Below are 144,179 nucleotides of genomic sequence, written 5' to 3'. Positions count from 1 at the left end.
ATTATTATGAACCCTTGAAAACTATATAAAAAACATATTTCTTCCGCTGCTATTTGATGGATGAAGACGGAATTTTTAGTTTAGTTGAACATAAAATAGACCGCATAAATATATTTTATTATTCACCTGGTTTGCAGTGTTGCCACGTAATAACTAAATGAATCGCGAGAAGGAACTTTTATCAGGGAAATTTTCTTAAATATCACTCAATTATTTTTGCTTTGTATGCAGAAATGTCTCGTTCATTACGTAAACTGAAAGCCTACACTCTTACAATTCGATCGCGATATAACTTGTTCTAGTGTTACATTAACGGTTTCATCTATGCCTTTTAAAGAGATCTCATCGATGCCTGTAAATATACACGGGGCTAAAGGGTCAAGGGACCCAGGACCCAGGTGTTGCATTTATATGTTGGCCAGCGACTATTTTTTGTTTCTCAGACCCTAGGGGACACATAGCCACGCTGCTAACGTCCCCATTAATCCCCAATCAATCAATCAATCTACTCTAATTAACATTACTAATATAGTGGCGAAAATTCCCCAAGGGGAGTATCACCCCCTTGGCCCTTACCCTATGTGTCTATGAAGTCCCCGTTCATTTGCCACTTCTAATTTTACTTTGTTTATGCGAAGTTTCAGCTAGAGACAATATTCTTTAAAATTTTCTTTCTACACTTCAAAATTAGTGTTTTTCATGGATGGGGGTAAATTGCTTTTCAAAATGGCTCTAACGATTTTGTTTGTATTTCATTAATATACATCAATATTTCATTATTAAGCTTATAATATCGTATAAGTCACAAAAAAAATGAAATTGAAGCAATACAAAAGAAATTTTTAAGATACTTATATTTCAAAAAATATTCTGTTTCATCATATCAGAGAAAAATTTCGTATATGTGGTTATTAAAGGAATTTCACTATGTCAAATTAACAAACAGAAGGATTGTAGCTCAGCAAATGTTCCTATATAAAATTATCAATGGATTAATTGATGATAGTACGTTTTTGGAAAGAATATGCTTTAACGCTACCCCAGTAAATTAAGAAATAGGAATCTTTTGATAAATAAAATACCCAAAACAGTGGGATATAAAAATTCACCATTATTTGCAATGTGTGAAGCATACAACAAATTAGTAAAAATATGTGATTTGGATTTTAGTTGTAAAGTGAAAAATTATTGTACTTTGGTGGAAACTTATGTAAATTTGGAGTATATGTAAACCCCTGTCTGTAAATTGCAGAACATAATAGTAGGTAGTAATGGTAATAGGTCTCGAAACATGAATACTTATGTATGTTGGCATTCTTGTGCGTGTTTGTATTTATATTTTTGTGTTTCTTTCTATTTTTTTTTTATTCTAGTGTTTGTTTTAAATTGATAACATAGATGTAATAGTTTATGTAAGACTCCTGTAATTGGGATTCTCCTGTTGGAGTCAGCGGATTTAAATAAATAAATAAATAAAAATAAGTAAATAAATGATACACACTCGAAAAAAAAAAGTCATTTTTCTAGGAAACGTCTGGGCTTTAAGAATTTGTGAACGCCTCTACTAAAGGGACATCAAAATAATATGTAAAAGGTTAGAGATGATGCCTTAAAGAGGGAATTAATTATGTTAATTGCAAGAAAGCTTACTGGCCATAGAGTTAACAAGGTTCTCTCATTGATTTGTGATGGGCCTCGCAGAAGTTATCTATCCGACTGCTATACCGTATGCTACTACCTCCGGAAATAGAAAGGAAACATTGCATGTCTTGTAACAAAGGTTGAATGAAACATTATTTTTCTTTCCTGTTTGTTCGTATTCAATACGCAAGTAGATTTTTTTTTCTTCTCTTTGCACTTGTAACCTTGAATAGGCTACATTTTATCCTTATTTTATTCTTATTTATAGTTCTCAACACGAATCTTTCGTCTAACATTGCTTCATAATAATTGTAGTTTAAAAACTGTGAACCATTTATAGTGGCCTTCTGGATTTAGTGATCTCTATGTAACATTTCCAGTATTTAAATTGAAATGCTGCTAACTTGTAGTTCTAAACTGAATGTTACATTTTCTTAATTATTATTAGAGAAATATATATTGATTAATATCAAGGTTTAAGTTGAGTTAACGTTACTAAAAATTTCATTTCCATTCTTGTAAATAAATAAATATAAAAAATCTTCACGCATGTTTCCAAAGACAGAAATAATAATACACTTTTATATAGCAGGAAATAGCGCCCAGCCAGATACGTAGAGATGCGCACGAGACGAGTCGAGACAGGATTTTCGTGACTAAATTCGAGTCGAGACACGGCTCTTTCAATAGTAAAATATACATTTTTCGAGTCGAGACATCGCTTTTACAGTACATTTTCGAGACGAGACAGCTACAAATCTTGTCTCGTGTGCATCCTTACAGATACGGCGAAATTCGGAAATTAATAGATTCACAGATATAAATGTTTAAAAATAACTGAATAAATACAGTGTTTGGTTACTTATTACTGGTTTGAATCAATCTTAAATTTACAGCTTTACGTATTAAATAATATACACAGTGGCCCAAAAGTAGGTATACACCCCTGCATTGATCAACTATAACATTCTAGCTTATAGGTTGATTTGCTTCGGCTGTTCCGAGCTTAAGATATAAGTAAAAAGACATTAAAAAGAAATAATAAAGAAACTAAATTTACCTGATAGATAACAATAAGAAATGATATAAAAAGCAATGACGGGACTGTATTCCTACTTTTGGGCCACCCTCTACATTGTTGCTTTTAAATATCTGGGAAAACAATTGTCATACTTTTTTTTTTTTTTACTAATTTTATATGATAAGACACTAGTACAGAATTTTAAATATTTAAAGTCCAATACTTACTTAGTTGAAAAAATTTAATTGAATGTTTCCAATATATGCTTAAGACAAGTTATTAGCAAATATATGCCCCTTTTTAGGTAGGGTACCAAAAATCATAATGACAAAATCTTAGCTACAGCTATGATTCCTAAAAGCACTGTAACACAATTGGAACAGATAAACGCAAAATATTACTTATCAAAACTACAAAAATCACTAATTCTAGGCACTTAGCAAATGATCAGGAAGTTCTTCACAAAATAACTCTTCCAATACTAATTTGCATTTGCTAGACACGGTTAGGGATGCGCACGAAACGAGTCGAGACAGGATTTTCCTGACAAAATTCGAGTCGAGACACGGCTCTTCCAATAGAGAAATGTGTATGTTTCGAGTCGAGACTTTACTTTTACAGCACACTTTCGAGACGAGACAGCCACAAATCTTGTCTCGTGCGCATCCCTAGACACGGTGGTCAGATTTTTAAGTTAAAACCGATTTAAACCGAGATAGCAAAAAATATTAAACTGACTACTAAAAAATATTAAACGGACTGATCATTCTTTCCGATGGTCTGTCCTACTGGCTGTACTCATTTGCGTATCTAGCCTGAGGTCGAGGGGACCTAGGCCCCAGTTTTTTGAGTGAAAAAAGTATTATTTATATATTTTTAAAGTTTATAATAAAGTCACGATATACCTGTCAAAGTCTGGGTTCTGGCTTCCCCCAGTTTTTACATGATTCAGTTAAGGATCTTGGTGTTACGTTTGATGCTAAGTTAAGGTTTGGTAGTCACATTTTAAACTTAACAAGTGAAGGATTCAAGGATTCGTAATCAGAACAGGAAAAGAATTTAAGAACTCTTCAACATTACAGAAGTTGTACAATGCATATGTTTGTTCAAAGTTAGAGTATGCTTTTACTATTAAGAATCCTTCTTAATTAAAAAAGAAAATAGAAAGAATATAGGGAAAATTCTTGAAATTTCAAACCTAGATATAAAATCACCTTTTTTGAGAACTTTATCTTCCAACACTAGAACCAAGACGCCATATGATTGATTTAATATTCATTCAGAAAGTAACTTTGTGAAATATTTCGGACTGTACTGACTTAGTTTCTTCATTGAATTTTCATTGAACAGTGTCCTCTATAAGTGTAAAAATTCAAAAACTAATGTATTGATGAAATCACCAATCTGGAGAACAATAGCCTTGTATGTTAAGTTCTGTCGCTTTTTGTGGAAGTCTGTGTTCAATTGGCCCTCACGCCGTGAGTTGAATGCGAATGGAGAACAGGCGAAGGTCAGTTGTTGGTGTGGGTATATCCAACATACTACGTGGTTGTGGCAGTTCAGTTAGACCGTGAACTTGCGAAAGGACAGAGTGAACATGGGACCTCCACAGAGCGTCATAAGGGCGTGTATGCTGTACGATTTCAAACTGGAGTCAAACACCGCTGTAGTGGGGCGGAAGGTACGCCAGCCTTTGGTGAGGGTGTCTTTACTACGCGGACAGTGCAGCGGTGATTTAACAAGTTTAAGAAGGTGACGAAACACTCGAAGACGCACCACATGCCGGAAGACCAACACATGTACAAAATGAAGATCTTCAGGCAGCAATTGAGGCGAACAGTGGCCAGTAATGAACTGGGACTACAATTCAGTGTGAGTGGAGGAATCATTCGGCAGCATCTCCATCAATTTGAGAAGCACTAGAAGTTGGGTCCATGGATCCCACATGATTATACTCTGGGCCAGAAGGCAACACGATCAAACACCAGTGTTTCTTTGCTGTCTGGTCTGGGGAAGGAGCCATTTCTGGACAGGGTATTGACATGTGATGAGAAGTGAATCCTGTACGAAGCTCCACGGCGCCGTCATCATTGGTTGCCATCCCATGAACCGGTTCCAAAATAGTCGAAACCAGTATTGCACCAGAAGAAGGTCCTCCTGTGTGTTTGGTGGACTGCTCGTGGTACCGTGCATCGGGAACTGGTACCAGCTGGTCAGAGCATAAATGCAACTATATACTGGCAGCAGTTGAGCCGTGTTCAAGAAAAACTCAAAACTCTGGAGTATCACTTGTGAATCGCAAAGGGGTCCTGCTGCTACAGGACAACGCTAAGTCCCACGTGGCTAGGATGACCCAGGACATCACTCTACTCTTTGGGTGGGAAACACTATTGCATCCGCCATGCTCCCCGGATATTGCACCGTCCGATTATCACCTGTTCCGTTCCTTGGACAATCACGTTAGAGGACGCCAGTTCAAATCTCTAGTAGAGGTGCAAAATGCACTTGATACTTTCTTCGCTTCACGGTCTACCAAGTTCTACCGCGATGGAATCCATGGCCTTCCAGAACGTTGGCAGAAGGTCGTCGATGCTGATGGGAACTATTTTTGATCTTCGAGGTACGTCTTAGGTGACATATCGATGTTCGAAGGTGGTGGGTGAAAAAGCGACAGAACCTTTTTGGTTACCTTTATAGAATGTGTAAATAACAATGGATTGGATATAGTCGTTATCAAGAGTTACGAATATGTAATTATGTAATTTGAACACTTACTGTTGTGCTGACAATAAATAAATAACCTATTCAAACGTTCTCAACCACTTTCGGTTAAAGAGATACGCAAAATAACATATTTAAGTAACACTTCTCTCTAGAACTCTCCAGTTCTTATAAGTGAAGAGTTCTAGAGAAAAAAGTATTAATCATTTTCAATGCATTATGTTGCGGTATTTTATGGTTTCATAGTCCAAAGATAATAATCATATCCTGATGAAATTTATAAGGGATATATATACAGGGGTAAAAGCGGATCTGCAAAGGTAGGGGGATGCATGACGTCACTCTGTCCACCGTGCCTATCTTTGCCCATTGTAATTTTTTAAAAAAGAGGGAACGCCGCAGATATTTCCTGGAAGTGTGGGGACGGCGCCCCCGCTCGTTTCCCCTCACTTTACCCCTGGATTATAAACGAGTTGAATTTATAATATCTTCCTTCCTATGTCAGTTAATAAAACAAAATGGAGGTTAGAATTAAGCGAAAAAGAAGTAGCTAAAATCCTCAGCACATTATATTAAAATTGAAATCATATAAAAAATTAATTAATTAAAAAATAGATGTGATAATGTAATAGCCTATTACGAAAACATTATGATCCAATCTGCTTCTACAGAGATTTATTCAGTTATGAAATATTTCGGATACTGAGGCAATGTAGCGCAAAACACAGGCCAAAGAAGTTGACCTTGGTCAGACAGCTTTGTTGTAGAAATTTGGCATTGACTCAGTTCATGGTCAGTAGCAGAATTTTGCTTAAGTCAAGAACCACGTGGTTAATACTTTATTCTTGTATTTTCCACCGTTCCATTCGATTGCATTAAATTTGTGCTGCACAAACTTGTTCCAGCAAGTAGTCGTCCTTAAGACGAACCCAGGAAATTGAGCAAAACTCGTGAATCAATTTAGTTCCCAATATTGTACTGCACTAAGAAAGACTTACACATCACAAGTAAACAGGAGTTCGTATCAGTCACTTGTGGTGATCATGGGAGGGCACAAAAAAACTCTAACACTTGTGGTTTTATTTTTCTGTGCGTGTTGTGTGTTTGGTGAAGATGTCATACATAGACTTAACATTTCACAAAGCAAAGATGTGTCTGTAAATGATGCTATTGATTATGACAATGATGAAGGTTGGCACCCTCTTGACAGATACGTGGAGAAGAAAGTGACCATCTTGCACAGTGTTTTTGAACCTTCTTTGCTGTCAGCGTATATTCCAGCCCTTGATAGTGTAAACAATGAATTATGTAGAAACCACAGCAAAATATTTCTGAAAGAACTGAATGAATTTAAGTTATGGGCTGTCAAAAGTAAGTGAAGCGTCTTTCTTTCTTATACTAACTCATTACCTTTGAAATACTGTTGTTAAAATTATCCGAATTTTCGTGTTCAATATTCGAACACTTATTCAAGAACTGTTCAAATAATTATACGTTATCTAAATTATTATTATTCGTTATTCAAATAATTATTGGTTCTCCCCGCTGGTCTAATGGCTAGCGCGTTTGCTTTTGTTGCATGTGGTCCCGAGTTCGACTCCCAGTGGAAGAGCACAAAACATTTAATTTCAGAGTCATTCACTTTCATTAATCATCCATCTCCCTTTAGCCTTAAGGGCGTAACCGTGAGATGCCAAGCTAAAATTTAATTTCGAATAACCTATTTGTTACCCCATTAATTGTTTGAGTAACGATTCGTTATCTCAACAATTATTCGAATAATTATTCGTTTTCTGAATAATTGTTCAAATAATTATCCGTTATCTGAATAATTGTTCGAATAATTTTCGTTATCTTACACTGAGAAAAAAATGTAGGTGGCATACTTAAAAAGGAGGTTATATGCATAATTTCTGTAGTTTCTGGAAAAATGAAATGAAACTGACCCACGTTTATGCCGGTTAGGCTAAAGGAGACGGTGAAAATGAGAAATTAATGAAATGGTGGAATGAAGAAAATGGGAGGAAACGGGAGAACCCCGAGAAAACCCACGCATACGGTGTTTGTCCACCACAAAGTTCACTTGGTGGGGGCTGGGATCGAACCCAGAACCCCAAGCACCAGTGGTGAATGCTCTACCACTGAGCCACGCACTACCAAAACTTGGGTCCCAGAGGTGGTTTTTGAGGCGGGCGATCCGGGTCTTGCCCAGGCTCCACGCATTAAATGAATTATTTGTGACACACATGTATGTAAATATGTATGTGTGTGTGTATATATATAAAATGTAAAATATGTTAGAGTCAGTGTATCCAATCCAAATAATAGGATTCTAAGGCGCCAACTCACCAAGGGCCCTCGAGAACAAAGGCCTCCTTTGTCACCTTCTACAGATCGTTGGCCATGCCCATGGTATATCTTATAACAATCAACTGAATATGCTTTTCAAGTTTCTACCTCAGTTTCTTGGAAAGAGAATGCGAAAGACTCTCTAGATATACCACTGAAAGGAATAACAACGTCTCTCATGGAGTACATATTAGCTCTCAGCCTCTTTCTTTCACTGAATCTTGTTTACATAGTAGATGGATATATAGAGAGTAACAAAGGGGTGAGGTATGCAGATTCCCCTAAAGCCACATTAAAATTGTAGAAATGTTTGGACGTTGTTACAAAAGAATTTACTGGGGAGCTAAAATAATTCTTTGAATTGGTCATATTGATATTGAAAAATACCGAAACAAGTAAAGACAAAGAACTGAAATCGTTAATTTATTTTCAAAGTACAGAAATCCAGAAGAAATGTCAGTTTAGGCGACTTTAGTTGTGAACGAATTTTGAATAAAGTAGTGTTTCATGAAACTCATATATATTTATATGAGTTTAGGAAATTAGGCTTTAGGAAATTAGGTCAAAATAAATAAAATGTTGGTGTCCTTCACAAAATTTAAGAGGAAAACCATGATCGAAAAAGCATCAAAGTATAAAGGTCAATAATAGCTTTTGTTATTTTTACGATTACTGTATACCAATTGTCGTGAAAAATTTATTCGTATTGTAAAACCGATATTATCCAATAAATATCATAAATTCAACGGATCATGAGAGATGAAATGATAAAAATTGTCATTGCCTCTGTCGGATAATATATTCTAGCTATGGACCCATGTCATAGGACTTTTCCGGTAAGTGACAAGTAGAATATGAATCCCAAGTTCAAAACGCAAGGGGAAAAAACGGCTGTTTGCGCTTGACGTGATCAAAATTGTTGATACGAGAAAGAAAAATAAAAATAAAAATTCGAGCAATTTTAAGCATGTATGCGTAAGTCCAGTATCTTTTTCAAGTAGCTAAGTTAACTTCTTCAAGTGTTTCAGCATTTTGACACATGATATCTCGAAAACATTTACAGATGGAATAAGAATACGCGGCTGATGTTGAGCTTTATAATTAGGTCATAGTACTTTTGAACTTCACCTTCTGAGAAATGGCATATTCCAAAGGTAATTCAGTAACACCCTAGCTTCAGTTTTGCCAAGTGATAGCGACAAGGATACGGTGCGACTCTCGGTGTGACATTCAAACATTGCGATATTGACCAAACATTGAGCGAAAAATTGAACACCTCGGTGCTCTACATTTTTTCGATTTTGTGTTTTACACTGAAATATATGAAGAAAAAATATTCTCTTTCATTCTGTACAAGAACGGTATAGCTCCAACCAATATTCCATAAGATATTAAAGGAAAGGTGTTGTAACAGGCTACGTATTTTCTTATTAGTACCAAGTATTATTTGGATTATTATATGTATTTGGAACAAGAACGGGACACCTCCAATACATAACAATTAACTACACATAGATAACACAATATTTTATTAAAATATCGTTGAAATTGGTCTCATAGAGGCGAATTCTACCGATATTAAATATAAAGACAAAATCTTTAAAAATGAATTTTTAAAAATTTTTTATGATTCCTGAAAATCTTTACGAAATGAAGCTGTCCCCTTCTACACCGAGGTCTTCAATTGGGGACCTAAGAGATAGCGGACTTCGATCTAGACAGCTGGTGACGTTGGGTGTATAGGTGTAGTTGTGCTGACCACTCACATAAGCCCCTCTGGCAGATCCAGATCTCAAGGGACTGTTGTGCCAGGAGTTTATATATATCCGCGGATCCAGGATATGATCAAGGGAGGGGCTAAACCATAGTTTGCCGCTTTATCCAGTGTAAAGAAAGTAGGATTGAAACTCATTTTATCCTGTGTATACCTGAGCGTCAAGGAAGGTTGTAGCCCCTATAGCCCTCCCCTTGGATTCTCGCCTATATATCTATATCTATATATATCTATATATCTATATATCTATCTATCTATCTATCTATCTATATATATATATATATATATATATATATATATATATATATATATATATATATATATATATATATATATATATATATATTGGTGTTAATATTTTACCTTACATTCTCTCTACTCAGAAGGGTAGCGGCAAACAGAAAAGTCAAAAATTCATTCTGTCCATTGTTCATGCATCACACATTTCAGAAAAAATAATCGTATAATACTAATAATTTAAGAAAGTATTAGTATTGTTTGTTAGCTTTCTGTATAAAAGAACTATTTACAGGTATGTTATTTGTCTTACATTCTGGTAATAATAGAAAAGGGAAAAAAGAGCTTTACGTGATAAACGGACGAAATTTGTCAACGTGAGTTATGAAGAATCCCACAAACGGAATTCGATGCGAATGACCTTCTTCTGTTACATGATTCTCGCTTTTCTTTCAAAAATTCTATTCCTGCCTGTAGAAAGAAAAGATATGTTACCCATCAATGGTTGAGGTTTTGCCTGCAACTGAACACGGCTTGTAAACATAGACTGATCTGACAGACTGCAGGTGCACGAAAAAAAGCTGTTGGATTCTTATCCTCCTCTCACTTCAAGTATGGATATTTCAGTCATAGGGGATTTCCTGGACACATTCAAACTGTCCGCTATGACCTTTCAGTTCTTCCCAGAGGGGCGCTAGTAGTGATAACTAAGAGAAAAACTGAGCATCTGGTGATTAAAAAGCGAAGTACTTGGAGAAGGAAAGGGGGAGGGGAGGGAAAAGTTACCTTAAATAAATATAATTCGTCATTTGCACTGTACGAAGCAGAAACATAAATATTGCGAATGATGATGAAAAAACGGTTGGAAGCATGACAAATGTGAGTATGAGAAAGAAAAGATAACATTAGCGAAAGAGTAGTTATAAAATAGAGAGTGCTTCAACGGAATACACAGCGTAATATGTCTTTCTCTAAATATCAATTCCTTTCTCATTTTGCTCCGACTCGACACGAAAAAACACGGTGTTTCGGGTAAATTCATTAAGCTCCGATGAGATTTGCCAACGGACGATGCTGTTTTGGCGATATCCAATAAGAGGATCGAGCTCTTACAAAAAGCTGATTTAAAACAAAATGTTAATTAATTCATTCATTTTATACGTTCCTCTATTCAATGCCACCTCCAATCTATTTCTGGCTATGCCAATGAGAAAGAGGTCAAGGCATTGAGTTTGTTGTTTCTTTCATTAAAGTTTAGCGTCCCTTTCCAACTGCGAGGCTTCTTACAGTTTAAGGTTCAATCCTAAACACTGTAATGCGTTCAATGCTCATCCATTTTGTGTCTAACCCAGGACCCGGTGCATCATGAGGACATCGAGTACAAATGTATAAATCGGAGATAGTATTTCTAAATTTAAAAGCCGCTTTACGATAGTATATATTTTTTTTTATTCTCGTGATACCATCATCTCCTCAAAATATATCCTTGCCAATACTACTTACAGAGAGAGAGAGGGAACATGTTATGGGATTGAATACCATATACTAAATCAAGGAAGGTATTTATTCACTCTTTTAGTTCTCCAGATAAAGCGTTACAAACACCATTATGTGTGGACAAAATGACCTTTTCCTCTCAAGGCCGCTAAAAGTTACAATACTTCATATATAACGCATAATAGAAAAAATGAAATGTTATACGTCCCACGTTTACGCAGGCTAGGCTAAAGAGATGGTGATGATGAGAAATGAATTGAATGAAGAAAGTGGGAGGAAAGGGGAGAACATCGAGAAAACCCAAGCACACGGTGTTTATCCACAACAAAGCTCACTTGGCGCGAGCTGGAATCGAACCAAGGACCCCATGCACCAGAGGTGAACGCTCTACCACTGAGCCACCGCGGCCTCTATGAAGCGTTAAAGAAATCCACGCATGAAATATAGATAATTTATTTTTTCAACAACGTTTCAGTTTGTGTAAAATTAATATTGTATTCTGTATAAGCAGGAATGTTCACAAAAAAGAAATCGTGATGCATATTGCATCATTGAATTTTACGAGTCGACAGAAAATTAGTTAGAGCCCACGATAAACTTTTTTTAGTGTATAAAAAGGTACAATTGGGGCATTCAGAGTACAAGGAGCGCAGTTATCTCTATTACCACAGTACAATCCTACAATCCTACCAGAGTATAATTCTATTACCACAGTTTTGAGAAGAAGAGACATAAATTTGTAGGTCCCGTTTAAATATATGGAAAAGTAAACACTGTGTTTCAGTAGATTACAAGAGTTATTTTCAATATTAGGACATGAACATTTTAAGCACTGAAAGGAGCATCAGGAAAAGATCCTAAGTACGGAATATGCCCAAAACAATCAAAATTGGACTTAAATCCTTTGTATACTGATTTTGTACAAGAACAACACGCTTCAATCAAGGCCACACTCAAGGTTTGAGGGATTTTCGAAGTAAGAACCACTGAAGAAGTTTTCAAAGTAGGTAATGTTTCTTAGGGAAGTGAAACGTATCAGGTAAACTTAGGATGGTGAAACACTCCATAAAATTAAATTAATTGACATATAACAATTTTGAAATGTGCCAAACAAAAAAATATTTTTACTATGTTTTGCAAAATGCGTACTGCTTTATGAAATAGAAATGCTCTGTTTATTGGCTAATTCATTTAAATATTTTTCTGAATTATAGTGCAGAATTTTTCATTCTTTGGTAAACCCGACGATCCCGGGTTCGATTCCCGATGTGGACACTCGATAGAAAAAGTATAAAAGTTTTTTCAGGTCAACCATTCTGAGTGAGGTTTTCCGGGGCTTTCCTCAAAATTCACATCAGGTATTCAGACCTCTTTCATTGTCTGAACTTCTCTCATGATTTTGACCTTTTCAGAATTTCAACGTTTTCTTTTCCCGATTATGGCATTTATTTTTCACATTCTTTTACCTTACCAAAATTATTACTTTGTAGATTTACTATTAACTTTTCCTATACTTGTTACTTTTTACCTTTTTTCTACTAATGAAATCTTTACATTATACACATTTAATTGCATTTGTAATTCTCAGTACTAACCTTGTTCAAAGGCTTTTGCATCCAAGAACATTAGTAAGGGTGAGTTCTTTACTCTCCCAGCAGTGAAGTGAAGTGAAAGTGAAACGTGCCTTCTATTATTACACAAATTTACGAACTGGGGATAGCTTTACCAATTCGTTTTTTTTTTTTTTAATAACCAAATAAAAACAATAAGTAGGACATATGCATGTATAGATTTAAATATTGTATAATTCGAGTCGAATATAGGTTTGTGCTATGACTATATTAACTACAATTGAAGAATGAGAACACAGTGGCTCACCTCTAGTATAAGGAGTCCCTGTTTCGACTCCAGGCCATCCAAGTTCATGGTAGGCAACTTTGTCTCAATGGATTTTATCAAGGTACTTCAGTTTCCTCCCTAGCCTTATTTTATTAGTTTATTTCATAATTATTCACGTTCATTAAACATCCATCTCATTTAGAGTATAAGGCATAAGTGTTCAACGTTAAACTAAAACATTTCATTTTTCATTTACAATACAACAAAGAGTACCGTCTTTTTACAACTTACACACTAACCATCCAAAATATTATGACCACGTATCTAATATCTGGTATGTCCACCTTTGATTCGCAGAACAGTAGCAAGGTGATTTGATATGAAAATAATGAGGCCTTGGTAAGGAGCTAGAGGCATGACGTACCTCATCTGCACACACAAGTCACTTAATTCCTGTAAATTCCGCGTAACAGATCGATGAATTCGGATCTAACTTTCAATGACACTCTAAAGGTGTTCAGTTGGGTTAAGATCGGATGAGTTACGTGGCCAATGCAAAAATCTAAATTCATCATTGTGCTCCCCGAACCACTGCAGCACAACGTTGACCTTGTGATACTTAGAGTTGATCTGCTGGACGATACCGTCACCAATTGGAAATTTGACCGACATAAATGGGTGTACATGATAACAAACGACCTTTCGATAGCAAAAAGTCGTTATGGTCCCCTCTAAACGCACTACTTGGCCAAAGGATGACTAAGAAAGATTCTCCAAATGATAATGGAGCCACCACCGCCTTCTTGCCGTCCTATTATGTACATATTGAGCAGCTATTCCCTTGAAAAACGATGAATTCTGACCCAACCATTGATGTGATGAAGGCAGTATTGTGATTCATAGGATCATGCAACGTTGTTCCATTGATCGACGGTCCAATAAGGACATTCCAGTCGTAATCGACGATGCAGTACGGCTAACTGGTACACGTCTGCTGCGGAGGCGAATATGTAATAGCGTACAATGAGCTGTGTGCTCAGACACACTCGTGCTTTGTCTGCTGTTAATTGTGCCACAGTTTGCACTCTATCCTGTTGTACCAACTTCGACAGTCTTCGACGTCTGATAACTCGTGACCGTTCCACGCCTTGTCGTTTGGTACAAGTTTCACCGTCCTTTTCCCACCTTAAAAAGACACTAACCAGAGCAGCTCGCGAACACCTGACAAGTCGCGTGGTTTTCCTGATGCTCGTTTCCAATCGTCTGGCCCTTATCAAATTCTGATAGATTGCCAGTCTTCTCCATTTTACACACAAACACCTAACCGACTGATTGAGTGAAATCTCTCTCAACATCTGGTGAGCGTTTCTGCTATGCCCCGTGCCTCTTACGTCAGCTCAAGATTGGTTCAAAAAGTAGCAGGTGGACATAATGTTTTAGTTGGTTAGTGTACATTTAAACGGACTTTCTGTACTGTTTAGTTTTTTTATTTTATTTTAATGCTTGTTTATTATTCCAAATTTTTGCGATGAACAAATTCAATTTAAATCCATTTGTATTTAGACTCGAACAACGCGGTTTGGCACAGCGCGGAAATTTCTTGGAACCAATGAACTGCACTATACATCATATTCCTGTAGTTAGGTCACTCACTTATTGGGAAATTACTTCATGATCTACAGAAATGTCAAAAGGAACATTCAGAAGAGCGAGTCTATCATGACTTATTAAATTTCTTACATAACAGTTGCCCTACTTCTATGAGAAATCCTTTCAGTAGCAGCAGCTGACACAGGTTTCAGAAACTACCGTGTGTTTATTATCGTCACACAGCTTTGATTAAACTATGATAAATTATACAGAATACTCATGGCAGGGTCTTGAGTTGGACTAAGAATAGTTAAATATCTAGAAATGTATGATACGTACTTGTTTCCCAACTCCTTCCTCAATTCCTTGACATTGTCATGTCAACAAATACGCTTAGTCTACCAGGACAAGGAAAACAAAACAAATACATTGACTTGCCGTGCATGATTTCAGGAACTAAATAATTATTAAGTAGCAACGATCTTTGTTGACCTTTCAAGGTCTCTCAGAACATGAATAAAAAAATTTAAAAAAAGGTTTGATTTATAATTACATTTCCTGGTCTTGCTTTAACTATCATATCAATGAACTTCCTCCAATAATCCCTTCCGTTCTTCTTATGACTGCATAGGAAAACAACATTGTATGATACAAATCTTTCCGGAACTTTAAGTCGCAGTTTGAAATGTGTCGCCTGTTTGTTTGTAATGATTGATATTCCTTAACTGCTTGTAAATACAGTTCATGAAGGACGACCAGATGGTGCATGCTTAAGTGGAGGCTATATTTATGTGTCCAGCTGACCTACTTTCAGAAAAATCTTTCTGGGTAAGTAGTCTTCAGTGGCGGATTTAGCCCGGAGGGTGTCAAAGAGCCTCCCCAGTTTTTGAGTATCAAAATTAATTTAAGATATTATTTATATGTTTTTGAAGGCCTATAGTAAACTCAAGACATACCTATCATAATCTGGCTGTCTCCCAGTTGTTACTTTCTAGATCCGCCATTGGTAGTCTTTTCTGTTGTGTGAGGGGAAATTAACGGAATTACTCAGAGGTGCATTTACAAAAGACCTATAGAGTTTAGGATCTTACCTCCCCCCTCAAATAAAACTTAAGATACACCTTTTCCATTCAATATGTAATACATAATGTTATAATAAAGGTTTATTGCTATTTTGAATTTAGCCAATGTGTCCGGAACAAAATACAAAATACGACACTGGTATTACTGATTTTAAAGAATGAAGTTGACAAGAGAGTTTCATTCTATGGATACTCCACAGAATATAATACAAGATTTAAAAAATATTTTTTTACTGTTTTGTTTCTCCTTGTTTAGAAGAAAAATAAAACAAAACGAAGATCATGTGCATGTGTTCAAGTGATTACTAAATAAATCTGCAAGTAGCAAATAATAAATATTATGATGCTAAACACCTAATTTACCATTATTTTAAAACTGTACTCCTCTCTCTCTCTCTCTCTAAAAAAAAAAAAATCACTCCGGATTTCTCTAAATGAATAGCAGTCAAAGAAATGTTGGTTTAGACTAGACTTAATATATAAACCTTCTCAAAGTAGCGCTTTCTTACAGTAATTCAAACTAGAGTAATCAGTCACAAAACTATTTACAAATTACATATAGAACTTACGTAGTTATACATTTTAATGCAAATGTCGAATCGGGGGACGCTGTGGCTCAGTGGTAGAGCGTTCACCTTCGGTGCTTGGGTTCACCTGGTTCGATCCCAGCTCGCGCCGTGTGGACTTTGTGGTGGACAAACACCGTGCTCGTGGGTTTTCTCGGAGCTCTCCTCTCACTTTCTTCATTCCACCATTTCACTCATCTCTCATCATCACCGTCTCCTTTAGCGTAACCGGCATAACCGTGGGACGTAAAACTTAAAAAAATGTCTAATCTATTAAATTTAATACCAGACTATTTACATGCCAGAGAATTAAAGGTAGCAAAAAAAAAAAAAACATTACTTATAATACATCATTAAATCATATTTTAATAATTCTTGCAAAGACATTCCTTATGTAAACTAAATGGGTATTTCTTTGTCTTCAGGAAGCATACCGCTCAGGAGCCTAAATTAAAAATTCTTCAGTTGGAATATCTCCTTCTTTAACAGAAATCCTCATGCAGTGGTCCAATGATGAGTCTTCAAATATATTTGTGAGGGGTGTAATTATTAAATTAGGTGTGTTGACACAGACACAGTTAATATACATCCAAATGTTCTTTTTACTCCATCATAACCTAGAGTTGAACTCAAACTTTATGACACACTGTAATTCACACTTTTTGCCTAGAATTTAAAGGATTTTACGTCTGTTTGTAAATTATCTTCAACTATGTAATAAAAACTGACAAAGTTTTTTTTTTATATGTAAAAACTAAAAATCGACTTCAAAGAAAGAAAGAGGCCTTTTAGTTTGACCTGTATGTATGTTCGTGATTATTTCGAGAACCGTTAATCATATTTTGAAGTGGTTTCCGCTACTTCAATAAACTTTCCAAGGGAAGTTCTTACGCATGAAATATTTGAAAAGTTTTAGCAATTACTTAGTCATTTTTATACAAAAATAACAAAATAATTCCTAAAACACCTGATGAAAAATATTATCCTAAATTTGCGGCAACCAGATAATCAACAAAGTAAAGTGGGTTGCATATAACCAAGGGAGTTTTTTTTTGTAGACAGCTTTTTCTAAATGGTGTAACACTGGCAATGGATATGTATTTAGATCATTGGTGATCATGACTGCTTACATGCTGGCCTTACTCGATTTTTGCCGGAATATAATCCACTTTTTCTCTGATTGGTCTCCAATCTTCTACATCGAAAGTGAAACATCTTAGCAGTGAGACCAAGGATTAAAAGTGGAACTGAAAAGGTAGAGGGACGCATGACGTCACGCCGTTCCCATACCTATCTTTGCTCATTGATTTTTTTAGAAAGTGGGGGACGACACATAAATTTTCTGGAAGTGAGAGGATGGCGTTCCCCGCGTTCCCCCTTACTTTTACTCCTGAGTGAGACAACTCAGTTAAACAAAATTAGCAGAAAAATAGCTGACTGACTTAAAAAAAAACACTAAAAAGCAGATAATAATAATAATAGAACATAAAAGCAGAGAAAAATATTAAAATTATCTATTTTTGAAGGTGCATTAGGCATTAATTTGTTCTCCTTTCAAGTACTTTATTATTATTATTATTATTATTATTATTATTATTATTATTATTATTATTATTATTATTATTATTATTATTATTATTATTATTATTATTATTATTATTATTATTATTATATTATTAGCTGAATATGATCAAAAGTTTCAAACAAGGAACACAAGGAGATAAAACGTACTGTGTGTTTGTCAGCTATTACTCCAAGCATTTTAGATCTTTTACCACACCAATCATAGATTTAATAATTTTCTGGGGAAGTGAATCCAGAAGTCTAAGGGATAATACCCCTCAGTCACCCCCTAAAAGAAACACTGTAGATCAGTGTATCGCGGATCCCGCTTTGTAAGAAAGCTTTGTAAGAAAACGTAAGATCCTGTTGAAAACCATAAACTTCCCAATGGCCAGTGTCCCACTTTCCACTAAACATTTGTATGATAACTTAAAATTATGAATTATGAAATAAAGATTATTTTTACAAATTAAAAAATGATTTTTAGAATAATAATATATTTGTGAAATCATTGTCTAACTACACTTTGGAATCTTTGCACACGTAATCATTACTTGAAAGACTAAATTTATCCAATTTTATTCTTTCTCTATCTCTCTAAAACAAAAAAAAAAAAGAAAGAAAAGAAAGGAAATAAAAGGAAAAGGAAAAAAGAACAAACGAATAATAACTGAACAAGTTCCACTCGTACACCACATTACAACTTGTTTGTAAATGTAAAAGTAAAAAGCTGTTACGAAACATTCTAGTGAAAACTAACAACACTTCGTACGATTACATTTCTTTCTTTACGGAGAATTGTTGTTGTGAAGTTGTTTCTTCAAAGTTTGCTGAATTGAATTAACCTTTATACTGCCTATGTTAAATATTGTTGTAAATGCTTTGTAATGTCATTAATGCAACCATTTTTTTTTTCATGTTATGTAATAACAAAGATATAAGATTTCGAACGCGTACATCTAGTGTTAGATTGTTGACATTATAAATTTTCAAAAACTACCAAAATGAGATTATCGGAAACACACATATCATGATGATTTGGGGGAAAATGTAGCTGGAATAATCTATTATTGTTATTTGTTGAAGTGTATCGTCCCTTTTCAGTACCAAGACCATGTGTGACATGGATCTACAGTTTAAGGTGGAATCCGAACCACTGGTTTCCCACCGGGAATCAGACCAAGGATTACGAGTACCAAAGATGTGCGCACTAGCCACTCGATCAATAAGAAATGATAGGATGATTTCTAATTATACGAGGGTTGTTCAATATGTCCTTAGAAAAGATTTAAAAAAAACATTTTGGGTAGATTTTCTTTTATTTTTCAGCACAATTATCTTTTAGCTCGACACACTTTCCTGGCGTTTCTCCAACTTTATAAAGCCGTTCAAAAAGTAGAATTTCGGGAGGTCCCCAAAATAAGCATCTGTTTGGGCTATGACCTCCTCGTTCAACGTGAATCGTTTTCCGCTGAGCATTTTTTTCAAGTTTGGAAGTATAAAAAAAATAGTGGGAGCCAAATTTGGTAAGTACGGTGGATGTTGTAAGAATTCGAATTTTAATACCATAATTTTCGACGTCGAAACTTGTCTTAGAAGAACATTTTTTCTTTGCCAAATGAGGACTTTTTTCTTGATTTCTGCTCTCAACGGATACAATAACGACGCATAATGCTCATTAAATTTTATCGTTTGTCCTTTTTCAAAGTAGTTGATGTAGATGATTCCGCATGCATCCCAAACAACTTTGGCCTTAAACTTGTCGGCCGATTTAATCGTCTTCGCTTTCTTCGGAGCTGGGTCGCCTTTAAAAACCCACTATTTCGATTGTTCCTTTGTTTCTGGAATGTAGTAGTTATCCATGTTTCATCCACTGTTATGTATCGGCGCAGAAACTTGCCGGATTGCAAAGAAAAAGCACCAAACCAGCCTTCGAATCGATCATACGATTGCGTTTATTCTCCACTGAGAGCAAACGCGAACATCTTGCCGATATATTTTTTTTCAAACCCGATTTTTCGTGCAAAATTGAAAACATTGTACCTTGTGATATGTCTGTGGCCTCAACTATTTCGTACACTTTGATTCGTCGATCACTCAAAACCATATGGTGGATATTAGTAATCATTTCAGAGGAAGTCACTTCCACTGCACGTCCCAAACGATATTCATCATTTGTGGATGTATGGCCACGTTTAAACTCATTTACCCAATTGTAAACTAGCAAACACAGGAGCAGGTGTGCCATGAACTTCATCCAACTCGGCTTTGATCTCTTTCGGGTCTTCATTACAGCGAAATTAAACTACCGCTAATTTTTAGAGTTTTTTGTAATATCTTCAAAACAAATAAAAATATTCGGAAAGCAGAAACGTAGTGAACTAGACAACACGATTTCGCATGTGATACCATTATCACAACTCATCTATCGCTGTAGTGAAGACCCTTAAACCTTTTAAACTCATCTATCTGCTTTCGATTTGTAACTCTAGATAGATTTAGCATTTTTTGCGGGTTCTGTAAATAGTGGCATACTAAAAGCAGATAGGTGAATTCTGGTAAAGGTATCACATGCAAAATCTTATTGTCTAGTTCACTACGTTTCTGCTTTCCGAATATTTTTATTTGTTTCCAATATATTACAGAAAAACTCTAAAATTAGCGGTAGTTTAATTTCGCTGTAGTGAAGACCCTTAACTCTTTTAAATAGAAGTGTATCGTCCATTTCTTTCGATTTTTCTAAATATGCACAAGTTTGTTTCTTCAATCGACTATGCAATGAAACCACGTAATGGATATACCTGCAACTTTAACAACAGTCTACTGAAGAATGATACTAAAAGCAAGCCTTTTTTCGATACTACGAGCATCATTTTTCAAATTTCATAAGAACTTATTGAACGGCTTTCGTGTTATTTTAAACAATTAGTCCCAATTTCGATTTAAAGTTTCGCATTGAACACTCTTTTCTACGTTCTGGGGGAAGCAAATTCAGGTTTTACTTAATGTATCTAGACGAAGCCACTAAATTACTAGAGGAGGGGTAGGCTGGACAGTTTTTCCGCCCTAGTTTGGGTATTGGAAGATTAATGTTTTGTCTTATTTATTACGAATAAAATCACTTATAAACTGCTACTCTGCGTTAATTATTGTGGCAGTTCGAGATACTTAAACAAAAGTAAGCAAAACCATTTAAAACAATCAAGGATATGAAAGATTTAAAGCAATATACGTATAAAGCAAATAAGGAAAGAATCTTAATTTGAATGTTTTGTTTCTTTATTTCAGTGTTCGATTCTTCGTCAAAACTTCCAGATGGAGTGATTTCTGGTAGATCTTACCAAATGGGAGATTTTGATGGCTGCATGGAGGTCGATATTCATCTAGACAACTCCCGATATCCTGAACTACAAGAGAATCACTTACAGGGCCAATATTGCTTAGCTGATATTAAGTTTGCTCCAAAGGAAAAACTTCATCCCAAATATTACTTGCCAGGGTATTTAACGAAATACAATTTTGATTTCAAACTTAATGAGTCTGCTTGGGATAAACTAATGGTAAGTTATAAGTCTTAGTAACTTGAAGAAACTACTAACCTAGCCGTAATAATTAGCCCTTCAATAATAATAAGTCTACAAGTTAGCCACTAAATCTGTGAATATGTTACTTTTAGAACCCATAGGCATTCAACGAATGTCAATATTTAATATTATGTCTACTACTAGATCTCAAACATTTCGTAGTAAATACAAACTAAAATATTTGTAGCCGTTATACAGATTTATTAGTATTATTATTATGAAGTATTCTGCCAGCTTCCTCTTTTAACTCCCAATATTTTCCTCTATTCCTCGCTTTCTTTCTATCTTTCCTATTATGGCGATATGAAGAATACAATTGCTTCGTAAGATGTGTCCAATCCAATTAGCCTTCCTATGAAGGATGCTGGCTAAAAGTATCCTCTTCTCTCCTATACGTTTTAAAATACAGATTTACCTATAAAATACGATGTCATCGATGTTTAGAATTAGTTTTATTTATAACCAGCAGAACCAGACTGTTCTTCACACGAGTTGAACGGTATTCAACTTGGAATACAGTAGAATCCTTTGGGCTGTCCAACTTGAGAAGATATTGAGGTTCTCTATAAATTTTGAATCCCCTCCTCATCCCCTTAAGATTCGAATTTTAAAGATCCTAAATATTCTACAGTTTCTTCCCTACATTTACGTAGAAGTATGGTTAACTTGAAGTATGTCAAGTTAATAGTGTGAGTACTGTGAAAAATACGTAAATGCTATAAAATGTGGAAGAAAAAGTGTTAACTTAAAGTTCAAGCACGTTTTCAAGTGGTTATTTTGAGAGAAGAGTGTCATTTTCTGCACAAAAAAAAAAATCGCTCAGTGATTAATCAAGGCAGTGCGTCTGACTATTGAAAGATAGTCACAAAGTTGTGTAAATATTACACAGAAACGCACTGATCGTCCGAAAATAACAACTTCTCTTAAAGATAAGTTCACTGGAAAAACAAGCAAACACAATAACCGTTAACCGCTCCAGAAGAAACGATAGAACTATGGAAGAGCAATATTTCCATTCAGTATCAAATACTGTAGAACGGTGGCCCAGTACCTTCAGATCTACGGTCTTAGGGACAGGATTGCGGTAAAGAAACCATTCCTTCAAGCAGGAAACATTACAAAAAGATACTCCTTGTCCAAAAAGTTAAAAAAAAAATTAAAAACTACTGGAACGGTGAACAATGGAAGAGGACAATCTGGACCGACAAGTATAAATTCCAGTTTTTCGAATTCCAATGTTAGAAGTTTGTGCATCGCCGTCACGAAGAGCGGTTTTATCCCGACCGTGTAATACCTACAGCAAGGCATGAAACAGATAGCATCACTGTTTGAGGGTGCTGCACAGACTACAAAATTGATAATGTAGTTCGAATTAATGGAATAATGGACAAAAATGTGTTTCATAACGTTTATGTGAGGCATAGGATTCCATCAGGAACGCGTATTTGGAGCGATAACTACAACAGGATTACCAACCCAAACATTCTTCCAAACTATTCAGTAATTATCTGCAATGCAATGCAAGACATCACCAACAAATGGAATAGTCGCCACAGTTATCGAATTTGTTACCCAACGAACTCTTGTAAGATGAACTTGACAGGATAGTCCGTAAATAGATACCAACGAATAATGAAGGTCTTTGGAAAATCCTTCAGAACTACTGGAGTCGCATAGTTTTGCAAGAATGGGATAAATTAATTGAACAAATGCAAGGAATTTGTAAAGCTCATATCAAGTCTAAGGTCAACATTTTATTGAACACAAACCTAATCAGTAAATTTGTCTTAGGAAACAGGACCAAGTTTTAAATTCCTTATATGGGCTATGATGTTTATTTTACAGAACAAGTCCAATAAACTTGGTTTATATGGATACATATCTTTAAAAAAATCTGAAAAAAATCAGTGGTGTGCTCAGACTTTTGATAATGACTATATATATATAGAACCACTCTGAAAATAACCTTGAATGTTGGACAATGTGTGGTAGACCTCCTTCAGATGCGACTCTATATTTTACAGATGTGAAATGGACGTTCAGAAGTGTTAGGGAGAAAATAAGCATAAATTTAAGATTGGATTGGATTTTAGCGTCCCTTTTCAGCAGCATGGCTATATGAGACGTGGACCTATAACTTAACGTGGGATACAAACCACATAATCTCTCGTCGGAGTAATATTTATCTCGAAGCAAAACAATTAAAAGTTGAAGTTTCGTTCTTGTTTGCAGTTATATCCCCTTCTATTCTGACATGTTTGCATCTAAGAGAAGATTTGTACCCTATGTGAATTAAGAATTGCAATCGTTTTAATGATAGGCATAACAAAAAACAGAATAATGTATAAATGTAGTTAACAATAACACATTTTTGAGAGATACGAGTATTATGAAGAACAAAAGGAATATTGGCTTTTCCCAGGGCAAAACCAAAAGATTTTGATGTCCATCCTTGAACCAAGTGGTCATTTCGTTCTCGTATGCATATGAGTTCATGTATACAACTGCGCCGAGATCTAAAGTGATTTAACTACTTGTTGACCTTCGACAATAACCAGTCTGCTCATCTGAAGATAGAAACTATTTAGTATATAGCCAAACACCCATCGGAAGAACCTTTCCCCTCCCCTCAATTCATATATTCTACTCCGTAAAATATTCTGGCGGATTTTTCCATCGTCTTTCCAAACAAAGAACTTCAAAACTTTAAAATATGTGTGGAAGAAAGAAAAAATGCTATTAACGTAATGGGTGCTGATTAAGGAATGCAAAGTAATGGTACCTTGCCCTAATCCAAGGCAGGCTTGCTAACTATGCGATAATTTATAACGATATACCAGGCCCGTGCTAGGATACTAATGAGAGCGGTGGACAAGTCTACTGAAAGGGCGCCCATACAAACTGGAATATATATATATATATATATATATATATATATATATATATATATATATATATATATATATATATATATATATATATAGAGAGAGAGAGAGAGAGAGAGAGAGAGAGAGAGACTAAAAGAAAGTATGGGTGCTATTTTACTGTATATCAAAATCATCACCAAATCTGTTTTAGTATTAACGTGAATAGCTAATTTCTGGAAACCTCTAATCGAAATCTTTTTTAGAGAAAAACTTTTTAGTTCCTGTAATAACATTCCTGTCAAATGAAAAGAAGCTAAATAACCAACAACTTAATGTAACTCTATTGCCTATAGATACAGGAAGTTCAATGCCGTGTTTACAAAACCTCTCCATTAATTTCTGTTCTTAGCCAATTGTACCCAGTTTCTACTTTATATTCCTATCTCTGCGAGAACCATTTTAATATTGTCATCCCATCTGTGCCTCGATCTTGCTAATTGTCGTTTTCCTATTTAGATTTTCAGTTAGAACTTCGAAAGTGTTTCTAATTTCTTCCATTCTGGCTACATGACCTGCCTATTTGAGCCTCCTAGACTTGATGACCCTAACAATGTTTGGTAAACGTATAAATTATGCACTTCCTCGTTATGAAGTTTCCGCCATTCCCCATTCCCGTTCCTCTTGGAGTCCGAATATTGATCTAAGAATTTTGTTTTCAAATACTTTCAGACTGCGATTTTCCCACAGAGTCAGTGATCATTTTTCGCAACCATACAGCACAATAGGCATGATTATCGTTTTATATTCTAAGCTACAAATTCCTCAACAGAATTCGCGACAAGAAAAGATTTTTAACTGAATAATAGAGGTAGCACGAAATCCTTGCTTTCAGTTGACATCGAATTTCTTAGGGAATATAGTTTTGGACTGTTAATAATGATCCTAGATATGTAAAGGTATGCACTTTGTTGAAAGTAAATATTATTTGATACTTTAACGCATACATAAAATACAGTATTACGATTCCGACAAGTTTCCATGCACTTAGTTTTCTCTGCATTTACTTCTAACCCCATATCCCTGCAAGCGTTAATTAAGATTTCTACATTTCTTTCTATTGTTCTATCATCCCCTATTAAATTTACATCATCAGCGTACGCCATAACCTGGTAAATACAATTCAGCTCTAAGACCTGATTCCTGTCTTTGATTTTCCTTATTGTGTTCTCCAAAACAAAATTAAATAATAATGGCGACAACGCATATCCTTGTTTTAGGCCATTCTCAACGTGAAAGCTCGTGAACGAGAATTTCTCTATTCGAACCTTACTTTGGGATTCATTTAAACATATCGTAATTAATATAACTTTTTCGGCATTCCAAATTCTGTAAGCATGTTGTACAATGTTTTCCTCCTACTCGAGTCTAAATTCAATAATTGATGTGCCAGGATATTGTATTCCCATTTCTTTTCAAATATTAGTGGAACGGTAAATATCTAGTCGATAGTTGATCGATTTTACCTACATCCGCTCTGATAATCTCCAATAATTTTATCTGCATATGGAGTTAATCTTTCTAATAGAATGTTTAAGAGGATTTATTGGATGTTGACAGAAGAGAAATGTCTCAATAATTATTATAATCAGTTTTGTTGTTTTTCTTCTGTACTGGGACATGATTGATTTTTTCACTTTTGTGGTAATTCCTCCTTGTTCCAGATAAGGAGAATGAATTTGTGTATTTTGCTCTATAATTTTTCCCCTCCAGCTAAAATTAACTCAGCCAGAATTATGTGTACACCCGGAAATGTGTGTTTCTTTAATTTTTAAATAGCGATTTCTATTTCTGTCTGGTTAGGTTCTGGAATATACATTTATGCAGTATGCATTTCACTTTCTCTACGAACATTAGTTTTTGGCTATGTGTTAAGTAAATCGTCAAAGAAATCTTTCCATCTATTTAAGATGCTATCCTGATCAGTGAGAACTGTTCCGTTGGCTTTCTTTAATGTATAAGCACGATGCTGATAGCCTTTCTTAAGTTCGTTGATGCATTTATACATGTCCTGAATGTTTTGTTTTTTACTATATCTTCAAGTTAATTAATTTTAGCTTTCAAAAATCGCGTTTCTTTGTTCTAAAAGCTTTGGAAGTTTTCCGCCAGATGACAGTGAAATTTTATGTAGTTATTTCGTTCGGATTTTGTAGCCAACGCTGTTTCTTCTGTTTTCTCTTCTCTGCTACTTTAGTGCATTCCCGGTTGAACCATGCTTTGTTCCTACGTATTTCTGCCTTTCCCAATATTTCTTTTGCTGAAATCTTAATGTTTTCTCTAATTTCAACCAAGTATCCTGAACACTAGTGCACTTCGAACCTTCTAAAACCGAGTATCTATTCGACACTTCAATCTGGCTCCCCTCTCACCTGACTCTCCTCTAATTTCTTTAAATTAAACCGCTCCGTTTTCAGATATTGAATATTTCCTTTATTCAACGATAGTCTCTCTATTACCATAATCAACTCCTCTGAACGACCGAACATCAATTGTGCTTGACTGTTTTCTTCTGTCTACTAAAACGTGATCGATTTAATTATGTGTTTTTCCGTCTGGTGAGGTCCAAGTATATTTATGAACGTCGCGATGTGGGAATTTTGTAATCATCACGATAAGGTTTCTGAATGTTGCAAAGTTCACGAGTCTAACGCCGTTGTCACAATCTTCCTTATCCAGACATTTATTCCCTATAATCGATTTGAAAATAACCTCTCGTCCTACCTTCGCGGATATCATCATCCTTATTTTGTGTTGTGGCATGTCCATTTAAAACAATAATATTACACCACCGACCCTTAAGAGAAGTAAAAGAAAATCTATCATTAACAAATTCAACCCATGTAATTGCTGATATTATTCGTTTGTGAACGAAAAGCCCTGTTCCTAGTTGGTAATTTTTAATTCGTTCCCCGTAAAAGAACGTAAAATTTCCCGACTTGATTTCTCCATTTCCTTCTCATAACTTCCTGATATCTCACTAGGTCAATCCTCTATTTCTAAATTCATTCATTACAATTTTAACGCGCCTTTCCTATAGAGACTTCTAATATTCCATGTTCCAAATCTCATATCGATTTTACGTTGCTGAGTTCGTGCCAAGTTATCAGTTCTGATCCGAGGATTCTGTGAATATATCTGAACAAGCCTCTTTTTTACAGGATGAAGTTGTTCGCCCCACACCAAATTCCCAAGCTGGAGGATCACCCCTTGTCATCTGTCCGCGACTGCTTATTCAAGTATGTTCGCAGCTAACCTCTATATCTAGGCCTTCTCCTCGATCCACATCCTGAGAGCGCGCCATGCTGTGGTGACAGGAAGACCACATTTCACGGAAATTAAAATAGCTATATTTTAGAAATACAATAGGTACTGATTACCCGAACACTGCTTTAAAACACATAGGAACAATCAATATGCTGGATATATGGATGCATATTAAGACTATGAAAGCTTCGATGCCGTGAAAATCTTAAATTAGAGACTAATGTCAATGTAGTATTTCATTAATGCATCGTACGTTTGACTATCCGAACTATCTTGATGTATCATATTGTTTCGTTTTATAGCTACGTGACTTTATTATATTAGTATTAGACCCCCCCACAACAAATTTTTTTGATCCCTCCCACCAATAAATTCTGGGTGCGCGCCAGGTGTAGCATGTTGATGATGAACATGATCTCCCCTCTAGAGTTAAAGATTCCCTCCCACCCGAAACTGAGAAGACCGGGCTGAACAGAAGTTATGAACCAATGCAACGGTACAAACAAAGAATAACATCATTAGCGGTAACTTCAATGGTGCTAACACGAACAATTTTAGCAATACAACTACATATATCAATATCTCGATAGTCATAGGACATTGTGGGTCAAATTTTACAAATGTCACCAAGAATTTCCGTTGTATACTTCATAAATGTTTTTAGATAATTTGGCATCCTGCCGTATAATGCGTCCCTCTTAGGTAGTAATTTAGAATAGGTGCCAACCCTATTCTCAAGCTGTACACCGTGGCTGAAAACTGACTACCAGTCACAGGTGAAATATTTTGAAAATTTTGCTGAATTGATACTTAGCCAAGGGCACTAATTTCTCTGTAAATTGCGGGGGGCATATAGGGTCATTGCCCCTATGATGGCCATTGTTCACATGATGGCCACAATCACGTAATTTCAGCAGTATTCACAGAACATCGCTAATTGTGAGTTTTGTAAATGAGGAGAGCCATGCTGATTTCGAGGTGAAATTGTCATCGTTGAAATGTAAGTATTAACTCTCGTACATACAACGTTTTGAGAAATATGCATGTTTTAATACTTTCTTATAACATTTGAGTAGGTTCAACAGGGATGCATGTCTAGCTAAGTGTGTTTTTTGTAAACAATATTGTTGGTGTCGCTTTAACCTTTCTTCTAGTTGGTAAAACACGAAAGCTTAGCTGTCGTGTTAGAGTTATCTGCCCTCTCGTCGGTAGTGAATTAAACAAGTGTGTTTGCCAATGACGGCCACAAAGTTCTGTTCCTATGATGGTCAGAGAAGTTAAGCGTGGCCATCATTGGCACAGAGCCATCGCTCCATCTACTGACACTGGAAAGTATAACATCATTCATTTAATGGCTTACCTGGAGATTCACCAGCGCAGAAGCAAACGCTGGCGTCAGACTTTGTAGAAGTGAAAAGTATAGTGAGCATTTTTTTTTTCTGTTACTAAATTATTGGAATACTCAGATAATAGGGTAAACAGTTATATATGAAGGCCATTCTATGCTGATCCACGGCAAATCTCTTGACGATTGCCAATAGAATTCACTTGCGACGTTGTCAGATTTTTTGTGACTGAAACATCTTTTTTGAAGTGCCGTTTTAAGTTTATGCGTGAAGTGAGTCAATGCTACTATCTCTGTAATTGACTAGCCTGATGAAAGAGACCACGCCCTAAAAGTCAAGAGATTTGGCGTTTCCTTTAAGTAGAGATGCATATAGAATAAGAATTTGAATGTAAATTAGCAAAATCAGATTTAAAACAAAATTCCACTTGGAACGTCAGCATTTAGAGAAATAGTTTTAATCTACATCGTTATTAACCAGACAAGTAAGACACGTTATGACTGGGTTGTGAAATCAGACCCGCTTGTGTTATCGATAGCATTAATCTCTAAGCGAGAGCGGATCCAGGGAAAGGATGCAGAGATCCCTCCACAAAACAGAATGGAAAAAAATTAAATGAAATCTTTAAGTTTTACGTCCCACGATTATGCCGGTCAGGCTAAATGAGACGGTGATGATGAGAAATGAATGAAACTTTTAAAACACTATTATAACCAGGCAACTAACGTTTGGAAAAGACGCCATACTTCAGAGGCTTTCACTAACAGAGCTTTCCCAGTGTGTTCTTCGAAGCCTGGTCGCAAGCAGCGAATGTATCTAACGGTCTCAGAGACTTCGAAGCATGTGGGATTTTTCCAATCAATCCTGAAAAGATTCCTCCAGAAGGATATGCTTTCAGTGAAGATTCTGGTTCTGTGGACACAGAGACTCACATGGAAACATTCGAAAACCAACAACAAGAGGAATGCAGTGAAGACAGTCAACGATGCAATAAAACCAGCTCTTCTCAACCCACCATATCCACTGCATCTGACACCACCGGCACCCAGATCTGTGAATTTGCCTAATGATATTGATTTATTACGTACTATTCATACACAACCTGATGAACAACAAGTGACATTTGAAGATATTTTGCCAATCTCTCAAGCGCAGCCTACCAACCGAAAGAGGCCACATCGTAATGCTATTTACAATCCATTGTCTCCGTCCAAATCCAATACATAAAAGAAAGAAAATCACGTGCCGTGGCTACAAAACCTAAGTTTTCTAGATCTCTTCATCGTCGGGAATATAGACCCACCAATACTAAGACTTCCAACGATACATCGGACATGTTAAAGGCTGGGCCTTCTACTCGCGTAATGACTAGGGAATCATCTAAGGCATGGAAAGAAGATTTTTGTGGACAGTGTAATGGTTATTATTATGATGACTCTGGAGATGCTAAAAATCTAGATTCAATGTATTTTTTGTAGTGTTTGAATGCTTCAATGTGCTTTTGTAGTGCGGGTACATGAAACCTGTGCTCAATCATAAGGTCGAATGACAAAAACTAAATATTTTTGTGATGACTGCTTTGATGAGTAGGTAACCTATATAAATGATGTAATTATAAATGGTGAGTAGGTAACCTATATAAGTGATGAATTACTTCTGTAGTTAGCCCATGTCCAATATCTTAGTTAAGTAGTAGCTTGTGTTAGACCCTATTTAGTGGTTAACCTTTACATATAATACTTGTAGCCTAGCTTGTATATCATTTATCCAACCATGTACGCCAGGATGTCCAATTGTTGTGTATGTCCATGTGTAAGTTGTGAATAATATAACGTCATAATACTAATATACAATGGAAATAACATTCTTCTTATTTGTTCACACAATTTATTCGTTCTTTCGATCTCAGTAGAAGGGAAAATAGGCAGATCTTAATGTGACCATATTAGGAGCATACCTGTGGCCATCAATGGAGCGTGTGTTTCAATGATGGACACTTTGCATCCTTTCAGTTTTTTTTTTTTTTTTTTTTTTGTAATAATTTAGGATATACTAAGTGTCTTTTTTTGTTTCTTGTGACTGTATAGTTGAAGTGTGTCACTTCGCGTACACAACTTTTTGTGAGTATCGTTGCAATATCCTGCATGTTATCGAGCAAACGACGTTACAGTGGCCATCATAGGGGCAATGACCCTACTGCAGATGCAGAAGGCATATACTGCATGAGGATTTTAAGACAAATTGCATCCAAATCATACCAAATATTGTATATTCATAAATACAATTAGGGGGCCCACATGAGCTTTGGGGGGGGGGGCAAGCCCCGACCCCTCCAGGATCGGCACCCTTGTACTTAGCCTACACTATTTTGAAGCTCCACCATATTTTTACTGATAAAAAGTAACTAATTGTCAAAATTGGCGTGAAACAAAATAAAAGTGGCTATATCCAATTTGATTTCTCAATTTCAGAAAGATCTTTTAGTAAACAGGATCATGATTCGCGCTAATTATGACAGTAAGCAGAAATCTCATGTTTATCTTCTCAAAACGAACGTACTTCACAATTCTTTTTATAAATTAATGTAAATTTAAACTATATGTTTAATTTCTCGTTCATATACACAACATATACAGGGTGACCCAAGAGACAGTTTTTCCTGGGAGTGAACAGAATCATCGGGCTTCTAATCAGTCGTTCTTTCAGAAAAAATATTCCGGGGGGCACACTTAGTATTCCGGGAGGCTCTGTTGGTTCTATTCTATTTATTATTGTATTATAGACGTATTATTATCGGTCTCTTCCGGGAGGGCATCCCAGAACTCCAAAGGGGGGGGGAGTGCCCCTCAAAAATATGTCTGGAAGAAACACTGCTTCTAATAGGGAAACCAGTATTACCAGTTTCTCTCAATTCAGCAGTCTCTCCACAGATGGCTTAACAAAATTTGTTCGAAAGAGCTAATAACATTTTAATTTTACAGTTATACATGCAGCTTCTTTTAAGGCAATGAAAGGCAATCTTTTTAGAAGGAGCCCAGTGAAGGAAGAAAAGAATTAGGCAGGCGAATGTAATTTATTAAAAAAAATAACGGTACGTTTTACGAAATTATTATAATACTGGGCTCTATTAATGATTGAAAGATTATGAACGAGAATGTGGAGAATGAAACAGTGGTTGCATTTCTAAAAGTTTCTCATAACCTGGCAAGGACGGATCTAGTGGAGGGCATCGGGATAATCCCCCCCCCCCCAGAAGAAGGAACTTTCTTATTTTATATATAGATAAAACCCATCCCAGAATTTGGAGCTCTTAAAAGTAGCTTAGCAGTATTACAATCCACAGCTTCCCCAGAAGTTCGTCCTGGATCCGCCCCTGTAACCTGGTTCGAATTAGGATGCACTAATTTTCAGAAGTGAGGTGTAAATGGCCATCCGTCAGTCTGTTTCTAATACAACTCTTTCGAAATTTCACTGTAGGAAAGATTTGTTCACATATAGTAAAAGGTTTCTGGACATGAGAGATGGATTTGGGAAACTAAATTTTCGCAAGAACTTGTAGAGCTCTAATTTTGGGGCGTTCAAAAACAATCCAATACGAAAACTTTGTAATACGTAAATAGGCCAGCAGCCAGTGTGAACATAATATTCCTAAAATGATAATATAACATTTCAATATCGAGCGTAAATAAAGTAAATAAATCAATCTGTAGTCACTAAGCTAATTATAAAGAGGGAGGAAAGAAGAAGAAAATAACAGAATGATTAATTGTTCTTTTCCGGATTGAACCTCTCAGGAGGCCGCATCTGACCCGAAGGCCATAGTTTACCCATCACTATTCTAGAGGAAGCTAACCTTTGGGCCACATCAGCCGATAATGATATAAAAGTTGTTTTACGTCGCTTATGAGTATGACTTCGAGAATATTATTTATTGGTTTGATTGATTAAATCGAATTTAACATCTGTTTTGAGTACCGAGCTTATTTGAGACGAGGCCTAATGATAGATTCGAACTATTACGTACTCGGGTTTTTGCCAAGGATTTCTATCCCCGCCAGGGATCAAATTCAGGCCCACACTCAATTGATTAGCCACATGGCCACAAAGAGAGAATGTAATTTAATGGAAGTCAATGCTAGAATATAAGTTGTTTACATAGAAATTAGATCAATTACGGATACAATGACGCAAAGTTTATTTATTTATTTATTTATTTATTTTACAAGATTGGAATGGAAAATTCTTGGGTCGATATCCTTTGATCTGAACTTATTATTATTATTGTTATTATTTTCGAAAATAAGTACTGCAAGTATAAGAGGGAGATTTTTGTTGATGTGAGAGAAGTCTTTTTGTAAAAGATGGCTGCTAATCCTTTTTAGCCGAATTTATTCCTAAAAGATATATTTACACTGAAAGGGGAACAACTACAGAACACGAAGTTCCTTAAGCTAGAAACTTTAAAATTTGATAGTGCATAGTTTTTGTTACGTAAGGCGTCACTAAGGAAGGATTTTTTTGTGGAAATTCGATGGGGAAGGGAGGAATGGGGGTAACAATTATTGTAGTGAAATACCCATATTTCCAAATTTCTGAAGGGTAGGGACATGAAATTCAGTGTATGGACTTCCATCAAAAATAATTAAATACATGTTTCAGCGTTCTTTGATATTTCCCGTACAAGGGGAAAAGGGCAGGAAGAAAAAGAGGATGAGGTTACAATTGTTAGAATTAGGTTGCCCTGTTCCGAATTCCCTTAAGGTTTGGGATTTGAAGTTTGGTATTTGGACTTTTCATTTAAAATAATTAAAGATATGTTTCAGGTTTTTTTATGCGTTCTTTGGAAGGGAGGAAAAAGCGGGAAAATGGGTAGGATTTGCAATTGTTATAAGATAGCCACATCTCGAAATTCCTTTGACTGTAATGTTGTACATATCTAACATGTGTTAGTGTTGGTATATACCAAGGGCGCCGATCCTGGGGGGGCAAGGGGGCCAAGGCCCTCCAAAAGCTCATGTCGGTCCCCTATTGTATTTATGAATATACAATATTTGTCCTAATTTGAATGCAATTTGTCTTAAAATCCTCATATATATACCTTCTGAACCTGAATGCCCCCCCCCAAATTTACAGAGAAATCGGCGCCCTTGGTATATACTATTTATTGGTTTTTAAAACTCATAAAGATAAGAGCAAGTTAGAAAGAAGTTCAAGGCAGATCCTCAAAGTGTTAAACTTTTACCGGCACTGGGAAAACCCGTTTCGGTTTTAAATTAGAGACATGAAATTTAGTATTTATTCTTTTAAAATACGTAATTAAAGACATGTTTGAACGTTTTTTGATCTTTCTCTTAGAATGGAAGAATAAAGGTGAAAGGAAAAAGGGATCGGGTTAGAATTGTTATAATAAGATTACCCTATCTCGAAACACCTGAAGATTAGAGACATGTTAGGGATGTGAAAATTGGTGTAAAACAAACTTCTATTTCAAAACACGTGTGCATATGCCACAGCGTTTTCGGAAATTCAGCCACGGCTTTTCTCGAAATTCCACTTATAATGAGAAAAGAGGGGCATTTTTTTAGTCCTAAAAATGACTTCGAAGTTCTCAGTCTCATCAGGGAAAAAAGAGGGAACTATTTGAAATGCATTTTTGGACACAGCACTTGGGTCAACATGGGTTTTTATCTTTTCGCTTTGATTGAAATGCGTATTCTAAGAAGTATTTTTTTTTTATTTTGTAATATTAAAAATTAAAGTATTTTTTTTAATTTCTCGGAAAAACCAAACAATAAACAAGTAAAAGTAAAATATTTTAAATAAAGTATTGAAAAGCATCCTGGTAAAAATAGTGAAAGTTAAAAACAAATATTCTAAACAGAAAGACTTTCACAACGAAAAATAAACAATCCTATTTTCTCAAATCCAAAATAAAAAAATAAAAATATAAAAAATAAATATATAGTCTCTAAAAATCTTACAAAAATCTTCACATTACAATCACAACTCAACCTCAACGCATTCGCACATCGTTCACAGTGGCGTTCTACAATCTTAGCATTAGTGGTGTGCAAACTCAGCTGTCAATTGACTAAGTACGCAACCATGAACTCTGTCCGTTATTATAATAAAATATGCATATAACAGTCTTAACATAAAAATATGTAACTCCGTGTAAATCAAAATATTATTTATTATCTTCTCCATACTCTCATTTACTTTAAATGTTATTCATTTCTCTCTTAACATTTTGGTGACGGTCATACATTATGTACGCATATACAATAAAATCACGTTTTATGTTTCTTCTAAAAATCTATTTGTCTCCTTTCAAACACTATACTACCTACCCCATAACAATCAATCAATCATGTTTTTTTTATTATTATTATTATTACGTCTTAGAAGGAAAGAGGTTTAAATTTTTGTTATTCAACAATGCAGTAAACGTTTTCTTGCTGTGCGAAGAACAGAAGAAAAAAGGTTTAAATTTTTCGTTATTGAACAATGCAATAAACATGTTTTTGAAGTGCGAGGCCATAGGCTGAGCAAATTCGGGGGTCTGGGGGACGAAGTCTCCAGCTAGCCGAAGGCTAGTTGCAAATAAAGCTCACTCGTTCAAGTAACAAATTAAACTGGCTGCATTGAAAGAAATGTATTGGTTAAAAAAGTGGTATGCAGTGTTTTATGGTGAAATTTTTTGTTCATACACTCTCACAAAACGAAAATAATGTGGAAATAAGGTAGGTCAGTTTGTAACTGGGATCGTCATGAACTTGCTAGTTGCCTCAAGCAACGCTATATTTGCCTTCACTGCATGTCAATGACTTAAAACCGGAACCAAACTTCCGCTGCCTTGCCTTTACAAGAATTCAAGGTTAAAAACAGTGTAGGCAGTTACTAGTTTACAGTCCTGTATGTGTATATTTACTAAACACACCAAGATTAGGTGACTTTCCTTATATAGAATTTCTGTTTTTGCGTTTTACTCTACATTGAAGTGAGTTTCCTCGAACTTAACGTGCTAACATATGAAATTTCAAGCGAGCAATCATATGCCAGAAGAACGGTGCAAACACAGTAATAAATAAAGACTTTTCTTTCAAACAGAGGTGGTATCTTTTGTGTAGATGTGTACTTGTACAGTGTTGAATCCGGGAAATGTTTCAAAGAAACTGACTCCAAAATGCTTCAAGCTATACAATGAGAGAGCATTTAATAAAAAATATGTGCAAATTACCCTCAGAGTTGGAAATTTTCCTCTTCCTCAGAGAAGTGTCTAGGTCAATACTTTCCTTATCTCTTTCCTTATCTCTTTCCTGTAACTTGCTTCACATCTTTCAAAATGTTTAATAAGTATGCACTGAACAAATAGCGCGCCATTCCAAAATAAACACGGATGGGATCCCAACAGTCTTATTTATTGAATTACAAACACCTCCTTGAGAAGTATGTGGAAAATATAAAGTAATCTTAAAATAAATAAATAAATAAATAAATAGAAATATGTAACTTATCGGGACTAAAAGTGGAGATAAATATTGGAAAAAGATAGAGAAAGGATCAGTAGGGTCATTTCAGGTTTTTGGCAGGGAGGGTGGGATGTTCACTGACAAGACTTTCCAGTTTTTCATTAATATATTAGTGTACAATTAACAAAAAAAAAAGGCTTATATTTCTCAAACTAAGTGGGGGAGGGGGTCAAGTGATGAGTCTTGGGTATGTCGACGGTGTGGTCCCGAAATTAAAGTGCAGTCTTCGCAATGAAAGAACCCAAGTTCACTTCAATCGGAAAAAAAGAAGAAAAAAGACATAGGTCATTCCAATTTGAAGACGATGTTGCGCTCTTTTTTTTTTTTTTTTTTAATTCGGTATTTTGCACCACGAATACACTCCAAGAAGGCAGACAATTAGCCAGTCATATTGTAAATGAATTCTCGAATGATTGCTTTAAAAGTTTTGGCGTAAGAGCCTGACCTTCTGGCGTTAAACCCTACGTCACGATAACGCTCCTGATCGCAGTACATTTTCTACCACCGAACATTTGGCTAAATTCGAAGTTTTTGTACCATCTCAACCCTATGTCTCCAGATATGGACCTTACCGACTTCTAACTGTTTCTAAAGAGGCACGATGGCTCAGTGGTAGAGCCTTTCCCTCTGGTCGTGGAGTTCCTTGGGGTACTCTTGTTTCCTTCCACGTCTTCATTCTACCAATTATTCTATCATCATTCACTTGCTTTAATTATCCGCCACCTCTATCCTAAAGGGTATAATCGTGGGACGTTAAACTTGAAGATTTCGTTTCATATCTGTTTCCAAAATTAGAAGTGCTATTTATAGGGAAGAGGTTCGGAATGATAGAAGTGACTCAAGTAAATGAGGACAATATTCTTAAGGTTCTCAAGAAGGAGGATTTCCTATAGCTCATCCACAAGTGAAAACATCGATGAGTCGCTCTATTCAGTCAGTAGGGAATTACTTCCAAGGAGATACATCCCACATAGCAGAACATGCCGCGATCTGCGATGTGATCGCAGAAAATTTCCCGTGCCTGTGCAGAAAAATTGCCAGAGGAAAAAAAAAAATAGCCAACAGAAAAGTATAAAAACATGCTTTCTATGTATAGATGTCTTAAATGCATGGACGACCCGCATAAATATAATTTGAACTGTTATTTATTTATTTATTTATTTATTTTTTTACGTCGCGTATTTTTAACAAGTGTTTCTTCTGCTGGAACTGATACCGGAGATTTCCGAGGCAAACACTCTGGTGCAGTAATGGTAATGATGTTTTATTTGAATATTCCATTCTCTGAGGCCATATGTGAAATCTGGGGTTCAGTGGTTACTAATGTGGTGGGTGATGGAGAAAAGGCCAGCATTAAAGGATGGACTTACGTGTTAGTGATGATATGTAAACAACAGACAAGCTTACATACCATATCCTAAATGGACCCCCATCAGGAAAAAAAAAAAAAAAAAGAAAAGAAAATGTTATCTTCCTGTTACTGAGACCCCGCCACAAGTGTTTATGGCGGCCGTGGCAATGTAGCTTTTGTAATTACTGGCAATATATTAAAAGAATAATTATATGGTATATGGTATAATTAGGATGAATAAAACTTCCCTTTGTAGAACATAGAACCACACAGTAAATACACGAGTATTAAGCTTTACAACAAACTTCCCCAAAATATAAAGACTCAAGACTGTTGCTAAATTCAAAAGGAACTCCAGGAATACTTATTACAACACTGCTTTCACTCGGCAGAGAAATACATGAATTGCTAACTACATTAGAACTTACATGATCTACTACAGTAACTTGCAACCTAATCAGTGTCATCATTTTGTTTTTAGCATTAGTGAAATATGTAATGGCTTCTATATACACTGCAAGTATTAAATACTTACTCTAACTTTATTTCTAATAATGATATCACGAAAAACTGTAGGGTATAATTATTAGCCTAATCTCTGCAATTTACATTATTTTTGTTCTTTTTTACTTTTGCATTTGTCTATAAATGACACGTCCACTTCAGATTCATTGTAATACAATGCAAAATGGATTAGAAAAGGACGAAAATAAACAATACAACACAATGGTGACGGTAGGGATATGCCGAAAAGAAAGAAAAAAGATCATAAGATCGTTAAAAGAAGGAATATATTGATATTTTAGTAAATACTAATAATGAGAGAAGATGTCTCTTGTTCCTTAACACGAGTTTGTTCTTTCTTGGCTGACATTTTATCTTATTTTTACGGTATATTCCTAGTGTAAGCTTGAAACCTTGTAGTGACAACTTTGAAATGAATTTACTTTGATATTAGAGTTCTGTATCTAATTTCAGACGAAATGAATGTTAATAATAAAAGCCTAACATTTTCCTGAAGCATCCGAGTAAGAACCAATCGTAAACAGTTTCAACAATAAATCCTCGTCACTGTTAGTCACTATTTTAGAAACGAACGTTTCGAAGATCTAAAAAAATATTCCTAGTAAAAATAATGATTGATTTGACAAATAATTTTTTTTTAGGTGTCCTTGATTTCTAACTAAAGTTGCCCTTCTATTGTCAGTACCTACACTTCAACATCGACAGATTATTCGTCTGTAGTCTAAAACACTAACTTATTCCACACTATTTTAGATCTGAGTGCCGTAACGACTCTATATAACTGTTACAACCGCTTGTAAAACAATTACAACTGAAACCTTATGGTTGATAGTTATTTAGAAAAAAAAATAAATAAAAAAAAATAACATGTCGAAGGATGCCAGCTGTGAAGCAATTCCTAATTTTCCCATGTTGAAAAATATTAAAATTCTGATTTTAATCTTATTCCAAGCCAATCAATTATGCTTCTATGCACGAACACACTAAATCATTCCATACCATATTTTCGGAAAACGTATTTGTAATGTTGTGTTGTACGTCTTGTGAAATATTTAAAACTGTTCCTTTATAGCTGATGACTATTTTGACAGATTTTTGATTTGATGTTTCAGGCAAGTATTTATTACTATTAATAGTATTCATCACATTGTTTCATTAAGTAAAATGAATATTCCTAATAAATGAAAGAAATCATTTTCCTTTTTAGTCGAGGCAAATTTATTCCAAGGAACGGAGAAATAAACTGCATTCGGCGTTCTGCATTCCTTCTTCGTGTACTCCAGACGACCTAGAGATTGCTCTCAGACATGGGATGAAGGAAATTGGTGAAAAATTAGGACTGGACTTTGATGTTGGTGTAAATAGTAAATTGTGCCAAGTGCAGAAACAACATGTTTACTCAAAACAAGATATTATAATATGGTAGGTATTTCAAAAGAGCTTTACAATTACTATTAGTGAATATATTTAGAGACTAACAGTCATTGAAGTAGAAATTTTCATAAGATCTTAGCAATTATTATTAAGTATAATATTCAGTAGTATTATTTAAGTGTATCTTAGGGAAAGCAAGTATCGTAGATAAGCTAAGAGTCGTCGACAAAACAAACAGCTCAAATTAGCAGAACAAAGTTGGTGTTTCCAAAATTCACACACGCAAATAATGTGAACGTTTGTATTCTAATAGCAATAATAATAATTTGTTTATTAGGGAGCAAACAGCATTTACAATCACATGTGCAGCTGGGTAAGTATATGATACATGCAATACATATTCAGTACATGCAATAGAATGTATCCAGTAATAGGTAAATTATAATTGCAACATATAAGCTGTATATGCAGTCGATATCATAAAATTTAACATACAACAAACTTATAAATGATTTTATACTTGGATAAAATATAACATATCGTAACTAAAAAAAGGGGTGATGACGAGAAAAGTAATTCATATAATTAAACAAAACTCATATTAATTAAGATAAAAGATGAGTATGTAGAATCTGATCATGCAACTAAAATAAAAATCTTAAATCTACAAGAAAAAGAAAACACGAAAGGAAAAAAGATGAAAGAGATGGTTAAAATCCAGAACTAACAACCCTTACAAAAAAAAAGAAAAAGAAAAAAAGAAAAGAAAACTCATATGACACCACTCTAAATTAAATAGATAACGCTAAAGGTTCTTTAATAACGGAATAAGTTCTATTCGAACTTTTAACAAATTTAGTATGGAAAATATCTAGAATAGAATAAAATTTATTTTTAGTATCAATGGTTTTATAAATAGATAATTTTGCAGTAGAACCTTTAAAGGCAAAAGGAACAAAATTTCTAGTTTTTTGGGGGAACAAAAGCATCAATAAAAAACCTTCACGAAGAATATTATGAAAAAAATTAAGATAAAAAATATATCACCTATCGCATAAAAGATAATAGATGTAGTTCTTAGACAAATTCACATCTTTGAAATCTCGGAACTTCATCGTAATCGAACTAGGATGTTATTCTGAATACACTCAATAGTATTTACAAAATATTTGGCTTTATTGTTTCAAATCACCATACTACATTCCAAATGAGAACGCACATTGTACATGTAGGGAATTTTGCAAATATCAATATTGAAAAATTACGGTAAAGCTATTTTAACATTGCTAATTTTTTCCTAGCATTAGATGTGATTACCTATAAATGTTTTTGAAATAATAATTTGTTATCTAATATTATTCCGAGATCTTTAACATAATTTCCAATTCAATTTCCTGGTTACTTATTATATATGAGAAAAAAGATAAGTTTTTCTGGAAAAAGTTATACCTTGAGCTTTGACAATTCTCAACGGTAGAAAATTATTCTCTGACCATTTGGCTAATATATCAGTTTTCTTGCAATATAACTTGATCTTGAACAATATTAATTTCATTAAAGATTTTAATGTCATCAGCATACATAAAATATTTTCAGGTTCACTTATCAGGTAAATCATTTATATAAAGTAGAAACACCAAGAGTCCCAGGTTAAAACCTTGAGGTACTCCAGATGTTATGTTATAAGTAGACGAACTATAGCCATTATATCTAACTCTAGAGTATCTATTTCTTAAATATGAATCTAGCCATTTTGACAATTTGTACTTGTGCAGCTTACTTATTACTAAATGATGAAGCAGTTTATCCAATGCTTTTGCAAGATCACAGTAAATAACATCAGTTTGACCACCAGATCGAATAACAAAATAAATTTTGCATAGAACTTGCCAAGTTTGTAATAACTTAGTTATCATTTATAAACCTATTATGTTGATTAATATGCAACTGATCACAAATAGTTGTAGATTTTTTTAAAAAAATTTTAAGAATAACATTTATTATAGAAATAGGCCTATGATCATTGATACTAACACCATTTAGTCTTGGGTGTGGGTGTTATGACTACTACCTTCGAAGCCTCAGGATAAATGTTTACATTTAAGCTTCAATTAAACAAAGATGTTAACACCAGTAAAATTACTTCGGTCACTCCTTTTATTATGAAAACAGGTATTATTCCATCTATATCAGATGCTGATTTGATCTTTAAGGATTTAATGGCATATCTTACATCTTTAGTTGTGATCAAATGAGGTTTCCTCCCACAGAAGGTTTCCGGTAATGTCAAATAATTATTTGCATTAACAGTAAATGGAAATGTCTGATAAACTAATGTAAAGTAATCAGCTAATAAGTTTGCCAACAACCCACAATAGGAATCAGGGAATAATTTTTAACAATTCCACGTGAAACTTCGCTATTACTCTTAGGTTTCCAAATTTTCTCGGGATTACTATTTAGTTGATTTTCTATTTTGCTCTGGTAAAGACGTTTATCATCTTTTAGTTGAATGTTAAAGGCTTTACGGTAACTGACAAATAATAAATACTTTGTATCTTGTATGAGCTAAATTCGTAGCTCTTAATAAAGAAACAGATTTTTTGAATATCAATAAGAATATCTTGATGTTCTAGGACTCCCATTTTGGAACATTATTTACCATAGCTGGTACAATTACTTTATCAAGATCCAAAACCGCTTCATTTATATCTATTTTTAGCAGAATATTCTGCCAATCAGTATTAGCTAGTTGTTGATATATAATTAATATTTTTTTCTGACCAGAGTATGTACTTATTTATCAAAATTAAAACAAGTCGTAACAGTTTCAATAACATAATGTTATCTTCTTCAGACGTTACTTGACGTATATATGTTCACAATGTTAAATCATTATTGATATGTAATTTTAATTCTATTTTAATTTTAATAAATAAGTACATACTATGGTCAGAAAAATATTAATTATTTAAACAACAATTCCAGAGTCAAGATGGAAGACGTTGTTGATATAATGTATAATAAACACCTTTAGCAAATTGAAAACGTTCAGGGAATTTATTCGCTTTACAACCCTTAGGTAAAAATGCAATAGTTTTAATCGGATGATGAAAAGAATCAGAGTGCATTATATACTGATTAGTCTTTCTTGACACTGAGATAGCGTTGATGATAAAATCATCAAGAGGGGACACAGAAAGTTCAACACACAGGTTAGAATTATCCATAGAAAGAAGATAATAACTGAAACTTTATTTTTGAGTAATAATGTATTCTTGGAAGCCTATCATTATTTAACCAATCAATTTGGGATATATTAAAGTCTCCGAACATCAATATATCATTCTCAAGATTCAACCTGCTGGAAATGTGGTTCAGGTAATCCAAAAATCTAAAGAAAAAAGTTGGGTGAAAATAAACACATGATATCAAAAGATTCTTCACAGAATTGGATTTTAGTTCAATCTACAGACGACTTATAAGTTCGAGATAAAGATTCACCAGAATGTTTCTTCTTATTGCTATCAGAGATCCACCATCTCTTTGACATGACTCTTCATTATATAATCTGTCGGCTCTGAAACAGATATATGTATCTAGGAAATAATCATAGTCTTTAAGAATGTTGTACAATCAGGCTTCTGCTACCGCAATTGTGTCATATTCACAGTCAGAAACAGAAGATTCACTACTTTTAGTTCTTAGTCCACGAATATCAAATTTTAAGGTTGATATTCATCATGCCTAATAGGAGAATAATGATTATTAATAACTTCACCATGATTCCGCAATTTACCATAGAAAGATCCAATGAGAATACCTGCAGACTACATTTTAGGATCCTTAATTCGTGAGAAATCTGATTCGTTCACCTCTACATGAAATTAATAAGAATTATGTTTAGTAATTTTAATAATTATTTTTTTATTGTTTAATTGTTTATTAAAAGAAAAATGAAACAATACAATAAAGTATACCAAAAATAAAATATATATATATATATGTATAATAATTTAAGAATTGTGTATTTAATAATAATAATAATAATAATATTTAAAGGAGAAACTTGAAAATTTCTTTAAGTTGTAGAAGTAAAATTCAGGTAGATTTCTTAAATGGATTAAATGGGATTAAACTAGATTAAACTATAGAAACATTTTAAATATTTCTTGCTGGTTACGTTCGTTCTAATGAATATTATGTGTCAGAAGAGAAACCAATTTATTCAGATAGGCAACTAAAAAATTGATTTGGGGATTTTTTAAGTTTCACTTCAAAAGTCGTATCTATTTAAATATAAGTAAGTAACATTTTAGTTTATTGTTATCATGTTAATAATATTTTAATGGTTTTATTTTAGTTTGATCGTTGGAGTTGTCATCATTCTATTGATAGCCAGTACTGGCTATGATATTTTGTACTTCAGGCTACAAGATACAAGCGAGAATAATAGACCTCAAAGTAAGTAATTCGATGTTTTTCTTATCAATTCAGTTATTATAGTCATATTCACAGAAACATATTCGATAATTATGACTATGAAACAACAGTCAATGATTTATCATTTGCAATAGTAAGTTTCAATGATAAAATAGAAACTTATGCACTAGTAAAACCCGAAACTTAGTACATAGAACTCTCTTCGTACAGGTCTAATTTTACTGGCATACATTTTATTCCCGCAAGACCAATATATTAGAACCATTCTTCTTTCTCGAAAAATATTATTTATCCTTGCAATGTGATATAAGAATTGTATTTAAAATGAATATTTCTTTACTTCCCTCTTTGAAATAATACAATTTGCTAATCGTAACTTTAATATTGCGTATGGAAAACTCAGTTGGATGTTGGACTTGAATAGTAATGTACGTACATCTGTGCCGGTTCCCAGAAACCAAATATTAACCCTTCTATCAACAGAATGAACTAATCTTAACTTAGATATCAATTCAATATCATGAAAAATTAGGATCTTCTTTCTTTACAGTGAACATAGCTCCCTTTACTATTTCTTAATCAATATTCTTTAGTGTATATCTACTAAGATCACACAGCCTTCTTTTTCTTGTTATTCAATACCCACAATGGGTAGTACTAACTACGATAGATGCTTTAGAGCTTATTTCGAGCATGTCACTGAAATTGTCTTTCACAGAAATTGTTTTTATATAGTTAATTAAGTTCACTACTTCAGTATATACTGTAACCAAAATGGCAAGGACGAACCAAATTTTCTGATTCGATACAAAAATTGCCAACACTACATAGTGTTAAAATACATATTTGTTGTTTATAAACAACACATAAAATAAATTCACATCAAAATAAAATTTGTCAAAACCTAAAATGTTCCTGGATACAAAGTTGATTTTAACATTGATAAAGAATTCAGCTGGTCATTCAGGCGCCATCTTTTGGAATAATTTCATTCCCTTTTCACTCTTTCTATGAGTTGCAGCTGACTGCCGATAATTCAAAGAATTGACTCCCACTCAGCCTTCATATATTTAAACACAAAAACATTTGACAGTTCATTTTATTTGAACACCTATATGGGGTTGTTTTAAAGTCGCTGATACATGATACACACACACACACACACACACACATATATATATATATATATATATATATATATATATATATATATATATATATATTCGACTACATAAGTGTTTTAATTTTATAAAATTATGTTGTCTTATTTTCTTATGGCAGTAGATGTGTTCTCATACACTGTTCACCTATTACCTGATTGTATCATAAATAAATTATTCAGTTATTGTTTGATCAATGTTTTAAATAACATAAGGTTATAGTATAATACCTAAGGTCACCATTTATAAACAAGATTTCCCCCCACATTTTTCAGTGTTAATTAGAATGAAATTCTTCATATTATTAATAATTGTTTATCTATTATTTTAGTTATAATATAAGTAACTAAGTAGTATTATTATCAGAGTAAGGTCTTCATCACCATTAGTTTCGTTTAGAAACATGTTTCCTTAGTCTTTTAGAAGATTTTTCTTTCTTGCTTTATAAAGGTAGGTTTATCTTGTTTTTAAGTAAATCTTGATTATGTATGACAATAGTTTTCATTATTGTGTTAAAAGTAATCTATGATACGATGAATTATGGTAGAATTAAATGAATAAATAATAAATTTTAAAAGATTGTGTAAAATTGCTAAAAATCACACAATACTAAATCCACACAATTCTTTATGCCATCTTGAACCTCCACTCAGTCTTCATACGCATTTAAGTACAGAAATATCTCACAGTCTTCTCAAGTAGATCTATTCATATAACATATCTGGCCTAAACCATAATTACTGTTTTCATAATCATCCAACATGTGATAATGACTTTACTGTTAAATTACAAGTTTCTTTCATTAGTGGTGAATAAAATAATAGTGATATAACGACGATAATACAAGCATGGTAATAATCTGCCCTAGCGGAATATACGATTACAAACTCTCTTTTTGGAAATGCCAAAAAAAATTTTTCCTGCCCATTGATGTTGCGGAAAAAGAATGCATTATGGGGTCTCCGCAGCACATTGAAATGAAAATACGCAAGGATGACAACTGCACTTCATTATAGCGATAAATTCTTTTCCGTAATATAAAGTGCTTCTGCAAAAAGGCATCAAACAAGTACATTTAAATGTAGAGGACACGTTTATTAGGACTTCATTTTCACCAAAGTGAAAACAGAATACAGCTGGACAACAACGAACTGATTGATTACCGGTTTTACATACATTCGTGTTGGCAGAAACTATGTATTTTTATATGTACCAATATGATGAGCAGCAAAAGTTTTTTGCATTGATTTTCCTACTTGATTTAATAGGATTTATATTCAATCTATATATATAAAATAACTTTCCTAAAAAAAATCACCCACAGTTACTAATTGTCAACGTTTCTGAAAGGATATGCGAAGAGAAAGACAATAATGTTATGCTGAAACGTTCATAATTAGGTAATTTTGGCTGCTTTTGGGATGTCTTCTTAATGAATATTGCATTGATATTTGAATGGTTGGATTACAAGTTAGCTCCCCTTTCAGCTATGTGAAACGTGGATCTACAGCTTAACGTGGGATCCGAACAGTGGCGGATCTACCCCGGGGCCGGGGATGCTTTGGCCTTTAAGTTTTTTGGGTGGCAAAAATAGTTTAACCTATTACTGATATAGTTTTCAAAGTGTAACTAAACTCACGATACATCTATTATAGTCTGGATTCTGGCTGCCCCCCCCCCCCAGTTTTTACCTTCTAGATCCGCCACTGGACCCGAACCACATGAGTTCCCACCGGGAATCGAATCCAGGTTTCACATCCTTAACACGTGTATGAAATATGCATTGGTGTTCTTGTCTCGTACATAGCTTATGGTCAAATGTATGTTTAAAAGAAGGAAAATATTGCGTTTTATATTTAGTTTCAGTTTTACCTGAGGCAAGAAATAGCTAGTAGTTGTGACCGGTCGATCCCAAATTTAGCTGAATACTAGTAGACGTATCTTTTATATTCCACAGTTAATGGCATGTTCTACATAGTTTGGTAACACAGTCTATCCTAAGAGCAGAACAAACTAAGAAAGGATCTTTTTCTGACTAGATTTTTTGTACCTTTTCTTATTCGTTCATTCATTTATTTATTTCGTTTTTTAATCATACATATTGCGCGATTACATGCGTATGAATAAGACTCGCCAAAGGTACAAAGATATAAAACATACATGACAAATACATAACGATTGAATTAAACTATACATCTACAATATAAAAGCAACACAAAAAATATGTTTTCAATATTATCAATAGACAAATTCATTCACACATCTAAAAATTCATTTACGGAATAAAAGCAATGCTTCAACAGATTTGATTTCATTAACCTCTTGAATTCTCCTTTTTGTTCTGTCCTTCGAATATATTGAGAAAGTTTAGTATATAATATGGTAACCATAAAAATCGGATTCCTTTCATATAACTTTGTGCAGTGTTGTTTGCTATGGATTTTATCCTTACGCCTGGTTGGTGTGTTAAATAAGTCAATGTTGTTTTTAACAAAGAGCAACATTCGAAATATGTAAAATGAGGGTAAGGCACTGTTTTAAGTTTCTTAAATATTGGCCTACATGTGTCGTTTATTTTGGCCCCTGCTATAGTTCTTAAACCCCTTTTTTGAATCACGAACAACATATTACTTTTTCGGGAATTTCCCCAAAAGAGTATGCCATATGTAAATAACAACTAAAAGAGCCCGAAATATATATTACGAATCGTGTCTAGCTGTAAAGATGTTTGATTGATTTAAATGCATAGAGCGTTTTATTGAGCTTTTGGACCAGTGAAAAATATGTGAGTTTTCCAGGAGAGATTGTGATTTAGCCAGAGTCCCAAAAATTTTATAATAATTCAACATTATATCAATTTCTACCAACTGCCTATTTTGAATGTGATGGAAATTTAGAGCTCTAGATTTGTTTGTGTTTTAGTTTGTTTTGGGAAAACCAATTTTCTAAACTTCGAGTTCTCTCGTCAATTTGTTCTACATATGTATTGCCACAGTTATGAGCTTAGTAAAATCAGTTACACTTTACCTCTGATTCTGAAAATTTAGGTAAACCACTTCTGTAGTCAACATATTTTAATTGCAATTTTGAGTGGTGGAAAGATTCTACAGAATCGTTACATCAAAATCCTTGAGAACATGCTTTACTATCGCTACATTGATTATATAAATAGTACATATGTTAAAGAAAACAAAGTTTTAATGATTGTATTTGTTATTTAGATTGTTTCATTAAAAGCTACTTACAGTGTTGTAAAATTTAAAGAAATTATTATCACTCATTTAATATTAGTTTGTCTTTCTTCTCAACACTTTTTTTTTTTTTTTTTTTTTTATCACGATAATGAAATAACAAAGAAAAATAAATTTAAAGAAAACTTAATAGGAAACTCAACGATTTTATTCAGGTTTTTATTAAACAGAACATTTCGGTTACAATGAAAGCTATAACTTGCCAAAAGAAGTCAAGACAGTGCCCGAAGGCTTTCGGTAACAGGATACCAAGCTGTCACTTTCTGAGAATTTAAACATTTTCTGAGAATTAAATAATATTTCTAAGAATATTAATAGTTTAATGTTGAAATCACTCGTGTATACTCCAAAATTTTACACTGCACGAAGCATTATTCAGACACGTTAGTAAGTATGTTGCTTAAAGTCGGTCTTTCTCGGTGTGTTTTACACAAGCATCCCACTCTGCGCGTGTCACTTTATGTAGTTAGTCATGAATTAATTTTTCGACGTCCGAAATCTTAGAAGTACTGTTTTGTTCTCAACTTCTTGTTTAATTTGAGCCGACATCAGCTCAGTACCATTATATTGACAATGATATGGAGCAAGCCTAATGATGTCATACTCTCTTTCGTTGTTAAGTTGCTCAAGTTTGTATATTTACGGTCAGCTCAGTATTCGTTTCAGATGAGGAATAGTAATTGCCGTTCTGGTCTAACCATATCTTGCTTTTTAGTCGGATCATTTGGAATTTTATTTACATGAATAGAACGATATGGGGCATTATATAAAGTATTTATACTTCCCTCTTCCAAATTATTTTTTCAAATGTTGATAAACCAATTGCGAACGAAGCTGAGTTCATTTTTTTTAAATACTCACCAATTGTCTTTGATCTAAATACTCACTGTTTTAGCAAACTTGACGTGACAAATAATGAGTCTACCTCCTTTTCCTATAGTTCTGTATTTTGATTCGTCCATTTCTAGATGAATCCTGTCAAATGTACTGTAACTACTGTATGATTTTGATTAACCCTCGTCTCGTTGAAGTAAAAGATAGGCCCAGTATCCTCTGATACTCTAATGTGGATTTTACACAGAAAGTGCAACTTAGCCTCCACGATGTCTTTCACGTTCCATGCAAAATTTTCTTTCATCGTGAGTTTTTCTATAACAGAATTCTAATTGTTTTAACAATCTTTTCGTAGAGGAAATGAAACCATTGTATAATATCTTATTTCTAAGTTCATGCAGTATTTTTTTCCACTGTGTAAAATTCGCCTTTATAACAGAAATAGAAAACTGTACGACAGAAAACGCTATTTTCAAAGTCGTCTAGGTTTGTGACTCTTTTAGGTGTATTTATTATTTATTTGCTTTCTAAGCGAGAATAATAATTTTAGGACACCCTGTTCACTTGCTTTTTCACTTTCCTACATATGCGTTGAACAGTCGATACACTTACAGAACATGCCTTGGCCGTCACTTCTTGTCATTTAGAAAAGTCTACATTTTTTCTACCTTCATACTTTTTTTTATTATTATTATTAGAAAGAATATACACTGAACACCCATATCACTTTTCTACAATATCCACTCGAATGACCATTATCACTTGCGCTGGGCTTACTAAGTGGCATTTTATTTTCTAAATACAGCAATAATACGCATACACACACCCTGAATTCAAATGTTAAACTAAACAAAGTTCCTTGTTCTTTCTATGCCATTGAAAGGCAGAATGTTCGTTATAAACATGGTTTGTAAAAATTAAAACACTGCTGAACAAGACTGCACTTATTTAATAAAAATACATTTACAAGTAAAGTTTCGATCTTTTAGCCAAGATCCTCATCAGACGTTGACTAGAAGATCGAAACGTCACGTGTAAATATGTTTTTATTAAATAAGTGCAGTCTTCTTCAGCAGTGCTTTTGTTTTTCTGATTTTATTTGCAAGACGTATGACTATGATTGTGTGTCAGTTTAAACATGGTTTGTTCACTCGAGTTTGGTTTATACGTAAAACACAGATGAGAGAACGAAACAAGCGCTTCGTACGAAGAAGATGGAAGAATAAACACTGTAGATTAATTGTTATATGAAGAAATAAACTTATAATGAAATATAAACCATTGGAAGTAGATTTTTTTTGGTCCTCTGTGTTGAGAACAGATTTTCTTTTCTCCTAAAGATACAAACGTTCTATGGCAAAAAACTTTACCGACAGCAAATAACATTTCTCCCAAGCATCGAGTGAAGCAGACAGTTTTAGACAACGTCAACCAACTTGCATTGGATATTATGAAGAAAACACGCTTAAACGTCAGGAGATTTGAAGCGAACTGTTATAAAGTTTTGACACGACTTAAATGATTGGTCAACTAGACTTCATACACCTATATAACTTCTTATAGCAGAGATAAGCGAGTAATAAACTAAATCCTACATAATATGTAACTGCCTACAACAAGTTGTCCTGCAAATTCTAATGAACTTTCGAGGAATGAAGATGGCAGCAAAGAGCACCGAAAATTCGTTTTTTTTTCCTCCAGACAAAATAGAATTTCTCATAAAATTATTTGCGTCCACTGTAATATCACAAAATAAATTTTATCTACTTCAATTTATGAAATAGGAAGACTTTATTTTTTTAAACATTTGCAGATGTAAATTTACTACTTTCTTTTTTACTTTATAAGAAATAAAATCATTTTGTTTATCTTTTTTTGTTTTCAAATTACTAATATTACGACATTTTTGAAAATATTACAGGTAAAAAGGAGAAATTATTAGTTTCATTCTCAATGATTGCAAACGCTGAAAAATTATTTAATGTCAACGTTACGCAAAGAGATTTAGCAGGCATTCATGGAATACGTTTATGGACTATGCTGCTTATTATTTTGGGCCACAGATTCATGTTTTCCCTAGGATCTCCTGCTTTAAATCCAGAATTAATAGAAAGGGTAAGTTTCAATAAACAATCTCAATAGTCGAAGTGAGATAGTATTCATAGACTTACTATACTGGTTCTGCTTAGTTAAAATTACATAACAGTTCACACAGTCATTGAAGAAAGAACATCACAACGATACGTATACATACACAACATGTTTGGTTGATGGGATTAGGGTTGAGCGAACCCTATCAGCATTGAGGCTATGTACTTAGACCTGCAGCTTAATGAGGAATCAAAATCACATGGGAATCGAACCCAAATCTCTCCAGTCGAAGACAACTGCGTAACTATATAGCCACGAGGGAGCTCACATAGTATATTTATGTAAGCTGAAGTTAAAGGAAACATTAATTCTGTTTTTGTAATACCTTCTTTTCTCGTATATGAATGGTGCCTAAACAATAATAAGAAGGCTAGAGAGAGAATCTTATAGTTTTTTAAAGACTATAAAATAATAGCATCCCTCCTTATACATATCCAATGGTCTTATGTATGTTAATAACAAATAAATAAATAAAAATATGTATATTTTGTAATCTGTTCAATCACACGAGACGAAGCAAAAAGGAAATAAGTATTCCTTACGTTAAATTTAGTAAATTGAAAAAGACTAGTATGAAATTATCTAAAATATTTGTATAAAATTATCTAACTTGCGGGTATTTAGAATACAGGAATGAAAATTGCAACTTCTGGAAGTTACTGCAAGAATTGACTAATTGATAATTATGTTTAGAGTATTATGAAATTTTAAGAATACATTTTCTTTTATTTTTTAAATTAGAGTAGGAAGTACTAAGAAAGTATATCTGATTACATTTGTCATTTTATATTATGTAACACTGATCACGTATTAAGTATGTATTAACTACATACATTGTACCAGGTAGTTACGATCAGCATTAATACATACGCCAATTTAAAACTTGTCATTGCTTAACGATAATAAATAATTCTTACTGATATCTTGACACTGGCACGCCTAAGTAAAATCTTAAGAAAACATACCACCACTGTTTATTTTTCTTCACTTCAAACAGTAAGGTAATACACATTCATGTAGTAGACACAAAATAGCAAATTACTGGCGTTTATTCTCAAGTGTTCTTTTTAATGTTGATTTAAAATTCACTTCTTTTATATATATAAATAATACAACTTCACAAATAGAAGTTCACAAAGTTTCTTATGTGCAGATTGGGCAAAATTTTTTAAATCATTTAAAATAGTGAAAGGAAATACCGTTTATTTCATTGCAAATTAAATTTGGTACAGATGTTTGAGTATATAAACGCAAAACTAAAACCAACTGTCTAAATTAAGTAGAGTAAATCGGATGGCAATAAAGCGATATATTTTTTAGCTTGGTAGGCGTGAAACTTCAAGAAGTTTGACTAATGTTCTTTAAATGAAACTTAAATTATGTTGTGTTGAAAATGTTATTATAGAAAATTGACTATTTTCATTTAAATCTTGATTTTAAGACCATTTTGAATTTAACAAATTTGTATATTTTAACATTCTGACAAGGGTCTTAACCTGCTCAGTTGACAATTATATTATATTCATCATTATAAATTAATTTAAATCTACTGTACCGGAAATCTACTAAATAATCTTTATTGATATTTTGACACTGGCACACCTGAGTAAAATCTTTAAAGTACATACCACTAGTTTTTTCTTTTTTCTTTCTTTCTTCACTTCAAACAGTAAAGTAATACATATTCATGTAGTAGACACAAAAAGATACCGGATTATATATATTGATATTTTATAAATCTACGTACTATACAGGGTTATATATCGATATTCTGCCCAAGAATTATTCGGAGCACTCAAAATATAGCTATATTATTATTATGTAAATATCAAATATTTATCTTAGATTTATTACATAATTCAACGATAAACGACTGAACTTTATTATATAACTAAATAAGTTTTGTCCCTTTTTCCTTTTTCTGTTTAGGAAACAGTGAAGCTTCAAAATATGGTCTTCCTGAATGGTCCTTTGATAGTGGATACATTTTTTATATTGAGTGGATTTTTAGTTTGTTATCTCATGCTGCAAGAATTAGACAAAAAGCAGAAAGTGAATGTTCCATTGATGTATTTGTATCGCTTTATAAGGTAAGTTCATTTCAGCCCGTGGATCGGGATAGAATACGACATGAGATAACCACATGCTTGAAAATTAATTAAAGCAAACTAATACTGCATTACAAAAAGTAAATAAATCTCAGATTCCATTGCGTAGAAGAATTACTATGTAGACCATCATATCTCTTTAGGCAAGTATTTATGTACTGGTCAATGTAAACAACTTTTATCGGAATATGACAAAAAAGTAATGTATTTACAAGGATTAAAGAACATCTGAGGGACTCTAAAGACTAAGAGCTTGAGATATCAGGATTATCTAAACATTTGTCTACCTTCAAGCACATAATTCATAGTATAGTTGCTCCATAAGATTTCCTCACAAATTGAGAACTCCACTTATGAATTTTACTTTATTAGAATTAGGGAGTCAGTACTTAATCTTAGTCAACACTTATTGAATAAAAGTTGAAATCATATTATTAAGCTATGTAATGCAACAAAAAAGTCACTAACTCTAGTTGGTTCGTGAATACTCTTTAATATTTCATATTGAACTAGAAGACTATTTCAGCAATTTTCATAATTGCAAGAGATGTAGTAATTGGCTAGTCTGAATTAGAATGACGAGTTGATTTGTATTTACGTTTAAAGAAAAAATATCTTTCCTGAATAGTTTACCAGTATAATTTTCAAGAAATGTTTGGGTTTTTGGAAATTTTTGCAGTGACTTTAAAAAGTTCTTAAGTCAAAGATATTAGAGACGTAATATATCAATATCCATCCGATTTATTACTCAAAAGGCGATGCCCACTTTGATTAAGATACCAGCATTTCATGAGGTACTGAAATCATAAGGATTCTAAGAATCAAAATACGCAAAGGTACATGGGATTTATTTATTTTTCACTCTAATAATTCGTATTACGCAAAATATAAAACTATATCCATTGCGACTCTGGAACTTATTACATAAATAAATAACACTTTCTGACCAGAGCTTAATACATTTATTTAAGAAAACTAAAATAAAATATTCAAGTTTCAATAACTTAACATTGTCTTCATTGAAACTGTAACATTTTGTTTTAATTTTGATAAATAAATATATTAAGCTCGCTGGTCGGAAAATGTTTATTTATTAAAAAAAAAAAAAAAAAAAAATGAAAACTTCAACTTATAATACTGCATTAGGTTTTATGTACGATCTTAAGATACTTTAGTATACTGTAAAGTTATAGAAACCAATCGTAATGTTAGGTAGATCTGAGCCCGTATTTGACATCAACAGCGCCCTGAACACACTATGAGCAACCGTTCTCTCCCATCGTGACCATTCACCTCAACAACATCGGCTCAGAAGGCATTTCTTCCATAACCCCTTGTAAGAGATTTTTCATTAGCCATCACAACCTATGGATCCGCCGTGTCTCGGACTGGCAGATTGCAACCGTAAATAACAATAGTAATTGTTAATATCATGAAATAAACTTGTATTATTCACGTAGTGATCGCATGAATATAGATTTCATTTTTTTTTTCACGGTATCACGGACCTCCTTCTCACGAAAGCAGTAAGTGATAGTGGAAAGGTTGGTGAAAGTGATAGGAGGGGCGAACTGATCAGTATCCTACTATGATTAATCATACACTTGTCACTCGTGTATACCCTGGCCGGCAAACGATGATTTCTGACAGCTCAGCTCCCGAGGACGACTGAGGAGTGCGGTATTGCCATGTGCTTCTCGCGCAAGGGGAGAATTGTCTGCTTCCTCGTTGAGGGTGAGTGAAAGTTTGGCAATGTGCGGTGGTTACCATGGAGACGCGACAGGTTCTGAGCCTAAGGTTGGTTGACCTGCTGTCTTCTGCTCGCTCGCCGTGACCTTGTGCAAAGCTGTCAGAAATCATCGTTCACCGGCCAGGGTATAGCTGCCCTCACTGTAGCTACGCACAGAACTAAGATTCACCATTCCTCGCTCTCGCTGCTGGTAAGAGTACATTGTTGTGAATCATATAGAAACAATTACAATTTATAAGGGGCACATTTTTCGTATTTATCATTTTAATTCCAATTTAGTTATGCTTTTGTCCTGTCGTGCCTCCGCAACAATTTTTATAGAGGTAGTTGGTACGTACTTCAAACGTGCCCATAGTCAAACTGCATCTATAAAAATTGTTTCGGAAGTACCCTAGGATTGTGAAACTTGGATATTCAGATAGGGCACATACTAGTTCCTAAGTGAATTCTTGACCCGACTACGGTAGGTCCCATAGTTTTGGAACTATGGACCTCTAAAGTTGATTTTTTCATGTTTTCGGCAGCCTATAACTCCGAAAGGAAGCATTTGTGCACCCAGATTGGTCTATACTTTTTGTCTTATCTTGGTGTCAGGAATCACCTCCCAAACGTTGTCGGTGTTGTTTTGAAACACGCTGTATATGTTCCTCCTTCGTTGTATACATTACTACACAGAAAATATTTGATGAGTACTTTCCTTAGTTCGTGTGTACTAAATAAATTGCTGAAACCATATTTACAGTAGTATTCTTCAGATGCACCATTACAGTTGTCTAATATTTTCGATTCGATTCTGGACGACAATTCGATTTTAGGTAACGGTTATGTAGACTATTTCATGTTATAACAAGCCAATACTAGGTAATTCTTTCGGTCAAGACAAAGACGGATTTTAGTAATACACCGTGTACAAGTAGAACAACTGTACTGTTACTCTTTTAATATAGCATATATATACGTACTTAAAATGTAATAATAATAATAATAATAATAATAATAATAATAATAATAATAATAATAATAATCGTTGAAATAACAAACTCAATTTGCACGCAGATTGATATTGATATTGTTTTTTTTCTTTTTTCCTTTCTTTCTCTTTAATTGAATGTTCAAAGCAAATTATAAATGTTTTCGCCTGTTATTGAAAGGAAAGAAAACTACAAAACATTTCTTCACATGTAATTCACATTCATCTCAAGGTCAACTAGTAAGTTCGGCCAGTTTTACTTTCATTAATACACTTACTGTGATGTAACTGGCATACGACGCGGATAACACCCTTTGGTCACTTGTTCACTTCCTTAAAACTGGTTTCATTTTCTCACACGTGTTTAAGTTCCCATACAGGATTTTAGCAAACGAAATTGCATATATATGAATCCTTGACCTTCGAGAATTACAAATATATCTAGAAGAACTTCTATGTACCAACCAGTGATGGTCTTACCTTGACACGATTGATTCGGCGAGTCATTACAATCTTTGAAAAAATGAAATAGTGTTCTATTTAGCTATTCTTTTCTCATCAAATACTCATTGCATAAAATCGACCATTCTCATGTTAAAATTTTAGCCACTGACACAACCGATTGCCCTACATTGTGATTTCCAATAGTGACTCAAACGTCTTACTCCCCAGCACAACACTTCCCTTCAGACGTTGCGTGGAGTTCGGGAGTGGAAAGTACTAACGTCATTATCATCGTAATAATGCCATGCTGAAGTGCAGCTCTTGCAATTCTGCAATTCGGATAATGTCACAAAATCTTCTACACAGTGTTGCCAGTGATTCTAGTCCTTACCAGAAGACAATTACTGGTGAGATTATCATTAAGTCACTAACCATAAATGTAGCCATTCTAGTTTATTTGATGTTTTGTAAATAAATACAAGTACCATCGGATTCCCTTAAATATAGATCGCGTTGAATTTAATATTCTTCGCATATATATATATATATATATATATATATATATATATATATATATATATATATATATATCTGTCAACACTCCTGAAAGAATTGTTCAAAAAACTGGTTGAATTAGGTAGTACGTATTATCAGTGAAATTATATTAGGAGTGGAAGGTAAGTGTGTGTGTCCTAAGGGAATTTTTGCTGGGCAACGAAATATTTGTATCAGACTACACTGTTAAATTAAGGTTAACAATTTCTGCCGTGTAACGAATAATTTTCGGAAATTTCGGATGAAGCTTTGAATAACTCATGACTTTCTTCACTATACGACTGGATGAAACAACTAATTCTTCAGAGTCAACTGAAAGTGAAATTTGACTCACGTTTAGCATTAAAACTATGTATATATCAAACTCCCTCTATAAAAAATGTTGCGTGAGTACCGCAGGATTCTGAAACATGTATTTTTGGATAGTGCACATATTAGTTCCTAAGTGAAGTCTTGACCCGACTACGGTAGGTCCCATAGTTTTGGAGCTATGGACTTTTAAAGTTCATTTTTCCGTGTTTTCGACAGCCTATAACTCCGAAAGGGAGCATTTGTGCACCCAGGTTGGTCTATACTTTTTGTCTTATCTTGGTGTCAGGAATCACCTCCCAAACGTTGTCGGTGTTGTTTTGAAACCCCCTGTATATATTCGGGGTGAGCAGACTGTAAAAGGTTAAGAAATCGTGTTTGATATTGGGTTGTGAAATTAATGCAGGTTTTTAATTCAATCACAAGCTCAAACTACCACAGTGCTGAACGGAATTAATAGAAATAAAAGCATCCATTATCAAACCATTTCAGTCTACGAGAATTTCAACCATATAAAAATTTGAGATTCTGGAGTAGATATATTCTTCGAAGGCATCCTGGGTACTCTCTTGTTTGTTGAAGTTGTTGAAGACATGTCAGTTTAAGAAATGTCCAGATGCTAGAAAAGGTGGGAGTCCGTGGGTGAGCATCGTGGAAAGAGAGCGTTTCATATCACAATGTATGTAACCTTTGTATCATCATTTATTCACATTGTTATTGTGAAACATGATCAGACTATTCCTGTTGACAAATGGCCGAAATAGACGTTTCAGTTTTTGATGTATTTTGTCAATATTCTGGATTTTCGAAAGTCATGAATTTTCCACGACTGAGTAAGATATTGTGGAACAACACACCTACGAATATTGTCACGATCACCATAAATGTCTCTGATTGCAACATCAGCTCTGGAAAAGTTTGAGGAGTGGAAGCGCGATTTAATCATTGGTAGTACGTATTGATTGCCGCTCGTATAAGACTCATTTTTCCTCGCATGTAGGAGTGTGTTCGAGAATTGGATCGTTTTCATGGCGCAAGAGCAGCAGCAGCGTAGAGTAGAATTTAAAACACGGACATTTGTAATCGTGATCAATTTGTGTAATATCCATTTTTCCATCTTTTTTCAACTATCCATAGTTTCTCAAAATGCATTGCTACGGTAATAAACAACGCCGAATTTCTGTGCAACCTTTCGTATCGTTTCCACGGATTTGCTTCACTTATGACCTACCTTCGATTCGCAGTCGCCAACATTAAAATGACGTTCGTCACCTTCTTTCTTCCAAACATATGCCATCACAATAGAATTTTCGGAGCTAATTTTGTATTGTATATCTGCTCATACTATTCACAGTTCATTAACATTTTGAGCTGTTTACAGGTTTCTTTTGAGAAAATCGTGTTTTTGGATCCTATTCATATAGCTTGAAAATAGAAGAAAGTACAGAGATATTGTAATGGCCCATATATCCAGAAAGGGCAGAACATAAGCTTTCAGATGATATGTAACACAGTAGTGTACAGACAGTATGGTTTGTGTCCACAAGGATGTATCTAAGTGAAAGTACCCGAAATCTTACGTCAATTTTTCAACAACCCAATACATGGCAATATCCTATTAGTTATGCAAACCATCAGAAAATCATATTGTTGGAAACCTCCAAAAAAAATTGTCACTTTATTTTGAGCAACGCGAATCATGCTGAATTCAGTCACGTACCGCCACGCCGCCACTGATATCTTAAAGTTTTCAGAGGGTATACGCTGTTTTCTGATCATCTATGATTGTCATAAAAGATATAGAAGCCTTTTTCTAATGAACACTGTAAAACGCATGTATTGGTTCAATTAAAATATAAAGGATACATTACTGTTCCTTAGTCTAAAAGCATTTCATAACATCTTCTTGATGCACTTCTTAACTCTTTGAAGCACTAATATTATACCACCTTTTAGATACCACCGTGCTTCAAAGAGTTCATCATCACTTCCAAAGACTCCCACAATCATTCACGGCACCATTCAATCCATTCCATGTGCTTCACTAATCCGTCCCATGGCTCCGGGTCCATGCGTCTTAAACCACAAATCCATTTATCATAAACAGACCACAACAAGGTTGGCATCCAGAAAAAGTAGTCCACATCCGAGGCTTATCTTTCTACTGTTCTCAAATAAATACATAAATAAATATAAATGAAACAAAAGTAGAAAGTACTATACGCTTTGAGGCAGAGGGTATACTCTAATAGCTAAGATTAAGCAGAGGGTATACGGCGTGTACCACCGTGTACCCTCGACTACAGCCCTGTATATATATATATATATATATGTGTGTGTGTGTGTGTGTGTGTGTGTGTAAGGGATTGTATTATTGTCTAATTTATCACTGATAGAACTTTACAGACATATGACTATATTATGGTGCAACGTAACTAGTGACAACTGTCCGTCCGTCATCAATATAGGAAAATTTAATAAATATTCATGTTAAGTTATCAAGGAGGAAAATGTGGGATATTGATTTTTTTTTTTTTTTTTACTTCAAATCATTCATATGCTGACGTCTCGAAAGGCCATGACTGTTTTCATTGTTTGAATTGTTAGATATAACGCAACCTCCCAACTTAGTCAATTCACAATTACGTAATCAATCTCAAAAATTACTTGTAAAATTACTAACACGTATAAACATGTTTCTACTTTTGCATTGTTAATATTCATTGTAGTGTCCAACAACATATGTAATATACAATATATTTTTCTGTATAAAGAAATATATAAAGGAAATAATATATAAAACTTGTAATCGTATTTAACATTTTGCCGCTCACTCCATCAGTATCAACAAATACCGCTGTAGAAAATTTAAGGCAATGAAGCGAATGATCATTATATAATTAAAACATTATTCACATTAAGAAATTTCTGTTCTTTTAATTATTTATTCATTTATTTAAGTTTATACTGATTTCTATACTCACATCTATCTGATCTCTTCTCGCATCTTAGACTTTACTTGTACAATAGAGAAATATCAATCACATCTAGAAGGCTGCTTGTAGGCAAACAACTAATGACATATTCGAATTATTACGCTCAAGAATAATGACACAAATTTGTTACAACAATGAAATGAAACACCCATAAATTAATTGAGCTGGTGGTTGGGTTAATAAACGTTAAAAACATAAGTAATTCTCGAAGTTAATCAACAATGGAAAGAGTTTGAGACTACAATAAAATAATACAGTACAATGTCAACAATGGGAGAAGAAACTAAAATGTTAGTTACTTCTTTCTAGTTAAATTCTTACTTTGATATGTGCTAAGGTTACAAAAAAATCATGTCATATCCATGCATGTGCATAATAAATTTTTGAAATTTGCCGCCTCAGATCATGACCCATGTTATATAAATACGGACCTGATATATATATATTTCACACTTTTATAGTTTATATTCGAGTAAACACTGCTGATGTTTCGTTTATCAAGTATTACTAAGTAAATAATACTGTAAATTACACATGTATATAACACAATTAATAGTAATAAATATTGCAGTTTCTTATGAAATTGCATTTAAGGAATTTATAAATTATACTTGAATAAATTTCAAGTTATGTAAAAAGTTTATGGAACGCATTACAATCTAAGTCAAGGATTACTGTGCTATAATAGTTCAGACGAAGAAAATTTTTCGAAAAGTCAAAATTTAAAGTCAAATAAAACACGAATTATATTTATATTTAATAATTATAATTTTTCTTCTCAACAATAACTTATTGTGGTAACTCAATGATGCAATGCCAAGGTTATCAAGAAAGTGACCTAGAGTTAAAATGATATTCAGATATTATTTGCTTGGTTAGTTGGTGACTGAAGTTCAATTATTTTTTTCTGCTTAAGACTCCATGAGACGTAGGCCTACAGCTTAACGTGAGATCCGAACTGCTTCCATCATAAGTCAAGCTTGGGTCTCTCTACCCTCAATACATAAAGAAATTATTTACTTAAAATATTACACTCTTCAGTCATTATATGTTCTGCCATTTTGTTTGAGTTCTTCATAATTTAACGCTATAATATGTTTCACTACTCTTCTTTCTATAATGTAGTAATAATATACTTTGTTAAATGCTGAAGTTTTTTATATTAATTTATCTTTAGCAAACTCGATTTTTTTAAACTTATCATTAGGAATAATTATCATTCATAATTTTAATGTTTTCAATAATTTGTTTAATGTTACACTTTATATAGAACATAGAACTAATACTATCTGAAACTCAGCTTTTATTGGATAATAGTTTAGACAATTACATAACTTAATAAAGTAAGTAGTATACACACTTTTTTTCTTTTTATTCTTTCAGACTGACTCCTATGTATATGGCTATTGTTGGCTTTTATGCAACTTTATTTTATAAGACTGGATCAGGACCCTTTTGGGAATCTCGAATTGGCGTTGAAAGAGATCGCTGTGCAGAAAATTGGTGGACCAATCTTTTGTATATTAATAATTATGTAAACGCCGAGAGTATGGTATGTTCCATTAAGTGCATTACTAAATGCATATAATATGTTATTTACTATATTTCTATTATATATAGTCATTATTTCAATAATGTGGTCTAATATTAATTTGCCGTTCACCGGTAAGAATCTGATTAAATCATCTTAATCCAATATCCATTATCAATAAGTAAATATTGATGACCACTAGGAGATGGCTTTGCTTAATTTTTGTACTATCCCACTTTCACCACGGTGTTGAAGGGTTATTACAATTTATAGTTTGTCATATTTTAGGTTCTGGTGTTGATTGAGACTCCCACAGTAAAGAATACTATATCAGAAAGTCAACTAGCAGCCAATAATTCCTTTTAATATTTATTGGATGATGTATTATTTAACAAAGCAACGTGTTCAATATATATATAGTTTAGTTAAGGATCAACTCAATTCTTATAACAGCCACTTTCTAACTTTACACAATATAAATAACATCCATTCATCACATATCATTATATTTATTTTCAATATTCATTTTCATATTATTATCATATTTATCACATTATTTTCTTTTTAGGGCTGATTTAGTAAAAAGACACTAAGCTAATCTCATCAATATATACATATATGTATCATCATCCAGTTAATGATCCCTTTATTCTGCATTATGACAACTAATCATTTTACTATTTGGTAGATTTTAATTTGTACTTACAACATTATATATGAATTGCAGTTGGTATAGCTTTGATGTTTGATCCGAGGCACATATATTTTAACGACACATTTTACAATAATCCATATTAACTCACTCACAAAATGTCTTCTTTACTATATCATTTATATTAGTTTGTTTATCCAATAACGATTCGAAAAAAAATATTTTCTTTAGATTTTGGTAAATTTTAAATCATCTGGTACAGACCAGTATCCCTTAAAACATTCTCAAGAACATTTTGTAATGCGTCGCTCAGCTATACAATAGCGGCGCATTACAGACTCCCCCTTGTCTGATAAAAAATATATATAAATATATATATATTTTTTTCATACTGAGCAATTTCATTAAACTTGTAACACTAGAAACTTGTAATCAAGTTTCTTGAAATATTTAGATAAATACAATTAACATAACATAATTAACTTGAAAAGAAACATTAACAACATTTAAACTTTGCCAATTGGGCTCAGTATTAAACAACAAACACGTACTATCCATCCTAACACCAATATATTTTTTTTCTTTTTCTTACGATGGCAGTTTCCTCGGTTGTCCTTACACCGACATCGTCCTCTCATATTAAATTTCTTCTTTTGCCTCTTCCTTGGAATCACGCATCTTTTTCTTATTTTTCTTAGTTTGTGCGGTTTCCACTGCTCCAATTGTCTTTTCATATTTCTTTTGTTCCTCCTTCGTCTGTAGCTTATCTTTTCCTTGCACTTCCGTTTCTTCCTTTCTTTCTTTCTATTGTTGTCCTTCTGTTTCCTCCTTTCTTTCTTTCTATTTCTACTTCTTATACTTCTTATCCTTTTTCTTTTCCACTTTGGTCTATCGATTACCTTTTCTTGGCACTTCCGTTTCTTCCTTTCTTTCTTTCTATGTAGGTTTCTCCCATCTCTTTCTTTTCCCAGTTTCTTGTTCCATCTATCATCCGATTTAGCTTTCCTTCTTCTCTTCTTCTTTTCCGTAAGGTTCCAAACATAATTTCGAGCTTTCTTTTTCTTCTTCTTCCAGTACTTCCAATTTCTGGTTTTCTTCCTATCTGTATATTTTGTCATAGTTGAAAATCCTTGAGATAATCCTTGTTCCAATTTTATACAATTGTTGTTTTCTTCCTCAGCAATAAGTTCCTCTTCATCATCTTCTTCTTCTACTTTAGTTGTATTACTTTCAACACTTGGTTCTTCAGCGTCTATCTTATCCATTATATGTTCTTCCTTGGCACTGTCTTCTTCGTCCTTTCCGACTTCTTTCACACTGTCTTCTTTATCCTTTCCGAGTTCCTTCGCACTGTCTTCTTCGTCCTTTCCAACTTCTTTTTCTCTGTCAATGATCTTGTTTTGTTCTTTTCTATCTCCAATTATCTCATGCCGAATTTCCAAGAACTTATTGTCGAGCTGCAGAGTTAACAATGAGAACTTTTGGTCAATTTTATTTCTTAAGTATTGTTCAAAATCAACGATGGTTCGATTAAATTCACTTCTCCTACCTTCCAAGAATTCTGAAAAGGTTTTATAGCTCTTAACGTTAGTTTCTGTCTTCATTATTTTCATGACGATACCTCGGATCACATCTACCGCTTCCAACTGCATTACTTTTCATCACTAGATGTTTTCTTTACTGCCGTCGTACTCTTCATCTACACCCAAAAGTCCTACGTCAACGGTCGCCATTTTGTACTAATCTCACTTTCACCACAGTGCAGAAGGGTTATTACATTTCGTAGTTTTTTACATTTTAGGTTCTGCGTGTTGATGGAGACTTCCACAGTAAAGGATATTATGTTTTCTACTATCCATATCAAACGTACATGCAGAATATGATTCCTTGTACTATTTACTGGATGATATTCAATAAACAACGTGCTAGATATACTTAATTAAAGATTAATTCGGTTACTCTTTTATCAGCCTCTTCATCAATTTACATATTGTTATTATTATTAACATACACTTATCACATATAATCACACTTATTTTCAATATTTATTCCATTATTATTATTATATTTATCACTTTATATTGTCAAGGGTTGAATTTAGTAATAAGGCACTAGGATCACATATCAACATATACATGTAGGCATCATCATCCAGCTAATTATCCATTACTCTGCGTTAAAAAAAATTATTCATTGTACTATCTGATGGTTTTAATTTTAATTACAATATTATATACGAACTACAGTTCGGATAGCATCGATGTTCGATCCGAGGCTCACAAATTTTAAAGACACATATTTTTAATAATCCATATTAACTCACTCACAAAATGTCTTCTTTACTATATCATTTATATTAGTTTGTTTATCCAATAACGATTCGAAAAAAATATTTTTTTTAGATTTTGGTAAATTTTAAATCATCTGGTACAGACCAGTATCCCTTAAAACATTCTCAAGAACATTTTGTAATGCGTCGCTCAGCTATACAATAGCGGCGCATTACATTTTAAAGTATGATATATATATATTTACATAATTTCTGTTAGCACTGAGGGATTAAATTTATGGGCTTTCGGCATCTATGGCCATGTTAGCTCATCATACATATGAGGGATGACGTCCGTCAGCGATTACACTACCCCGGGAATTAGAGAGGAAGAAAGGAGTGGGGAAGGAAAGAAGTGGCCTGGGACCATTATGTTAAGTACCATCCCGGCATTTGTTTAGTGTGAATGAGGAAATCCTAGAAAAAAATCACTCAGGACGGCTGGCCCGAAAAAACTGTTACACCTTTTCGATCGAGTATCCCCGCCGGGAATCGAACCCGGGACCACTCGTACCAAAAGCGACTGCGTTTGCGACTACGCTGCACTCTCTCACGTTTTGACTTGTTCTGAATTACTATAGTTGTATTTCAAATACAAACATATTTTCTTCAAATGAGCATTATTGGTGTTATGTGTTCGTTGGTCTTCTAATTTAAATTCAGAAATAACTTAAGGTCGGATATTTTCTGAGAGGGACAATTAAGGTGTCAATCGATTCAGTAGGGCCTGAGGAGTGTTTTAAAGTTGGTCTCATCGTTTGCTGACGAGTAGTTGCTGAGATATTCAAGATCAAAGAATAAGAGGAGGAAGCCATAGACGAATTGTGAAAATCGGTTCTAAAGCGTAGCGCATGCAGCAGAAGCCAGCACAACGTTGTGGAACAGAGAGAAACGGTCAGTCAGTTTTTTAAATGAAAAGTTGAAATACAAATCTTCCTGTTTTTTCAACTGTAAGGGACTCCATGATATGAACATCTTGTTATAATAATTGCCATCCTCAGTCTTTCCCTTCTAAGTAAAATTATCATCAAATCCTTCCTAGGCGGTATCTTATATCACAAATTCTATGTACTGTCTAACTTCAAGTTTCTACTTTATGCAGTTAGTAGTGTGCAAAACTCACTCCATATATTTTCTATCTGAACGTATTTTACTGTAATTCTTTCTAGTATTTAAAAAAATGCTTGTAAGAGCTTTTCTTTTATTCACAAAGGCTAAATTCTTCTTTATTGATACTAATTTTTCGACCTTATTCAGGTGTCAGGACTCACCTCCCAAACGTTATCGGTGTTGTTTTGAAAAAACCTTTATATATACGGTATATATTCGAAAAACGCACTTGTAACTAAGACTGATGTACGTTGGAAGCTCTATAACCTTTGTTTATAAAATGCTGATTGTGATGACGAAATGAGATTTTTACATAGAATAGGAAAATATGGATATCATCCAATGCATTTTACTGAAATACTAAAAACAAATAAATAGGAACGAATATGGATCAGTATTTCGGTAACTAGAAGACTTAAGGAAGATTTAACTTTAACTTCCCTTCTTTGAGTTGTAATTCTTTCAAGTAATAGTGTGATTAAAATGAAATAATAATAATAATAATAATAATAATAATAATAATAATAATAATAATAATAATAATAATAATAATAATAATAATATACTTCTAGCAAAAAAAGTTTGGAATATCTTGAGGAAAGCAACAAGATAATGTTGTGCAAATTTTCTTATACCATACAAAAATACAATCTAGAATTCGTTTGTTGGGTTGTCGATTGCTTACTCCAGCACTAGATATTGTGGTAATGTTTACTATATACGGTACATTGCTTAACATCATAAGATTCTAAACATTTTGCGAGATACGTTAAGAGAATTATGAATTATAATAGTATATTAATACATTTTCTCATGTAAAAGATAATAAGACTAAAGAAGTTGATCACAAATTTCAGTAATTCTAGTTTAGGGGCAGATACAGCGAACCAACAGTACAATCACTCATTGAAACACGGTATTATCCATATACTGTACTATATGCAGTATTTCTATTGTTTATAATATGGATATATGTTTTTTTTTTATATATATTTCAGTGCATGTTTCAGTCATGGTTTTTGACGTGTGATATGCATTATTTCCTGATTGCTCCTCTACTTGTGTATTTAGTGTGGAAAAAGCCATTCCCTGGGAGAATTCTCTTAGTTCTATTTTCCATAGCTGGAGTTATCACACCTATGGTTGTCACATATTACAACAGATTGGATCCTCTATTATTTTTGGGCACCAGGTATGTATAAACAAAAATCCAAGTCATATGAAGTAACAGAATCATGGTTGAATCCAGGTGAATTCTTGAAATTTCACTGATCTTTTTATTAAAAAGTAATTAATTATTTTTTTTAACTGTAAGTCTTTATATTATACATCGCAATAGTGTTATAAAAGAATATAAGAAAGTTAAACCAGTTTGCCTATTATTTTTTTTTATGACAATAAGATATTGTTATAATTGGACAAATAAAAAGTTTAATCAAATTTGTGTGTTTGAAAAAAAAAAACTTCTTAACGCAAAGTTCACAAAAGTAAGTATACAGTCTTGTCTTGCATTTTATGTGGTGTAATCAATTGAATTCCGTTTGCAGACAATATCTGCAGAAGTACTAATGATATTAACTAACATTTATGGATGCTCAATGTAAAGACATTCATTATGAGTGTGTCGTAGCTTTTGCGCTTCAGAAGTAGTCAATATAAGCGTTCAAAGATTGTCTTATTGTGCCACCAATTTAAGAATGCCATCCACATATAAGGTGTGGAAGGTTAGCGTTCAAACCATTGACGTACGGCAGTCTTCATTTCACAGCACTATAACTCATATTGAATTGCTCCACTATGGATCGAATGCTGAGGTGTCTGTTTGCACCAATAGCTTTAGATTGCATAATCGCTCTCAGTGGCAATAACATGGGCTTGACCAGAGTAGTAATTCTTCTCGTTCTTGTTCCTGCACGTCATTTCCGAAATATTCTTGACCAATTGAGAACTGTTGTTTTCAATACGCGTACCCTTCTACCATACACTTCTAAATCGACTAAACATATACACTGATTGACATCCTTCAGCAATGAGGAACTATATAATAGCGTGTTGTTCTTGTTTGGACAAGTTATGGATGCGGAGTGCCATATGAGCTGTTATTCCCGTAACGACAAAAAAATTTGGAATCATTACTTCTACTGTACACGAACAATGACATAATATACCATTAAAACTATAGATTCCTGTCCTCAACGAACGAGTTTCAGTTGATGAACTCTCATATTTTCTTTTCTTATGGCATTTTGTTTTCTGCACAAGTATTGATTTTGTTGCACAAATGTTGCATAGCGAAATTGCAACATTCCTGAAGTCTTTCACTACCGATCAAAACGGTGGGAGAGCATTGAACTCATTACAGTGCTTCGAATTCCACTTTGAATTGAAGGTCCATGTTTCATATAGCCTCGTTACTGAAACGGGAAACTAAACTTCAACAAATTTCGATAAAAGTCCGGAAATGTTTGCAAGGTGAATTCTTTTCATGCGTAAATTGTCTGGGATATAAAAATTTTCTCACAAAAAAAAATAAATAAATAAAATAAAATAAAATAAAATAAAATAAAAAATAAAAGAAATAAAAAATAAAATAAAATAAAAAATAAAAATAAAAAGGTAAAAGCCATACGTGTCAGGTGAACAAGACGCCCAGTTATGGTTGCCACATCATTCGATACAACACTGTTAGGGAGATTGTAGCGAACATTCCTTACAGAAATAGCAAAATGAGACTGTACCCCATCTTGTTGAGTTTTGAGTTGTAGTGTCAACATATTGCGCAACATGTCTAGATAATAATTATTACATTATGTCCACAGATCTATAAAACAAAACCAACCAAACGATACTTTCACTAGATAGTAAATCCAACGCAATATCGCCACGATCTGATCGGCATGAAATTGTATATCTACCTTTGGGACACTTTATATACTCGTTACCGTTTAAATTCAGACGGTCTAAGAGGTTTCCTAGAATAAGAAATACGTGTAGAATGATAGAATATTAATTGGTAAGCCTTTGGATAAAAAGGTTTTAGGGATGAATAATATCAAACTATATCTTGGGGAAGTAAGTAATAATCCCAATTCGATTGGTGCGACATAAGACAGGATCTATTGGTCAATTGCCGCGTGTGCGCGACGGTAAATTTTCGATTTCCTAATACTTATAGCGTGAGTGAGTTAGTTTTGCAATATCCTAGAATTCTTGATATAGCCCTATTATTTGTTATATAACATTCGCTAAATATATCAAGGTGAGTGTAAAGGCTCAACTATCGCCGATAGATGGCAGCACGATTCTCCTATCCATCCAACATATTTTGTAAGATGCGACAATATTCACAAGGATTCAATCAAATTCAAGATATGGATTTCGAAAACAAACTGTCAATAATCAGAGAATAATCCGTGCAGTTTTTATTTATTTATTTATTTATTTTTTCATTGTTGACAGCTCTTAATTTTACTCTTCGGAAATATGTTTCCAATAATGAAACTCTTTTAACAGCGAAACGAACAAAATACTAAAAAAACTTCATGCATTATTTTCTCATTATTGATTTCATTTATTTTTGGGCAAAATTTCAAAATCCATCCTTGAATTTGATTAAATTATTGTGAATGTTGTCACTCTCTACAAATACATTGGCAAGATGGAGGAAAACGTGCTGCCTCTATTGGTTAATACCACTTGTCACTCTCTACAAATACATTGGCAAGATGGAGGAAAACGTGCTGCCATCTATTGGTTAACACCACTTCGTTAAATTCACCTTAATGATTATATTAACTCATTGAAGCTATAGGGTACATACTACATAAATATAAAAGATTTAGGTAGGTCTTCTATACTTGTACGAGAGCTGCTGGAAACGTTTCTGCAAACTACTACTAACAGTGGCGCTAGCGTTCGGCTATTATAAAATTCAGAAAAATAGTCGTTTTTATGTTAAAATTATGTTTGATTGTTTGTTTACTTTGTTCATTTATTTTTCACAGTAGTTTCAAGTAGTTGTTTTCTGTTGTAATCGGAAATTTCTCGTGAACACTTTCGAGTAAAGATTTTTTATGATTTCAAATGTAAGTTAGCACTGAAATAATGTATCGAGTAACTTTATTTGGATTTTTAGGATGAGACACAATGCAATAGGATTGCGTACAGTTGGTTTTACGAATTCCAGCGTGGTCAAACATTTCTCAGTGATGAATTTCGTGAAGATCGTCCATTCATTGAAGTATTCCATACACTGACGCACAACGTTGCAGTAACAATATAAAAACAATCTAATATGTTACTATTTATACACGTTTCATACAATATAAAATCTTTCATTTCACTTAAGTTGCTTTTTTCTCTCTGTTCCTCTCTTTTTTCTCCTTTAACCAATAGAGAAACTGCATCAACATATACAAATCTGCTTTTGTAGAAGCACATAATTGGTGAGTGTTAAGTCTATCAAAACTGAGTTCATACATATCTCATTCAAAAAGAAAGTGTTTTTGGTGTGTGGGGGGAGGGAGAGGACGGGAGGGGAGACGTTGATTAACCTGTACAGTCTAATATTTACTGAAAAGTCACTCTGAACAATTTGGGAAAATTAAATAGAAATGGAAATAGTAAGTTCACTGCAGAAAAAAAAGGAGATTTGAACAATTTGTTAACAGGCAAATCGAAAACATCACATTAATATTTAATAATATTCATGATCCCTGATATCAGTTCCTAGGTAATAAATAAATAAATAAAATAAAATATAAAAATAAATAAAAGTTCAAGTTTGGATTAAAATCGAGAAAAGGCTCTCTGTATACAGTTAGACTTCGATAACTCGAATTCCTTGATGACTCGATGTTTTTCACTTTTCCTTGAACTCTTCATAACATTCAATGTTAAAATAACCTCTGTAAGTCGAAATATTTAAAAGTTACAACCTCGATAAGTCGAATTTTAAGAGTTCCATAATTATATTCGGTAACTCGAATTTTCATCCTCTACAAGTCGAAATTACTTCTTTAAGTTAAATTTCTCTTGATGTGATCTCGGTAACTCGAAGCTATAACTTCATACTTTTACATAATTGCCATTGTTGCTAATGTGTACTGTGACTGTGTTTTACTCATGTCTAGACATGAAAGTTCCCATCCTCCGCCTATTTCTAGGTCAATAACTCTTCTTCTTCCTTGGAACTTTTACAACTTCGAATTATAGAGCTTGAACGAGCCAGTGGCAGGGAAATAGTACTTCGAAAAACGTTGAGCCAATGATAAAATGCAAAATACCTTATGTAGGGCTAAAATATAATTACCAAACATTTATCAACTTCGATTTTTGTTATTAAAGTTTAGTAAAGTTTCTCAACTGATAATGTTGAAGGGAAAAGCAAGAAGGCAAATACTTGGCTTTCCGATTCAACGATTTGTTAAATTTCCGATTATTATTATTTTTATTGCGCTTCTGGGCCTATTGCCCATAACAGGAAATGTAATATTAATTAACATTACCTTAAATAGTTTACATGTGAAGAAAAACAACAGAGGTAAATATTCATGGTCAAATATTTGTAAGAAACAACATATAATATTAATATTCTTTGTTATTCAACAGGACTTTGGAAGATCCAACCCTAGATAAGACGTTTCAGTTAATGTATATAAAGACACACACACGATTCGGTGCTTACATAGCAGGTATAACTGCTGCTTATGTTGCTTTTATGGTAAATATAGGTGAAATGAAACTTCCAAAGGTAAGATATGTTTATTTGTTTATCATTAAAAATTGAGTTTCTGTGTATGGCATGATTTCAAAACTATACTCATCTTATCCTTTCTTTATTTGTAACTGGTAAGTTATTAACTGATGTCCATAATTAACTTTTTGGGCAAAGATTGTAAGGTGTACGTACAAAAGAAAATAGGTGAAACAACAGCTATTTGCAAACGATAATTTCTGGCATTAAAGATTGCAAACACAGTTGTTCGATTTGGGCACAGTTCACATGAACTGTGACTTTAAGAAAACCCATTCTATTCAAGTTTCAAAAATATACACTCAATCGTCTCCCTTTTGAAGTGACTGAGAATTCCATTCTATTCGTGTTTCAGAAAATATACATTCAGTCATCTTCCTTTCGAAGTGACTACGAAAACCCATTCTATACAAGTTTTAGAAATATACTATCACTTATTTCCCTTTAGAAGTGACTGAGAAATATGTTCTGTTCAGGTTTTAGAAATATACACTTAATCAATTACCTCTCTTTCGAAGTGATTGAGATACCCGTTGTAATCATGTTTCAGAAATATACACTCAAACAATTATCTCAAATAATTATTATATATATATATATATATATATATATATGTATAATATGAATTTTGTTAAAGTAACTTTGCAAACAAAATTTTAAGGTATTCACAATTATTAAATTATTTAACTACTTACCAACACATTTGAAACTAATAGAGAAAAAAATGTCAATTTTTAACCCTTGCACTACCTAGGTATTTCTTTGTAACGCGGACTATCAAGAGGGGAGGTCATTTTGTATCCATCTGTTAAGATTAAATATACCTTGCAAAAGAAACAAATTCGAAACTCTCACAAAAATATACATTTACTGAAGTGCACAGTACACGGAATAAGACTAATAGCTATTTTTTATACTAAGTAGTAACACTTCTAAATGTCAGTCACATCTACCAACGATGGGGGGGGGGGGGTCTTTGGTTTAGCTAAACATTAAGCATTTTTTTTTTAACAATTTTAAAGAAACTATTAGAAGAGTAATGACAAAAATATATTGTGATGGACATCAAGTACCGCCCGTTGGTAGTGAAAGGTTAAATGAGTTTAAAATGATATTTTATTCACAATATTCTATGGTATTCAAAACTCTTAAATAACTAAATTTTGGATTTAATTTTCGACAAAACATTCCTTAATACATAAATAAATTTTATTACATTGTGTTAGATCAAAGTTATCATATGTAAGGTAATGGAAGAATTGTGAATAGATTCTGTAGGCGATGATTCTGATGTACTTTGACAACTGTCATTTATGTACATGAAGGATGATAAATAAATAAACAAATAAATAAATAAAAATGAAGTTCCAAAATAAACGGATGTCCTGGGACTTTTGACTCAACCTATAATATAACTTTTAACTTTCATAATAACAATAGGTGCAGAGCCGGCTCAAGGGTGCCTTTAGGCCAATTCTTCAGCTTGTGCCCTAAAAACTTAGGAGAAAAGATTGATCTTTTTTATTGATTCATATAATAATTACATCATAATTATAGTTACTATACTGTAACACAGGCCTGCAACTAGAAGGGGGTTAGGAGGGCCTGCCCGCCCTAAACTTTTCGTGGCCTCTCCAGACCTAATACAAAATGCACAAATTTAGATATTTGTAAAAGAATTTTTAATTGCTTGGCCCCCCTAACATATTCATGGACCCCCCAAACTTCTGTGGCTGGTTTTGGGCCTGCTGTAACATAAACTACAGAAATGTAACTTTTCGACCTTTTACCTTAGCGAATGTATCAATCAAATGTGTTGTATCAATTTCATTTAGTAAATTTCACTCGATGCAAATTGTTGATAAACCATCTAAACTGTCCTAACTCATTGTAAGTAGCCAGTAATTTTTCGCTGGAATAACTATTTCTAAAATACTGAAGATAATGGAATAAATCAAGACTTGAAATATCTTTTTCCGTTTTATCTGTCCGTCACAATTCTAATTTTGTGAACTCGCTCAACAAATTATTTTCACTCATTGTCATAGCTTTACGAAAATCATACGAAATTTTTTATTGTGTACCTTTATTAATATAAATTGTTCATACAGTGCCCTTCATTCATAGTTAAAAACTTTGCAAAAAAGAAAATTTTGAACTATAAGTCTTCTCGGTCTATCAGCCAGGTGAAGGTATTGACATCCGACGTTTCGAATGCAGACATCGCATTCATCTTCAGGGATTGTAATGAACAGACCGGAGATTTAATGAGTACTTAGCAGTAGAGCTATGAATGGGGCCTTGTGATTGGCTGAGAGAATAGCTGGCTTCTGATTGGCTGTTATTGTGGCTACGAGAAATGACTTTGTTGAATCTGTTTTTGGCCCTTTTTGGTCGGCCCTTTTCAGGAATAAAAACAGATTCAACAGTCATTTCTCGTAGCCATAACAACAGCCAATCAGAAGCCAGTATCCCTCAGCCAATCACAAGGCCCCATTCATAGCTCTACTGCTAAGTAGTCACCATATATATATATATATATATATATATATATATACACTCATGTCCAAAATGATTGTTGCTTACCTATAACTGTCTTCTTGTAAGAATATAATTTGATAATGATTTTGCAGGATACTTTTAATACTGATACTATGTGTATAATCGGGAAATGTATATTTGTGGTAAATTTAATAGGAAAAGCATTATAAATACGAAAATTAGAATGAGTAAAACAAAATGTTGCTAAATGGGCAAAAAAGTTTCATTTTCGTTTTATTGTTCTTATTTAATGCTCTTTTGACATGAAATTTACCACATACATGTCTTTGTCGATTATACATATACTACCATTATAAATAATACCGGGCGAACTCGTTATCAAATTATATTCCTGCAACAACATATTTATAGACACGCGACAATAATTTTGGACATGAGTGTACATGCTCAAATCTCCGGTCTCTTCATTACAATCCCTGAAGACGAATGCGATGTTTGTATTCGAAACGTCGGATGTCAACACTTTCACTTGGATGATAGCTCAAGAAGATTTACTACAATCACGTCGCTAGGAAAAATTTAATTCTTTCTTCATTTTGAACTTTGTTTTTCATTGCTGCTTTCATTTGTACGTTTTAGCGTTTTGTGAACTTTAAAATGCGTTGGAATATCTAATAAATTATGTGCGCGATTTTTCTGCATCTTTAACTATTGATTCATTTTCTTCTTTCTTATCACTTCTGTAATTGTCTATATAGTTTAAGAAATTGTTGACGTGAAATCCGTTCTTTCGTATACTGATCTGTTGTTCAAGGTGGTGGAATTATCTGTAAAGAAATCGGAAATATTGACCTTAAAAAAGAAAAAAAAAAAGGAAATTATTTCAATTTATCTTCGAGTAAAGAGAGAGAGAGAGAGAGAGAAAGAGAAAAGAAATATACTTCTCTGAAAACAGACATTTAATTCGAAATTAAACATATATTTTATTTAGGAATTTATTAATAACAGTATTGTTCCCAAGAGAATGGAAATGAAACTGAAATTCCAGAATATGTAACAAACGTGATAGAAAATACATTAAACACTATATTTTATGAAAATTTGATAGAAAATCTAATAAAATAGAATAAATTTTATGAAAAATTAATAAATGTATTTTGAATATCCTACAACGTAAATTTCATCTCTTGCTCTCGAGGCAATACGAAACACGAAATTAAATAACATAATATTGTGCACAAAATACTGTGGCTAATTTTGTTTCAAACTATCTGACAACCTTGGTTTGTGACACTCACAAACACACATACACACACACAAACAAACACACAGAATGACTGTCTAAAATGGGTGAGACTAACAGATTTATAACTCTAGTGATAATATTAATTTTAATATATGGAATCATTTCATTAGCGAAAAGCACTGCACGGGGCCCCTAGATTGTGCCTAATGTACTTGGAGCCTTCAACCAGCCCTGGATACATCTCTCTTGGCAGTACGGTCACTTATTGATTTTCCTTTGAGCTCATAAACTGTTACTATAATATATAATCATATAACGCAGTAGTAGTAAGCAATTAAGCTTTATGCTTCTAATATTTTAAGAATTTAAAATATGAACTTCATTCTCGATGATTATAATACTTTATCCGTTGATTGTGTCATAATTATTGATTTTTAAATATTTTAAACCTAATAGATCACAAAGAAAAACATTATGATTTTTGGTTACATTATAAGTTTTATGTAATAATACGAATCAAGTGCTTTTGCTATTGTTTTTCTTTCAGTTTATAATCACAGGCAGCTGGATAGCGTCGCCTGCATTATTGCTAGTGTCTATTTTATCTGGATGGATATTTTATTGGCCCGATAGGCCCTATTATAGACTGGAGGCCTCCTTGTTCAGTGGCTTGCATAGACTAGCATGGGACGTGGGAATATCACTCATCATATGTGGAATGGCAATTGGGCAATCAGGTAGATATTATAAGAGCGAAGATAAGTAAAGAAGTAATACAAACAGGAAGTTATATGTAACAGAAGACAAAGTCATATTTCAATAGTAGTAACAGAAAACAAAGTCATATTTCAATTTGGTACAGTATACTTTCTTATCAATGGTTTATACGGTTTACAATTGAAACAAAATCGAATCATATGGTTTCGGAATGTGTTGCACAGTAAGTAGCAGCTGTGAGTAACAAGCTATATATTTTCCCTAAGAAGTGAGTGAGTTGATTTAAGTATAGCTTGTTGTTAATTTCGGGAAAACACGTCCTCTTAAGTCACAGAAATATTAGGCGTTCCGAGTAATAAGGACGAACTGAATAAAGGTTTGTTTCCAGAAATCCCCTATAAACAGTCAAAATAATCGTCCATTTATTTTGAAACTATATTTTCTAACAGAAAGAGGAACAACTACCATAAACTACACATGCAGGCATGAGAACTGGCTGCCACAGAGCAGTTTGGTTTTACTACTCGAACAGCTCAAAAGTAATTTCCTTGGGTTATGATTCATGCATAGCTTTTGTTGAGTTCATCCTTAGACCTAGAACGCCTCATACTACACTAAAATAGATGTTTCCGTATTGAAATTATTGCCAAAAAAAATTATATAGTTGATTACCTACTTTTGCTGCACATGTGAGTTCTTATATAAATCAATGGATAATACAAGTATTTCTAAAATATAATGAGATACTACAGAAATTGTTTACAGAAGTTATTTAATGTGGAATCCTGAAATTGATAGACATGATGCACCATTTTTATAAAAAATTATAATACTTGGTAATAAAGCATTTCGTCTTGTTTAACAAGTTAATAACTAACCAATAATGACATTTATAGGCCTAAATCTCTGAATCACAGCGATGTGACCAGAGAGAAAGTGACTGAAACATGTCCGAAATGTTCTTTACTTTCTTTTCAGCATCTTCTTTCTTGTTTCTTACCTCAACCATAGCTTGGTGGGGAACATGGAAATTTTAAAACTTTTTCCTCCCTTGGGAGAGTTGTTTTATACTTTGGTAAGGTCTCTTCTTCGCAACTGCATCTACATATTCTATCCTTGGTCTTCCTCTTTCTGGTTTTCCTTCTGCCTTTTCCTCTATCAACACGATGCTCCAATCGGAGTGCCAAATAAGATGGCCAAACATGCTGTTTCTTCTTTTTCCTATTATGTTCATGATTTGTCGTCCTTCCTTAGCTTCTTTAGTATGTCTTCATTCATTTTCCTTCTGGTCCATGATATGCACAGCATTCTGCACCAACATCACATTTCAAATGCTTCCAGTTTGAATATTTCAGCTTTTCTCAATGTCCACGTCTGTGAACCGTAAAGCGCCACGCTCCATACTAGGTTCTTAATAAATCGTTTTCGAACGTCCAACGACACACTTCTTGATGTTAGCAGTCCTCTTTTCCTATTGAATGTTTGTTTAGCCTGCGCTATTCTTAAACTTACTTTTCACTTCTTCCGTCCGAGGACATCAGGCTTCCTAAATAGGGGAACGTCTTAACGTCTCCGATTTTCTCTCCATCAAGCCATACGTCTGTCCCTTCCTTTTCAGCATATCATCTAATAATAATTTTGACACTCAGTTAAAAAAAAAAAAAAAAAAAAAAAAAAAAAAAAAAAAAAAAATCCCAGTAACGATTAGTTTCTTCATACTCTTTACTTGTAATCGATGTATTTTCAAACCAGAAATTTTTACTTCTAATTTACTCGAAACATTTTTAGAGTAATCATTACAGTCGAGTAATGATTTTACTAGTCTTGGAACTCCTTTATTCAAATTTCAAGATTATACAATAAGTGATTTTATTTATCTTTCGAATGTGAATTGTGTGTTGCTTATTTGAAGTTCTATTCAATAATGGTAGTGGCACGGGCCTACCCAAAAATTTTGAAATATATATAACCGCTAAAAGATAGAATAAAGAGTAAATATATTTTACACTATTATATTAATGGTAGATAATTATTTAACAAATAGCATCAATCTCTACTGTAAAAGTAATTTTCTACTGTCATTAATCAATCAAATGTGTATATGTATCCATAAGCGAGGAAGCAGGCCTATCCAAAATTAAATCCTAAAGCCGCCCCAGAATAATGACCGCATCTTAGTTTGCACACATCCCTATATAAGTATATTATATGAGAAATGAGGGAAGCTGTCTTTATATAAACATATTTCTGCCTATTTTCCTAATTTTTTCAGCGATCGTTGCGGTTGGAATGGATCAAACGAAACAGAAAAGTGGGTTTATTTCCTTTTATTGAACAAAATATTTGCAGGGCACGACAGGGTGCAGATTAAATGTCCAGTTACAAAAATTCGCATTATTTAATATCTTCTAGACAAATCTCGCTTACGTTTCTATCGATGATCAGTTATCATATCTTACTTTTCTCATGTCCGGTGTTCCACAGGGATAGGTGTTATCACCATTACATTATATTTCACTTGTTGCTGATCTACAGCTGCTTGTAAATGTTCGTCTATTTCGTATGATGATAACAGGTTTTTATCACTCTTGGCAAATTCATGCAACAGATCAACCTTTTCCCAACAGGAGTCATCAACCGATTCATCATTTGGGAATGTGTGAGGAAATTCAAAACCAACACAACCAAAAGTCAAGCCGTATCACTCATACCTCAACATAAATATTCCAAAGTGCCAGAAAGAAGTCTCTATCATGAGAGTTCATAATACTTTTATATGTTTCACCAAAACAGTATTATACTTAGAAGTTACACGTGACCAGCATTATAATGAAACATTACCTAAGCACTGTCAAAAACAAAACATACTATCGCTATAATCCCTTTAAACATTTGTGCTAATCGATCTGGGGCTTAAAACCACATATTGATCTCAACACTTACAAAGTTTAAGTCCGTACTAATATACTGCTTCTTTGCCTGATTTCTGCATCAGCTTCTTATTTAGAATATTTTTACGTCTTTAATAGCACAAAAATTCCATTTTGCTATTCTGATTTCCACGAAGCAAATATAGGCAGGAAGAAATGGTTTCATATACTCTATAATATCACCAGAATAACAGTGTTGCTAATCTAACATTTTTTTCCAAATAATACTACGTTAGGTTATTACAAATTTCAAATTTACGTGTTAAACGAAAACTTACAATATATTTATTATTCAACGTTGCAAACTAAGGACGCTACAGTATCACAAACATATATACTTTGGAGACTTCAACAACAATAATAACGTAAATGAGAAGTGCGAGGCAATGCATATTCAGAGTAACTTCTGTCGAATGCTACGATCATGATATGGTGTATTGGAGTTTACAGAAGTAGTATTGAACTCCTTCGTGGCTATGCAGTTAGCGTACGCCTTTGGCGTGGAAGACCCGGGTTCGATTTGTGACGGGAGCTCATGTGGTTCAGATTTCGCATTAATCAGTAAGTCCACGTCTTATACAGCCTCGCTGCTGAACGGGACGTTAAACTCAACTCACCCACAGTAGAAGTAGTATAGAAATAGTACATACTAGAGAAAATAATGAAATGATGGAATGAAAAAAGTGGAAGGAAACTGGAGAACCCCGGGAAAACCCAAGCACACGATGTTTGTCCAACACAAAGTTCACACAGCTTGAGCTGGGATTGAACCAAGGACCCCATGCTCTGTATTCGACCTCAAGAACCCCACTGAGCTACCGTGGCCCTCAAGAATAAAATAACATTCTTCAAGAAAGGAATGGTACAATTTTTGTCCTTTCTGTTTGTTATCTTAAGAACTTCTATCATTTTTTGGAGCGTGTTTACTATTTCACTCCTAAACGATCTTAATTTATTTTCGATTGCTCCCATTTCTTGTTTTCCCCCGCTTCCTATATTTTCTTCTTTTTCCTTTGCTTTTTTTTTATAGTTTCAACTGTTATTTCGTATTATACAGCGTGGTACGATAACACACTGACAAACTGAAGAAGTAATAATAGACACTAATTAAGCAAATATATATAATAAACATGACCCGAAAGCGATACCCGCGAGAGGCGTTCAAAAAACAAGGAAGGCGCTGGTACAATGCCGAATATCTCACGAACACGGAAATACACCACTCTCGGGGTCAAAATATTACACAGAAAATCACATCAGACAAATGTAATGACGTACAGATAGTAGCAGAGGGTCGCCGCGCAATGGGGATCCCTACAGAAATGAAGAATCGGCACAGGTTTCTGTACAAATCCCCGTTTCATGGCGATTGCTCCACTCCCATATGGATGCCATTGCATTTGCCAAGTGCGACTTTCTGTGTAATCTTTTTAACTTGACAACGATATCTTTTCGCATTCATGAGATATTTGACCTTCTATCAGCGCCTTCGCCGATGTTTGAACGTTTTTCACAGTAAAACGAAACCGATTTAGACCCGTGATCGTTATTTTATATAATTTTGCTTAATTTCTTGTTAATTACCACATCTTTCAATTTGTCGGTTTACCAACTTCTCTATTGTATATTAGAAATCTAATATATGCCATGCAAAACGAATTTTGCTTTAAAATAATTTTTCTCTTATCAGAGTAGAAACATAAATCTTCTATTATCCCCATCGTAGATATTAGGTAAAGAGATATCAACGAATTCATTAGAGGAGTCACTAGTGGTATGTATTGAGATGTCTCGCGGTATTTTATTAAGTATTCAACACCACAGAAGGCTGAAAATATTTTATCTAAAAAAAAAAAAAAAAAAAAAAAAGATAAACTTCATTAGAAAAATTTGTATCTGAAACTATTGTACTATTTTTTCCAGCTTTTATCAACGATTATTTCTCATGGCAAGGCTTTATTCCATTAAGCAGGCTTACGTACTGTGCCTTCCTTGTACATGGAACCGTTCAAATGTATACAGTTGCCTCTATGCGAAATCCAGAATACCTCAGTTTCTTTAAAGTGGTAAGCATTTAAATTATTTTAACTACTGTTTAAGTTAAAACTTTAAACACTTTTTTTTTTTTTAAATACATAAATCAGTTTCTTCCAAACCTTCGCTTCGACCTGCTGTGCACTATAGGTTAAGGTTAGATAGGTTAAGCTCATGCCTAATTAAAATCTCAAAATTATTTAACATTGTTTTTAGTTTACCCAACAACTACCCCAAACGCCATACTATATTTTTAATGCAAATATTTAAACTTAGTTATATACAATCTTGAAGGTACCCACACCTATTAACGTCAGACAGGCAAGTGATAGCGTACGTAGCGACATCTATTAGCGTAACTGTTTATTATTCAGAATTAACTGACGCATTGAGACGTTTGCCTTCTATCGTAAGGAATTCTTACTGTGCTCCTTACCATTCTACAACCAACATTACAAATCTCTTATGCAAGTTTATATAAATTCCAGGATAACGTAATGCACACCGTAGCATATTTCCCTTTTAAAATTAGGATTACGGATTCCATTGGCTAAACAACGTAGTACATGGGTTATTAATTCATACTATGCTGACATATCACCCGATTAACTTCATTTTCAACAAAAGAGCTACGTAATTTAAATTATAATTACAATTTCTAAACTATATTGCTTAACTTTCGAACTTCGTCGTGGCTAAGCGGTATAAGCAGTTAGCGTATGCACTTTTGACGTGGGAGATCCGGGTTCGATTCCCAGCGGGAGCTCATGATGTTCGGATTCCACGTTAAGGTGTAGGTCCACATCTCATACAGCCTCGCTGCTGAAAGGAACGCTAAACTCAAAATCAAATCAAATCAAATTGCTTAACTTTCACTTTGTATCAACTCTAGATAAAGATGTAAAAAAAAAAAAGCTTTGCTTGGTATAAAGTATAATTAAACACAAACAAACTATTTTCTGAGCTAAACAATATATTCACATTAAAAAACTACATACGTGTTACAGTTTTACCAAATAACACTTTGGCTTCATAGTGATAGTGTCTGATGAAGCCAAAGTGTTTGTTGGTGAAATTGTAACACGTATGTAGTTTTTTAATGTGAATATATTGTCTTGGTCAGCAAATAGTTTGTGTTTAAAAAAAGAAGAATAAACAGAGTGACTCTCAGTCTCAACTGAGAGATTCCACATGCATATAAAAGGAAAGCACTATTGTTACATTGCTGAAATTTAATAAATATTTATTGTTATGAGCGGTACTGGAGTTATGAAAAAAAAAAGTAACTCCTGATTACCTTAGAATAGGCCTATTATTTTTTTTTATTAAAAATACAATATAAAATCAAGGTATCGAAATATTTTGAAGACTTCCCTTTGAGCCGACATTTGCTCTGGTCACAACTTTGCAGCCAGAAGATAAGTAGGCAACAAGATACTGAAATGTTGAGAAATGAAGAAGTAAGAAATCGTTTCGTATGAAAATTCTCAAATGAGGATGGGATAGCTGTACTAAGGTACTAAGCTGTGGGAAGGTACTAAGGCGCAAGCATATTAAACTTTGCATATATCATGCTGGAGAAGTAACAGGGAACTGCGAGATTAAAACAGCTAATACCATATGTTTTGGAACAGATGTGGAAGAATAGTAGGGAAAGGAAGGCGTAGAAATAATTTAATACAGATGACGGTTAAAAAAAAATGTACAGAAAGTCAGAGAACGAGTTACGAAGGGAAACAGACTGAGCAAGAGTTTTATAAAAGAAAATATAAAAACATAAAAAAATAAAATAAAAAGAGTTGGGTAATATGAGAAAATGTACAAGGAGGTACTGAGATAGCAGTAAGAAAACAAGAATGCGAAGGTAGTCAGATAGAGGAGTGAGGTCTTAGAAAGATGATTAGAATATATTGAGGACTTATAACGGAGTACGGATAGATCGCATGGCCTAGATGTTCAAATGAAAAATATAGTAGGGGAAGATGACAAAAGGTTTATTGTACATCGTGACTGATTTGGTGATGATCCATTCAGTAGTTCTTGGAGATTTTTGTCTCCCGAACGGACAGGGTAAATACAGTATATAAAGGAGTAAACCAAACACCTTAAAATGACGGAGAGTCCAGTGATATTCTTAAAATTGTTTATTGAATTTTAATATTTTTCTGACTTTTCAAAATATTACAAAAATCAAATTTTATAGCGTAATTTCTAAATACAAAATGATTTAACATATAAAAAGCAATATTTTACGTGGGTTTTTTTATTGAACAGTACATCAACGAGGTGTATGATTTCACAACTAACTTGCAGAAGTAAAACTGAACAATAAAAAAAACTTCTTCAGCTAATTCAGATTATAGCATTTGTATTTATAAATAAGTTATATTTAAAGAAATCTGACCAACGCAATCACTTATTACTAATCTGTAGTAGCATTTCGGAATAAATCGTTTCCTTTATCAGACATATTATGAAGGTACAATGCAGAGAAAGAACCTATATATTACATAAAATGAGAGGATGTCACTTCTAACAACCAATACGATTCTTCATTTCATTTTTACAGTTTCAAAATTTCAATTATGTACAGAGCTCATCTTTTAATTAGGTTCGTACTTTTACTAAAAAAATATCAATCCTTTAGTTAGGTACACACTTGCGCTATTATGTCCTCATACCTCACACCATACTGTATGTTGTGTCCTTCGGTCCGTCCTCTTTCCCCTCTATCCTCTTTAATACTTTCTTCCGCAAATCATACTTAGTTCACTAGTCCAATTCATTAACCTCTTTTTCTCTCTCTCTGTCTTGTCCTTTTATCCATCTACATGTTTCTCCTTTCCTTTTCTAGTTCTTTTCCAGTCTATTTCATGTCCTGTTTGTCTCAGTCTATAAGCCGCGTTTTATTCCCTCTTTAATCCAACGTCATTAAAAATTTAGAACGGTAAAAATGAAAAGAGGTATCTGATTGGTTGTTAGAAGTTATCTCCTTTTATTTTTTTGAAATACAGGGTGAATCGAAAAGGACTACAACTTTGAAAACTCATATTGAATTATTTTTATTTAGATTTTATAGACATAGTTTTGGTGTCATTTTGTAGCAAAATACATCTAGTTTTTCACCTTATACCTAAAGAGGTTCAATATCCCAGCTAAAGTCTCACTTGCTCTACAACGTCTTCAGACGTACAGGGACGACCTGCAGATTTGTTGTGTCTTACCGCACAGATTTGTTGTTGTCTCTTCGGTTTCAATAAAACACTTATGCCAATGATAAATAGTAGGCCTACTGGGAGGATCTTTACCACACTTTGTACAGAAACTACGTTGCACACTTGTTGCAGTCTTGGATTCTTCAAACCAAACCACACAGCTAGCACGCTTGGGACCGTAAAGGCAGCCATCTTTGCTGCAACTGCCACTAGCGCTTGCGATGACTTGTTTCTGAACTAGTGTATTACGTAAGTCAAAACTTGATGTATTTTGCTACAAAATGACATCAAAACCATGTATGTAAGATAAATAAATAATTCAATATGAGTTTGTATAAAAGCTGTAAGTTTACATTGTATTTTCATGTGTCTGATGAGTAAATGATATATCACCGAAACTGTAACACGGATTAGCGATAATTTAAATATTTGCTTTTGTTAGATTGGATTTTTAAGTTTTAAAGTTAGAATGATCAGTATACAGTTTACAAGTTGTATGATTATTATTATTATTTTTCTAATTTTTAAAGCGTTAAAACCTGCTTATAAAATTTAACGTAGTACCGTATATATTACGGTAGTTGTTACAAACTGAAAATGTGATTTCACTTATTGTCTTTCTTTGTTTTAGTTTTGGATGGGATCTGGTGATATCATATACACATTCGGCATTTCACTGTTTGTTTCTCTGGCTTTTGAATTCCCTGTAAATGCAATACAGAGCGTCTTTTGCAAACGAGGTAAGTTCACAAAGTATCGTAGACTCGTCCTTTTCTCTCGGCAACATTTTCATCTTTCCACTTTAATCCTACCAGCTTAAGCAAGTTTCCTGTTTTTATTATTATTATTATTATTTTATTTTCGCCCTTATTCCTGCATTTCTTCTATTGTTTTTTTTTTTTTCAAATCTATAACTACTACATTTTTCTCCATAAAGTTTTATTAGTTTGACATGGAGCGCATATGAGTCATTACGTAGGCCATATATTGGCCCCGTTCTTACCATTAAATAAGACTATTTCTCTTGAGTATATCTTGTTAAAACTAGGTCTATATTTCTGGTTTAATTCTTGGTTTTAATTAATTTAGTACCAGGTACTACCTAATTGGATATCAAAGAGTAAAATATTAAGCCTGTTTTCATTTTTCGTAAATTATTAGTTTAGATAAGGACGCCATGTTTGGATATCTGTTGTGAAGCTCTTCGTATTATACTGTCACTCATAATTAAAATATTCTTATAATAATTGCATTTTTAGACGTAATGTAGCGAAAGAAAATTTTATTACTAACCATAAAATCCATAATTCAATATAATTTAAACATATTTTGTAATGTATGTTATATAATATTTAACAATTCAAATAATTATTTAGCAAATAAAGCCGCTTCTAAATTTTAGTGAGGGCATTGTTTCAGTCAATTACGAAATTATTTTTCGTTCTCGCTAATGGTACTGAGAGTATATCAGTTTGCATGGTTAGGTGTAACATTACAAGATATTTATGAAAACTTTGGTTGCACTTCAAACGATACGAGTAGTTTAAGATTTCCAGTTACCTAAATTTCTTCGTGAAATGAAAAGAGAGTGTATACATAAGTGTAAATCGTGCAGTAGTTTGAACTCGAGCCTAGATCTCTGTTTGACAAGCGTATGGGTTATTACCAAGAAACGAGGCTCACTTCCCATAGGCCTTGTTCCCAACAGATAATCCAAGGAAACGTATATGCGAGTATATTAAAGTACTACGTTAATACGAAAAACCATATTAGTTTGGGCAAAGGGCAAACGGAAACGCGAAAGTTGAATTTTGGAATTAACATTATCATCTATGGAAAAAGTACAAAAAAAAAAAAAAAAGGCGAAATGTTTTGTTTTTTAACCACAATGTTTTTTGTTTTTATTATATATTTCAATAGTACTTAGTAAGACCTCTAAAATGAGCCTATAATCGCCTTGGAGAAATGTGCTATTGGCGAGCTATGGTTAGTCAAAACATACGGTTCGGACTTTTCAATATGACTTAAACTGTTGTATGTGCTAAACAAACAAAAGAACTTTGTAATTTGTATAAAAATATGTTTTGTTTTATCAATTAAATTAATTTCTATCAGTTACATGTCAACTTACGTACTATTTACATTCGAAATACATATTTATTATTCTAATTTATTTTAGATCATGATACAATGTACACTACTCATTTAAAGTTTTCTTTCGACTCACAGGAAGATAGTCCTTGCAGGAAGTGACTATCCATGAACTCTGCTGGTGTTTTCAATCGAACTTCATATCTCCCAAATCTTAGATACCAGATTAATGACAATGTATGAGAACACACTCTAGTTCTTGCGCCTCTTTGACTATAGCTCACCGATAGTACATTTTCCCAAAGCGAGTGTAGGCTCATTTTAAAGGTCTTTCTAAAGACTATTAAAATACTATCAAACCCAAACTTGCGGTTAATATATATACTCGTATATATTATACCTAATTTTGTACTTTTCCAATAAGCGATATGTTAATTCAAAATTCAATTTTTGCGTCTCTCTCCATTGTCCAAACTAATATGGCTTTTCGTAGTAACTTGTAATTCTTTAACACATATAAGTTTCATTGGATTATCTACTCGGAACATGGCATATGGAAAATGAGCTTCGTCCTTTGTATGTAGAGTCATGTCCAAAATTATTGTCGCGTGTCTATAAATATGTTGTTGTAGGATTTCTTATAATGTTAGTATGTGTATAATCGCCAAAGACATGTATGTGGCAAATTTCATGTTAAAAGAGCAGTAAATAAGAACAATAAAACGAAAATAAATCTTTCTTGTCCATTTAGCAACATTTTGTTTTATTCATTCTAATTTTCGTATTTATAATTCATTTCCTATGAAATTTACCAAAAATATACATTTCCCGATTATACACATAGTAACAGTATTAAAAGTACCCTGCAAGATCATTATCAAATTATATTCTTACAAGAAGACAGTTATACGAGGGCTATCCAGAAAGTAGATTACGTTTTGGAATAAAAAATCAACAAAGTATAGGAAACAAATTTTATTATATACAGATGAAAGCCACACACAAATACTACTTTTCGACATAGTCACCATTCAAATTAAGGCATTTATCGTAGCGATGTACGAGCTTGGAAATTCCTTCGTCGAAAAATTCGGCCGCCTGCGACTTGTGGTAACCAAGCTTTTCGCTGATGATTTCGTGCAACAAACTTCGCGAAATTTGTGGAAAACTCAAAGAAAGTTCCGTTATTGTGAACTTTCGATTTTCACGGATTTTAACATCGACTTTTTCGGCAAGTTCGGCAGTCACTTTGCTGGGTCTCCCACTTCGATCTTCGTCGTGAACATTGGTTCGGCCATTTTTAAATCTTATGACCCACTGTCGCACTCCACCTTCAGTGATAATGTTGTCCCCATACACTTCACACAGCTGCCGATAGATTTCTATCGGTTTACAGTTTTTTGCTGTCAGAAACCTTATTACTGCACGCACCTCGCAGCTCGCGGGATTTTCAATTAACGCAGACATTTCAAACCGTCACAGTATCTTAACGGAGCACAGCACGAACCTCTCACTAGCACGGCTAGATGCCGACTGAGCTGCGCAACGCTCTGACCCCAAGATGGCCGCGCTAGCCCCGCCCCTAGCGGACACAGACGAAAACGTAATCTACTTTCTGGATAGCCCTCGTAGATAAGCGTCAATCATTTTGGACATGACTGTACTAAAAACAACATAATAAATATTTATTATTTGTGTCTTTTTCAGATAACACTCCTCGACGACGTCGGCCACTGCCACCAGTTCAATCCATATTTTCTCTCACTCTTCATAGTATGGAAGAAAAAGAAAACCAACCTTCATCTAGTACGCGAGCACAGACTGATAGATACGAGAAGAAAAACATGATTTACATAAAACGAGGACCTGACTGAAATGATATACCTTGTTTATACGAGTAATGTAATATTATATATATATATATATATATATATATATATATATATATATATATATATATATATATATATATATATATATATATTAATGCCTTTGGTAAATTTTCTGTTTGTTTTTCCAATAAATTGTTTTTTAAAAATAATAATTCTTTGCTTTAGGATTGTGGACATTTCAATTTACAATCTGATAGTTTAACCACAGTTTATTTCTTTATTTTTAAAATAGATGCATCACTTCAGAAACAAAAACTCACCACTGAATCTTCTTGGTACAGAAGGTTGTTCGCTTTATATCTGACCATTTTTGACGGGTACTCACCTTAAAAGATTCCGCGTCACCACCACCGATCATGTTCTGTTGGACCCCCGCATTGTAGATTATCGCGGTATCGCAACTTTCCAACAAATCACATGGGAAAGTTGCAATGTTTAATATTAATGCAGATTGTGTCTATCCTAAATAGTACAATGTGAAGACATTATTCAATTATAATTATAATTACATGGGCGCATGGGGGGATATTCAAAATTAACAAAAAGTTGGTTACTTACCAATGACTTCTCACTTGAATTTTTTTTAAAGATTTTGACGTTTCAGAACTTTTATCTAGTTTCCGTTTTAATCCTTTTTGCCTTGCCACTGAGGAAGGAACCAACTGAGAGTTCCGAAACGTCAAAATTTTTATAAAAAAATTTTTTAAGGAAGGAGTCATTGGTAAGTAGCCAATTTTTTTGTTAATTAAGACATTATTCAACTTTACATAGAGTAAATTTAATAGATATGAAGGTGAGCCTCGAAAAGTGTTGATCGAAGATTTGAAGAAAAAATTGAAGTACCAAACAGGCATGTTTAGTAAAGTAACTACAAATCAAATATTCGTGTTGTATGCTTCGTATGTAGTTTCTCTGAGCTTGCTAAAGCCAAAGAGCCTTTTAGTGACGAAACTATAATGAAGAAATGCACAGTAGAAATGGCAAGGGCTTTTGGTGATACAAAATTAGCGGAATCACTTCGAATCTGTACCGCTTTCTCATCAGACTGTACAGAGAAGAGTCTTAGAAATGGGTGATCAAGTGACCACCAAACAAACAAACAAACAGACAAACGAACAAAAAATCGCAAAGTGCCGTTTGTTCTCTTTGTACCTTGATGAAAGTACCGGTCAGACAGATATAAGTTAGTTCCTGATTTTTATACGAACATAGGATGATTTTTCGAGTAAAGAGGAGCTGTTAAACGTGTGTCCTCTTCGCGGTACCGTAAAGGGGAGGAACATTTATTTTTACAGGTTAAAAATTCTGTAGTAAAAATTGGTGGTTTTGAGGAATGTTCATCAATTGCAACAGATGGTACGCCAGCGATGGTAGGGGAAAAGTTTAGACTAATAGGACTTTTTGAGAGAAAATTTAAATTGCCATGCATTTCATTGTTGTATTATTCATCAAGAAGCTCTTTGTAGCAAATCAATAAAGCAAGATCAAGTCCTCTAAAAGATTGTCGAAACTATTAATATAATAAGGGGTGGGAATAGAGCCTTTTACATCGCCAGTTTCGTCAATTTTTAGATGACATGAGTTGATTTTGGGTTTAACGACCCATTCAGCAGCGAGGCTATATGATACATGGACTTACTGATTAACGTGGAATCTGAACCACATGAGCTCCCTCCCGGAATCGAACCAGGGTCTCCCACGCCAATTTTAGAGGACATGGAATCAGAATATGGAGACCTACTTCTTTATAATCATGTTAGGTGGTTAAGTGTAAAAAACTGTCTTAAAAGATTTTTTGAATTAAGGAAAGAAATCCCTGGTTTTCTTAACCAGTTCGTTCCATTAGACATCACATGCCAAGAAGAGGAGCTTCGAAGTGGTGACTTTCTTCGACATTTGGCATTTCTAACAGATATTACAGGGCACCTAAATGAATTGCACAGAAAACTACAGGAAAAATGTCAATTAGTTTCTGACCTATTTATCAATGGGGCGTATTAATGGATTTCAGAACAAACTGAAGCTTTTACATTCTGCTTTAGGGGAAAATAATTTAGTACACTTTTCACGTTGGAATCGTCTGACATTCGATTTTGAAAAGGAAGTATTTGATTTTTCTGAATTCTGCAGAGACATCGAGAGTATCATGAGTGAATTTAATGCAAGATTCTCAGATTTTGACAAACTACAAAAACAATATTGTATTATTTACAAATCCATTGACAACGGACATCGGACAACCTCCAAACTTACAGCTCGAACTTTGTGACCTTCAGGTTTACCCATTCTTTCAGATAAGGACAGAAAAAAAGAGTAGATTTGTTCAGGCTACTTTCTAACGAACATGTGAGTTTAGTTGGAAAATAGTGTCAATGTGTGGTAGTACTTATTTGCGTGAAAGTGAATTTTCCACCATGAAAATTGTGAAGAATCGCTTTCCACATAATCTCTTTTACATCTTCTGCGGCTCGCAAAAACAGGAATGGATATAGATATCCCAGTCTTTGTAAACGCTGCTAGTCACCCTCATTTGTCACATTGAATAATTATATAATATTTCAAATACGTTTTTTTATATTTTTGTTTTGTAGTGTATTATTATTATTATTATTATTATTATTATTATTATTATTATTATTATTATTATTATTATTATTATTATTAGCTTGGGCCTCCACCTTACTAGTAAAGATGATTATGGCCCTCAGGCTCATTACAATTGGACACCATTGCTGTAGCAAATCCCTCATGATACAGTTCCTTCTCATCCAATGTCCCAACCAGTTTTTGTTCCTCTTTTCAATTATATTTATATCTAAAATTATTAGTTTCTCCCCACCATTTCTAACACCTTCTCATTCGTTTTCTGCTCGACCCAGCTAACTGCATACATAAATATTTACTAGAGCCAAAATTATAAAAACTCAACAGTAGTGTTTCAAAATATGCATTTTGAGCGGGAAATCGTAGACTCTCACGTTGGGGGCCCTGGTGATCCCCTATCACAGGGTTACAGACTAATGATTAAAACCTCGTTGAAAGCTTATGAAACACCGATTCCAACGAGGTAATACTTGTGCAATTCCCGCTCTATTCGTAGAAGAAACAAGATACTAAAAATATGAAAAAATAGAATTTGGGAGGTCCTGGTAACCCTTACATCACTCTACACTAAAAGAATAAAGCTAAGTGTAGGCAATATACTTGTGACAATAATACAAAAATGGTAGCCATTACTGCAACACAAAGCGAGATAAAAATTCAGAACAAAATTCATATAAAACACACTGTATATTATTTTTGAAGGGTTGCTGCAGATCTTCACGTTGTCGGCCCTGGTGACCTCCCTAATTATCACAGAGTCATGATTCATACATCATTGGAAAGGTTATGGAACATAGATTTCAACGAGATAGCAACAAGAATTTTGCTCCTACACTAATTCAGTGAAAATATATCTTGTCTTACTTGGAACCGCCCAGAAAATAAATGTAATTTACGATTAAAAAAAAAAAAGACTCAAAGAATTGGCCAATTTCACCCCTCTCCTACTCCCTCATCTACGCAACAAGTACTTTTTCAGGGTATTAGCGTGTAGTGGACTACTTCATTGTTTCACATAACAATTTTTATGACTGTACCCCAACTGGAGAAGAGGAAATTTTCATCCCCCCCCCAAAAAAAAATCCTGTTGCAAAAATCACGAACTTTTCCTTTCAGCCGTGGTACCTGCCACATACATAAAATGCATATCAGTGGCAAGCTTCATTCTTCAGGAACACATTGTAACCAAAATTATCGTCCTAGATTAATTAAAGGCTGAGTTGTTAAGATTTAAAGCCTTGACGCAGCAATTGCGTCCTTCGGCTTTTAAAAATTAAGACTAGTCTATCTGCATTTACAACAGACAACCAACAGTCTCATCATATAGTTTCATATGTCTCAAAATAACATTTAGTAACAAATCTGTTTCATGTACGTATGTTTGTTCTAAATAGCAATGAGTTTTCTTTTTTGCGCAAAAAATTGAAAGTCCAAACTTCAACATAATTCGGGAACCGAAGGCACGAACACCATCTGCATACTAACTAAGCTATCAGGATCTATTACCATGCTAAGTTTGATCAAGAGATCAAGAAAAAATAGATAGCCCTCTCCAATTTCACCCCTCTCCTACTCCAAGAGTTAATTGTTCCATCTTCGTATGAGATACTATAACATTATATAGTCTAAATATAAACTTTGTAAGGGTAAAATATCAAGACTCAATAAAACAAATGTCGGCGAGAGGAACTTCTACTTTTTAGTTTGGTATCAACGGCTGGCTCCTTTTCACCACTTTCTCGTTTCAGACAATCTTGTGTTGCTCTAAGTCTCTCAATTGTGCATCTAACATTCTCTTCTCAGCTTCCTTTCTGTTGTGGTCGCTTATCTTTTCCTTCTGTTAGTGTATTCTTTAGTAGCATTTCCTGAAGACTTTCACGTATAGCATCACCCTTCTGATTTACATGTGTTAAAAAAAAACCTCTTGTAACTGGTTATGAATATGTCTTTGTGCTACAATTGTCTTTTCATGCACAGCGTGGTCCGGAAGTGGGCGTACTCCTAATTGGTGTTTTCTGACGGTTTTAGGTTCTACCTACATTTGTTTGGTAACATTGCTATCCATGTTCGTTTGTTTTCTGCTTGGTAAAAGTTATTTGCAGTGAAGTTGGAGTTATCAAAGTCCATATAGCATTGAACAAAGATTAGTTGTTGCGGTTTGACTTCACGAAAGGCGTTACACAGGTGACACCATGGAAGTTAAAGCGAAATTTACAGACCGCTTTTAATATTAATTCACCAAGAAAAGCAACAATGTTGGGGTGGGGAAAACGTGCATTTGCTACGGGCAGTGTGAAAGACCTTCCCCGAGGCGGTCGACCGGTAAAACAGAGGGAAACGTGCCGCGAAGTGGAAGCATCAGTGCAGCAGTCGCCTTCAAGATCAACACGTAAAAGGTCTTCGGAGCTTGGTATTTCTCGGACCATGATGAGGCACATGAAAAGATCTAAAATCGAACGTTTACAGTCCAATGCATGTGAATGAACTGAGTGACGCCGACATGCATGCGCGGAAAGAGGCATGCAGAACTCTCCTTAAGGCGTTCTTCTAAACGATCTCGTGGTGCAGTCCTCTTCAGAGACGAGTGTGCTATCTACCGGAGTATGCATTCTCGGAACGTTGTAATGTGGTGTAAGGAAAACCCCCGGTTTTACAAAGAGATGGAGAGAAACCCACCACACGTGATGGTGTGAGCTGAAATGAGTGCACCACACATTTTTGGGTCTTACTTCTTCGAAGACAATATTAATGGACAGTCTTACCGGAGATGCTTAATAAGTGGTGGTGCACCAACGCACTTCGCGATTCACGTGCGCAATTATCTGAATCAGACGTTTCCTGGCCGCTGGATTCGAAGAGGTTGTGCATCTTCACTAGCTTCCTTTGCCTGGAATCCAAAAAGTCCCGATCTGACGATACCAGACAATGCTCTCTGGGGTTTCATAAAGTAACAAGTAAGAAACACTCGATATCACACAATGCAGGAATTACAAGCAGCTGTGGAACACGCCTTCACTCTCGTCACTCCTAAGTGTATCTGCGTTAACCTTGGCGCAGAATTCAGCTGTGTTATGACATGGTTGATGATCATACCGATGTTTATGACTAAAGACTTCAAGGTAACTGTGTACAGACATTCTACCATAACTAACATTATACTGTTGAAACTAAAGGGAGAGGGTATGTCCACTTCCGGACCACCCTGATGTATTTCATTAAGAGTGATTTATTTATGGGAACCCTACTTGACTGCTGCACTTCCATGAGAGAAATGATAGCCCAAATTTTACTATTTTCCATAAATGTTCACATTCTTCAGTGCCAGCAAAAATCCTGTTGCAAGCAGCGTGAAGTCCTAATTCATTACAATTCTAAGTTCTATTGTGTTTACACTGAATAAAGAGAAGTATTCTTTCCTAGGAAGGGCTGCCAGTCAATGATTACTATCTTGCAGAAAGCCAGTTTGCACTTGATAAATGGACCGCTGGCTGCATTCTACATGTCTTGTGCTTGATAGCTTTGTTAGAGTAACAACCTTTGGGTTGTCACTTTCCCAGAACCTTAAAAGTACATTTCTTTGCCTCTTTTGAATAACTTTATTTAAAATCTTATAGAAATAGATTTTCCTTTCTACTTCGCGACATTCGGCGTTTAAAGGTTAAGATTACTCTATCTGCATTTACAACATAATCAACCAACAGTCTCATTATATACTTTCCTATGTCTCAAAATAACATTTAATAACAAATTCGTTCCATGTATGTTTGTTCTAAATAGCAATTAGTTTTCTTTCTTTTCTATCTTAGTCAAACAATTAGCAATTTGGCTACCGGGAAACACCATCTTGAACACTAAATTTAAGTTGTTGCACTGACATTTTGTTGCACACAAACTGAAAAGCTCAAATAATTTCGGCTTTGCACACTTCATCTGCAAAAAACTGAATTCAATGTGCTTTAAGTAGTTAGTAAAAAATTTTTCTGTCACTTACTCATGGTAATCCTAAATACATACAGGGTGTCCGAGAAGTCCTTCCCTGATTACAGAAATTGATAACTCAGGCTAGAAATAAGATAGAAATATGAAACTGGTGTTGAATTGTTTACAAACTATAAAAGTTTTGGTCACATCAGCACACTTCCACATGAGCACCCTTGGTAGCACGTAGCACATCTAGGCGATATTCAATTTCCATCCACACATTTCCATCGATGCAACGACTGTGGTTATTCGTTGCTGCAGGGTTTCAAGATCTGGTACACGTGTTCGGTAGACCTCATCCTTGACATAACCCCATAAAAGAGGCCCTGCGCACCGATTTCTTAGGATTTCTCAGAAAAGACTGCCGCACAGCCTCCACCGTGTCTGCTGAGGTTCTTGGTCGACCAGACCTCGGAAGGTCAGCAACCGACCCTGTGTTCTTGAACTTCTCCCAGGCTGTAATGCTCTTGACATCAGGTGGAGTCCTCCCAAATGTTGTCTGGAACTGTCTCTGCACCGTGGTTGGTGATCGTGTCTCATGGTACCACAGGACACACTGTGCCTTCTCCTGGTTGGTTGGCATGGCTTCTTACTTACGTACTACAAACCTAAAACAAAAAAAAAAAAAAAAAAAAAAAAAAAAAAAAAAAAATGAGACTTGGTAAAACAGAACAAACCTAACACAGACAAAAACTTTTATAGTTTGTAAACAATTCAACACCAGTTTCATATTTCTATCTTATTTCTAGCCTGAGTTATCAATTTCTGTAATCAGGGAAGGACTTCTCGGACACCCTGTATAAGGAGAAACTAAAGTATAAGAAAAAGCATTTGGGTACAAAAGGATAAAACGAAAAAAAATGAAATCTTTAAGTTTTACGTCCCACGGTTATGCCGGTTAGGCTAAAGGAGACGGTGATGATGAGAGATGAGTGAAATGGTGGAATGAAGAAAGTGGGAGGAAACGGGAGAACCCCGAGAAAACCCACGAGCACGGTGTTTGTCCACCATAAAGTTCACTTGGCGGGGGCTGGGATCGAACCCGGGACCCCAAGCACCAGAGGTGAACGCTCTACCACTGAAAGGATAAAACGAAAGGAACTCTGCATAAGAACGTGGAAACAATGCCAAACTCACCTCAGGTACCCCGTGGTTGGTATCCACGCATTCACAAGATGTAATTCATTGAGGGACTTGTAATAAATTAGTGATTCATAGTGCTATTGTGTGCAAAGAATTTTGAAGTTATCTTACAGATATTTCTGTCATTTTTAAGTGCTCTCATTTATCAAAACAAAAATCCGGCAAAACTTTAAATTTTCTGCTACTTACAGTCAGTCTCCCTGAGCATCTTTAATTTCTCTGACTTTCCCTGATTTTCTAGTTTGCATGAACCCATAAGTTTAGCGTCCTTTTCAGTACCGATGCTATATTAGACATGGACCTACAGCTGGATGTGTGGGATCCGAGTCACATGAGCTCTCACCAGGAATTGAACCCAGGTCTTCCGCGCCGAGGACGTGTACGCTATCCATACAGCTACGAGAAAGCTCCAAAGTTTTTTAGTGTCCAATAATATGATCATAGTATCATACGTTTCGAATAAACAACAAAAAGCTTCAAAGGAATATTTTTTTTTTCAAAACGCTTATTTCGAAAAATAGTTTAAATAAAAATAAAATCTGATCATGTAGATGACTTTTTCTTTTTTTAAGTAGACGAAAGATCATAATACTGCTTATAGTAATTTGAAATCTCAAACCGTGCCCAAGATACGATATATATCAAACAGTGGTGAAGTTTGTAATATTGCTTAAATGTAATTGCGAGAGCTTATTGTTGTAATTACAACTGTAATACGAGAGAAATTATTTGATAAGGGTAAATTATATTTTATTAACTAGTATTCTCAATACTTTGTAAATTTTCATATTTAAATGGAAATAAAATTCAATTCCCAGTTCTGGTGCTGTTAGGTCGCTTACATTTTAGAGAAATCAAGAAAGTCTCGTAGCAACTTAAAACTATGTCCAGATAAAAAAAAACATCCCTTTCAATAGGAAATTTAATTACGTTATGTAACAATGTGTCGACCCAATAACAAATACTTCCTCCTCCGAGTCATGAGGAAGTTCTTGTATTTGTAAAGGAAATGGGGCGTTTACACTTGGTCGATTCAGTCGCACGGCTAAATCGACTCGCTGCATTTGCGACTAAATCGAAGCAACTAGACCGAATGAGATCGGTGGATGTGTTCAATTGTTTCAGCCGAAATTGAATGCTGCTTGTCGACTCGCTCTCCTCTGGTCGATTCGAAATCGACTGGCAGTTTTCAAGATGTCCAAGCAAAAAGTAATTGGTACAATTTGCGGTGTTATAGCAGAAGAAAATAGAATCGACCACAGAAAATAGAACATCTTTCAATTCAGTTGCTAGTCGATTAGTCGCTTTCGATCAACAAGCGATTAAGTTGAAGTCCTGTTTACACGGTCGATTAAGTTGAAAATGACGTCAATTCAACTGAATCGAACGCAAATCGACGAAGTGTAAACGCCCCATAAGGGGGAAAATAATGACACCACCAAAAACTAGGAAGAGAAGGTAGGTGGCCAAAAGGAGCAGTGAATTCGAGAGAATATTCAAGTGTACAACATAGAGGAAGGTTCGACCTCTTCATCCTCTCCAATTTTGGTGTGTACAAGCTGGTTATGAATTACTAAACACACGGCTAATATTCGACTTAAATAGTTTATCTTGTTTTCATAAAAAAAAAATCCCACTTCTGTATGAACATGTTAGTCATTGTTAGGATAGCTATAAGGCCAAAGCACCAGTTTTGGATAATTATCAAAACCTGATGCCTCTAGTTTTATTTGATAACACTGGTCAGCATTGGTTCAGTTGTCTCGAAGGTAATAGCTGTTTCTTAATAATTTTGACATGCTCATTCCGAAAATGAAGACTGACTGTTTCTATCACGTACAGTTTTTGCACAAAACTACAGTATATTACTTTCCTTAATTTAAGAGAAGAAAGTGTTGTTTTAGATGATGTCAATAGATGGTGCCATGTAAACATGTACAAAATACATATACTTTTACGTTACAAATCTTTCATTTTGCAACTGAAAAAAAAATAATATAAACACTTATATTGTATTGTGTTGACATGCTGTTGTTCAACTACTTTGACTGGGTATTTATACGCCTATTTACTTATAAATATCCATAGTAGTATTGAAAATGAGTTGTTTTATATGAGTTATCGCGGTGCATGTAGTTATTTTGCGAGTGCTGTGTTCTTTGATGGGCTGAAAAGCAGTGAGCAGTGTTTGGTGTTTCTGGTTGATGGGCATTGACTGAAGCTAGCTAATTTGAAAAGAAGTTCCTATTGTGCTTACTTTGCCAGTGCTGTGTTATTCTAGTTAATGTGTAGTAGTGATAGGCAAAATGATTCATTCATTTCGAAGAATCGATTCATTTACTGTGATTCACTAAAATGATTCGATCATTTAATTCGTTCATATGAATTGGTAGTCTGCGCATTCTCTTCACGCAAGTGAATTGGTTGGGAATAATTCGCTCATTGAATCAGTTAGGTTTCCGCGCATCTATTTTGCGCAAATGAGTTATTCGATCATATGAATCGCTTGGACTACTGCACTTCTTTTCTGCGCAACTTAATAAATTCCTTCTGAGGAAGTACAACCTCGTGTATCATCTCTGCCCTATGATACGGCCAGCTTTGCATTGGGGTGAGTGGAGTGGCTCGGGAACTCGTAAGCTTCAGTACTATTATGAAGTTTCAATAGCGGTTGCTCTACTACTTCCATTGTTGTTATTTTTACATCCTGTTTTTATATTTAGGGCTTGAGGCAAAGACCAAAACTGTTGCAATCTCCACGTTTTTTCTGTCAATTTCAGTTTTCGAGGATGTACTTTGTTGAAATATACTCCATAAGATTTTCTCGGGATACGAACAGTTATAACAATGTATTTTCAACTTCTTATTGTTGTACATATTAATATGGAGAAAAATATAGAGCTGTATGTGGAAGAGCGGACCAACGCAAATTCTTCACCTGGGCAAAGTGACTTTTTGGCGTTCCCTTACCTAGCTCTAGCCTATATTTTACATTTTATTACAGTGATTTTAATATTTTAAACCCATTTTCTAAAAGAAAAATGAATACTCAAATACATGATATAGGTCCACTCTTTCTTCTACATGCCAAGTTCTCAAATCTCCATTTGTCTATACAGCTCCCCTAGTACTATGAAATTGTCTTCTTCCATGGTGGAATGGAAGATGATGCAATTGACGCTACTTTATAAGAATATAAACCCCCCCAAAAAATCAGTGGAAAACACGTTATAAAATTTACTTGTTGAGGCTCGTTTTGGCGCCCCAGGCAGTTGCCCGTCCCTTGGTCCGCCCCTGTTTAAGTGTAATGTATAGGCGACATCCATGCTTTTCGTTTTAAATACAGAAAGCATTATACAATAGGCCTGTAGTGTTAAAATCATTTCTGGTGAGTATTATTTTCCCAAGTCATATAATTTTGTAAAGTACACATTATGTTAATTGATTTCTTTTGTTGTAAGTCTTAGAATAATGCCCTGTAAGGTAAAGAAGAGCTGGATGATTAATTAAAGTAAACTGTTATCTCGCAATAATTTCTATTTTATCCTAGGGGTGCGTAGGGTCCCTGGTTTGATCTGTTAACTAAGTTTGTAGTGTACATCATGATGTCCGTGGGTTTTGTCGGGGTACTCCCGTTTCCTCCCACACTCTCATTCCACCCATTATTCCATCATCATTTACATGCCATAATCATTCGTCTCTCTGCCTATATGAATGATCGTGGGATGTTAAACTGGAAGATTTCTATTATTTTCTAAAATATGTTCTATTTTATTCTTGACTGGCAGAAAATAATGATCTTTCTGAATTCCTTTGAACTAGAGAAGAAAGGAAGTTGACATATCAACACATATTTATTATTATTGTGATCATTTCAAAAGTTCCCTCGGCTAGGCTTTGAATAAACGCGGAATGAAATGGAAACTTTAAGAAGTTTTACGTTCCATCCTTATTATCATCGTATAGACTAAAGGAAACGATGATTATGAGAATGCATGAGATAGTGAAATAAAGGAAGTGTGCGAAAACGGGAAAACCCACACATATGGTGTTTGTCCACCATAAAGCCCATTTGGTGCAAATAGAAGAAAACCAGGGACCCCATCCACTACAGGTGAACGCTTTACCACTGAACCACCACTACTTTAATAAGCAAGAGATAAACATATATTTGCGAAAATACTGGTAACCCCAATTGAACCCAATCTGAGAAATGCCCTAAGGGAAACTTCTTAGCCCCGGGGAATTTTCTCCCCAGCTACCCCTGAAATCATCAATGTTCGTCTATATTTCGGAGAAAACCATAAGTTAGTTAAATTTAAGTTTAGTTGATTTTTAAATTTAATGTCCCATTCAGCAGCGAGGCTATATGAGACGTTGACCTACTGATTAACATGGAATCCGAACCACATGAGCTCTTGCCGGGAATCGATTCTGGGTCTCCCACATCCTCTTGTTTGCATGGAAGCTCAGAAAACCATTTGTATATTTACGACTATTTCGATAGTAGTAAAACGAAAATTAGGGACCACTAAGCAAGGGCGCCGATTTCTCTGTAGCTGTGGGGGTCATCCAGGTGTGTTTGGTTGCAGACAAGGGTCTAAAGGATTTTAAGACGATTTCAAATTATGCCAAATATTGTATGTTCATAAAAATACATGGGTACCCGCATGAGCATTCAAGGGACCCGGCCCCCCAGGATCGACGCCCTCTCCACTAAGCTTTGTTCCATGTGGATAAGTGATTTTACTGAAAGATTCAATACATTATCTTCCCAGAAAAAATCTATGTTCTTTCTATATATATATACACATTGGTAAAATCCATTAAGTACAGTACAAATATTTTACAGTGCACTTTTCTGTGTAACTTCTGTATTTAGATTGAACATAATATAGTACTTTAAGTTGATTATGAAACATTAAAAATGACCTTTTTGGCTAGTGCAGTTGAAGGTGATAATAATAGTTTAATCCAATGTACGTACAGTATCATAATAAAATGGATAAATGCTCATCAAGGGTATGTTGATATTAACTACAAAATCTTATTACGTCTAATTGAGTAACACTGCCAGTACGTCACGTCGGGAAGCAAGCAACAGGAAAGTTTATTTAGAAAGTAATCTGTTTCTCAGAATGCGGCTTCCTTTCTTTGCAGGAAGCAACCCTATTACGCAGGAAGAAAACAGAGTGCGTATGGTTTTCTTTCTTTTTTCACTGCCTGTCAACTGCTAACGCATTTGCAGAAGCATCCCTACCAACTCTCTCACATAAGCTGGCAGTTTGTGATTCACAATTCATTTCGATCACGGCAAGCAATTCAGTGAAAAGTACAAATAATTCATTAGAAGAATCGATTCATTTGTGGGAAGAATCATAATTCATTTGATTCACGCCGTGATTCGTTTATAATGATCGAATCGTTCATGATCGACACAACACTGATGTGTAGTGACTTAAACTAGTTAACAAATATATTTTAATGTACTTATTTCAGCGATGCTGTCTCTTCTTGGATAACTTGCGGTGACTCAAGTTAGCTATTTAACAATATTTTAATGTGCTGGTAATTATTTTGGTAGTATTGTGTCTTCCTGGTTAGTGCAGTGACTCAATTGTTAGAAAATGTTATCGCGTAAATGTTTGAATGACCCTGATGTGTGTGGCAGTTACATTGTGCTCAAACAGAGACTCCCTATTACAAGTTTTATAAAGAAAGTGTACCTGTCTTATTTTTTTAAAATCAAATTAGGCGATCAAGATAAATCGTGGACACCCCACAATGCGTGCAGAATATGTGGAGACACTGAGATCCTGGGCAAACGGTAAAAAGAAAGGAATGCAGTTCGGAATACCTATGGTGTGGAGGGAGCCTCGAAAACATCATGATGACGGTTATTTCTGTGCAATAAATGTTAAACGATAGAATGCAAAGAACAAGAAGGGTATTCTGTATCCGGATAACATACCTTCAGCAATTCGGCCCGTTCCTCATGGTGAAAATCTACCGATTCCCAATCCACCAGCCTCTATGGATGTTTTATCATCATCTAGTAGTAGTGAAGCAGATGTTGCATGCGAGGATGATAGCAACTATGCTAGCACGATTCCGCAGCCGTTTACACAATCAAAACTTAATGATCTTGTTCGAGATTTAAATCTACCAAAGGAGAGTGCAGTTCTTCGGTCTAGACTTCGTTCGAAAAACCTTTTGGCCAGTGGGACACATTACTCATTGTATAGGCACCAAGAGTGAGAATTTCTTCCTTATTTATCTGAAGAAGACGGGTTAGTGTTCTGAAACAACATTCCAGCTGTTGTGGATGCATTGGATGCTTCTTATAACGCATCCGATTGGAGACTTTACAGATGCTTCGAAATCCAGCCTAAAAGGAGTTCTTCTGCATAATGGAAACAAACTTGGATCAATTCATGTAGCATACTCTTGTTACATGGAAAGAAACGTACAACCTTTAAATTAATACTTTCTAAGTTAAAATACGAAGAACACGGTTGGTCTGTTTGCGGGGATTTGAAAGTCATAGGTCTTCAATAGGAATGCAGCCAGGATATACAAAATACAATGCTTTTTATGTGAATCGAATAGCAGAGCCAGAGAAAAGCACTGGAATGTGAGAGAGTGGCCTCAGGGCTGTTATTTGTCTGCAGGTAAGAAAAGTGTAATGCACACTCCACTAATTGATCCCAATAAAGTGCTACTTTCACCACTTTATCTGAAAATGGGACTTATGAAGCAATTTGTGAAAGCTGTGGACAAGAATGAACAGTGTTTTCAATATATAGCTAAAACTTTTCCATCACTGAGTGCAGCAAAACTTTCGGAAGGTATTTTTACAGGGTCAAAAATTAGAAAGCTGTTAGTAGATGGCACATTTGAAAATTCAATAACCGAATTGGAAAAGAACGCCTGGTTAAGTTTAAAAAATGTTGTAGGTAACTTTCTCGGAAACAAGAAACACCCTGACTATGTAACAATTGTAGAAGATACGTTGACCCCTTTTCGCGCACTTGGGTGTAACATGAACATCAAGATACATTTTCTACATTCTCATCTCGACTTTTTTCCTGCCAATCTTGGTGAGGTCAGCGAAGAGCAAGGGGAAAGATTTCACAAAGATATTTCTGAAATGGAGAGCAAATATCAAAGTAGATGGAATATCACAATGTTGGCAGACTATTGTTGGATGATAAAGAGGGATCGTGACAGTTACGACAGAAGTTGTAGGAAAACAAAGAGGCGTGCATTTAAAAAGGAATAAGTGGCTTCTCAATGACCTCGAGAACCAGCGCAAGTAAGTGTATTCAACATTATACTGTAGGAAATAAGGTTTATGATAGTATTGTGTATTTAGCATTGTTTAGTGTAACCAAAGCAATCTAGTTTATTGGTTTAAATTATTTATCGAATTGTTCTGCAGTATTATTCGTGCCTTCCGAAATTATATAACACTATTTACGTATATTGAAATGATGGTAGTGTTCGAAATAAAGATTGCAAATTGTAAGAAAACCTGACGTGATAGGCATAAATGGATGTCATTTCTGTACTCAGCGCCCAAAAATCATTTAGGATCACCTGTTAGTTTGTAAACAACCGAAACTTTTTTTTTTCAAAATGCTGACCAATGTAATTGTCATTTTAAATTAAATCATTTACCTATATTAATCTAATTAAATGGTTGAAGTCGTTTTAAGTATAAATATTAGCCCCCATATTGATTATGGTTATTATTTTCTGAGCTACGTGTGGATATACACACGTATGTCAGCGTTTGGATTCCGATCCAAATTGTTGGCATACGTTACAACTATCAAAGCTATTGCTGTAGAAAGCAACATTCATGATTTTTTAAAAAACAAAATGTCTATAATTTTAACCAGTATATTAATCTCGACCAGTTTTTCGTATCTACGAAATGGGTTGAGATATCGAATTACTATTAACAGCATTATGATTTTTACGTTTATTGAAGAACAGCTGCGTGATTGGATGCGATATTTATCTAAACAACTTTTCAAAATAAAGCTTTTGAAGGAAGTCAAATTTTTAATTCCTTATAATTTCCTTCTTACTTATCCGAAACAGTCTTAATATGACCATAGTATTCAACGTTAAGATACTTTGGACGTGCATTGGCCTGAAATCGAAATTACACATATATTCTTTCCTAGATACCTTGGTCATTTAACTTCAAATCACGCGAAAGGAAAAACTATTATATCGTTGTGTGCATATGCTCCTGAGTCTTACCTGGTCTCAGGGCACAGCGCACATTAAACGTTCTTGTCTAGATGAGGTTTCCGTACCTTCAACCTAGAACGTATCTTCATTTTTAAGTTATTGGGAGAGCATTCTGGGTGAATGAAAAGGTACACAGTTTCGAGGAGGAAATGTGCGAGCAGAAAGGAAATATTCATTCACAGCAAAGGCAATGTGTGAGGCTTTAATGCGAGTGCCTTTGTTTCTTAAAACGAATCTAATTTGAAATTTAATTCCCGATAGATTTTTGGGTTGGTGTTGGATTGGAAACAACACAGCCTACAAGGAAACATTCAGATATGAGAGCAGGATGGAGAATGTATGTATAGAAACTGCAACTGACTCGGATTTGCCAATAAATGAATACTACTTACGGCTTTGGTTCCAACCATTCCAGTTCGTAGTAGTCTGTATTAACACACACACTAGCACATCACTAATACACAGTTCCTGAAGGTTGTTAAGTGACACTAGTCCGAAAAATGAGGTGGGAAGGTTTTTAGTCCATCAAGCATCTAGATTGATTGGAGATTAACTCTGGGCGACGACCACTTATGAATCTGGACTCCAGCATCGTAGATTGCTAGGCAATTATCTCTTCCTTCTTTTGGGTATGGACGAAGTTTTCGATGATTTTCCCTCTTTGGGAGGACCACGAGGGTGTATTCTAAGGATCTGAAGTACCCTAAAAGTCTATGATAGTCCTTTTATCATTTTAGGTATTTTCTTCTTCAGATTCATATATGTTTGGATAACAAAATAACACAAAGCGGAGTAGCTCGCGCACAGAGGTGTTGCGAGTTTGAAATACCGAGGAAAAAGGCTTAATATTACAAGTCCTTGCTTCTATTTGTAAGTTCGCTCGGCGTTGTTCGAAGGATCTGGCGTCCCTATCTCAGCAAATCAATTGCCTGTGATGAGAACGTTCTCTTCAGTGTGTTTCCATCCTATGTCTGCAGTTTCGTTGTGTGTTTTTTTTTTTCTATTCTGCTCTATCTGCATGTTTGCTTCCGGCTAATGTTGAATTATTGCAAGCTAATTGCATGAGACGCGAAAAGAAATCGTTTCTATGCAATGTAAAATTAAATTTAGAATAATCGCGTATCTTTATTTCCTTTTTACTCTTTTCTGATTTATTTTGTATTCCTTTTAGAAATTACAAATTAGATCTGTTTTACGCTCCCTCCGCGAAGTTGCAATTTTCTCAAATACAAAAATGAAAACTTGAAAATATGCAATACGGATTAAAACGAAAAAAAAATGAGTTTCTGAAACATAACAAAGTGAATGAAACTTGAATTTGAAAAAATTGAAACATATACATATGTGAAAATTAAACTCAAAATAAGGGCGAATTAAAATGGAAAGCCCTGTATATCATTCAGGTCGTAAACACGTAAATTGAGTGCAAGACTACCCGTGACATAAACATACAATAATCAAAATCAAAACATAAATGCAAATATTGAATATAAAATCAAAGCTCAAAGTAATGAAAATTATTAAAATCGCATAAAATAATAATGTATGATTCTTGAAATGAATTCCTAAAATTGCATAATGTAGGTATCATTCAATAAACAAAAGGAAATTCAAAATTAAACATTAAATGAACATAAAATATATGCGTAAGGCACGACAAAATGTTAAATCAATGTACCTGAAATGAAAATTATATGAGCACATACTTAAATTTACAGCAAGCACTAAGTAGTTATGGATAATGAATATTACCAACTAAAATAAAATCCAAAATGAGTTTAAAATCAATCAAACTAAAATAACATGTAAATAATTTGAAACCATATTCGCTTCTATAGTCCTGTGTTTCATGAACACACTTTCAAACACGAATCCTACACAAATGGAGTAAAAGTAATTCCTTGCTAATTGCAAAATGTCAATGTCATTTTGTATATTACTGTAGCACTGAAAATCAAGTCGCTATTAAGTAGAGTCAATGTCTGGTTGAGGAACTAACATATCTCTTAATAGTAATCATTTAAAGACAAGAATCCTCAAAATCAAATTACAGTTTCGTATAAGGAGAGGAGGGATTTAAATGCTAAGATGTTTCCACTCCGTCACTGTGTCAAGGGCAACATATGACAAGATAAACAAATGCGCATGCGCTGCATACAAGAGAGGAGGAACACGGGAGTGCTGCATGGAGAGAAAATGATGCGATACATGTGTGTGTGTATAACAGCAAGCAGATCATCACACATGGGTATCTAATCAACTTCCTGTGATAAGCATGCGCTGCTACAAATTAAGCATATATATAGCGTAAATAAATGTTTCCTTAAAGCCCCATTATAAGGATAGGGGAAGGGAAGGATTCCAAGGAAATCTAAAACAAATAAAACGCATAAAGTAACAAACGTTTTAGTCTCCCGTATACGAAGAGTATGAAAACGTATATGTAAAGAAACAACGCGTAAACTTGGAATCGATTTTCCTATCATAACCTAAACAACAAGTAAAAATTAATACGCTAAATAGTTTCAACAAACGTAAAACATTAAAAGGGTTATGGAAAATCCAAGTAGGGTTCGTAGAAAACGGCAGATTACCTATTTGAGTCGGCACCTTGTGAGACTTAAGTATTTATCTAAAAGCCGGCTAAAATATATTTATAATAGGAGTTTCTGGTGAATATGCTTACAAAAGAACCAAAATCCTAAGAATAGCAAAGTGGACAGCGAGTCTGAATGGAAGCGACCACAGACGAGTAAGCTTATTCACACGGAACGGAAACAAAAGGTAAGGATACAAACAAAAATCCTTAAGGAAAGAGTATCCGTATCCAACAGAAACAGACTCAAATGTATCCGCGGAATTCCAGAACTGGAACAACGTAAACACAACAGAACGAGGATCTACGAAGTTCACCGAGTACGTCCGAGTATCCACATGTGGAAGCAGAGCAGAATGACATGAGCAAATGACTAGCGGGAAGGTGCGATCCCTGTAAACTAACCTAACTTAAACTAAAGCTACTGGCAACGAAAACTAGAAGACTGCATAGGTATGTTCAAAATACCAGGGGTAAATATTCCAGTTAACGTGTCGTGAAACTACTGCGTTCCCAACATACTTGTGTGACTTGTCAAAAGTCGGTGACGTCGATTGGGATTGGGAAGGTTACTGTATGGCGTGCATTGACTACTGAGTGTGTCTAACACCCTTGTTACGTTATGCATGTGCCTTTTTTTTTTTTTTTTTTTTTTTTTTTTTTTTTTTTTTTTTTTTTTTGCAAAACTGGCGGATATGTAGGGTTGCGTATTCCGGTCTCTCAAAGGAGAAGAAAGAAAAGTCTGACTACAGGACCAGCCCGATAGGCAAACGAGGATTTGCGCAAAAGGAGAGGAAACGAGAAATACACAAACAAACATTCGCACAGTTGAGTTTCCGGTTTGCGTGATACAGTCTAGAGGTGTGTTCGGTAATGCCATAGTAGGACTCACATACGTACTAACAAAAGGATGCGCGCAGTTGAGTAAGACTGATCACCATGTCATTCCTATTTAAAGTGCTCACGAGGATGACATGTAAGATTCATCTGGATGCTGAAAGGTACGGAAAAGAACCTGACAACATATATATTTACGAAGTAAACTGAAGTATGAGAATGGAACCTCTATACATGATCAGTTTGCTCCTACCAGAGAATACAATGCAAGTGCCTATGTCATTCCCACATGGGATAATTACTAAACAAGTCGGGAAAGGAAGACAATGGAGAACAAAGCAAATTGTATAAGTGTATACAAAGCGGACAAAGGGCACGCATGGTATACATCAAAGGGGGAATAAATCGTACACGGTACCATCAAGGCAACCTAAGTGCACTCTGAAATTTATATCCCAAATGCAAATTTTGAATAGTCCAAAGTCTTCCAAACACGAAGTATAAAAGCAGGTGACGGAACAAAATAACGAAAAAATGGATTCGCAAAGATGACATAAACGACCTAGGAGGTGGGGAATCGCATAAAGAAAGGGGTGCACAGAACCGACCAAAAAAAATGGGTTAAAAAAATGGATCACAGATTACGGCGTATGATGTGATTCGAAGTAAACAAAGTAACAAAACTCAAAGAAAAGAACAAATTCGAAACAGTGGCAAAAGTACGGTGTACTGAAGGAACTAGTAAATTTCGAAATGTTCAAAAGAACGTCAGTCTGAACAATTAAAAAATCGGAAGAATTGAAAATGAACGCGAAAAAAAATCAATCGAAATGAGTTTCAAAAAAATTGGGGTATGATCTGAATAGTTTCGTAACATCCACAAAGTATTTGAAAAGAGGAACAACCAAGAGTAAGCCTGAATACCCTCACTACGAAATGTGAACGATGTACCTCCATACTAACGTGGCTGAACGTGTTAGAAACGGTAAATTCCCTACGGTCATGTCGTATAACCTACGAGTAGGAAAACCTCCGAAAAATCCACGAGCTGAACCTGGTATAAGAATTGTCTAAATAAAATCACCCTACACGAGAATGACCAAGCATTCGAAAGTGTACAACTAGAGATGATTTAAAGACAAAAATAACCGGCCATGTCGTTGAACAAAGTATGTTAACCTCTCATGGAAATGTTTTCAGCTGAACCTGTAGATAACGGAATTAAGAACCTATTCGAATAACCGCCATGTCGTTACGAAGAAAACCAGACCAAACCTAAGAAAGACTACGAATGTGGGTAAGAGAGAACACTCGAAATGGAACCTTGCTTGGCAAGCGGGAACGGTTTTGGAACGCCACAATGGGTGGGAAATCCAAGGTTCACCTCCAAAACTGAAGGAACAGTTTGGGCTAGCATTGTGGTACCAAAGAAGGGTTATCTATTCACCACAGAATCAAGTCTTTCGAAGCCAATAAGAAAAAAAAGGGGGAATTTAGGAGGAACGGTTATGAACATTCTGAAAGATATTATTGCGCTTCAACATCGCGCGATTCCGCCATAGGATGTGATTCATTATAAGTCTTCATAACTTGAAGAAGGTCGACAGTGATGGAACGAATGCGAATAAATGCATAGACCAACAAACCTGCTAAAATGGCTATGAAAATGAACACCAATGATAAAGCGGGATAAGTAACGATCGTAGCGTTGGACCAAGTTGGTAATTGACTATTAACTGACAAGTTACTAAGTTCGTAACTTAAAAGATCCAATTTCACTGTAAACTCGTCAAAATTAGCAGAAAAGTTGAAAGTCGGCATTACAACAGGAAGGACGGTATGATTAACGTCCAAGGGGGTTCTCGATTCTAAAAGAAAAGAACCAGCCATAAGGGTAGTAAAATTGTCATAAGGGAGGAAGTGGGTCAAACCGTGCATTGCTGACATGTTCGTATAAAACGGTCTATTGCGAGAGCGTTTAATAATGTGTACATCCAACAAAGACGTAAACAACAAACCAGCCAAGGTATAGCGATACTGCGCGGACAGCGGGACTGAGAAAGAACTACCAGTACTAACTATGAAGACAATTACACAAACAAGCAAGATGACATGCTTCATGATGATAAGAAGGTTATTCACCTAAAGCAAGTAAAAATCTATGCGGCTGCACGTAACTCAGCTGAAGCTGACACGACAAAACGAGAGAATTGCAGGATATGGGTTACACAGCATGAATATGGCATAGTAAACAAACGCGATAAAACTTACGCTAACTATAATGGTCTGTCTATGGATAACGTATTAAACATGGTCCTTAATTCAGTGAAAACCTGGAGAAGTACAGACACCACAAAAATAGTATGTACGCGGACGTCGAACTCGAGACGAGTTATCCATAGAAAAGCTAGTGCGGCCAAGAAAAGGGGATCCAGGGGGGGCATGATAACGAAGTATCAGAACCTCGCACAAAACCACGTTTAGGGCGTAAGGGCGACAACGACCAAAAAGTTGAGCGGGTTCGGACTCGTGCCCTGGCGGGGAAGGAACGGGGAACCCCGGCCACAAAATCCAAGAGCATTGGGAGTGCGTCGTTCTAGTAAAAGAAACACTCTGATGTTCAGCCATAAACAAGTCGAATATCCATAAAGGCGAAGAGCCGTAAAAGTATACTAAAGACCCTAGGTACGAATGGCATTACAAAACATGGGTACCACGTTGTGGATAAAACGGGTTTCAGCATCACGTTGTTTGTCCGCAGGACCACTACGGGAAAAGCGGGTTTCGGGCAATACGTTGTGAGCCTGGGGCCACAAGGGTACGAGCGGGGTGCGGCACCACGTTGTGAGTGAAGGACCACGGGTTCAATTCCTAGCGGTAGAAGTGAGGTTGTCGGCACCACGGTTCGTGTAAATCGGGTTTCAGTACCACGTTGTATATAGACCGGGTTTCGGCTCCACGTTGTGTGCCGGTGGCCTCGAGGGTGCGAACGGGTTTCGGCACCACGTTGTGAGCCAGCGGCCACAAGTGTACGAGCGGGTTTCGGCACCACGGTTCGTGTAAGTCGGGTTTCGGCACCACGTTGTGAGCCAGTGGCCACAAGGGTGCGAGCGGGTTTCGGCACCACGGTGTGTGCATATGCTCCTGAGTCTTACCTGGTCTCAGGGCACAGCGCACATTAAACGTTCTTGTCTAGATGAGGTTTCCGTACCTTCAACCTAGAACGTATCTTCATTTTTAAGTTATTGGGAGAGCATTCTGGGTGAATGAAAAGGTACACAGTTTCGAGGAGGAAATGTGCGAGCAGAAAGGAAATATTCATTCACAGCAAAGGCAATGTGTGAGGCTTTAATGCGAGTGCCTTTGTTTCTTAAAACGAATCTAATTTGAAATTTAATTCCCGATAGATTTTTGGGTTGGTGTTGGATTGGAAACAACACAGCCTACAAGGAAACATTCAGATATGAGAGCAGGATGGAGAATGTATGTATAGAAACTGCAACTGACTCGGATTTGCCAATAAATGAATACTACTTACGGCTTTGGTTCCAACCATTCCAGTTCGTAGTAGTCTGTATTAACACACACACTAGCACATCACTAATACACAGTTCCTGAAGGTTGTTAAGTGACACTAGTCCGAAAAATGAGGTGGGAAGGTTTTTAGTCCATCAAGCATCTAGATTGATTGGAGATTAACTCTGGGCGACGACCACTTATGAATCTGGACTCCAGCATCGTAGATTGCTAGGCAATTATCTCTTCCTTCTTTTGGGTATGGACGAAGTTTTCGATGATTTTCCCTCTTTGGGAGGACCACGAGGGTGTATTCTAAGGATCTGAAGTACCCTAAAAGTCTATGATAGTCCTTTTATCATTTTAGGTATTTTCTTCTTCAGATTCATATATGTTTGGATAACAAAATAACACAAAGCGGAGTAGCTCGCGCACAGAGGTGTTGCGAGTTTGAAATACCGAGGAAAAAGGCTTAATATTACAAGTCCTTGCTTCTATTTGTAAGTTCGCTCGGCGTTGTTCGAAGGATCTGGCGTCCCTATCTCAGCAAATCAATTGCCTGTGATGAGAACGTTCTCTTCAGTGTGTTTCCATCCTATGTCTGCAGTTTCGTTGTGTGTTTTTTTTTTTCTATTCTGCTCTATCTGCATGTTTGCTTCCGGCTAATGTTGAATTATTGCAAGCTAATTGCATGAGACGCGAAAAGAAATCGTTTCTATGCAATGTAAAATTAAATTTAGAATAATCGCGTATCTTTATTTCCTTTTTACTCTTTTCTGATTTATTTTGTATTCCTTTTAGAAATTACAAATTAGATCTGTTTTACGATATAGTGTGATTATTAAAATGAAATTCGACTTGGTGTATTATAAAATAGGCTTCTTTCACTTTACTTCAATGTTAACCCTCCAAGTTATTAAGCTTTCTAAATAAATATGATTTACGTTTCAGTTTGAAACCACCCATAAATACAGAGAACTCTTTACTTCAAAAAATTTGCTGACAATGTACGCTCTATGTTGTTTACGAAATTATTCATACATTAACATAATGATGATGAATACTGGTACTGAAATTAAAGAACTATTAGAAACTCCAAAAGTAAGATCTTAGGAGCATCAAGGCACAACAAAATAATTCACAAGTTGAACAAAGAAAATGGAAATCTGAATAAGGACTGAGGGATATGACAGTAAAATTCGTGAATATCAAAATATATACACAGATGATACAAAATTATTAACGTTAATGATTTTCACAATTTACTACTATCAGTATACATATTATTTTTAGATACAGTTGGATCTGCATTTACGCACGAGCACAAGGAGACATATTAGAAAAGTCGAATCGAAATTTAAACCAATGTTGGTACCACAGGTGACTGAGTTTTTTCCTTACAACGCTACTGGAGTTAGAAGGAGCTGAAGCTAATGATGAGTTAAGTGATTTCGTCACTTTCGCTCTCGACCTATGTGCAAGGATCTAAAACACACATTTTTGGTTGCAAACAATACGTCTGCTAGGTAAAGAAAGCATAGATCTGTGTATGTTTCACTTTATATTCATGTAAATAAGTTTCCCTTCCTTACTTATCTTTGATCTATTTGCTCTTTAAAGTTCCCTCTCTGAGAAACTTGAAACAAATATTGTAATTCTCCCTCTCATTATAATATTTATAAGTCAATACAAAACATAATCATTGTAAATTCCATAATGCAGCTCACGACTTTAGAACCTCGTGCAAACAAAGGAACAACCAATACTGTCGCAAATACCTTATGTTTAACCTGTTCTTTGCTTAATGGCAACCAGTGAAATCTGTGCATTTGGTTCTGAACGCTCCGCCCCGTTGCTGCTGATATGTAAGCGAATGGGGCCGTATCGTTTAGACCTATACTTTAATGCTTTTAATTTACTATTGGTGTTCTGTGATAGTTTGATCATTGATAAGTTCTGACATATCCACAGCAACAAATGAAAACAAGGAAATAAGGAGGAAGGGGTGCAGAATTTTCAATGGCCCAGGGGCATAAAATATCTTAATGCGGACCTGGATACAGTATTGTCATGGCAGATAATTGGTTTGTTTTGAGAGAGGATTTATTCTGTTATTTCGAAAATTAAACATCTTCCAGTTTAACGCCCCACGATTATACCCTTGAAGCCAGAGGAAACAATTAAAGCAAATAAATGATGGACGAATTGGTGGAATGAGAAATTGGGAGACGGGAGTACTCCGACAAAACTCACGATTTGTCCACCACAATCTTACTTGGCCGGGAATCGAACTAGGGACCTCACGTAACAGAGGCAAGCGCTCTACCACTGAGCCACCGTCCCTCCTCTGTTATTTCGAATTTACAGTTTTGTTCATACCACTTTCACTAACTTCTTTTTGCTCTTCAGGTGTTCTGTGTATGCTGTCAATACTAGAGTATTATTATAAATGGTAAATATAAATTACTTACACTCGATGCTTTCATTAATTTTTATATTTTCTAGCAGTTTTCTCATAAATTACAAGTAGTAAATTTTTTAAAGGAGGGATTTAACTTATGGAGTGTCAATTCTACAAACTCTTGTGGTATCTCATGTGACTGTTAGGAACTTCTCTTCAAGGTAAAGGACACAGTAATTCACCAACATAAAAGAAACCCATTGGGAATGGACCACGTATTGTTCAGAATACAGGGAGTATTAATTACGACCCCTCCCTCGGACTAGTCTATATGAGTATCGAATTTAATTTTGGTCACAAGTAGTACTACGAGTTTAGTTGTTTTCTGATTGAAAACAAGCAATAAACCATAACTTTCAACAATGGTAGGAACGACGACATGGAAAGTTGACATAACAATCCAAATGTAGAAATTGTTGTCTAGCTTCTCCTTAATCAATTGCTTTTGATATACAGGGTTACGAGAAGTTCCCGTATCCCTAGGTTTGCGTATCACAGAAAATGATCTCTAAACGCAGTCATCATTTGTACCATTGATTGCTGTGTGGTTATTCGTGTGCTCACCATATGCCACTCATCGTTCCTCAACTGTATAACTGCAATCACTTACATTACTCATGGCTTCACACAACTGAGATGTTCCACGTGGCCCTGAATGCATGGATACTAGACAGCGCTGTCTGTAGCCATGAAAGCAGTGTTACCAATACCACAATTTAAATTACACTGACATTATTCTTCGTGATAACAAAACTTAAGTGTACGGGGACTTCTCGGACATCCTGTATAGCTTCTTATTTTATATTTCAATATTTTGTGTTTCTGTATTTCAATTTAGGTGATTCAGTTACACAGTTCAGTGTGTGTGCTGCTACTTTTTTCAAAAGAAGTGCTAAATTGGATTTTTTTTTTTTTTTTTTTTTTTTTTTAGTTTCTCCCTCTTGTGGAACTATTCTAGAAAAATCAGTAACACCTTAATCCTCGGGAACTGTAGACACAATATTTTTCTTTCATGAAGAAATCGTGTATTGCACATTAGTTTACGTTTTAAAGTAAAATTAAAATATATATATAAGGGCATCACAAAAAGATTGTTACAATATTTTCAGAAAAAGATTCCTTACATCAAACTAAGAAAAAAAGTTCATATGGATCTGTGGTCGGAAGTGCATAGTTCCGTAGTTATAGGATGCCGAAAACATGAAAAATGAACTTTAAAGGTCCATAGTTCCACTACTTATAGGACAGATCGTTATCGCATCAAGACATCACTGAGAAACTAGTGTGTGAGCTACCCCAATATCCATCTTTCAGAACTTCCGGTATTTGCACAATCATTTTTCGAGAGGCTCTTTGGGATTGCTTGATCACTCTCCACCTACATCTGTAAAAATTGGTGTGCAAGTACTGGGGCATTCTTAAACATGAATATTTGGATAGTTCACATACCACTTCCTCAATAATGTCTTGACTTGACTACGATAAGTCCCATAGTAGTGAATCTATGGACTTTTATAGTTCACTTTTTTTGCATTTTCGGCACGCTATAACTACGAAATTACCCACTTTTGAGCACAGGTTCATATGAACTTTTTTTTTTTTCTTATTTCGATGTGAGGAATATATATAATTATTATTAGAGTTCCAGGTCTAAAGTGTTACTACTTTTTCTAGGATAGTACCACAGAAGGGACGAACCCAACGTGTCTAGTTCAGCTATTTTACAATGTTCCAGAGAAAGTGGCAGCGCATACTGAAATTGTGTATGTGAATTATCTAACCTGTGACAAAATGTAAAACGTTCTATTTAAATAATGTATCCTATAGCATATATCAGCATATATGCTATTGATATTACTATTTTTGCCCATTATTTCTTTTTTATTGTTTTGTGTAATTCTTTCCGTATAACAACACTGGTAACGATAAAGACATTCATTGAGCTAGAAACGTATTTGGAAGTTCTAAATTACCTCAAGACACATTTTACCTCAACGACACTTGCATTTAAATAAGTTCGATTTATGTTTCTTGTATTATTTGGACGCCAAAACCGAGAAAAAACAATGGTATAAATTAATATTACTTTGAAGGGTAAAAATATTGAAATGGCTTTATGTTTTGATGAATTTCAAGTCTAGACTTCCTTGTTTATTTTTCTTCCACAGCATAAGAACCTATGAAACCACAATGCTTTGGTGATGTAATGAAAATATTAACAATAATGATGTAAAATGAATTTGCATTTCATAAATGTTACAGCTTCAATGATAAACCACCTGACAAAAATAAAAGAAATGGGGTGAAGCAAAACCTAATAATCTGAACTTATCACAACTAACTTTGCTTGACAAAAACTGATTACGAAAAAGGGGTCATCTATAGAAAGTATTTTTAAATATACATACAGGAAAACCAATAAATATTTTTCCTATAGAAATATTAAAAAAAAAAAAAAAAAAAAAAAGTCTCTTTTTCAAGTGGGTAAAAAGAAAACTTTAGTTTCCACTAACATTTCTCGAGATAACAATTTTATTTCTTCATTGATGGCGAGAACTTCCTCAAAGGAAGTAGCATGAATACATCACGGCAGTCCAGCATACAGCTGTGCACATATATATTTATATATATATTATACAGATATCAGTACTTATACACATTAATATACGTAACAGTGAAGAAAAATGTACCCTGAGACAAAATCAGGTAATACCTTATTCCATATGTTAACTTAGGAAGCAACAAGTACCCCTATATAAGTACTTTTCTTTCCTTTATAGATATTGTGACAGAGCACATATCAAATTGGTTTTCATATACAAGGATTTTTAAAAAGGATATTCTACCTAGAACTGCGTTTTTTCTTTTTTTTAAATTCATACATAAGTTGTCAAGCAGATGGTTCAGAAACTGTAATGCATAGTGTACGAAGAAAACAATTTTGTTAAGAAACCTTAAATGAATCGCAACAATGAGGAATGAATGATAGACGCTCATTTAATTTCAGTTGTTTGCTTTTCGTTTGTTTCCAGTGCCATAACAAAATGTGTCTGTCAGGTAACCACGACAGTAAACATTTCCACAGGAAATAATATTCCATTAACATTCTCAGATCTCACAAGGGTAAACCCATAAGTAAAGAGAATACTTACGTATATTAATTACAAAAGAATAAAAAAATTGACAAGCAGCAAAGTCTTACAAAATACGTTTACACATTGTATTTTCCCCCGTTCTTTAATTGTGGAAGAAACTGCATACTCTAGATTACCAGTCTGTTTCTTTTGTGTGTATGTCTATATATAAATATTTTTGTTTATTTAACAAAAAAAGACAAAAAATGTTTCAAATATTCAATTGGAAGTAATTTTATTACTCGATGAAAACTACTATGAAGTTCATTTTTTTTTTCATTAAAAAAGAAAGAAATCGTTCGTCTATTTATGCTTTTAAAAATGCAATAAATAATTGAACCCCACTCTCATTCAAATTATTATTGGTATTATTTTAACCACTTACATCTACAAGCAAGTAAGTGGCTGAAGATTGTTTTGATTACCTCATCTTCACTACGGATTGAATTGCTTCACCCCATTGATGCAGAGATGAATAAGAAAACATCAGTCTTCAACATCTTGCATCACATATATATTTTTGTCCCGTTCAATGCGCGCGTGCCTTTAATGTATTCCTCTTGACTGTTGCCGTTTGAGCACATAGGCACAAGTTTTCATCTGAAGCACGTAACTGATGATGATGATGATTCAATGACAACGATGGGGATGAAAAAAAAAAAACATTACCCACTCGCTCTCGCTCTCTCTCTCTCTCTCTCTTTCTCTCCCTGTATGTCTTGTCTATCTGAACAACTTTAATGGTACTTCTATCACGCAACGAAGACGGTTTTGCACACAACGCCAGCTGTCCTGCACTTCCCACAGCTCTCTGTCATTCAAAAGCGAGGAAGTAGTAAATTCTTCAAATAACAAATTGATGTCATAACGTCTTGTCACGTACATTTTTTTTCTTTTGTCACAAGCCACACACAGGCACCCTTTCTATGTAAAACGAACTTATTGGAAGTGTTCACAAACAAGTAGAGCCACTTCCACTAGCATTTGTTTTATTTTTCCCCCTCGACGCTTATTTTCTACACTCACGTATCCATTGTACACATGAAATTTTGAACTTCCCACATAGGAATTCGTTTTTATGTGCATTTTTTATACACTGGTACAAATGATTAGGCAAGGGAGTAAATGTCTTCCCTCCTTGGGGCACTATTGAGCACGGCTGAACATCAGTTGACACAATTCTCCTTTCCATCAACGTGATTGGTTACTTGAGACTGTGGGCGGAAGGCCAGAGCGTACGGAAACTTCCTATGACACCGGGATTGATAGTCAGCAATCTGATTTGGACATGAACCAAAATCTCCATTCCTGAGAGCCTGTAGCACCTTCGTGCAATTCTGCGGAGAACAGAAAATACATTTTATAATAAAATAACCATCAGTACTTTATGAAACAATACATGTCTCTCCAAATACCTATACACACAACACACAATATTTTATGTACTTTAGAATAAAATCGCATACAAATTAATTATTTTCTAATGTTACAGCTTTGAAAAGAAGGAACAAAGTTAATAAGTAAAAGGCTTATTGAGAATAATAAAAAAAATCTCCGTAGACACACAGATCAGGTTTGAATACGAACCATTAATGTACAAACTCTTTAAATATATCTCAGTAGTGTGTAATTGCTATAGTTAATATTATGAGTCTATATAAATTAGATGGAGCCACAATATTTTAAAATGCACCATTTCAGACCAGCTACGAAAATTTAGAGATAGTACAACAACTAGAAGAGGTGAACTTCTCCGAGACACTCATCACTAAAGGGTCGGTCTGTTAGCACGATCTTATTTCCAAAGATACTCAACTTTTGGGCACTATCAGCATCTATGGCCTTTTTAAGCCCGTTACATAAGACGGATGGCGTCCCTCAGAGTTTACACTACACCGGAAGTGAGGAAAGAAGAAAGAAATAGGGATGGAAGGAAGTGGCCTGGGATATTCATGTCAGGCATCATCTAGGAATTTGCCTGGTATGAATAAGGAGAATCAAGGAAAAATCTCAGTCAGGGTAGATGAACTGAAACGGCTTTTACCCCTTTTCGACCGAGTGTCTCCACTGGGGATTGAACATGGGACCGCTCACACCAAAGGCAAAAGCGTCTGCAACTATGCTATGCGGAACCATGTCAACCTTTAAGCGTAAACTTAAATATTTTAAGAAAGATGTGAAATTTACAGTGTTCAAGTTACTTCCAAATTGTATACTACTGCAACTTCCTTTTAAGGTATTTTACTCTATATGCCTAGCTTAGATTGTGCTTTCATATAGTTGTAGTCTGCGTATTATTTTCTTCTTCTTTTTCTAGTGAAAGGATTATTTTTACTTGGCTACTATATTTAACTCTTTAAGACTTTCTATTAGATCACGCAGGCTAACACACAATGAAAACCGCTATTTTATGGTGAAAGGTTATCTTCTCCTTGGATTCTAAAATAAATGTACAAAAACGGCCGATGAGAATTTTCTCCCGAACTCTCCCTTTGGATTCATCCATGATCGTATTGGGAACATTTCGAGACCTGAGTTTATACAGACAGCATGTGTTTACCGAATGTAATAATAATACTGTAATAATAAAAAGGTAATACAACACATTTATTCAAACAAGTGTTCGGTTTTCAACACAAAGCTCTGAAAATAATCAAAAGCGTAAGGATGGATAAAATAAGGTGCTTATTATATATACAGGTTAAGCGTCTGGTTTTTATAATAGCTTAACCAGAACTACAATTCTTCAGTGAAAAGTTATACATTCAATTACTAAAGTTTAAACTTTTCAAAATATCTTCTATGGTAATTAAATTCCGGGTGTAACTGACTATATTTTTTATATACAATTGTACAGTCGAGATAAACATACTTTCCGCCGCTCAGCAAGTGGAACGGTACAAACAACGGGGCGTTAATCATCAGCAAAACTGGTGTGAGTCTCATCATCCGACGATGCCCAACAGGCCTCTGCAGTATGTGATCGGCCGGAAATTGTGAGAAAAATACAGTCCTCGCTCGAATCTCCAATGCAATGCTTGCTATTATAACAACAGTGACACACGGCAATCCTACAACGCAGAGAAGTTAGGCCATACGACACGGAATCTCAAAACACACTGTATCCCGAAGAACATCGCATTGAAAGCGCATGGACACCACCTCACAGAGCGCTACATCGAAGAAAGTATCACAAACGCCAGAAAACTATACGAAACACACCTCGCTGGAGAACAAATGGAATGCGTGTGTACCCAGAACGAGAGGTGGCTCTACGTATATGAGATCAACAGAGTTCGATCCATTTTCTATCGTCAGACAAGCCACAAAAGCCGTTCTGACTGTGCTGAAGTGCAAAGGATTTCTGGTCGTGGCGGGAAACTGTACACGGGGAACGCTGACACCTGTCGAAGTAGTTTACAACACCAAAGTCAAAGCACCAAGGGTCAATATTTTACAATTTTTAGGAATCTCGGGTAATACATAAATATGCATTTGTAATTATAGAAAACATGTACATGTTAAAAATTAATTTGGTGCCCTCGATTTATATGTTTTATACTGAACAAGTCTGCGCACAAAGAAAAACAAATTCGAAGTTCAGGTATACTGCTTGTCCAGTAGCGTAATGAAATAGTGCTGCTATAGAAAAAGTATACTCAAGAATTGAATGTATATAATTAAATTAGCACTTAGAGGAACTGGTGTGACATAAAATCAGTTATTTTCTCAATTTATAAAATATGAATAATGCTGCAGTATAATGTTGTCACTGCTTCCAGTTCGTAGTAAAATACTCACACAGTCTTTCTCTTCATAAAATTTTTAGCATTAAGACCAACCAATGACTATGGGCGGCCATTATACTGGATGATACATTGGCTCCGAACGCAATTACTTTTGGCTTTCTAGGCTGCAGATTGATATTTCTTAATTATAATAAATCTCCAATTGTCTCAAGTTTAACGATGGAAATTCTGAGTCCCGGATCGAGAATCGAATCGAAATCACGTGCAATAAAGGGAATGTAGTTTTGTTCAAAGAATACTGGCGATCCAGTTCTAAATTCTGATACTTTGGTTCTAATCTTAATTAACCAAAACAGATTCGCTTTTGTTTGAATTCATTTCAATTGTGGATACGAATGCAGAGCTTTTTAAAGAGAGAAATCAGTGGCTAGGTTTTTTTTTTTTTTTTTTTTTTTTTTTTTTTTTTTTTTTTTTTTTTAAGTATGGTTGTACACTAACTTTTGGCTAATACCTCAAACATAATCTTTCAACAAATATATATAGGTAAAGTAAAGAACTGGAAAGTTATATGAAAATGAACTTACCTGCAAATTGACCTCTTTAGTATCCTTGTCTAAAGTAGTTGCCATTTTAATAGCGGTATCTTGTTTCTTTGGATCTAGACGATATAACATTCGAGCACCTGCATAGAAAATTAAAAAAAAATAAATGAATTCTTATACAATATCTAATTGATCTTGGATAAGGAACTGATAAATTATATTAAAAATAGAACAAAACTAACCAAATAAATAAATAAATAAATAAATAAAAAAAAATAAATAAATACGGTAAATATCAGCTACTTACTAACATTCCTACTTCCTAGCATTTATCTTAATCGAAATCTATTAGGGGGACATGGGGACACCATAGCCTAGTGGTTAGTGTTGGATTAATGTCTGCGTGGTCCTGGGTTTGATTCCCGGCCGGAGCTTCCCCAATTTTCGGCGTCCACCCAGCGTCATGAGGTAAGCTGGGGAGTCACGTGAATAAAAGATGTGACGGCCACTAGGTCTAGCTTAGCGATAGGGCGACGCGGCGTACTGACCACGCGTTCCTCGCTATGACTGGTCGTAGTTCCACCAGTCGCTAACAGATGGCGTGAAGCGGCTCAAGCCCACAAATCGGCCCGTTAGGCCAAGTGGTTTGGTTTATTAGGAGAACATGTGAATCCCTAACCATTTACACTTGATTTTTCTTTTCGGCATTTACCATAAACTTCCTGCAGTTTGCACATAAGCATAATTTTTCTAATTCATCCTTAAATTTCAATAATTTTTCACAGCCCGAAACAAACTGAACGAACTTCATTGAGTATTTTATTAAAGTTCAACATAATGGAGAATAAAAAATTCATTCACCTTACAGCCGCTATTGCGTTTTGTCTAGGAATCCATTCTTGTATACTACTTCGCTTCGTTCTAGGATCCAGTCACGAACAGTTACTTCAGAAGTTAGAAGAATTACTTAAACATTATTTTTATTGTTATGTTCCATAACAGAATAAAATGAAACTAAGTTTTTGAAAAAAAAAAAAAAAAAAAAAAAAAAACTGTGTATGATCAACAGCGCAAGATTGAAATTATGTTCATTAAATATTAGAAATTGAGATACCTACAATTGAGTGGTTCCCTCTAGTATGTAATAAAACCATTCCTCACTACAAAAAAGTCCTTGAGTTCATTTTATAATGTATGTCTTTTTACGTACAAAATCTCGTTGTGGTTAATTGAAATAATTTTTCGTGTGTACTGATTTTAGATAGGCTTACGACTCGGTTAGGAGAGAAGCTACAGAACTTGGAATACCGAGAAAGCCAATTAAATTAATTAAAATATGTTTAAATGAATCCCAAAAGTAAAGAAGATGCGTTGTCAGCATTATTATTCAACTTTGTTCTGGAATACGCTATAAGGAAAATCAAAGATAGCAACCAGGGACTAGAGTTGAACGGTATTCACCAGGTTATGGCATATGCTGATGATGTAAATTCAACAGGGGATAACAGAACAATAGAAAGAAATGCAGAGATATTATTAAAAGCTTGCAGGTATATGGGTTTAGAAGTAAATGTCATCATCATCATCATCATCATCATGGGTATTCTGCCTTTATTGGCAGGTCACTTGCCGCAGCTGAGAAGCTTCTATGTCACTTCAGGTTTCTAAAACATTTTCTGAGAAATTGTGTATTTTTTGTACCTACAAACTCACAAACTTACTGGTAAGATACCTATTAAAAAATAATAGATATAACTGATGCTAAATATTCAAATTGCAGTTTGTGTTGAAAAAAATAAATAAATAAAAATAAAAGTTAGTTTAGCGTCCCACGTTATACCCTTTAGACTAAAGGAGTTGGATGGCTAATGAATTGAATAATTGTGAAATTAAATTTGTGTTCTCCCACCAGAAATCGAACCACGAACACGTTCACCAAAGACATACTAGAACTGGCCACTAGATGAGCGATGAGAGCTCAGTATTTAGTGTTAATTTCAAATATATACTAGTTCTTTTCTCTCCTTTAGAAACATATAGCCTTATGTCAAGTGATATGAAGGGCAGCTGTAACGTAGTCTGCACGGCGTCTCAGGTTCGATCCCTGGTGGAGACGGAATTTTTTTTCATCAAACCCTCGTCACAATGCGACTTCTTTAAGGTTCACCTAGTCTGTAAAATGAGTACATAGGGCACCCTGGGTAAGGACGGTCGCAGCATAGTTCTGACCATACCATCTCCAGCATGAAGAAGGTACCCAAATTGAAGTGTGTGAATGAAGCCCATTAGACTTGTCCCGTATGGGCCAGTCATTTACTTTTTACATATCAAACAAAAAGCATTAAATGGTCAACCAAGGAAAAGTTTGTACAACACTGATTAAAACAGTAATAGGTGTAACAGGCTGTAACAGGTGATACGTCTTGGAATATTTCTTACTGCGAAGGAGAATACAAACTCCAGGAGTGAAATGGACAGAAATTATACGCATTGAATGATTGGAGTTTAGCACCACTTTCAGCACCAACGCTATAACGAGACTTAAGTCTACAGTCTAAGGTGGAATTCGAACCATATATTGCGTTCAACCCGGTACTTCACGCACCAACGGCACGAGAGCTAGCCACTAGACCAGAGGGGAAGGATGACGATAATACGGCTGTGCTGGCTTAGTGGTAGAGCTCTCACTTCCGCCACGTGCGAACCCTGGTTCGATCCCAGTACTCGTCAAGTAAGCTTTGTGGTGGATAAACAGTTTGCGTGGGACAGAACGCTAGGAAGTCTTACCCCCACTGGGGACTGAACTTGGACTTACAGGGTATCGAAAATTTCCAACTAACTTAGGGATCACGAAACCTATAGAATCAACACTTGTATCGGCTATTTTCAATTATTTTTACATATCATCACCCCCTCCCCTCAAAAGTAGTAATGAGCTGAATTTGAATTTAAACGCCATCGGGTGTGTCATTGTTCATCTCAGAGACTCCGAAAACTAAGGATTCGACACTAATATAAGCTGTTTTTGATAATTTTTATAAAAACAAACAGCGAGAATTAATTCAAGTATCCAATATCTATGCCAGAGTCGGAGAAATGTTGAAAGGTAATAATGCTAGGATGACAGAGTCAGCCATATCTTCAGACCTAACTACGAGTGGGGTGCTTAGACAGACGAACAGCAGATCGTCGTTCCCCTCCCAGAGAGCTACGAGAGCTAAAAGTGGCTCTTGGTGAAGAATGGCTGTGTGGTCCATAGGTCTAATCATTAATCGTATTTGGAGTACAGACAATGGTTGTGGAGCATGTATAGAGCACGGGATCATTCTACCCCTTATTAAGCGTAGGTTCTATAACGTGGAATGTAAGTGTTAGTGCGCATGAACTCACATTTTGCAACAAAGACAAGATTTCCTTTGATTCGTTGTTTTGCTTGTATATTTTATTGGTGTCAACATGTTTCTTTCGCTGTGTACTATTTGGATTGCGGTAGAATAACCAGCTTTCCTTTTGTCCTCTTAATTTTGTACACCACTGTATGAAAGTTGTCCAAGTAAGAAAGACTTTGATCAGTTTCTGTAACTGCTTACTGAAATACATGAACAAATATGAAGAAAAAAGTTACATATCTGCTCTGCCGGTTCAAGCAAGTGTTCCAACTTTATCATGGTGAATATCCTGAGTGACGAACGACTGTGGTTCCTTGCAGGACTATTTTGTAAGAGATCACAGATCTCATCCTCGTTTGCGAACCCGACCTTAGGAAGCTTCTTTCAATTACCTGGAGACATTGTATACGCAAGATGAGTCAGAGCTGTACAATGTATGACTGAAGACTTCCCAGAAGACGCGCCGAAGCACATTTTGCAACATCCTTATACACAGAAACTACACAATCTGAATACTGTATTGAATAACCAATGCCAATTCACATGTACATTTCATACAATGATAAATTATAACCCGATTAACTTATGTCACCACAAAGCGAGTAACCACCTGCCAGGCATGCTGGGACGAACTTTATTTACTAAATGAAAATAGTACATTAACACTGTCAACAGTTACCAAAGCTCTCTATCTAATGAAGTGACGCTACTATGACAGTTTCACTTTTGTTTGTGTAGCCCTATAAATACATACAAGTTATCTAAATGAAACTATAATATATATATATATATATATATATAATGCGTGTGTGGTTAGGGAGTGAGAACCCCGAAGCAGGCATGAAAAACTACTTATCAGAAAATAGGAAAAGGTGCACTATAATATTATAAACTTAACGAATGACTATTTTATGTGATACTAGTTCATTGTTTCTTTTCTTAGCAGTATCCTTTTCAAATAGCTATTAAGAAATAGACAGTACACACACGTTTATAAAGGCTTTATCTTTTACCTCAGAATAATTCATACTACCACTTTACTATTTTGCTAAGTAAGAGTTACTATTTTGCTAAAACATGTTACGTATTATAAAACAACATACTTTTAAAACATTGCTGTGAACAATAGTAATGCTGACTGACTTACCTTCTAGAATTGAGGGAAGAGAATGTGAGTGTTTAGAAAGGAACTCCGAATTCAATTGATTTGCATCTCGACCTTGTAAAATAGGTTTTGCTTCTTGCATAATGACAGTACACACAGGCTCCTCTAAAGTGGACAAGTACTTGGAGCAATACTCATGGTAACGAATCAGGCACGTATGTAATTGAGGGTTCTCTGGATCTAATCGATACGCTCGTTTAATGGATTGTAACATAAGCAACGGTTTTCCTGCAAAAGAAACATTACAGCATATTGTAATAGGTTTATTATTATTATTATTATTATTATTATTGAAAGAAGCGGAACGTGGCACTATCAAAGGAGCGAACTGATATTGAACGATGCATCATTCACATAATCGTTGATAACTGACCAACTCTAGTTGCCATAGTAACGACAGAAACGATACATTTAAAGGACACAACGAAAACCAAGTTACCAATGTTGGTAACTGCCAAAAATTCCTTTGTATAACAATGCACATAATACTCAGCGGTCATCCTACACCATTCCTGCCACTGCTAATTTCGTGTCATAACAGATGCGAATGACGAGCATTAGAAGGATCTCATTCTATTACAATTCGCTCCTTAAAAACAAAAATATTCGAACTATGAACATACATCTACAATATGGAATTTAATGTACTGACTACAGACAGTCTCCGAGTTCTGTAAATTCATACTTATGTAACAAGTAATATGATCCTGGTAATTTGGAAATTAATTATTACTGAACTATTATTGATTAGTCAATACTAAATAAGGTTGTGTACCCTACCTATCAAGCATATTATGTAACTGAATTTTTTCTTTGCAATTCTTCGAATTTTTTCGTATTTTTCATACGTGTTTGTGACTAAACTTTGATTACAGTAAAAATTCGACTTACGTAAATTTCGACTTGCACAAAAAGTCTTGAAACGATCTATTTACGTAAGTCGAGGACTGTCTGTATGTATACACACGTAACTTGACTACTATTCCAATCATAGGATTGCTACAAAATTTGGATATCTATCTTTTCTTCACTTTTTTTTTTTTTTTTTTTTTTTTAAATTTGAAACATCTTTCTTTCATGCTTGTTACACTCTTAATTAACAACAGAGCCCAATAGTCTGAATCAATATTTTTTCTAAATTTTATAATTTACCATGCAGTATTTCCTAATGACAAGTATTTCTATCTGGTAACTATGCAGTTTAAAATTGACGAATATATATCTTCGAATTAGGTAATGTCTTACTTAATTATGTAGGTTGGATGAAATGTAGTGGAACATTGTTTCCACGTATAAAGGCTGTGTCCCGTTATTATAAGATTTCCGTAGCTGATAAATGAATGTGAAGCGAGAGGTACCGACTGTGTGTTTTTCAATCCAAAGGAGCAGTGCTGTAGAGGACGAAAAACAATGCAACATAATAATATATTTCGGAAAGACGAACAACGTGCGTGGAAGAAGATTGAAGTGATAGCGCTTAACAAAATAGATCAGAGAGGAAGTACATTCACAAGATCAAACCAGATCTGTGTCTACACGGAAGACACAGTCATAGTTTCCAGATCCAAACAAAGGTTGAAATAGGTGTGTGAGGAATTGGAGCAAAAAACAAGGCGAGTGGGACTGGAAACAAATGGACGGGGAAAAAAATATCTGATAATCTCAGCCTCGGAAACAAAAAGAAAACCTAGAAACCTAAAAATAGACAAACCATCATTTGAAGGAGTAGATAAGTTCAGCTATCTCGAAAGCATTATAGACAATAGAAATAACACAAGCGCATGTGTACACGACAAAATACAGATAGGGAACAGAACATGCCACGCCAATTACCAAATTCTCAAAAGTAAGTTAATATCAAAAACTACGAAACGGCAAACACACAACACAGAAATAAGACCGGTGGTCACATATTCCTTAGAAACATGGACAATTAATGTAGAAATTGTTAAAACGGTTCGAGAGAAGAATACTACAGAAAAAGTACGGAGCAGTGAAGGACGGAAACGTATGAAGAAAGAAGTACACGATGAATTAGAAGGCATCATCAAGAATCAAAACATAATAGGATACATTAAAAACCAACGAACTAAATGGTTAGGCCACGTGGAGAGAATGAGAAATGGAGCAATGCCAAGGAAGACGATGGAGGAAAAACTGTACTGCAAGCGGAGAGTAAGAAGACCAAAGAGAAGATGGATAAATGATGTGAGGTGTGATCTCCATAAGATAAAAGTAAGAGAATGGAAGCAGATGGCCCAAGATAAGAAGAAATGGAGACTGCTTGTATAAGAGGCCAAAACTCACCCCGAGCTGTAGGGCCGAGGAGAAAGTAAGTAGGTATGATGGATTTGAATAGGATTTCTACTTAATATTCATAATAGCCTATGCTGCGGAAATATTAATAATAACGGAGAGTGGGCACAATCCAAACAAGAAAAGATCAAGAGAATACAATCGAACAAGAGAGTAGAAAAATTTAGGTAACATTGATATAGAAAACACAGAATAAAAAAATAATGGTTGTCTAACAAGTTTCCACAAATAAAAATTGGCAAAGCAAGAACAGATGGAAAGTACAAAAAAGGATGTGTGAAAAAAATGAAACTAAATCCATGAGTAGAACAATGGAAGTGAAAGAAAACACTGGAGAAGTTAAACACACATTCAGATCTCGCAGGATGTTGGAATCGAGAGTTATTAGGGATAAGAATGATGAAATTTGCATTTACATACAGGGTTTAGAAAATAGTCTGTTTGCTTATACAACAGTTTATGTAGAAGAAAGTATAATAGGCAACATATCTAAATAAAGGCTTACAATGAAGGTACTTTTCAACACAGCTGCCAAGTCTTTCAACCTATTTCTCCCATCGTGGCACATGTTTCAAAATACCCTGTTCACATCAGTCCGTCTTTTGGGACTATAGCGCACAAGCAATTTGACTTCTTCATTGGGTCAAAAATATGTTACACAATGTTAGAAGATCGATTCGCCGGTCATTACTAACTGTCTCTTCAATAGCAGTGAAATTCTAATCGCTTCATGCTGTTATTACATGCCTGGCACGTGAAAAATCCGTAAGGTTCATGGCCCTTATCAAAGACTTGCACTATTTGGAGATATTGCTACTGTTCATACTTTGCCCCATATATGTACACCATTTAAGCCCTCATTCCTAAGCGGTTCGCGTACGAACCTTTGGCGTGGAAGACCAGGTTCGATTCCCGACGGGAGCTCATGTCGTTCGGACTTCACATTAAGCTGTAGATCCACATCTGATACAGCCTCACTGCAGAAAGGGGTGCTGTACTTAAAATCAAAATCAACCATTTCTCTGTGAATTTCATTCAGGTTTTGTAATTTTACACAAAATTAAAACTACACTTTTCTGCTCTTCACAAGTAGACGACTGTAATATATATGCCATCTTTGCTCGATAGTTCATGCTTTCGTCGCAAGAGATACATTTAATAGTACGACTGCCAAGTACAGTGCAAATATCCCGGGTTCAAACCCTGCTCCCGCCAAATGAACTTTGTGGTGAACAAACACCGTGTGCGTGGGTTTCTCCCGTTTCCTCTCACTTTCTTCATTCCGTCATTTCACTCATTTCTCATCTTCATAGTCTCCTTTAGCCTAGCCGGCATAACCCTGGACGTAAAGCTCAAAAAATTCATTTCATAGTGCGAATGTTAAATATTTTCTCTTCCAATAATCACGTCCCAGATCAGTATAGTATCATGTGAAAAGATTAGTACGCACTACTTATTAATCCGCTCTCGTAATAGAACTGTGATGAAACTACCATATTTGCTCACGACATTTGCGCCACCGCATATTTTGAGCACCCCATTTTTTTTTCTCCGTGTATTATAAACACATCTTTTAAAAGCTTATGTCCCATTCAGACAATGTCAATGGGATTGGTATTTATTTTACCAAAGTGAATTCTCAAATTCCACAGGATTGTTCATTTACCAGTAACTTCAATGTTTCACAAAGAAATCCTAGATATCGTTACTTCAACACTGATGTTACTGATGTTTGCTTGGGTACTTCCCTTTTAATATTAAAGTTTGCGATTCCTTAATTTCACGACAGCTTGCGGGCATTTTAAATTCATGTAACGATTCGAAGTACCAATAATTCTAGTAATGTCAGTTTTATTGTTTTAATAGCTGTAGTGGAATTAGCACTGACATATTAAAATGTATGAATGGGGCAATGATCAACTATCGATTACTTGTACAATATTCTCAATAATAAAATATTCCTAATAAAGAATGCCAATCTATACACTTTGCATTCACTATGATTATAATGATTTTAATTACTGATAATTCGAAATTACGGAAGTACAGCAGTATTCCGTATATACTGTGTGTATATATATATATAAATAAATAATATTCGTTACTTGAATAACTGTTCGAATATGTTTCCTTACAATTTTCCTAATACTTTGCTACAAGTTTGCGAGTAAATACACAGTTCCACTCAGCTTTCACAATCCGAAATACAAACAAGGGCATTTAGAAGAAAGACGATTAGTGTATTTTAAAAAAAATAGTAACACATAAAACAGGCACTAAATGTGTCATAGTTATTTTCGGTACGTAAATCGAAATAATATTAAATCAAAGTACATCTCAACTCGACAATATCTGTAGTTCATACCTAACCTAAAATATTACATTTGATACTCTAATCTATAATTACATACAAATGTATAAGGAAATCAGGAAACATGATGTTAAAGGAAACTTATTTATCAAAATAGTACACTAAATTTGCATCCTTACGTTTTCTGGAATATATTTCATACGCTATAAGATGAGTTTCTATCCTATCCGCAGCTAAGATCTGTAAAGGCTGAAGAAATTTAATAGCTTGTTCCAATGGGTCTTCAGTCTGCAAAGATAAACATATAATACAAAGATATGCAAAACATACCTGCATTATAACAAAACATAAACTATCATTTAATGTATATCAACGCATTTTAAATAATAAATATACCATGCAGCTTGTACTCAATTTGAATCCCACATGTGCTTCACGAGAAATCAGATGTGGATTAATGATGGTTTGAACAAAGTTTTAATACTAAATTACAATAGTAAACTTTATTTTCAAGAAACAATTGGTTAGTTGAGGAACAGGAAAACAACGAAGAAAGAAAGAAAGAAAAAAAAAAAAAACTGTTCATGCTGCTGATAGATGAAGTGAAAGATCCAGTCGTCTCCAGTAGGTTGAATTCGAGATTCATGTCACTGATGGTTTTTGTCCTACATTAAACATGCTATCTTGAGGAAAAAATGGTTCGGATAAAAAGCATATCACAGGAGCATAAAAACACGTCACATATGTACGAGGTGTGTCAGAAAAAGTAATGAGACGCAATACTGTGCACGAACCGACAATCCTGCTACTTCCATCTTCACATGGCAGTTAATATTTGCCGTTGATTCGGGACAAATTTGAACTTGCTCCAGTTGCTACACGATTGCTGAGTGTGTCTGTAGTGAAGGTGTGCTTGTAGAGTGTATTAGGAAAATAGATCGGCCAAAGTTTCAGCAATCTTGTGCAGTCAAATTTTGCGTAAAGCTTGGTCAATTCACTACTGTGACATGAAAAGTTACAAAGGGCTTATGGAGAACATTCCTTATCCAAGACACAAGTATTCAGATGGCACAAATCCTTGTCAGAAGGTCGAAGACGGAAGACGAGCCTTGTCCAAAAAAGACTTTCAACCTCAAAAACAGATAAATGCGGAAAGAGTCAAGTCTCTCATTAGGTGAGATCGTCGATTGACGGTGAGAATGATCAGTACTGAGTTACGTTTTAACACGAAATTTAACACAAGATTTGAAAATGAAAAAAGTTATGTGCTAAAATAGTTTCAAAGAACCTCACTACTAAGCAGTCTCTATAAATGAATTTTCGGCGGAAGAAAGTATTTCTGTGATTGCTCAGCCCCTTATTCGCCGGATCTCGGTCCCTGACTTCTTTTTATTCCCTTCTAAAAACAGCTTGAAACAGCGCTAATTTGGTACTTTGGATAATATCCAGAGAAGAATAACCGACGATCTGAGAAGTATTCCAGCCGAAGCCTTTCAGCACTGTAAAGATAAAGGAACCCGCCTTCACTGCAGTCTACCTACCTAAGGGAACTACTTTGATAAGGATAACCTTGATAAATAAAATTCATCGTTATAAAATCAGTCTTATCAATTTTCTAACACACCTCGTATTATTACAAAATTATTTATTTATTACGTGCCTGATGAGTTACTACATTTGTTTCTGAAGTTACTGCTGTGTTATTGGTTGAAAGGGGTGTACGAAGGGGAGGTATGAGTAGTTGTCTACATTACTTTACAGGGTTACCACCACCACACAAGAGCAGTCAAGATCAATACATAATTTATTTCTTGTTTTATTTTGTTATTGTATATGATTGTTGAAGTGATTGTTATGGTACGAAGAGAAAAATGGAAACGAGAAAAAAAGAAAAAATGAAATTCCCACAGATGCTGGAGAATCGATACATACCAGTATTGAAATTCTGTAAAATAAGAAGGAAACTACACTGTTAATGTACTAATGTCAATGCTCTTTTACATATTCTTTAATGCTGAAAGTAACTTGTGTACGTACAGGGTTCCCACTCAAACTAAATAATCGAATTCACGGTTCAATTTTGTTTCAGTTTCACACGGGAAAAGTTGACAAAAATAACCTTTACTGACCATATACACAACGATAATAAAAACTGCTTGGTACGACTTCTTGTAAGTTTTCTTTTTATTTATTGACCGACATTTTCAACATTCGAGGTTTGATCACGAAATTCACGGCTTTACGGTTGGATAGGCACCCTGATGTAGAACAATTAAGTTTGCCGTCATCTCTCAAAAGCTCACTGTCAGTCCACTGAATAATTTCATCTGGTTCGGCTGTCCTATCACTGAAAATTTTTCCTGGATAACTTCTGTTCACCTTGAAAGTATCCTCCGTGTTGGAACATCCAGTATACAACCGAACACTATGAGAGACTAGTTTGGAACATGAAGAGTTAAATTTCCCACTAAAATGGTATTTTTTTTTCCTTTCTACTTTTCTTTAGTAAGTCATATTTTGGTTACCGATGTAACAGGTTTGGTGTTCCTGTGATGTTAGTGTACGGTGCACGAATTTCTCCATTGAATATGGCTATTTAATTCTTGTGAAAAATGTTATATATTGTCTCGTACTGCTCTCGACGCCAGTAAGTCCTTTGTGATTGGACCACCCCCTGTTTCAACATGTATATGCCTGATTTGATGTCTGATTTCAGTTTAAAAAGTTTTACATATTCAACGCAAAACACAAGTACATAGGTTACTCTAACGCAAATTTGATCAGGTTCTACAATTCTTTTTATTTTCTTGAAGAATTTGTACCCGTACAAAGAATTTCCATGTAAAAGCAGAACTACTGCTATAATGTCATATGTCTGATGAAAGAAGTTTCTTACCTGCAAAATTTCAATAAAAGCGGTCAAATCGAAAGAGATTGTTGGAATATTTCAATTTAGACTTTTAAAGAACTTGAGTACAGAGAAGTAAAAATTCTTATACTATTTAAATCAAGAAAGCTTCAAATATTGATCTTTTCTATCCAGTGAGAAGCTAGTGGTTTAGATAGCGGTATAAATCAGCATATACAATATAAAAATTAAGATTAAAAAAAATAATCCTACGACAGAAAGGACGTTGTAATTAAGAAGAATTTATCGGAAAAAACACTATCACAATAAAAAAAAAACATTATTGGTAAATTTAGTTAGTGCGCTAATATTAGTACTACATACATATCTTGTTATATAGAAAAATAATACGAGCAACCTACAACTACTGGAAAAGGTAGGCGACCATAAGTATCGATACAATTTTACACAATATCTTTAAATAACTACTGATAAGGCACCAAACAATGCGAAATTATGTTGTGAAAAAGGACTTAAGCCATTGTACTCTTTGAACAAAAGTAACCGAGAGCCTCACTCGAAATATTGGAGAAAAAAATTGACGAACGTTGCTAGGTGAGTAAGTCGAAGTATTACAATATGTTTCATACGCTCGATAAGCAATTACTACAACACAATTCCCTTTGCTGATGTTGCGATTTCAACTGACATATTGTTTCCCCCTTACTTTCAATTTATTCTCGACAGCTGCTACCACAAATAGTTTACTTACATTTATAAGACAATTTAAGTGATCATTTTACTGATTTAACGTAGAAAACGAACACATGAAAATGCTAACGACACACTTACAGATGATGCGAAACTTTGGAATAAGTTTAAAGATATGACTTCCTGAGGATGACTACTTCTGGAAAGAGTAATGCTTTATTACACTTACGAAACAATAGAGATCCCTCAAAAGCTAAAAGTGCTTACTCGCGCTAATTTCTCGGGTATTAACTCATCTTGTTGCGGGGCATCGGGCTCCGTATCGCCTTGCTGCCTTGACTTGTTGTGTTGCTCTCGTTTCTCTTGTTGCTGTGCTGCTTGCTGGCGCTCAATCTCTGCCTTTCTTCTGGCCTTTCGCTGTTTATTTCGCAATTTTTTCAGTTCAGAAGGAGCTAAATTTTCTGAAAGAAAATAATCGTTATTTAGATACAACACGAACTTGAATTAACAGGAAATATCTATTTTAAATCTATGTATTACCAATTTTATTACACTGCAACGATTATTGAGCAAGGATTAGTACTGCAAATAACATTTAAAACAGTATTTAACACAACGTCGTACAAATTGAATAATACACCAGCAACAAGTAAATAAACAAAATATCCAAAAGTGACGTAAAATATCCTACCTCATTTGTGTTACTCTAGAAGATTGCACTTAAGATGGTCAACAGTGCTGCGCTATGAACGCAGTAGGTAGTGTGTACTGGTTATGGAAACTCCAAGCTTGTTGCAACAGTTGTTAAGTTAAAGAAGTGATATAGTATTTCCGGCATCAGAATGTAAGTCAAATTGATTGTAAACATTTGAGACATTCCAGGACGGTATGGCCTGCAGGAGAAAGGATGTTCGTTACGCAGAACTGTGAAACACAGAAAGTGCCCGGATGGGTTGATATTGGCACCCTTGGTTGAGGAAGGTGACAATGTGTGTCAGTCCATTTCGAGATGGCATCAGGATACACATGTATGTCTGAACGTATGCATTACAGATTAGGGCTACTGGCGCGGAGTGTTAGTTGACCCACTATCTGCAATCATCTGTCCGGCCCAGATTGCGATATAAAGGGTACCGCTAGCCAAATTTCCTCCTATGCCTCGATAACATACAGCCACCTGCAATGGTATCACAGAAGAAACAATTATAAAGTAATTCATTTATGTTTAGTCAGTTCTTCCTTGGCGCTAGTGGCTGCCATTTGCGGGTAAGCTGCTGCACCTTCCAGTGTGTATAGCAGCGACACACAGGACCAATGTCAGGCATAATAATGAGAGGAGCAACATATTACAATGTAGGTTTGCCTCTTGTATTCTTCAAAGTTACAGGGCAGCGAACAGTACATCTAAGTCGTTCTACTGCTATTCCTGTGCCATTAGGAAAATGCAATGCCCCCCTTTCAACAGGGCAATACCTACCACACAACTCTCGTGTTATCCAATGCATTCTCTATGGCGTGCGTTAGCTTCTTGCCTTCCTTCACGACTGCCACATCTCTTATTTAGTATATGTACAACTCGATTTAACGGCATCTGGTCCAGCCCTAGGTGGCGACGACAAATCTTCACCAACTGCGTTACCAGTGGAAGAAGCGTAGACTATTTTCCATTATATCATTCACTTCTAGGACTGCCTTTACGTAAGAGTTCAAACCTGCAATTGCAGCTGTTGGACGGTGGACAATATACTAACTTGACTTTTGATATTCCTTTCACTCCCTATCCATAGACGTGCTCTTTTACAAGGCACAATCTACTGTATAGAGTTGTGCATAAAATTTAACATTTACATGGGACCATGATCTCAGAGTATTCATTTACTGTATTTTCGGTCCCCTCTTTTCACGATAATCTTTACGGATATGCAATCACAAAATATTTTTTTTATTTTCTCATGACCCTATGACTGTGTAATACAATCATTTTCTGTCAAATTTCATATTTTCTCATTAGAAAGTTAGTAGTGTTTAACATGCTAGCTGCCAAGAGTGAATTTTATTATTCACCGGTAAAGTGCCAAACGTACTTACTTGCATTATTCTTGTTTTGTTCACATTTTTTGAACTGAAATATATTCTAAGGCAAGGTATTGAATCCGCGCGCATGAAAGTTGGGGATCCAGTAGGATATAACGAGTGCTTTTTTTTTTTTATTTATTTATTTATGGGCAAGGGGATAAATTACAGTTGAAGTGGCAACTCTGTTTGATAGTCATTTGTTCATTATTACATGTAAAGGCTGGTTTTGTGAGAAAAGTGAGGATGAATTCATCTTGCTTTTAGAGCTATTAGGTAGTTTCTTTGCGAAACGAAGAAATATGTGCAGAACTAATAATGACAATATAGTGATCTAGACCTTACTCCAAATTCAGTAAATGACGGGGATTTCACAACACTTGCATCTTGTCAAAATAAATTAGATTTAGTATTTTTTAGATCTCTGGGCTTTCGGCATCTATGGCCATATTAGCCCATCACGTATGAGTGATGATGTATCTCAGCGATCATACTATCCGAGGAAAGAGAAGGAAGGAAGCGGGCTGGGATCTGTATGTTAGGTACCATCCCGGCATTTTCCTGGTGGGAATGAGGAAATCAGGACAACCTCACTCAGAATGAAAATATAGCAATAACTATTCTGAAAATGTTATAATTCGATTTTAGGGAACAAAATTATCATTTACAATTTATACACAAACAAACTTCAGTTAGTAATGTTTTACCAAAGACATTGAAATATACGCGAAATAACTTAACGGCCAAGTTAATACATTGAGGATGTTAAAATTTACTGGGACAAATTTAGAAATGCTACAAATTTCCAGAAGTTTCCTATTTCAAACATATCGACAAGATACACCATCATGCACAGAATGGCCGTTTGTAATTTTCATTTTGTAAACTGAATTCATATTAGGTTTTAATAGAATATCAACAGCTCAAAAATTAAATTGTTTCCCGAAAGAAGAACAAAATTTTAAATCAAAGCAGAACTAATTTTGTATCCCGTTTGTTGGTATAAGGCACTTCTTTTTTCCTTGCCAACTTGAATTTAAGAAACATGTAAAAGATTATGACAAAATGTATAACTTTCAGCGACTTGATAAGACGGTAGGGAACCAAAACGACACTTCTGATATGCTCAATTACAAAACTCACACCTGCTAGTAACCGATGCAGTGAGTTTAAAAACCAATCAAGACAGACAGCACCAGATCAAACAAGGAACTTACAAGTATTAAATGTTTTAAAGACATTTTTAATTCCATAGTCTACTGCAGGAAAAACAAAGGTGATACTTAAATAAGAAAAACTTACAAAATAATAAAAAGCGAAAATTTCAGTTTCCTCCTCCCAAAACGATCTTGCATCGTTTGGCCTAATCCTCGTTTCGCCTAACCAATTATCTGACATTTTTATGGCAGATGAATAAGATTTGTGTCCGCCATTTTAGGCGAAATAAGTATCCTCGTTTGGCCTAATCCTCGTTTTGCCTCAAATGGCGGACTATAAAAAAATTCGCGAAAGTAAGACTGGAGGTAAATTTCGAAAGATTATTCCCTACTATATGAAAAACTGAGAAATATTTTATTTCCCCAAAACTAATTTGTAGTACGAGCATTTGTTTTAGGGAAAATGCTTCGACATTTGTGTTATGGTTATTTTTCCTTTCCATTTTGAGAACATTAACATTCGATATACCATTTATTTAAACTTAACGCCCTCACAGCATCTATAGTGGCTATATTTCAGATGAGCAAAAAATAAGTTACGCATACTTTAAACCCTATTATTAATTTCGTTTAAAGGTGAGTGTTTGTTTCCAAATATCTGATATTGTCAAATGGTACTGCTAATATGCATCTTAAAGGAAATATAGTTTTCATGAGTATTACGAAAATATGGATTTTATATTTCTGTTTCGTACTAATGTGGATGCAGAAGTTATATTATTGTAGGTTTTGCTGGTTTTTCAGAGGATTTCATTCCAATTTGAATGCTTTTTTAAAACACTGTTAATCCGTTAGAAGAGATCCTGTTGTGATTCTATATTATTTTAGTTAATATGAAATTTTGAAACGTTTGGAGCTAGATATGACAAGAGATATCTAAATTAGCTCATAAAAATGGATAACTTTAATTGAAATGAGTGATTTGAACAAATCGCTCTATTGGCAAGTTGATCTTTGCATAATTCCACAATCCAAAGATCACAATGTGTTACTAGGGGGTGCGGTGGCTCAGTGATAGAGTGTTCACCTCCGGTGCTTGGGGTCCCTGGTTCGATCAGGTGGACTTTGTGGTGGACAAACACCGTGCTCGTGGGTTTTCTCGGGGTTCTTCCGTTTCCTCCCACTTTCTTCATTCCACCATTTCACTCATCTCTCATCATCACCGTCTCCTTTGGCCTAACCGGCATAACAGTGGGACGTAAAACTTAAAGATTTCAATGTGTTGCTAACAAAGAAAAAATAGAAAAAAACATATGAATTCTAAGTAACCATTAGCAAATAGATATTGAAAATCTGTTAAAGAAATAAAATTGTATAAACAAAAAATATATATAAGTATTTCCAAAACATTCCCTTCAAATATCGTGGACAGGCATTCGCACAATCACAAATAAGGATTTCTTTACAATTTCCAGTTTTGGCCAATCAGAACCAAGTATTTGTTTACATCTTTCAGGCGTGTCTATCATGCATTCGAGTAACTGTCCTTTTATTTTTTTATTAATAATTCTTATATTTACGTTTAAATCTTAATTACTGTTCTTAAGATCTATGAAAAAGATTTGTTATATATTGTTATTCTATAAATTGTTATTTAAAATAATATTAAGTTTTAAAAACAATAGTATCAATTACTGATGATACTATTATTTATTTTCTTATTTGGATGCATGTTTAAATGAATCCCAACGTGAAGTCCGGGTAGAAAATTTTTTGTCCACGAGCTTTCACGTCGAAAATGACCTGAAACAAGGATATGCTTTTTCGCCATTATCATTCAACTTTGTTCTGGAATACGCTGTAGGGAAAATCAAAGATAGCAGCCAGGGCCTAGAGTTAACGGTATTCACTAGGTTATGGCATATGCTGATGATGTAAATTTAATAGGGAATGATAGGAAAACAATAGAAAGAAATGCAAAGATCTTAATAAACGCTTGCAGGGACATGGGTTTAGAAGTAAATGCAGAGAAAACTAAATACATGGAAGTGCGTCGGGACCGTAATACGGCAAATTGTGGATGCGTTAAAATATTAAATAATACTTTTGATAAAGTGGATAATTTCAAATATTCAGGATCGATATTAACAGACGAAAATCGTATTCACGAAAAAATTAAATGTCGACTAAAAGCAGGGAATTCGTGTTATTATTCAGTTCAAAATCTCTTGTCGTCGCGAATTCTGTCGAGGAATTTGAAGTTTAAAATATATAAAATGACAATCATACCTGCTGTTCTATATGGTTGCAAAACATGGTCGCTTACTCTGAGAGAAGAACATAGACTGAAAGTATTTGAAAACAAGATCCTGAGAAGAATATTCGGACCCAAGATTAACGGAAACGGGAAATGGCGGAAACTTCATAACGAGGAACTACATAATTTATATGGTTTACCAAACATTGTTAGGGTCATCAAGTCTAGGAGGCTTAGGTGGGTAGGTAATGTAGCTAGAATGGAAGAAAGTAGAAACGCTTTCAAAGTCTTGACTGGAAGACCAATCGGAAAGCAACCATTAGGAAGACCTAGGCGCAGATGGGAGGACAATATGGATCTCGCAGAGATAGGAATACAAAGTAGAAACTGGATCCAGTTGGCTAAGGATAGAGGTCGGTGGAAAGCTTTTGTGAATGCGGCATTGAACCTCCGGGTTTCATAAGCCATAGAGTTAGCTAGTTTCTTATTTGGTTGCTATGTAGGATTGCATTCATTTAGAATGTTAGATGACTGAAATGCTGAGTTGTGATTTACTTGTTTACTTTTAATGCAAACATTATTTTTTAGTTACTCAATTTACATAAAATTTTGGAAAATAAAAGTAACGTTCATTCTGAAAAAAATAATAGGTTTCTCATTTTACTTTCAACATTTCTGGGACTTCACTATTGAAAATAAGCGTAATATTTTATTTTTTCTTTTGGTTTAAATCTCATTTTTATGCTCCAAGGCTGAGAGAGGTGGTGATGATGACAATGAACAAAATTGGTGGGGTGAAGAAAGTGGAAGGAAACGCATGAAGCCCAAGATAACCCTTACACAAAATTTGTAACGTGCACTTGAATATGGTATTTCATTCGATTCAAACATATCTGCTATTTGTGTAATTATTTAGTCATATGATGTTCCGTTATAGATTTTTTGTAGCAAGTGAATTTCACATGATACTGGAATGTTTCCCAGTACAGTATTTGCTCAAACCTTAGAAATTCGAATGCAGGAAATGAATACAAAGCTCCTCCACTACTTTCAACATTTGTATTTTTTATTGCAAAATGTTCTGAAGTACATTAAGGTCAGATGTGCAAGAATACATCTGAAAAAAGCTCAAGATAAACAAGTATTCTTTATACTCTAGCAGTTTTTTTTATACATCTCTGCTTCATTTGTAGTTTTGTCGTCCCAATACATTACAACTTGAATTTTCTCAAAGCACTTAATCAACTAGTTTTTTTTTTTTTATTTGCATTGGTGAAATTATAACTTTTGAATTCAAATTTCACTCGTTTGACATACTACCGGAACGTCTATCGCATAAGTCTCTGATTAAGATTGCTACGTCTCGGAGATGATGTAAAAATTGAACAAATTTTAACGATACTAGTTAAGGATAGCCCGGAGTTGAAGACACGCATGATACAATCAAATTTAACTGGTGCGCATAATAGTGAATCTAACATCCTTATGGCATAGTAGTTATCTTCTTGTCTCCCGGGCGGACTCTCTCTCTCATACAGATACACACACACACACATTATATATACGGACATGGTAAATACATAAAGGAGTTTTGCTAATCCTAACTGCTTGAAAATATTAACCGCGGGTTAATATAATATCAATATTAATAAAAAATTGCATTTCTTTCTAGGGAATTTTCTTCTGTAATTTCCCTCTACTTGAATTTCCGTGATTTTTTTTATTGTGCGTCATTTTAGGCGTAACGAGGATTAGGCCAAACGAGGATCCTTTTTTCGCCTAAAATGGCGTACTGAAATCTTATCATTTATCTGCCATAAAAGTGTCAGATAATTGGTTAGGCGAAACGAGGATTAGGCAAAACGTGGCGACACGTCCCAAAACGGACTTTTTACACACACACACACACACAAAAAAAAATTCAATTCTACAAACCGAACTTTTATGCATCCCTATCCAAGACTTCTACCAATTATTTTATAATAATAGACTTTCATAAATCGTCCGTTTACTTTCGCCTAAAGTAAACAATTGAACATTTGTTTTCAGCATAAAATTTGTTATACATGATATATGGACCTACAATTTAAGCTGGGATTCAACCATATGAGTTTCGCCGGCAATCGAACTTCAGTTTCCAGCGCCGAAAGCACAAACACTATTTAGCTTCAAGGAAGACCCGTCTCCAAATAACTGCCACAAACTTTCTAGTTAACTAAAATCCAGAGAGTACGAATCATACGTAACACACAGATGTGTTGCTGGTGATTCAGCAGTAACGCATCGCCTGCTCAGTTGGAGGCTATACCCTGTGGTGGACAAACACCGTGTGGGTGGGTCATCATGTTTCCTCCCACTTCATTCTACCATTTCATTCATTTCTCATCATCACCGTCTCCTTTACCCTAGCTGGCATAACCGTGAAGATTTCATTTCATTTTTTAATTCGTACTAGCTGAACCTGCGCTGTTTACTCAGCGCATCGTTCTATTATGACCATAAATCTCCTTCCCACTATGCATGTCTCCTTACTCACAAGTAAAGGATAGGAGATTCACAAAGGAAGTGAATTGCTATGTATACATGTTAGAGTTAGTTGTAGCAAATTTGTAGAAGTAATACGATATCAACTGGAAATATTTTTTCTAAGAAATCCCTATCCGTCCGAGTACGACTTATTGCGTCTTTTGAGGTCTTTGAAGTTGCCAGCATGCATTACGTTTTACCATTCAGATTTAAGCAAAGCGCCTGCAATGTCCGTCAACACGCCATACATAACTTCTCTACTGGTTGCATAGCACCGTAGTTTCGGCTTGCGTCAATCTTATGGACTGAAGAGGCCCCAAAAATGTTGAATAGAACAATAACGACACTCTTTTTGAAAATTTGAATGAGAACTGGACAATCTACACAAAATTTGGAATCGACCAGCGAAAACGGCATGTTTCTAGCACGTGTGTTTTTTGAGATCTCATTGTCGAAAGGATTGGAAACAAACATAAACCTAGCATTTTAATATATAGACTAGCTGAACCTGTGCTCTCTACACAGCGCATCATTCACAAATGAGCACGAATCTCCTTGTCATTCCTCACAACATCTGTATATGTCCCTTTACAGACACAAGTGAAGGGCATTTTGATAAAAATCTGCAAGGGGTACCATAAAAGGGAGATTTTCTTGATTATTTTTTCAATGTCGCCGTTTGCAAGATTGAACCTACTTCCGGTTGAACTTTCTAATTCATGTATGATCAGTGTTGTCTTTCTTCTTGCATGCAGTATGTAATAACCAAATACATTACATACACAATTAATTATAATGTCAGTTATATAGTTCATTGAGCAAAACACTCCAAAAATAAAAATTCATCTTAAACTGGAGAAATGGTTATCCTTCGATTTTCATTCTTTGGCCACGAAACAAACGCGTGAGATATATACAACCTCTATATACAACTATATAGTGTTGGAATGTATAATGCGTAGGATATGATGCTTTATTTGTTTTTAAATTTCAACACTTCCAGTGCACCCGTAAAAATGTAACAAAGAAATAATGGCCATGGCTTTTTTAAATATTCAATTAGAACTGGACAATCTACGCAAAATTTGCAATCGATCAGTGAAAACGTCATCTTTCTAGAGCCTGTACCTTCAGATTTCATTGTAGAAAGGATTGGCCACAAACATATACACGCCCACAAATATACAGTTAAAAGAGCTCTAAAGATGGCAGCACAATTCATTTGCATTGATTTTGGAGAAGGCTTATTAAAATACAAAGGCTTTGAACAATAATTTTAAGAAATAAACTTTATGAAAAAGATCTATGTATCTAATTTATTTAAAGTACACATAGTTAAAATATTTGTCGTCTTTAAACGTGAAATCACAAATAACCATAAATCAAAGGTTTGAAATCAAAAGTTAGAGGTTGGAGCTGAGGCGCTTTTATTGCAATTGTAGCATTTTAATAGATAGATAACTTAGCCCCCAATCAGTTATACTGATTTGTTCAACCAAGTTTACACTCTTTAGAAATTCATCGGGATAACCTAATATAACCTGAATAACAAAATGAGCAGTAGCCAAAAATATTAAGTTTCTATAAATAAATATGAACGTAAAAGTTTAACATCCCATGATTATGGTCTTTAGGTTAAAGAAAACGGATGATTAATGAAAACGAATGATTATGAAATTAATTTTTGTGCTTGCACATCGGGAATCGAACCCGGGACCACATGCACGACACACACGTATAACCACTAGACAGTGTGGAGGACTGATCTTGTTTGTAATCGCATTTTGGAAATACAACTGAACCTTTGCAATGAATTTCTTCATACAGTTAGTACCTACGTCCA

General features: G+C 34.7%; 2 protein-coding genes across 2 annotated transcripts in view; one reads left to right on the top strand and one right to left on the bottom strand.

Moving 5' to 3' along the window:
• The first annotated feature begins 30,783 nt into the window (after positions 1-30,783).
• Positions 30,784-88,755, top strand: LOC145669878 (nose resistant to fluoxetine protein 6-like). Its single transcript, XM_081738224.1, has 12 exons — positions 30,784-30,810; positions 39,614-39,828; positions 44,144-44,244; positions 51,390-51,583; positions 53,549-53,709; positions 62,135-62,303; positions 67,372-67,565; positions 71,984-72,125; positions 76,424-76,613; positions 81,447-81,589; positions 85,404-85,512; positions 88,571-88,755. Exons 1-12 carry the CDS (start codon positions 30,784-30,786, stop codon positions 88,735-88,737), a joined length of 1,812 nt encoding a protein of 603 aa, XP_081594350.1. The 3' UTR covers positions 88,738-88,755.
• A 28,399-nt stretch (positions 88,756-117,154) lies between these two features.
• The window catches only part of Naa15-16 (N-alpha-acetyltransferase 15/16), a 261,582-nt gene continuing 234,557 nt past the window's right edge, over positions 117,155-144,179 (bottom strand). Inside the window, exons 13-17 of the mRNA XM_081738223.1 lie at positions 134,591-134,784; positions 130,944-131,052; positions 126,120-126,365; positions 121,626-121,723; positions 117,155-118,629 (exon numbers count right to left, since the gene is read on the bottom strand). Coding sequence (XP_081594349.1) covers positions 118,459-118,629; positions 121,626-121,723; positions 126,120-126,365; positions 130,944-131,052; positions 134,591-134,784 — 818 coding nt within the window. The 3' untranslated portion in view covers positions 117,155-118,458. The remainder of the gene's footprint in view (positions 118,630-121,625; positions 121,724-126,119; positions 126,366-130,943; positions 131,053-134,590; positions 134,785-144,179) is intronic.

The sequence above is a fragment of the Thermobia domestica genome, chromosome 14 (genome assembly GCF_964235325.1).
Source record: "Thermobia domestica chromosome 14, izTheDome1.hap1.1, whole genome shotgun sequence".
Classification (NCBI taxonomy): domain Eukaryota; kingdom Metazoa; phylum Arthropoda; class Insecta; order Zygentoma; family Lepismatidae; genus Thermobia; species Thermobia domestica.
Note: the sequence above shows the minus strand (reverse complement) of the source record. Positions and strands in the feature narration are given on the sequence as shown.

What these genes read in the sequence shown, in the direction of transcription:
- LOC145669878 (XM_081738224.1), top strand. Translation starts at nt 30,784, where the DNA reads ATGTCCAATTGTTGTGTATGTCCATGT. An exon ending in ATTGTTGTGTATGTCCATGT is followed by an intron (nt 30,811 to 39,613) that starts GTAAGTTGTGAA and finishes TTTCCTTTTTAG; the next exon opens with TCGAGGCAAATTTATTCCAA. An exon ending in AATGGCAATTGGGCAATCAG is followed by an intron (nt 76,614 to 81,446) that starts GTAGATATTATA and finishes TATTTTTTCCAG; the next exon opens with CTTTTATCAACGATTATTTC.